Source organism: Delphinapterus leucas, chromosome 2, assembly GCF_059928025.1.
Source record: "Delphinapterus leucas isolate spDelLeu-1000000601 "Yukka" chromosome 2, BTC_Dleu_Yukka2, whole genome shotgun sequence".
In the NCBI taxonomy this organism is placed as follows: Eukaryota; Metazoa; Chordata; class Mammalia; order Artiodactyla; family Monodontidae; genus Delphinapterus; species Delphinapterus leucas.
The window spans coordinates 20,001-141,791 of NC_143130.1; the positions used below are offsets into that span (position 1 = coordinate 20,001).

Sequence of the window (121,791 nt, forward strand, 5' to 3'; positions counted from 1 at the left end):
AACCCTAACCCTAACCCTAACCCTAACCCGTCCACTAACCCTAACCCTAACCCTAACCCTAACCCTAACCCTAACCCTAACCCTAACCCTAACCCTAACCCTAACCCTAACCCTAACCCTAACCCTTACCCGAAGCCTTACCGTCACCCGTCCCCTAACCCTAACCCTAACCCTAACCCTAACCCTAACCCTAACCCTAACCCTAACCCTAACCCTAACCCTAACCCTACCCTAACCCTAACCCTAACCCTAACCCTAACCCTAACCCTAACCCTAACCCCTAACCCTAACCCTAACCCTAACCCTAACCCTAACCCTAACCCCTAACCCTAACCCTAACCCTAACCCTAACCCTAACCCTAACCCTAACCCTAACCCCTAACCCCTAACCCTAACCCTAACCCTAACCCTAGCCCTTACCCGAAGCCTTACCCTCACCCGTCCCCTAATCCTAACCTGTACGCTAACACTAACCGTACCCTAACACGTACGCTCACCCTAAACCGATGTCATACACTAACCTGTACCCTAAACTGTCCCCGTCCCCTAACCCTAACCCTAACCCTTACCCGAAGCCTTACCGTCACCCGTCCCCTAATCCTAACCCGTACGCTAACACTAACCCGTACCCTAACACGTACGCTCACCCTAAACCGTTGTCGTACCCTAACCTGTACCCTAAACCGTCCCCATCCCCTAACCCTAACCCTAACCCTTACCCGAAGCCTTACCCTCACCCGTCCCCTAATCCTAACCCGTACGCTAACACTAACCCATACCCTAACACGTACGCTCACCCTAAACCGTTGTCGTACCCTAACCTGTACCCTAAACCGTCCCCGTCCCCTAACCCTAACCCTAACCCTTACCCGAAGCCTTACCCTCACCCGTCCCCTAATCCTAACCCATACGCTAACACTAACCCGTACCCTAACACGTACGCTAACCCTAAACCGTTGTCGTACCCTAACCTATACCCTAAACCGTCCCCGTCCCCTAACCCTAACCCTAACCCTAACCCTAACACTTACCCGAAGCCTTACCCTCACTCGTCCCCTAATCCTAACCCGTACGCTAACACTAACCCGTACCCTAACACGTACGCTCACCCTAAACCGTTGTCGTACCCTAACCTGTACCCTAAACCGTCCCCGTCCCCTAACCCTAACCCTTACCCGAAGCCTTACCCTCACCCGTCCCCTAATCCTAACCCGTACGCTAACACTAACCCGTACCCTAACACGTACGCTCACCCTAAACCGTTCTCGTACCCTAACCTGTACCCTAAACCGTCCCCGTCCCAACCCTAACCCTAACCCTAACCTAACCCTTTCCCGAAGCCTTACCCTCACCCGTCCCCTAATCCTAACCCGTACGCTAACACTAACCCGTTCCCTAACACGTACGCTCATCCTAAACCTTTGTCATACCCTAAACTGTACCCTAAACCGTCCCCGTCCCCTAACCCTAACCCTAACCCTAACCCTTACCCGAAGCCTTACCCTCACCCGTCCCCTAATCCTAACCCGTACGCTAACACTAACCCGTACCCTAACACGTACGCTCACCCTAAACCGATGTCGTATACTAACCTGTACCCTAAACCGTCCCCGTCCCCTAACCCTAACCCTAACCCTTACCCGAAGCCTTACCCTCACCCGTCCCCTAATCCTAACCCGTACGCTAACACTAACCCGTACCCTAACACGTACGCTCACCCTAAATCGTTGTCGTACCCTAACCTGTACCCTAAACCGTCCCCGTCCCCTAACCCTAACCCTAACCCTAACCCTAACCCTTACCCTCACCCGTCCCCTAATCCTAACCCGTACGCTAACAGTAACCCGTACCCTAACACGTACGCTCACCCTAAACCGTTGTCGTACCCTAACCTGTACCCTAAACTGTCCCCGTCCCCTAACCCTAACCCTAACCCTAACCCTAACCCTAACCCTAACCCTAACCCCTAACCCTAACCCTAACCCTAACCCTAACCCTAACCCTACCCCTAACCCTACCCCTAACCCAACCCCAAACCCTAAACCCTAACCCTAAACCCTAAACCCTAACCCTAACCCTACCCTAACCCCTAACCCTAACCCTCTAACCCTAACCCGTACCCTAACCCTAACCCCTAACCCTAACCCTAACCCGTACCCTAACCCTAACCCGTACCCTAACCCTAACCCGTACCCTAACCCGTACCCTAACCCTAACCCGTACCCTAACCCTAACCCGTACTCTAACCCTAACCCTAACCCTAATCCTAACCCTAACACGTACGCTAACCCTAACCCTAACCCATACCCTAACTGTAACTGTACCCTAACCCTAACCCATACTCTAACCCTAACCCGTACCCTAACCCGTACCCTAACCCGTACCCTAACCCTAACCCGTACCCTAACCCTAACCCGTACCCTAACCCGTACCTACACCCTAACCCGTACCCTAACCCTAACCCGTAGCCATACCCTAACCCGTAGCCTAAACCTAACCTGTACCCTGAGCCTAACCCGTACGCTGACATTACCCCTACCCCTTCCCCTATCCCCAGAGCTTCTGGTGCCTAGGAATTTACAATGTTAACCGCCTGTTACCTCACCATCAACCAGAGAATTGTGCACCAGCTGATCACGTACCCTGCGACACCCCTCCTTAACTTGGCCTTTAAAATTGCTTTGCTGAAATCCTTCAGGGAGTTTGGGGTTTTAGAGCACAATCCACATGGCCTCCTTGTATTGGCACTTGTACAATTAAGGCTGCACCTTCCTTCACCACACCTGGTGTCAGACTGGCTTTACTGCAGTCGGGCAAGCGGACCCACATTTTGTTCAGAAACACTGGGTTCTCCCACGCTCCCACTCTCCTTGTGCCCCACTGACTGTCATCTGCTCCTCCAGAGTCGTGTTGCAGCAAAAATAGAAATGAAGTTTTCCCTGCCCTGAGAACAAGGAAAACAAAGGGAACAGCAAACAGGCTAGAGAAGAAACATAACCTGGCCTGAAAGAGTTCATCACTCCTTGTTTTACTTTGTCACTCATTTGTAGTAACTAGATTTGTACTTTACAAGACTAACCTCACTCCATGACACTATGTAATTTACCTTTGGCACCCATCATCCCTAACTCTGTGAGAGTTACATCACCTGCCTCTCACTCCCTAACCTTATTATGTCCAGCACTTACATTCTATACGCCCCTCCTAACAAATCACCCCCTATGGTTTTTGCATTTCAGAAACAAGGTCACCGTCGATAAACCAGAGGCAAATGGACGCAATTACCAGACTGCTGGACCCCAATTACTGGGCGGCCTGATGCCAACTGTGACTGTTTTGAAATAATGCAAAGGAAAGGAGGAATGCAAGACCGTCACTACTTTGATCCTTATCCTATACCCCAGACTGCGAGAGCCCCACATATAAAATCTTCCCTGATTCTCAAGGAGCGGGGGTGGGGGGGGTGCCCAGTTCTTGAGGCGCTTGCCAGCTGTGTCTTCCCGTCTGCCTGGCAGAAAAATAAAGCCATCTCTCTCTTCCTCCAAAACCCGTCTCCGTATTTCTGTTCAGCCTCGGTGCACAGGGAAGCCGAGATTTCGACAACAGTCTGTGGCCAGTTCCCACACTAATTCCCCTCTACGCCCACAGCCCTGGCCCAAGCCCGATCTTGTGCCTGGTTCCTCCATCAGGCCTGACAAAGCTCCCTGCCCCATGGTGCGTCTCACATCCCACCCCAACGTGCTCTTTCTGAAGCACAAACGAGACTGACTCTCTCCCACCTGTAATCCCCCAAATGTTTCCCCACTTTCGCTAGGGTATCTGCCGGGAGAGACATCTGCCAAGGCCCTGAGAGTCTCCGGCATCCCCACTAGGCTGCTGGCTCCTGGGTTCCCTGACAATGTGCACCTCAGCAGGCCGGGAGACATGGCAGGAAACCCCAGAACTGCTCACCTCAGGACCGGGCAGGCACTGCCACGGCCTCATCAAAGACAGCAGAGGAGGGGTCCCCAGCTGGGACACAAACTCTGCACGAGTGGCTTCTCCTTGAGCCATTACATCACCTCGTGTGACTTGAGGGAAGGAAGGACCGAAGCACACTTCGTTCCTAAGGAGGATGGTATAGGCTCAATCACGTCCCCCCAAATTCACATGCTGAATCCCTAACCCCCAGGACCCCAGGATGTGGCTGTATTTGGAGATGGGATTTTTAAAGAGGTGATCAAGGTAAAAATGAGGTCACAGGGTGGATCCTAATCCAGTAGGATTGATGTCCTACAAGAAGAGATTAGAACACAGATAGGCACAGGGGGAGACCATGTGAGGACCTGGGGAGAAGATGGCTGTGTAAGCACCAAGGAAAGAGGCCTCAGGAGAAGCCAGTGTGCACACACCTTGATCTCCGACAGCATCCAGGACTGGGAGATAGGTCGTTATCCAAGCTGCCCTGTCTGTGCTATTTGTTACGGCGGTCTTGAGCAGACTCACACGCAGGGTTAACTCAGGGCTCAGACTGGACAGAGCCCACTCTCCATCCCCCTGTATGTGAGTTACAGGATCCTCAGGAACTGAGGAGTAGGTCCCTGAGGGGAGGCACAAGATAGAAGATGCTAGACATTAACATGGCTGCATTCATGTTAAACGTGCTTGAACTACATTCACACGAGATGGTTTTGTCCTGTATGTACATCGGCACCTTCAGTCTGAACTGCAGATCTTTGGCTTCACCATCTCCACTGAGAGCATTAGCTTCACCTGCTGTGGACTGTCTCCTATAGGATTTCCAGAACCACAAAGCATCGAAGCTTCACAGGCCCCAGAGTCTGTGCACTACCATCCAGGTGACCCTCACAGCAGGGCCGCACAGCTGCCCATCAGAGCCCATTTCCCTTTTTCCTGTTCACAGCTACCCTGCACCTCCCAGCCTTCCCACCCCTTACAGCTGGGGCGCAGTGTCTCGTGTTAGCAAGGGGAAGGGGTGGAGGTGGTGAGGGCCTTGGCCAACCTGCATCCTAGGACGGAGGGCATGATGCCCACCTGGTCACCTCACCCTGCTGGTTGGAGCCCTCACCTGGAAGCAGGGAGGAGAAGCAAGGGCGACAGAGCCTGGGACCTGACACCCACCTGCCCTGGACTCTCACAAGAAAGGGACAGAGACATCTTGAACTTCAGCCCAGTTTTGGGAGACACTCTGTTCCAGCAACAAACTTTGCCTTAAAAGCCAAGGTGCTTTACAAACCCCTCCCCAGCTGTCACAGAAAGTCAGGCTTAATCTCATCACACTTTTCTCAAACCCCAGCTCACACTGAGACCTCCTCTTAGGTGATGGTGCTTCAGAGCAGCCCCTTTAAAAGATCCCTGGAGTTCAGCTCTCCCAGCCCTGCCTTCAGTTTAAGGAGGAAGTTTCCTTGACAACCTTGACAAACCTGCTCAGTTGCCTTGACAACCAAGCTTTGCAATCTCCCAAACTCTTCTCCTTCAAACATTCCTATTCTAGGCTTGATGAGCCTAAAGTGACAGTGCTGTCATCACGTACCAGAGAGTGATTCCTCCAAGCCCGTAGTTACTGGTTACATGATGCTGTTGATGATGAGATCCCAGGAGAGCCAGCTTTGCAACATAACCACTTCTGGACTCGGCACTGGGTCCCTTTCCACGGACCGAGTGAAGTGACTGTTTCCACGGGCCCCGTGGTGGAAGAGCTCACCTAATGCAGCCAGGACTTCACCCTTTCCAGGTGATTCCAGGGTCCTCATTCTCCCCAGACCACCACGGCCCCACGTTCACCACCTACATGGCTACTGTCTTTGCCAGTCCACATGGGACCTTGGTAATCTCCTAAAAGAGTGTTATTTTATACACAGGTAATGGGTTGAATACTGGCCCCAAAAGATGTGTCCCCCCAGAACACATGAACAGGACCATATCTGGGAAAAGTGTCTTTGTATATGTAGTTAAGGATCTAGAGGTGAGGTCATCTTGGGTTAGGATGACCCTCAATCCAACTGAGAGAGTCCTTATGAGAGACAAAAGAGGAGAAACACAGACATAGAGGAGAAACCACGTGAAGACAGAGACAGAGACGGGAGGGATGCAGCCACAAGCCTGGGGACGCCTGGAGACCCCAGAAGCTGGAAAAGGCAGGAAGAACCCTATCCTGGAGCCTCTGGAGAGACTTCCGTACTGCAACACCTTGATCTCAGATGTCTGGTCTCCAAGACTTGGGGAGGATGAATTCCTGTTGTTCTAAACCACCCAGCTTGTGGTCATTTTTTATAGAAGCCACTGAACAGTCACACAGACCCTGCTCTGTAGGATCCTGGAAGTGCGGGTCTCATTAAAGGCCGACAGAGGCTGGATTGCAGAACCCATAGAGTCAGAATTGGGCCCAAGAAATCCTAAAGCAGTGGCTGGACACCAGAAGGTTGAGGGGTCAGTCAGAAGCCAATCCCTAAGGGTGCCGGCTGCACACAGCCTCCCCGGGTTTCTTCTTTTCCTTTTTTTTTTTTTTTTTTTTTTTGCGGTACGTGGGCCTCTCACTGTTGCAGCCTCTCCCGTTGCAGAGCACAGGCTCCGGACGCACAGGCTCAGCGGCCATGGCTCACGGGCCCAGCCGCTCTGCAGCATGTGGTATCCTCCCAGACCTGGTCACAAACCCGTGTCCCCTGCATCGGCAGGCGGACTCTCAACCACTGAGCCACCAGGGAAGCCCCCTCCCCAGGTTTTTACGCCTGTACATGTTAGGGATAAGTATTTCCATCCTGATTCAGGACCTCTGATGTCACCGTTCACGTTGCTAATTAAGAACCCACTAGTTACACAGATGAAAACCCTATCAGAACACTTGCCCCAGTGATAAACAATTCTGACCAACAAAGGTGGGGAATCGTCTCCCATGCAGCCAGAAGCCCCCCGCTGCAAGGAGCGTCCTCATTGCAGGGCTGGGGGACGGTGCCAAGGCGTCTGTGAGTAAACGTGAGCTGAGCCCCAGGCCAGCTGCTGCTGAACTGTTCCCACCCTTCCTAGGTAAAACACCTGAATGTGTGCAAAGACTTTAAAGCCTAGAGGAAAGGGCTTGGAGCCACCCCAGCCACAGCACACCGGCCGAGTTTGTGCCTGCAGGCCAGCCAGGATGGTCCTGGTCCCGGGCGCTCTTCTGGAAGCTTTCCATTTCCCTGCCTGAGGAACCCCTCCTGTGCAGGCCCCCACTGCTTTTCTCCTTCCTCACCTCTGCCCGGGGAGAAATTCCAGTGGCAGGTATGGGTGACACATCCTCTTCTTTAGCAGGTGGCAGACCGGCAACTCCTGCAGAAAGTCCAGCAGAGCCCCACTCACACCGGGCCACCCACAGAGCCGTGGGCCCTACTCCCTCCCACCAGCCCAGCCCCGAGACTGCTGATGGGGCAGAGAATATGGCGTCAGGCACAGCTGCAGGAGCTCTTGCTGCCTGGAGCGGTGTTTATATTGATCTCAACCCAGGCACACCTGGGGAGGGCTGGCGGGCCAGGTCAGGCTGCCCAGGTCAGCCAATCCTCACCCTCAGGGGCTCATAGCTGCAGAAAATGGGCCTTGCTGCACTGGCCAGGTCCAAGGAACAGGTGTGGGGTCCTGAGAGTCAGGATAGACACGGGGCTGCAGCCCTGCTTGTTTTCTAATCATTTTATCTGGCCCATGAGTGGGAGACAACTTCAAGAAGACCCTCTCCTAATGAAAGGAACCCAGGAGTCAGGGAGAGGAGGGGTGGTGGGTGGAGACAGAGGCCTGGTGCCCCAGCTGCAGTGGAAGCCTCTGGAAGACCAGGCAGAGGGAGGCCGCACAGAGTGATGCCCAGGGTCACAGACCTGTCAGAGCTGCTCTTTGTTAGTTCAGGTCCTGCTCTGAGGGGCTCAGGGTCAGCTCTGAGCGACAGGTGAGCTGGGGGTGCTCTGCAATGAGGGCTACATGCACGGTTCCTGTGTGCCCAGCCTTGCTGGGTGCCTGCCCAGGTGAGCTCCATACCTGGGGAGGGGCCTGACCACGAGAGCCCCGTGGGCTGCTGGGTTCCTGCCCAGGTGAGCTCCATATCCTGGGAGGGGCCTGACCACGAGAGCCCCGTGGGCTGCTGGGTTCCTGCTCAGGTGAGCTCCATATCCTGGGAGGGGCCTGGCCACGAGGGCCCCGTGTGCTGGGGGGGGGCGTGGGTATGAGCGCCCTCTCTGTGCAGCCGGCACAGAGTTGCTTAGCAACTTCCCTGTGGGCAGCGCTGGGATGAAATGAGAACCGGGAGATGCCACGGGCCCCCTGAACCCGTCCATCCAGAGAGATGGCCACTGGGCTGCGTGAGGGAGGCCCCCCGGGTACCTCTTATGTCTTCCACCTGACACCACGGAGGCTTCCCCAGGACAGAGCAGACAGCCTGTCTGGGGCAGGTGGGAGCTCCTGGTGACCCTGCAGGGGACATGAGAGGGACGGACCAGGCAGGAGGGGGTGGGAGCCCAGGCAGAGCCATGGGGCTCGGGGCCGAGGGGGCCTTTCTGGGTCTGAGCTGGGAGTGGGCGTGCAGGTGGTGCGTGTGATCCAGGAAAGCTGCCCTGGTGACGTGAGGCTGATCCTGCTTCAGTGACAAGCTTCCGGGTGACCCCAGAACAGGATAGTGAGACGGATCCTGTTAGAAGAAGATAAGTGAATCCCCCCAAGAGGAGGCTCTGCGAGCTGGTCCTGGGAGGGGGTGAAGGGAACAGGCATGGAAGATGCGGGGAGTGGGCAGTCCCCCTGGGCGGGCGGCAGGTGCAGACCCCACTCCGTGGTCCCACAGCTGTGCTTCCGGCTGGATTACTTGGCTTCTCGGAGCCTCAGCTTCCTGGTCTGCTCATAGGGTGATGGTAGCATGGACTGACTAGTAATTTGCTCAGAACAGGGTAGGAAGGGGTCTAGTGGAAATTCCACAGAACACCGTCAGTATGGGAATCGCAGGCCCTGTTTCCCGCAGGTCTGTCTTCAGGATCGGGAGAGCAAATCCGAGCAGGCTTGCAGCAGAGCTTGGGGACGGGCTCCATTTGGTGGGTCCCCCTGTTTCCTGAGTCTCGGAAAGAGCAGCTCCATTGGGCAGTGGCGGCTTCATCCCACACCTGGGAGCATCCAGACCTCAAGGCCCAGCAGCCCCCGAGCCCTGTGTCTGGGCCCCCGGGAGGCAGGCGGGACAGGCCGGCATCCTCCTCGGCCCTCTTCCTGCCCAGAACATTCGGGTCCAGGCCGTCATTAGGGAGAAGTAGGGATGGGGGTGTCCCATGTGGGAAGAGGACACGGGGCAGCTTGTGCACGTGGACGTACACACCGGGAATGTGGGTCGGTGGGACGCGGGCACCGGGAGGGGCAGGCGGTGGGCCTGAGGAAGCAGGGCGGGGCTGGGGGTCCTGGGAGGGGGTGCAAGCTTCGCCTGTGCCGGGCCTCAGACTCCACAGGGCTTCCCTCCCCTGGTCACTGGGCTGGAGGGGCCGAGCAGCGTTGGTGGAGGGACCCCTCGCGTCCCCAGGCCCTGCCAGCATCAGCCCTCCAGGCTCTGGGTTGGGGAACCTGAGGGGCGCAGGCCCAGCTGTGCCTGCAGGGAGGCCTGGAGGGGTCGGGCGGGAAGCACGGGTGTGGTCTCGCCTGTGCAGAAGCTCCCGAGCCAGTGTCCAGTGGGAGCCCTCACCGCGCACATGGGTTTCAAGTCCACGACTCAGGTCACCTTCTAGCCGCTTGGTTTGTTTTCTAGACACAAAGTCCTAATATCTCCTATGTCCCCTGCCCGTGAAAAGGCACGTCTCACCTGGCACCAGGTGCTGCCTCTGGTCCCTCCTGACTGGACGCCCAGCAGCCAGTGTCACCACGTCACGACTGTCAGGGGGTGTCAGGCGTGGGGGGACGAGAGCACACGGTCCAGGCCCACAAGGGGCCGTGCCATCCACAGAGCCGGTGCTGTGGCTGTAGGTGTTCCCTCCCCACCCCGCGGGCAGAGACCACCGTCCCCTTACAGACTGTTACCAAGTGAAGTCATGTGGACCCTGGTCGGGCCCCAGCCTGCGAGGCGCTCTGCCCCAGCGGGGAAGGTTTCCTTTTTCCACGTGGGTTCAAGTAGGCAAATAACAGAACCAAAGCCGAGACCAACACAGCACAGGCTCTACTCAGTGGCCAAAGAGTGGAGAAGCGGGAACTGAGTTCACAGGTCGCCTTCTCGCCCTCCTGGAGAGAGAGGTTTAATTTTAAACAATAAAGACAAAGGGAGGAGGAGGGAGGCTAGTGATGGCATGAAGAGACCTTCCGGGGAAGAGGCGGGGCTTCTTCCAAGAGGCTGGGGTACCACCTCCTTTTACCCGTTTCTGGTCCTTCATGTCCAGCCATGGCCGCCGGTGGGTGTGTCACTTAATATGCTGATATAGTAAATTCAACCGTGATGAGATTCGGGGTCTGTTGGAGGTCACATTCGTTGCCATCTTGGTCACAGGTGGTTCCATCTGTTTCTTTGTTTGCAGCTTCCTTTCTTATCTCTGGACCCCTTCACTTAAATACTTAGGTGAACTCCTGCTGAAGGTGGGGGTGGAGGACAGCCCTGTGAAAGCTGGGTGCACGGGGCTTGAGCAGGGCCTGGAGCAGCTCTGACAACAACAGGAGGCTGAGACGGGCGGTCAGTCTGACGCCCACACTGGGGCCTGTGCTCGGCATGCGGAGGTGGTCAGCCGGGGGCACGTGTCAGGGAAGGTTCTCGGTGTTTACACAGAAGATGTGAACGTGGATCCAGATGCAGAGCTGCCTGGAGATGCTGCTACAGAAACCCCTGATTCTTTCCTGAGAAAACTTCTGGGAGGTCATTCAGGCAACAGGGCAAACTGCTTGCTCTGGAGGCTCTTGTGGGGAAGTGGCGGCGTAGCAACAGGGGCTCAACCTGCATAACCGCAGAAGCCCTCCCAGGACATCCCCAGAACCGCTTCTGGAATGGCAAGCAGAGGTGGGTCTTCTACCTACTAGACGTGGAGGAGAGGGCTGGGGTCTGCAGGGCCGCCCTCACCTTCAGGGACTGGCTGGGAGGCGCACAGCACTCAGCACATGCTTGTGGCTTGTGTGCTCACAGCTGAGATGGGTCACAGCATGCAGTAGGTGTTACCTCGAGGCAGGTGCTCACGCTGAGTGTCCCGGTAGCGACACAGCATGGTAGGGTGCTGACTTTCTCCTCGAGCAGAGTGACTTCAGGTACGAGTTCCTTGAAGAATTCTAAGCAGAGTGTTTTCCCATGGCAGCTCAGACGATGGCCATGACGAAGTATTCCATGACACTTCGGACTAGCCAGAAATGAGGTACTGAAGGCTGTGCGAGGGCTCTGGAAATGTAGCTCTCATAAGGGACGTGCAGTGTGTTGCCCATCACTCGAAATACACAGAGGGCCTCCGAGGGACCGACCTATGTTCCTCAATGTTGCTCAGCAGGCCCACAGGGGTCTGGAGGTACTCAGTGATCCTGGAGGGAAATGATGCACACCCAAGGGATATAGGAGTGCTGAAAAGGGAACTTCCTTTAAAATAAAGCAGAACAGCGACTAAGGACTCGTGGGAACAGCTGCATACCTCCCTTTCTGAACACAAAGTCCTAATATCTCCTATGTCCCCTGCCTGTGAAAAGGCACGTCTTTTCAGGGCCTTGCCTTGAGGCAAGTACTCATGTTGAGTTTCCCTTTAGATCTAGAGCATGCCACGATGAGCTCCACCCCGGCCAAGGAAGCACCCAGTTTAGCTAGAGAAAACTCATTCTCCTCCCACAGCCATGCCTACGGTGCCTAGAGGCCTGTCAACAGCAGTGAATTTCAGGTAGCTTCAAGGCAACATGAATGAATGGAGCTTTCGAAATGGGAAAGCTCGGCTAGTTCCATCAGGCCACCATTTCCATGGGCACATGCAGCATACATCCCTGTGGTTTCTAACAAGTCAAAAGAGACACAGGTTACCCAGTGGTACCTTCCTTGAATCAACTCCTCAAAGCAGGGTGTTCTGTGTCTAGCGAACTGCCTCAATGAAGGAACCCCAGGTAGGCCTCCGGGCCTGCGGCTCTTCAAAACCCTGCAGTGTTACACGAAAAACGTGGCTTTAGATGCAGTCGGAACAGAAGCCGACTTTCTCCTGGAGGCAGGGTGACTTCAGGTAAGAGGTTCTAGAAGGAATGTGATGCCGAGGGTTTTTCTCAGTGCAGCTCAGACAAGGGCAATGATTTAGACTTCCACGGCATGTTGGACCTGCCAGAACGGTGTTCGTGAACCTTTGGGAGTGCTGGGGATTTCAAGCTGTCCCAAGAAAGAGTGCAGTGTGCTGCCCTACACTCGGCATATACAGAGTGGCTCCAGAGGGCTACGGGCCTGGATGTTGCTTAGCAGGCCCAGGGGGGTCCTGGGGGTATTCAGGGTTCTTGCCAGGAATAGGGTGCCCACGCCAGGCTCCTAGGTGTCCTGAAAAGCGTACTGCCATTAACATAATGCACAGCAGTGACTATGGCCTCATGGAAACTGCTGCACGCCTCCGCTTCTGCACAGCAATTCAGGGCCTTACCTTGAGGCAGGTGCTCACACTGAGTGTCCCGTTAGCGACACAGCATGGTAGGATGCTGACTTTCTCCTCAAGCAGAGTGACTTCAGGTACGAGGTCCTCAAAGAATTCTGAGCAGAGTGTTTTCCCATGGCAGCTCAGACGACGGCCATGACAAAGATTTCCATGGCACGTCGGACTGCCCAGAACTGTGGTCCTGAGGCTGTTTGAGGGCTCTGGAAATGTAGCTCTCCTTAAGGAACATGCAGTGAGTTGCCCATCACTCGACATACACAGAGGGCCTCCAAGGGACTGACCTATGGGCCTCGATGTAGCTCAGCAGGCCCACAGGTGTCTGGAGGTACTCAGTGATCTTAGAGGGAAAATGATGTACACCCAAGGGGCCCAGGAGTCCTGAAAAGGGTACTTCCTCTAAAATAAAGCAGAACAGCCACTAAGAACACATGGAAACAGCTGCATGCCTCCCTTTCTGAATGGCTACTCAGGGATTTACCTCGAGGCAATTACTCACGTTGAATTTCCCTGTAGCTCTAGAGCATGGCATGCTGAGCTCGACCCCGGCCATGGAAGCACCCGGTTCAGCTAGAGAAAATTAATTTTCTTCCCAGAGCCATGCCTACAGTGGCTAGAGGTCTGCCAAGAGCAGTGAATCTCAGGTAGCTTCAAGGCAGCATGTTGGAGCTTTCAAAGTGGGAAAGCGAGGCTAATACCATCAGGCCCCCTTTTCCATGGGTACATGCAGCATACATCCCTGTGGTTTCTAACAAGTCAAAAGACACACAGATTACACACTGGTTCCTTCCCTGAATGAACTTCTCGAAGCAAGGTGTTCTGCACCTAGAGAACTGTGTCAACCAATGAACGCACAAGGTAGGCCTTCAGGCCTATGTATCTTCAAAAGCCTGCAGTGTTACACGAAGAACGTGGCTTTAGATGCAGTTGCAACGCAAGCCGACTTTCTCCTGGAGGCAGGATGAATTCAGGTAGGAGTTCCTATGTGGAATACATAGCCGAGGGTTTTTCTCAGTGCAGCTTAGACAAGGGCAATGATTCAGATTTCCATGGCATGTTGGACCTGCCAGACCACTGTTTGTGAACCTCTGGGAATGCTGGGGATTTCAAGCCGTCCCAAGAAAGAGTGCAGTGTGTTGCCCTATACTTGGCATACACAGAGTGGCTCCAGAGGGCTACGGGCCTGGCAGCTGCTCAGCAGGCCCAGGGGGGCCTGTGGGTACTCACTGTTGCTGCCAGGAATAGGGTGCCCACGCCAGGCTCCTAGGTGTCCTGAAAAGCGTACAGCCGTTAAGATAATGCAGAGCAGCGGCTACGGCGTCATGGAAACTGCTGCACGCCTCCGCTTCTGCACGGCAGTTCAAGGCCTTACCTTGAGGCAAGTGCTCACGCTGAGTGTCCCGTTACTGACACAGCATGGTAGGATGCTGAATTCCTCCTCGAGCACAGTGACTTCAGGTACGAGGTCCTCGAAGAATTGTCAGCAGAATATTTTCCCATGGCAGCTCAGACAAAGACATGACGAAGACTTCCATGGCACGTCAGACTGGCCAGAAATGTTGTCCTGAGGCTGTTCGAGGTCTCTGGAAATGTAGCACTCATAAGGAACATGCAGTGTGTTGCCCATCACTCGCCATAAATAGAGGGCCTCCGAGGGACCGACCTATGTGCCTCGACGTTGCTCAGCAGGCCCACAGGGTTCTGGAGGTACTCACTGATCCTGGAGGGAAATGATGCACACCCGAGGGGCCTAGGAGTCCTGAAAACGGTACTTCCTATAAAATACTGCAGAACAGCGACTAAGATCTCATGGAAACAGCTGCATGCCTTCCTTTCTGTACGGATACTCAGGGGCTTTCCTCAAGGCAAGTACTCACGTTGAGTTTCCCTTTAGCTCTAGAGCACGGCAGGCTGAGCTCCACACCGGCCATGGAAGTACCTGGTTTCAATAGAGGAAACTCCTTTTCTTCCCAAAACAAGGCCTACAGTGGCTAGAGGCCTCTCAACAGCAGTGAATTTCAGGTAGCTTCAAGGTAGCATGAATGGAGCTTTCAAAATGGGAAAGCGAGGCTAGTTCCATCAGGACCCCATTCCCATGGGCACACGCAGCATACATCCCTGTGGTTTCTAACAAGTCAAAAGAGACACAGGTTACCCAGTGGTATCTTCCTTGAATCAACTCCTCAAAGCAGGGTGTTCTGTGTCTAGAGAACTGCCTCAATGAAGGAACCCCTAGGTAGGCCTCCGGGCCTGCGGATCTTCAAAACCCTGCAGTGTTACACAAAAAACGTGGCTTTAGATGCAGTCGGAACAAAAGCCGACTTTCTCCTGGAGGCAGGGTGACTTCAGGTAAGAGGTTCTAGAAGGAATGTGATGCCGAGGGTTTTTCTCCGTGCAGCTCAGACAAGGACAATGATTCAGACTTCCACGGCATGTTGGACCTGCCAGAACGGTGTTCTTGAACCTTTGGGAGTGCTGGGGATTTCAAGCTGTCCCAAGAAAGAGTGCAGTGTGCTGCCCTACACTCGGCATATACAGAGTGGCTCCAGAGGGCTACGAGCCTGGATGTTGCTTAGCAGGCCCAGGGGGGTCCTGGGGGTATTCAGGGTTCTTGCCAGGAATAGGGTGCCCACGCCAGGCTCCTAGGTGTCCTGAAAAGCGTACTGCCATTAACATAATGCACAGCAGTGACTGCAGCCTCATGGAAATTGCTGCACGCCTCCGCTTCTGCACAGCAATTCAGGGCCTTACCTTGAGGCAGGTGCTCACACTGAGTGTCCCGTTAGCGACACAGCATGGTAGGATGCTGACTTTCTCCTCAAGCAGAGTGACTTCAGGTACGAGGTCCTCAAAGAATTCTGAGCAGAGTGTTTTCCCATGGCAGCTCAGACGACGGCCATGACAAAGATTTCCATGGCACGTCAGGCTGCCCAGACCTGTGGTCCTGAGGCTGTTTGAGGGCTCTGGAAATGTAGCTCTCCTTAAGGAACGTGCAGTGAGTTGCCCATCACTCGACATACACAGAGGGCCTCCAAGGGACTGACCTATGGGACTCGATGTAGCTCAGCAGGCCCACAGGTGTCTGGAGGTACTCAGTGATCTTAGAGGGAAAATGATGTACACCCAAGGGGCCCAGGAGTCCTGAAAAGGGTACTTCCTCTAAAATAAAGCAGAACAGCCACTAAGAACACATGGAAACAGCTGCATGCCTCCCTTTCTGAATGGCTACTCAGGGATTTACCTCGAGGCAATTACTCACGTTGAATTTCCCTGTAGCTCTAGAGCATGGCATGCTGAGCTCGACCCCAGCCATGGAAGCACCTGGTTCAGCTAGAGGAAATTAATTTTCTTCCCAGAGCCATGCCTACAGTGGCTAGAGGTCTGCCAAGAGCAGTGAATTTCAGGTAGCTTCAAGGCAGCATGTTGGAGCTTTCAAAGTGGGAAAGCGAGGCTAATACCATCAGGCCCCCTTTTCCATGGGTACATGCAGCATACATCCCTGTGGTTTCTAACAAGTCAAAAGACACACAGATTACACACTGGTTCCTTCCCTGAATGAACTTCTTGAAGCAAGGTGTTCTCCACCTAGAGAACTGTGTCAACCAATGAATGCACAAGGTAGGCCTTCAGGCCTATGTATCTTCAAAAGCCTGCAGTGTTACACGAAGAACGTGGCTTTAGATGGAGTTGCAACGCAAGCCGACTTTCTCCTGGAGGCAGGGTGAATTCAGGTAGGAGTTCCTATGTGGAATACATAGCCGAGGGTTTTTCTCAGTGCAGCTTAGACAAGGGCAATGATTCAGATTTCCATGGCATGTTGGACCTGCCAGACCACTGTTCGTGAACCTCTGGGAATGCTGGGGATTTCAAGCCGTCCCAAGAAAGAGTGCAGTGTGTTGCCCTATACTCGGCATACACAGAGTGGCTCCAGAGGGCTACGGGCCTGGAAGTTGCTTAGCAGGCCCAGGGGGGCCTGGGGGTACTCACTGTTCCTGCTGGGAATAGGGTGCCCACGCGAGGCTCCTAGGTGTCCTGAAAAGCAAACTGCCGTTAAGATAATGCAGAGCAGCGGCTACGGCCTCATGGAAACTGATACACACCTTCGCTTCTGCCCGGCAATTCAGGGCCTTACCTTGAGACAAGTGCACACGTTGAGTGTCCCGTTACCGAAACAGCATGGTAGGACGCTGACTTTCTCCACGAGCAGAGTAACTTCACGTACGAGGTCCTCCATGAGTTCTGAGCAGAGTGCTTTCCCATGGCGGCTCAGACCAGGGCCGTGACGAACATTTCCATGTCACGTCGGACAGGCCAGAACTGTGATCCTGAGGTTGTTTGAGGGCTCTGGAAATGTAGCTCTCTTTAAGGAATGTTCAGTGTGTTGCCCATCACTCGGCATACACAGAGGGCTTCCGAGGGACCAACCTATGTTCCTCGATGTTGCTCAGCAGGCCCACACCTGTCTGGAGGTACTCAGTGATCCTGGAGGGAAATGATGCACACCCGAGGGGCCTAGGAGTCCTGAAAACGGTACTTCCTTTAAAATACAGCAGAACAGCCACTAAGACCTCAGGGAAACAGCAGCATGCCTGCCTTTCTGTACGGATACTCAGGGCCTTTCCTCGAGGCAACTTCTCACGTTGAATTTCCCCTTAGCTCTACAGCATGGCAGGCTGAGGTCCACCCCGGCCATGGAAGCACCTGGTTTAGACAGAGGAAACTCATTTTCTTCCCAGAGCCAGGCCTATAGTGGCTAGAGGCCTGTCAACAGCAGTGAATTTCAGATAGCTTCAAGGCAGCATGAATAGAGATTTCAAAATGGGAAAGCAAGGCTAATACCATCAGGCACCCTTTCCATGGGCACATGCGGAATACATCCCTGCGGTTTCTAACAAGTCAAAAGAGACACAGGTTACCCAGTAGCTCCTTCCAGGAATCAACCTCAAAGCAGGGTGTCCTGCATCTAGCGAACTGCCTCAAACAAGGTACGCCCTAGCTAGGCCTCGGGCCTGTGGCTCTTCAAAAGCCTGCAGTGTTACACGAAGAACTGGGCTTTAGTGGCAGTCGGAATGCAAGCCGACTTTCTTCTGGAGGCAGGGTGACTTCAGGCAGGAGGTCCTAGATGGAATGCAAAGCCAAGGGTTTTCTTCAGTGCAGCTCAGACTACGGCAATGAGTCAGACTTACCTGGCATGTTGGACGTACTAGAAGGGTGTTCTTGAACCTGTGGGAGTGCTGCGGATTTCAAGCTGTCCCATGAAGAAGGGCAGTGTGTTGCCCTATACTCGGCATACACAGACTGGCTGGGAAGGGCTACAGGCCTGGCAGTTGCTCAGCAGGCCCAGGGGCGCCTGTGGGTACTCACTGTTGCTGCCAGGAATAGGGTGCCCACGCCAGGCTCCTAGGTGTCCTGAAAAGCATACTGCAGTTAAGATAATGCAGAGCAGCGGCTACGGCGTCATGGAAACTGCTGCACGCCTCCGCTTCTGCACGGCAGTTCAAGGCCTTACCTTGAGGCAAGTGCTCACGCTGAGTGTCCCGTTACTGACACAGCATGGTAGGATGCTGAATTCCTCCTCGAGCAGAGTGACTTCAGGTACGAGGTGATCGAAGAATTGTCAGCAGAATACTTTCCCATGGCAGCTCAGACAAAGACATGACGAAGACTTCCATGGCACGTCAGACTGGCCAGAAATGTTGTCCTGAGGCTGTTCGAGGTCTCTGGAAATGTAGCACTCATAAGGAACATGCAGTGTGTTGCCCATCACTCGCCATAAACAGAGGGCCTCCGAGGGACCGACCTATGTGCCTCGATGTTGCTCAGCAGGCCCACAGGGTTCTGGAGGTACTCAGTCATCCTGGAGGGAAATGATGCACACCCGAGGGGCCTAGGAGTCCTGAAAACGGTACTTCCTATAAAATACTGCAGAACAGCGACTAAGATCTCATGGAAACAGCTGCATGCCTTCCTTTCTGTACGGATACTCAGGGGCTTTCCTCAAGGCAAGTACTCACGTTGAGTTTCCCTTTAGCTCTAGAGCACGGCAGGCTGAGCTCCACACCGGCCATGGAAGTACCTGGTTTCAATAGAGGAAACTCCTTTTCTTCCCAAAACAAGGCCTACAGTGGCTAGAGGCCTCTCAACAGCAGTGAATTTCAGGTAGCTTCAAGGTAGCATGAATGGAGCTTTCAAAATGGGAAAGCAAGGCTAGTTCCATCAGGACCCCATTCCCATGGGCACACGCAGCATACATCCCTGTGGTTTCTAACAAGTCAAAAGAGACACAGGTTACCCAGGGGTTCCTTCCCTGAATCAACTCCTCGAAGCACGGTGTTCTGCATCTAGCGAACTGCCTCAACCAAGGTATGCCCTAGCTAGGACTCGGGCCTGTGGCTCTTCAAAAGCCTGCAGTGTTACACGAAGAACTGGGCTTTAGTGGCAGTCGAAATGCAAGCCGACTTTCTTCTGGAGGCAGGGTGACTTCAGGCAGGAGGTCCTAGATGGAATGCAAAGCCGAGGGTTTTTCTCAGTGCAGCTCAGACTAGGGCAATGAGTCAGACTTACCCGGCATGTTGGACGTGCTACAAGGGTGTTCGTGAACCTGTGGGAGTGCTGTGGATTTCAAGCTGTCCCATGAAGGAGGGCCGTGTGTTGCTCTATACTCGGCATACACAGACTGGCTGGGAAGGGCTACGGGCCTGGCAGTTGCTCAGCAGTGCAAGGGGGGCCTGGGGGTACTCACTGTTCCTGCCGGGAATAGGGTGCCCACGCCAGGCTCCTAGGTGTCCTGAAAAGCGTACTGCAGTTAAGATAATGCAGAGCAGTGGCTACGGCCTCATGGAAACTGCTGCACGCCTCTGCTTCTGCACGGCAGTTCAAGGCCTTACCTTGAGGCAAGTGCTCACGCTGAGTATCCCGTTACTGACACAGCATGGTAGGATGCTGAATTCCTCCTCGAGCACAGTGACTTCAGTTACGAGGTCCTCGAAGAATTGTCAGCAGAATATTTTCCCATGGCCGATTGGACAATGGCCATGACGAAGACTTCCATGGCACATCGGACTGGCCAGAAATGTGGTCCTGAGGCTGTTCGAGGGCTCTGGAAATGTAGCACTCATAAGGAACATGCAGTGTGTTGCCCATCATTCGCCATAAACAGAGGGCCTCCGAGGGACCGACCTATGTGCCTCGATGTTGCTCAGCAGGCCCACAGGGTTCTGGAGGTACTCAGTCATCCTGGAGGGAAATGATGCACACCCGAGGGGCCTAGGAGTCCTGAAAACGGTACTTCCTTTCAACTACAGCAGAACAGCGACTAAGATCTCATGGAAACAGCTGCATGCCTCCCTTTCTGTACGGATACTCAGGGCCTTTCCTCGCGGCAAGTATTCACGTTGAGTTTCCCTTTACTTCTAGAGCATGGCAGGCTGAGGTCCACCACAACCATGGAAGCACCTGGTTTAGATACAGGAAATTCATTTTTTTCCCACAGCCAGCCCTACAGTGGCTAGAGGCCTGTCAACAGCAGTGAATTTCAGGTAGCTTCAAGGCAGCATGAATGGAGCTTTCAAAATGGGAAAGCGAGGCTAGTTTCATCAGGCCCCCATTTCCATGAGCACACGCACCATACATCCCTGTGGTTTCTAACAAGTCAAAAGAGACACAGGTTACCCAGTGGTTCCTTCCCTTAATCAACTCCTCGTAGCAGGGTGTTCTGCATTTAGCAAACTGCCTCAACCAAGGTACCCCCTAGCTAGGCCTCGGGCCTGTGGCTCTTCAAAAGCCTGCAGTGTTACACGAAGAACAGGGCTTTAGTTGCAGTCGGAATGCAAGATGACTTTCCTCTGGAGTCAGGGTGACTTCAGGCAGTAGGTGCTACATGGAATGAGAAGCCGAGGGTTTTTCTCAGTGCAGCTCAGACTAAGGCAATGAGTCACACTTCCCCGGCATGTTGGATGTGCTAGAACGTTGTTCATGAAACTCTGGGAGTGCTGGGGATTTCAAGCTGTCCCATGAAGGAATGCAGTGTGTTGCGCTATATTCGGCATACACAGAGTGGCTCAGAAGGGCTATGGGCCTGGAAGTTGCTTAGTAGGCCCAGGGGGGCCTGGGGGTACTCAGGGTTCCTGCCGGGAACAGAGTGCCCACACGAGGCTCCTAGGTGTCCTGAAAAGCGTACTGCCGTTAAGATAATGCAGAGCAGCGGCTACGGCCTCATGGAAACTGCTGCACGCCTCCGCTTCTGCATGGCAATTCAGGGCTTTACCTTGAGGCACGTGCTCATGCTGAGTGTCCCGTTAGCAACACAGCATGGTAGGATGGTGAATTTCTCCTCGAGCAGAGTGACTTCAGGTACGAGGTCCTAGAAGACTTGTAAGCAGAATGTTTTCCCATGGCAGCTCCGACGATGGCCATGACGAAGACTTCCATGGCACATCGGACTGGCCAGAAATGTGGTCCTGAGGCATTTCGAGGGCTCTGGAAATGTAGCTCTTCTTATGGAACATGCAGTGTGTTGCCCATCACTCGGCATACACAGAGGGCCTCCGAGGGACCGACCTATGGGCCTCGATGTTGCTCAGCAGGCCCACAGGGGTCTGGAGGTACTCAGTCATCCTGGAGGGAAATGATGCACACCCGAGGGGCCTAGCAGTCCTGAAAAGCGTATTTCCTATAAAATACAGTAAAACAGCGACTAAGACCTCAGGGAAACAGCTGCATGCCTCCCTTTCTGTACGGATACTCAGGGCCTTTCCTCAAGGCAAGTACTCACATTGAGTTTCCATTTAGCTCTAGCCTATGGCAGGCAGAGGGCCACCCTGGCCATAGAAGTACATGGTTTAGATAGAGGAAACTCATTTTCTTCCCAAAAGCAGGCCTAGAGTGGCTAGAGGCCTCTCAACAGCAGTGAATTTCAGGTAGCTTCAAGGCAGCATGAATGGAGCTTTCAAAATGGGAAAGCAAGGCTAGTTCCAACAGGCCCCCATTTCCACGGGCACACGCAGCATACATCCCTGTGGTTACTAACAAGTCAAAAGAGACACAGGTTACCTAGGGGTTCCTTCCCTGAATCAAAACCTCAAAGCAGGGTGTTCTGCATCTAGCGAACTGCCTCATACAAGGTACACCCTAGCCAGACATCCGGGCCTGTGGCTCTTCAAAAGCCTGCAGTGTTACACGAAGAACTGGGCTTTAGTGGCAGTCGGAATGCAAGCCGACTTTCTCCCGGAGCCAGGGTGACTTCAGGCAGGAGATCCTGGATGGAAAGAGAAGCCGAGGGTTTTTCTCAGTGCATCTAACACTAGGGCAATTAGTCAGACTTGCCTGGCATGTTGGACGTGCTACAAGGGTGTTCGTGAACCTGTGGGAGTGCTGTGGATTTCAAGCTGTCCCGTGGAGGGCAGTGTGTTGCCCTATACTCGGCATACACAGAGTAGCTCGGGAGGGCTACGGGCCTGGCAGTTGCTTAGCAGGCCCAGGGGGGCCTGGGGGTACTCACTGTTCCTGCCGGGAATAGGGTGCCCACTGAGGCTCCTAGGCATCCTGAAAAGCATACTGCAGTTAAGGTAACGCAGAGCAGTGGCTACGGCCTCATGGAAACTGCTGCACGCCTCCGCTTCTGCATGGCAATTCAAGGCCTTACCTTGAGGCAAGTGCTCACGCTTAGTGCCCCGTTAGCGACACAGCATGGTAGGATGCTGAATTTCTCCTCAAGCAGAGTGACTTCAGGTACGAGGTCCAAGAAAAATTGTCAGCAGAATATTTTCTCATGGCAGCTCCAATGACAGCCATGACGAAGACTTCCATGGCACATCGGACTGGCCAGAAACGTGGACCTGAGGCTGTTGAAGGGCTCTGTAAATGGAGCTCTCCTTAATGAACATGCAGTGTGTTGCCCATCACTCGGCATACACAGAAGGCCTCTGAGGGACCAACCTATGTTCCTCGATGTTGCTCAGCAGGCCCACAGGGGTCTGGAGGTACTCAGTGATCCTGGAGGGAAATGATGCACACCCGAGGGGCCTAGGAATCCTGAAAAGTGTACTTCCTTTAAAATACAGCAGAACAGCGACTAAGACCTCATGGAAACAGCTGCAGGCCTCCTTTCTGTACGGATACTCAGGGCCTTTCCTCGAGACAAGTACTCACGTTGAGTTTCCCATTAGCTCTAGAGCATGGCAGGCTGACCACCGCCGCAGCCATGGAATCACCCGGTTTAGCTAGAGGAAACCTGTTTTTTTCCAAGTGCTATGCCTACAGTGGCTAGAGGACTGTCAATGGCAGTGAACTTCAGGTAGCTTCAAGGCAGCATGAATGGAGCTTTCAAAATGGGAAAGCATGGCTAGTTCCATCAGGCCCCATTTCCATGGGCACACGCAGCATACATCCCTGTGGTTTCTAACAAGTCAAAAAAGACACAGGTTACCCACTGGTTCCTTCCCTGAATCGACTTCTCGAAGCAGGATGTTCTGCATCTATTGAGCTGCCTCAACCAAGGAACGCCCTAGCTAGTCCTTGGGCCTGTGGCTCTTCAAAAGCCTGCAGTGTTACACGAAGAACTGGGCTTTAGATGCAGTCGGAACGCAAGCCGACTTTCTCCTGGAGGCAGGGTGACTTCAGGCAAGATGTCCTAGATAGAATGGGAAACCGAGTGTTTTTCTAAGTGCATCTCAGACTAGGGCAATGAGTCAGACTTCCATGGCACGTTGGACGTGCTAAAACGGTGTTGGTGAACCTGTGGGAGTGCTGGGGAAATCAAGCTGTCCGAAAAAATAGTGCAGTGTGTTGCCCTACAAGCAGCATACACAGACTGACTCCGAAGGGCTAAGGGCCTGGCAGTTGCTCAGCAGGCCCAGGGGGGCCTGGGGGTACTCACTGTTCCTGCCAGGAATAGGGTGCCCTCGGGAGGCTCCTAGGTGTCCTGAAAAACGTACTGCCGTTAAGATAATGCAGAGCAGCGACTACGGCGTCATGGGAACTGCTGCACGCCTCCGCTTCTGCACGGCAATTCAGGGCCTTACCTTGAGGCAAGGTGCTCACGCTGAGTGTCCCGTTAGCTACACAGCATGGTAGGATGCTGAATTTCTCCTAGAGCAGAGTGACTACAGGAAAAGTCTTCAAAGAATTCTAAGCAGAATGTTTTCTCATGGTAGCCTAGACGATGGCCATGACGAAGAGTTCCATGGCACGTTGGACTGGCTACTAATGTGGTCCTGCTGCTGTTTGAGAGCTCTGGAAATGCAGCTCTCCTTAAGTAATGTGCAGTGTGTTGCCCATCACTCGTCATACACAGAGGACCTCCAAGGAACCTATGGGCCTTGATGTTGCTCAGCAGGCCCACAGAGGTCTGGAGGTACTCACTGATCTTGGAAGGAAAATGATGCACATCCAAGGGGCCTAGGAATCCTGAAAAGGGCACTTCTTTAAAATAAAGCAGAACACCAATGAAGACCCCATGGAAACAGCTGCATGCCTCCCTCTCTGCATATATACTCAGGGCCTTAGGTTGAGGCAAGTGCTCACGCTGAGTGTCCCGTTAGCGACACAGCATGGTAGGATGCTGACTTTCTCCTTGAGTAGAGTGACTTCAGGTACGAGGTCCTCGAAGAATTCTAAACAGAGTGTTTTCGCATGGCAGCTCAGACTAGGGCCATGACGAAAACTTCCATGGCATGTTGGTCTGGCTACTAATGTGGTCCTGATGCTGTTCGAGTGCTCTGGAAATGTAACACTAACCCTCACCCTCACTCTCACCCTCACCCTCACCCTAAACCCTAATCCCTAAAACCTAAACCCTAACCCCACCCCAACCCTAAAACCCTAACCCTAACCCTAGTCCTAACAAGGCCATGAACCCATCCCTAACTCAGTCCCTGACACAATAGCTAACAAAGGCTCTGATTCTAGTCCTAACTAAGGCTCTGACACTGGCGCTAACTTAAGCCTTCACACTACTCTGAACTCAGGCCCTGACACTGTCCCTAACTCAGGCCCTGACACTGTCCCTAAGTAAGGCACTTAAACTATTCATAACTCAGGCCCTGATCATGTCTTTAACTAAGACCCTATTGCTGATCCAACAAAGGCCCTGATGCAGCTGCGACATCATGCCCTGACAGTGTCTCCAGCTAAGGGCCTGATGCTAGGCCTCACTCAGGCCCTGTGACTCTCCCTAAGTCAGCCTCTGATGCTGTCCCTAACTGAATCCTTGATACTGGTTCTAAGTAAGGCCCTGGTACTCTCAGTAACTAAGGTCTTGAAACTATCCCTAGATGTTAACCTGACCCTGTCCCTAGCTAAAGTCCTGCCTCTTATGCTACCTAAAGCCCTTATGCTGTGCCTAACTCAGGCCCTGAATTTAGTCCCAAGGCCATGACACTCCCTAACTAAGGCCTTGATGCTCATCCTAAATCTGGCCCTGACACTATTCCTAACTCAGGCCCTGACACTGTACCTAACAGAAGGCCCTGACACTACACCTGCCTCAGGCCTGACACTACTCTTAACACAGGACCTCACACGATTCCTAGGAGGTTCTGGTGCTGGTCCTAACTAAGGCCCTGCTCTGTCAATATCTAAAGTCCTGAGACTATCCTGAGCATATATTCTGACCCATGTCTTACTAACGTCCTGAAACTGTCCATAAGGAAGCCCTGACGCTGTCCCTAAGTGAGGCCCTGAGGCTGTCCCCAACAGAGGCCCTGAGCATGTCTTTAACCAAGACCCTGATGCTGATCCTACAGAGGCCCTTATACTACTCCTAAGTCATGCCCTGACTGTCCCTAACTAGTAGTCCCTAACACTACTCCTAGGTCAAGGGCCTTAGTTAGTGACAGTGTCAGGGCCTGAGTTAGGAGTAGTGTCAAAGCCTTAGTTAGGGCCTGTTTCAGGGCCTTAGCTAGGAGCAGCATTAGAGCCTTTGTTAAGTACCGTGTCAGGGCCTTAGTTAGGAATAGTGTTAGGGTCTTAGTTAGGGACAGTATCAGCTGCTGAATTAGGACAAGCATCTAGGCCTTAGTTAGGGACAGTGTCACGGGCTTGCGACTAAATTTAGGGCCTGAATTAGGCACAGCATCAGGGCTATAGTTGGCATAAGAGACTCGACATTAGTTAAAGACAGGGTTTGGTTAAAGTCTAGGTATATGTCAGGAAATGACCTAGGGATAGTGTTAAGACCTTAGCTACTGAGAGTATCAGGGCCTCGTTTAGAAACAGTGTCAGGTCTTCAGGTACGACAGCGTCAGAGCCGGACTCAGGGAGAGCGACAGGGCCTGAGTGAGGCCTAGTGTCAGGCCCTTAGCTAGGGACACTGTCAGGGCATGACTTAGGGGCAGCATCAGGGCCTTTGTAGGACCAGCATTAGGGTCTTAGTTAAAGACATGATCAGGGCCTGAGTTAGGCAGAGCATCAGGGCCTCAGTTAGGGATAGCTTCAGGGCCTCTGTTAGGAACAGCCTCAGGGCTTTATTTAGGGACAGCGTCAGGGCTGACTTAGGGACAGTGTCAGGACCTTGGTTAGAGATGGGTCAGGATATTAGCTCAGGATAGTGCCAGGCCATTAGATATTGCCGGCAGCAGGGCCTACATTACGGACAGCTTCCGGGCCTTAGTTACAGACAGTGTCAGGGTTTAGTTAGGACTAGTCAGGGCCTTAGTTAGGGACAGCATTAGGGCTTCAGGTAGCATAAGAGGCAGGACATTAGCTACGGACCGAGTCAGGTTATGGGCTAGGGATAAGGTCAAGAAATGTGCGAGGGATAGTTTGAATGCCTTAGTTGTTGAGAGCATCGTGGCCTTATTAAGGACCAGCGTCACGGCCTTAGGTAGGGACAGTGTCAGGACCTGAGTTAGGACTAGTGTCAGGGCCCTAGTTAGGGACAGTATCAGGCCCTGACTTAGGACAAGCATCTAGGCCTTAGTTAGGGACAGTGTCATGGCCTCGAGACTAAATTCATGGCCTGAGTTAGGCACAGCATCAGGGCTTTAGTTGGCATAAGAGGCTGCACATAAGCTAAAGAGAGGGTTAGGTTAAGGTCTAGGTATCGTGTCAGGAAATGACCCAGGGATAGTGTCAGGCCTTAGTTACTGAGAGTATCAGGGCCTTGATTAGAACCAGTGTCAGCACTTCAGGTACGGACAGCGTCATAGCCTGACTCAGGGAGAGCGACAGGGCCTAAGTGAGGCCTAGCGTCAGGCTCTAAGCTAGCGACACTGTCAGGCAATGACATAGGAGCAGCATCAGGGACTTTGTAGGACCAGCATTAGGGTCTTAGTTAAAGACATGATCAGGGCCTAAGTTAGGCAGAGCATCAGGGCCTCAGTTAGGGATAGCTTCAGGGCCTCTGTTAGGAACAGCCTCAGGGCTTTATTTAGGGACAGCGTCAGGGCTGACTTAGGGATAGTGTCAGGACCATGGTTAGAGATGGGTCAGGATATTAGCTCAGGATAGTGCCAGGCCATTAGATATTGCCGGCAGCAGGGCCTGCATTAGTGGCAGCTTCCGGGCCTTAGTTACAGACAGTGTCATGGCCTTAGTTAGGGACAGCATTAGGGCTTCAGGTAGGATAAGGGGCCGGACATTAACTACAGACTGAGTCAGGTTACGGGCTAGCAATGAAGTCAGGAAAGGAGCGAGGGATAGTTTGAAGGCCTTAGTTACTGAGAGCACCTGGGCCTTCTATAGGACCAGCGTCATGGCTTGCGGTAGGGACAGTGTCAGGGCATGACTTAGGAGTAGTATAAGGGCCTCTGTAGGATCAGCATCAGGGTCTTGGTTAAAGACATTATCAGGGCCTCTGTTAGGGACAGCCTCAGGGCCTCACTTAGGGACAGCGTCAAGCCTCACTTAGGGACAGTTTCAGGACCTAAGTAAGAGATGGGTCAGGATATAAGCTTCGGATGGTGTCAGGACTTTAGATATTGATGGCAGCAGGGCCTTTGTTAGGAACAGTATCAGGGCCTGAGTTAGGAGTAGTGTTAGGCCTTATTTAGGGGCACTGACTAAGTGTCCTTACTAAATATCCTAAGTCCTAACTGTCCCTACTAAGGACAGTTGGCACTACTCCTAACTCAGGCCCTGATACAGTCCCTATCTAAGGCCCTGATGCTACACCAAACTCAGGCTCTGACACTGTCCCTAACTCAGGCCCTGACACTGTCCCTAACTAAGGCCCTGGCACTACACCTAACTCAGGCCCTGACACGATACCTAAAAAAAGCTCTGATGCAAGTCCTAACTAGGCTGTCCCTAACTGAGGCCCTGATAATATCTTTAATGGAAACCCTAATGCTACAAAGGCCTTTATTCTGCTCCTACATCATGCCCTGAGACTGTCCCTATCTCAGGCCCTAAAGATAGGCCTTACTTAGGCCCTGTTGCTGTACCTTAGTTAGGCTCTGACGCTGTCCCGATATCAAGCCCTGACACTGGTCCTGATTAAAGCCCTGATGCTCTCAATAACTAAGGTCTTCACGCTATCCCTAGCTCATTTCCTCATGCTACACCTGGCCTGGAAGCTGACTCTGTCCCGAGCTAATGTCCTGCCTCTTATCCTAAATGAAGCCCTAATGCTCTCCCTAACTAAGGCCCTGACTACTTCTAACTAAGGCCCTGACACTGTCTCTAACTAATGCCCAGAATCTGTCCCTAACATAGGCCCTGCTGCCGGTAATATCTAAAATCCTGACCTATCCTGAGCTAATATCCTGACCCATTTCTAATCAAGGTCCTGACACTGTCCCTAAGAAAGCCCTCTCGCTGTCCCTAAGTGAAGCCCTAAGGCTGTCCCTAACTCAGGCCATAAAACTATCCCTAACTGAGGCCTAGAGGCTGTGACTAACTCAGGCCCTGATCATGTCTTTAACTAAGACCATATTGCTGATCCTACAAAGGCCCTGATGCTGCTCCTGAGTCATGCCCTCACACTGTCCCTAGCTAAGTCTCTGATGTTACGCTTCACTCAGACCCTGTCGCTCTCCCTAATTCAGGCTCAGGCACTGTCGGTACTTGAAGCCCTGATGCTGGTCCTAAATAAGGCCTTGATACACTCAGTACTAGGGTCTTGACACTATCCCTAGGTCATTTCCTGACACTATCCCTAGACCTTAACCTCATCCTGTCCCTAGCTAATGTCCTCCCTCTTATCCTAACTGAAGCCCTAATGCTATACCTAACTAAGGCCGTGACACTGTCTCTAACTAAGGCCCAGAAGTTGTCCCTAATATAGACCCTGCTGCCGGCAATAACTAAAGGCCTGACACTATCCTGAGCTAATATCCTGACCCATCTCTTACCAAGGTCCTGACACTGTCCCTATGTCAGCCCTGATTCTGTCCCTAAGTGAAGCCCTGAGTCTGTCCCTAACTCAGACCCTCAAAATGCCTTTGACACCCTGATGCTGCTCCTAAGTCATGCCCTGACACTGTTCCTAACTAAGGCCCCAACGCTGGTTTTAACTCAATCCCTGAGTCTGCCCCTCACTCAGGCCCTGACATTTTCCCTAAGTAAGGCCCTGATGCTGTCCCTAACTCAAGCTCTGATGCTGTCCTTGCCTGAAGCCCTGACGCTCATCCTAAATAAGACCCTGATGCTCTCAATGACTAAGGTCTTGACACCATCCCTAGGTCATTTCCTGACACTATGCCTAGACCATAATCTGACACTGTCCCTAACTAAAGTCTGGCCTCTTTTGCTAACTCAAACCTTAATGCTGTCCCTAACTAAGTCCCTGACTAATCCTAACTAAGGCCCTGACACTGTCTCTAACTAAGGCCCGGAAGCTGTCCCTAATATAGGCCCTGCTGCTGGCAATAACTAAAGTCCTAACACTATCCTGAGCTAATATCCCGACCAATCTCTAACCAAGGTCCTAACCCTGTCCCTATGTCAGCCCTGACGCTGTCCCTAAGTGAAGCCCTAGGCTTTCCCTAACTCAGGCCCAGACGCTGTACCTAACTCAGACCCTCAAAATGTCATTGAGACCCTGATGCTCTTCCTAAGTCATGCCCTGACAGTGTCCCTAGCTAAGGCCCTGATGCTGGGTCTTACTCAGGCTCTGTCGCCCTCCCTAAGTCAGGCTCTGACGCTGTCCCTACCTGAAGCCCTGACACTGGTCCTAAGTAAGGCCCTGATAACTCTCTATATCTAAGGTATGGACACTATCCCTAGGTCATTTCCTGACACTATCCCTAGACCTTAACCTAACCCTGTCCCTAGCTAATGTCTTGCCTCTTATGCTAAATAAAGCCCGGACACTGTCCCTAACTACAGCCTGGATGCTCTTCCTAACTCAGGCCCTTACACTGTCCCTAACTAAGGCTCTGACACTGTACCTAACAAAGGCTCAACGTTAGTCGTTAACTAACGCCCTGACACTGTCCCGAACTAAAGCCCTGCTTCTGTCAATCACTAAAGTCCTGATTCTATCCTCAGCTAATATCCTGACCTATCTCTTACCAATGTACTGACACTGTCCCTAAGTAAGCCCTGACACTGTCCCTAAGTGAGGGCCTGAGGTTGTCCCTAACTGAGGCCCTGACGCCCAGCCTAACTCAGGCCCTCATGCTAGGCCTAACCCTGGCCCTGACATTATCCCTAACAAAGGCCCTGACCCTAGTCTTACCCTAGGCCCTGATGTTTGGTCTAACTCAGGTTCTGACGCTGCCCCTAACTAAGGCCCTGAAGCTGTCCCTAACATCAGCCTTGCCACCATCAATAACTAATGTACTGACACTATCCTGAGCTAATATCTTGATCCATCTCTTACCATGGTCCTGACACTGTCCCTGCTAAAGTCCTGACGCCGTCCCAAAGTGTGGCCCTGAGGCTGTCCCTTTGAAGCCCTGTTGCTCTACCTAACTCAGGTCCTGACAATGTCTTTAACTAAGGCCCTGATGCTGATCCTAGCTAAGACCCTGACACTAGGCCTCACTCAGTCCCTGACGTTGTCCCTAACTCAGGCCCTGACACTTTGCCTAACTCAGGTCCTGGCAATAACTTTAACCAAGACCGTGATGCTGATCCTAACTACTGTCCTGATGCTGGTCCTACATCATGCCCTGACACTCTCCCCAACTCAGGATCTGATGCTGTCTGTAATATCTTGGTCTCTCCCTCCCTAATTCCCTGAGGCTTTCCATAACTATAGACCTGACACTGTTTCTAACTAACTGCCTGACTCTATACCTAACTGATACTGAATAATCAGCCTCTCTGCACCAGTTCTGAATCAAATCTCGAGAACAGTGTTTTGGAAAAATAGAAAAGATTAGTTTTATCACTCTGCCAGCCAATGGAGGACACAGCAGGCTCGTGCCCTCAACAGCTGTGTGTCCCAATGCGGGAGGATTTGGTGTTTTATAGCAATGGTTCAAGGGTGTGGTTGCTCTTAAGGATCAGTGTGTATGCAGGGCCTGCACTCCTTCAATCTGATCTCAGATAGTTTCTTTTTTTTTTTTTTGCAGTACGCGGGCCTCTCACTGTTGCGGCCTCTCCCGTTGCGGAGCAAGGCTCCGGACGTGCAGGCTCAGCGTCCATGGCTCATGGGCCTAGCCGCTCCACAGCGTGTGAGATCTTCCTGGGCTGGGGCACGAACCCATGTCCCCTGCATCAGCAGGCAGACTCTCAACCACTGCACCACCAGGGAAGCCCTCAGATAGTTTCTTGATGAGCTCCTCTGCAATAAAGAATGCTAACATCTTCCATTTGTTGGGAGTTTTAGCTCTTTAGGGAGCTCAAAGATATTGTTATGTGTATCCCTTGAGGCAGAACCAGGACCCTGCCACAAGGCTGCACGATTGTTTCTTGACTGTTCCTCCCTGTCTCTGCATCCCCTCACTTCCCTGATTAGCAACTGTTCGAATTTTCCCTTTGGAACTCAGGGAAGGTCCTCGAGTCTCTAGTCTATTCCCCACAAACAAGTTAGGAGGCACATAGAAAGGCTTCTGTGCCCAGGAGACCACAGAGTCCCTCTCAGCTTCACTCCTCCTCTTCTGGATACTCCTCAATCTTGAGAACACATTTTTGACAAGAAAAGGAGTAATCATTTCAGATTGAGACATTATTCATAAACTTGGCACTGGAACTCGGTTTTAAGGGGACTCAATTTTAATCCCCACTTCACTCTTATCTTTCCCCACATCTTTCAGGGAACAGGGTGATGACCACTCTGGCTACTTCCTGCTGAAATGGGGTGCAGTCCTGCCTAAATCTAGGGGAATGGATACCATATTTGAGTTCCAAGTCCTGTATCTGAGACTCGTATGATTAAGATCTCAGTCCCTTGGTCCCCCATTTTGGTGCAACCAATCCAGTTAAAATAGGAGGGGTAACAACAGAAAATTTAACAGTAAAAATAGATCTCATTCCCTTAGGAATTCAGAAGAATAAGTCTGAACCTGGTCTGGAACTGACACTTCAGAGAGACTTCATAGCCAGTTGTCTAATTCTACCTAAGTAGGTTTTAACTTCTGTTGTAGTATTGACGTATCCATAACAGGAGCTACTGAACACTACACATATGTCTCATCTTTCTATTAGTATCTATTCTAATGTCATTGTTTGAAATTTAATAGTTAAGAGAGGAGTCCTTGAAAACGTATGGTTGCAGCAGACATTGTTTTGAGAATGGCTAGTGGCATCCTGAGTCTGATAGAGTTCAGAAATTCAATTTCAACAATACAGGAATGTGGGGACTTACCTGACGGTTCAGTGGTTAAGACTTCACCTTCCAACGCAGGGGGTGCCGGTTTGATCCCTGGGCAGGGAACTAAGATCCCACATGCCTCTCAGCCTAAAAACCAAAACATGAAACAGAAACAATATTGTAACAAATTCAATATACTTAAAAAATGGTCCGCATCAAAAAAAAAAAACTTAAAAAGAAAACAAGACAGGGGGAAGATGGCAGAAGAGTAAGACGCGGAGATCACCTTCCTCCCCACAGATACATCAGAAATACATCTACACGTGGAACAACTCCTACAGAACACCTACTGAATGCTGGCAGAAGACCTCAGACCTCCCAAAAGGCAAGAAACTCCCCACGTACCTGGGTAGGGCAAAAGAAAAAAGAATAAACAGAGACAAAGAATAGGGATGGGACGAGCTTCGGAGCCGCGGAGGAGAGCACAGCCACAGGGCTGAGGAGGGCAAAGCGGAGAGATTTCCGCACAGAGGATCGGTGCCGACCAGCACTAACCAGCCCGAGAGGTTTGTCTGCTCACCCACCGGGGTGGGCGGGGCTGGGAGCTGAGGCTCGGGCTTCGGTCGGAGCGCAGGGAGAGGACTGGGGTTGGCGGCATGAACACAGCCTGAAGGGCTTAGTGCACCACAGCTGGCTGGGAGGGAGTCTGGGAAAAGTGTGGACCTGCCGAAGAGGCAAGAGACTTTTTATTCCCTCTTTGTTTCCTGGTGTGTGAGGAGAGGGGATTAAGGGCGCTGCTTAAAGGCACTCCAGAGACGGGCGCGAGCCATGGGTATCAGCACGGACCGCAGAGACGGGCATGAGACACTAAGGCCGCTGCTGCCGCCACCAAGAAGCCTGTGTGCGAGCACAGGTCACTCTCCACACCTCCCCTCCTGGGAGCCTGTGCACCCCACTACTGCCAGGGTCCCGGGATCCAGGGACAACTTCCCTGGGAGAACGCACGGCGCGCCTCAGGCTGGTGCAATGTCACACCGGCCTCTGCTGCCTCAGGCTCGCCCCGCACTCCATACCCTTCCCTCCTCCCGGCCTGAGTGAGCCGGAGCCCCCGAATCAGTGGCTCCTTTAACCCCGTCCTGTCTGAACGAAGAACAGATGGCCTCCGGCGACCTACACGCAGAGGTTGGGCCAAATCCAAAGCTGAACACCGGGAGCTGTGCAAACAAAGAAGATAAAGGGAAATCTCTCCCAGCAGCCTCAGGAGCAGCAGATTAAACCTCCACAATCAACTTGATGTACCTGCATCTCTGGGAATACCTGTATAGACAACGAATCATCCCAAATTGAGGAGGTGGACTTTGAGAGCAAGATTTATTATTTTTTCCCCTTTTCCTCTTTTTGTGAGTGTGTATGTGTATGCTTCTGTGTGAGATTTTGTCTGTATAGCTTTGCTTTCACCATTTGTCCTAGGGTTCTACTCATCGGGGTTTTTTTGTTTTTTACTTTTTAAAAGAATTTTTTTCTTAATAATTATTTTTTTATTTTAATAACTTTATTTTATTTTACCATACTTTATTTTGTCCTCTTTCTTTTTTTCTTTCTTTCTACTTTTTCTCCCTTTTATCCTGAGCCGTGTGGATGAAAGGCTCTTGGTGATACAGCCAGGAGTCAGTGCTGTGCTACTGAGGTGGGAGAGCCAACTTCAGGACACTGGTCCACAAGAGACCTCCCAGCTCCACATAATATCAAACGGTGAAAATCTCCCAGAGATCTCCCTCTCAACACCAACACCCAGCTTCACTCAATGACCAGCAAGCTACAGTGCTGGACGCCCTATGCCAAACAAGTAGCAAGACAGGAACACAACCCCACCCATTAGCAGAGAGGCTGCCTAAAATCATAATAAGTCCACAGATACCCCAAAACACACCACCAGACGTGGACCTGCCCACCAGAAAGACAAGATCCAGCCTCAACCACCAGAACACAGGCACTAGTCCCCTGCACCAGGAAGCCTACACAACCCACTGAACCAACTTTAGCCACTGGGGACAGACACCAAAAACAACGGGAACTACGAAGCTGCAGCCTGCAAATAGGAGACCCCAAACACAGTAAGATAAGCAAAATGAGAAGACAGAAAAACACACAGCAGATGAAGGAGCAAGATAAAAACCCACCCGGCCTAACAAATGAAGAGGAAATAGGCAGTCTACCTGAAAAAGAATTCAGAATAATGATAGTAAAGATGATCCAAAATATTGGATATAGAATAGAGAAAATGCAAGAAACATTTAAAAAGGACCAAGAAGAACTAAAGATGAAACAACCAATGATGAACAACACAATAAATGAAATGAAAAATACTCTAGATGGGATCAGTAGCAGAATAACTGAGGCAGAAGCACGGATAAGTGACGTGGAAGATAATATAGTGGAAATAACTACTGCAGAGCAGAATAAAGAAAAAGGAATGAAAAGAACTGAGGACAGTCTCAGAGACCTCTGGGACAACATTAAACGCACCAACATTCGAATTATAGAGGTTCCAGAAGAAGAAGAGAAAAAGAAAGGGACTGAGAAAATATTTGAAGAGATTATAGTTGAAAACTTCCCTAATATGGGAAAGGAAATAGTTAATCAAGTCCAGGAAGCACAGAGAGTCCCATACAGGGGACATATATGAGAAACACACCAAGACAAATATTAATGAAACTGTCAAAAATTAAATACAAATAAAACATAGTAAAAGCAGCAAGGGAAAAACAACAAATAACACACAAGGGAATCCCCATAAGGTTAACAGCTCATCTTTCAGCAGAAACTCTGCAAGCCAGAAGGGAGTGGCAGGACATATTTAAAGTGATGAAGGAGAAAAACCTACAACCAAGATTACTCTACCCAGCAAGGATCTCATTCAGATTTGATGGAGAAATTAAAAACTTTACAGACAGGCAAAAGCTGAGAGAGTTCAGCACCACCAAACCAGCTTTACAACAAATGCTAAAGGATCTTCTCTAGGCAAGAAACAAAAGAGAAGGAAAAGACCTATAATAACAAACCCAAAACAAATAAGAAAATGGGAATAGGAACATACATATCGATAATTACCTTAAATGTAAATGGACTAAATGCTCCCACCAAAAGACACAGACTGGCTGAATGGATACAAAAACAACACCCATATATATGCTGTCCACAAGAGACCCACTTCAGACCTAGAGACACATACAGACTGAAAGTGAGGGGATGGAAAAAGATATTCCATGCAAATGGAAACCAAAAGAAAGCTGGAGTAGCAATTCTCATATCAGACAAAATGGACTTTAAAATAAAGACTAGTAGAAGAGACAAAGAAGGACACTACATAATGATCAAGGGATCGATCCAAGAAGAAGATATAACAATTGTAAATATGTATGCACCCAACAAAGGAGCACCTCAATACATAAGGCAAATACTAACAGCCATAAAAGGGGAAATCGACAGTAACACATTCATAGTAGGGGACTTTAACATCCCACTTTCACCAATGGACAGATCATCCAGAATGAAAATAAATAAGGAAACACAAGCTTTAAATGACACATTAAACAGGATGGACTTAATTGATATTTATAGGACATTCCATCCAAAAACAACAGAATACACATTTTTCTCAAGTGCTCATGGAACATTCTCCAGGATAGATCATATCTTGGGTCACAAATCAAGCCTTGGTAAATTTAAGAAAATTGAAATTGTATCAAGTATCTTTTCCGACCACAATGCTATGAGACTAGATATCAATTACAGGAAAAGATCTGTAAAACATACAAACACATGGAGGTTAAACAATACACTACTTAATAATGAAGTGATCACTGAAGAAATCAACGAGGAAATCAAAAAATACCTAGAAACAAATGACAATGGAGACACGACGACCCAAAACCTATGGGATGCAGCAAAAGCATTTCTAAGAGGGAAGTTTATAGCAATACAATCCTACTTTAAGAAACAGGAAACATCTCGAATAAACAACCTAACCTTGCACCTAAAGCAATTAGAGAAAGAAGAACAAAAAAGACCCAAAGTTAACAGAAGGAAACAAATAATCAAGATCAGATCAGAAATAAATGAAAAAGAAATGAAGGAAACGACAGCAAAGATCAATAAAACTAAAAGCTGGTTCTTTGAGAAGATAAACAAAATTGATAAACCATTAGCCAGACTCATCAAGAAAAATAGGGAGAAAACTCAAATCAATAGAATTAGAAATGAAAAAGGAGAAGTAACAACTGACACTGCAGAAATACAAAAGATCATGAGAGATTACTAGAAGCAACTCTATGCCAATGAAATGGACAACCTGGAAGAAATGGACAAATTCTTAGAAATGCACAACCTGCCAAGACTGAATCAGGAAGAAGTAGAAAATATGAACAAACCAATCACAAGCACTGAAATTGAAACTGTGATTAAAAATCTTCCAACAAACAAAAGCCCAGGACCAGATGGCTTCATAGGCAAATTCTATCAAACATTTAGAGAAGAGCTAACACCTATCCTTCTCAAGCTCTTCCAAAATATAGCAGAGGGAGGAACACTCCCAAATTCATTCTACAAGACCACCATCACCTTGATACCAAAACCAGACAAGGATGTCACAAAGAAAGAAAACTACAGGCCAATATCACTGATGAACATAGAAGCAAAAATCCTCAACAAAATACTAGAAAATAGAATCCAACAGCACATTAAAAGGATCATACACCATGATCAAGTGGGGTTTATTCCAGGAATGCAAGGATTCTGCAATATACGCAAATCAATCAATGTGACAAACCATATTAACATATTGAAGGAGAAAAACCATATGGTCATCTCAATACATGCAGAGAAAGCTTTTGACAAAATTCAACACCCATTAATGATTAAAAACCCTCCAGAAAGTAGGCATAGTGGGAACTTACCTCAACATAATAAAGGCCATATATGACAAACCCACAGCCAACATCATCCTCATGGTGAAAAAATGAAAGCATTTCCACTAAAATCAGGAACAAGACAAGGTTGCCCACTCTCACCACTCTTATTCAACATAGTTTTGTAAGTTTTAGCCATAGCAATCAGAGAAGAAAAGGAAATAAAAGGAATCCAAATCGGAAAAGAAGAAGTAAAGCTGTCACTGTTTGCAGATGACATGATACTATACATAGAGAATCCTAAAGATGCTACCAGAAAACTACTAGAGCTAATCAATGAATTTAGTAAAGTAGCAGGATACAAAATTAATGCACAGAAATCTCTGGCATTCCTATACACTAATGATGAAAAATCTGAAAGTGAAATCAAGAAAACACTCCCATTTACCACTGCAACAAATAGAAAAAAATTTCTAGGAATAAACCTACCTAAGGAGACAAAAAACCTGTATGCAGAAAATTATAAAACACTGATGAAAGAAATTAAAGATGATACAAATAGATGGAGAGATATACCACGTTCTTGGATTGGAAGAATCAACATTGTGAAAATGACTCTACTACTCAAAGCAATCTACAGATTCAATGCAATCCCTATCAAACTACCACTTGCATTTTTCACAGAACAAGAACAAAAAATTTCACAATTTGTATGGAAACACAAAAGACCCCGAATAGCCAAAGCAACCTTGAGAACGAAAAACGGAGCTGGAGGAATCAGGCTCCCGGACTTCAGACTATACTACAAAGGTACGGTAATCAAGACAGTATGGTACTGGCACAAAAACAGAAAGATAGATCAATGGAACAGGATAGAAAGCCCAGAGATAAACCCACGCATGTTTGGTCACCTTACCTTTGATAAAGGAGGCAGGAATGTACAGTGGAGAAACGACAGCCTCTTCAATAAGTGGTGCTTGGAAAACTGGACAGGTACATGTAAAAGTATGAGATTAGATCACTCCCTAACACCATACACAAAAATAAGCTCAAAATGGATTAAAGACCTAAATGAAAGGCCAGAAACTATCAAACTCTTAGAGGAAAACACAGGCAGAACACTCTATGACATAAATCACAGCAAGATCCTTTTTGACCCACCTCCTAGACAAATGGAAATAAAAACAAAAATAAACAAATGGGACCTAGTGAAACTGCAAAGCTTTTGCTCAGCAAAGGAAACCATAAACAAGACCAAAAGACAACCCTCAGAATGGGAGAAAATATTTGCAAATGAAACAACTGACAAAGGATTAATTTCCAAAATTTACAAGCAGCTCAATTACAAAAAAATAAACAACCCAATCCAAAAATGGGCAGAACACCTAAATAGACATTTCTCCAAAGAAGATATACAGACTGCCAACAAACACATGAAAGAATGCTCAACAACATTAACCATTAGAGAAATGCAAATCAAAACTAGAATGAGATATCATCTCACACCAGTCAGAATGGCCATCATCAAAAAATCTAGAAACAATAAACGCTGGAGAGGGTGTGGAGAAAAGGGAACACTCTTACACTGCTGGTGGGAATGTGAATTGGTACAGCCACTATGGAGAACAGTATGGAGGCTCCTTAAAAAACTACAAATAGTGTCCATCATCGGATGTATGGATAAAGAAGATGTGGCACATATATACAATGGAATATTACTCAGCCATAAAAAGAAAAGAAATTGAGCTATTTGTAATGAGGTGGATGGACCTAGAGTCTGTCATACAGAGTGAAGTAAGTCAGAAGGAGAAAGACAAATACCGTATGCTAACACATATATATGGAATTTAAGAAAAAAAATGTCATGAAGAACCTAGGGGTAAGACAGGAATAAAGACACAGACCTACTAGAGAATGGACTTGAGAATATGGGGAGGGGGAAGGGTAAGCTGTGACAAAGTGAGAGAGTGGCATGGACATATATACACTACCAAACGTAAAATAGATAGCTAGTGGGAAGCAGCCGCATAGCACAGGGAGATCAGCTCGGTGCTTTGTGACCACCTAGAGGGATGGGATAGGGAGGGTGGGAGGGAGGGAGACGCAAGAGGTAAGAGATATGGGAACATATGTATATGTATAACTGATTCACTTTGTTATAAAGCAGAAACTAACACACCATTGTAAAGCAATTATACTCCAATGAAGATGTAAAGAAAAACAAGAAAAAAATACAGGAATGCACCTAAATCACATCTACAATGGACACTGAGGTTTATCTCGTATGTCTGAACCATAGTTACTCCTCTTTGACAGTCAAATGCATTCCCCTCCTCAATGCCAAAGCAGATGTACAATTCATATCCAAAAGGCCACAAAACACGCCACTTTGTCAGTAAAATTTAAGTTAAACCATGTATAAGCCAGAGTGACTTCCTCACACCTCAATATGTGAAGAGTTTTTTTCCCTTTTGATTACAAGTCTTTCAACAGAAAGCACTGATGATCAAAATGTCAATCCCTCAGTGCCAGAATGATTCAGCTGTTTGGCCCCGGTGTAGATCACGTCCCTCAGCGCTAGGCCTCCTTTATATCTGCCTAGTTAATCCACATTGGGGGAATACTGATCAGGTATCGTGAACATGCTCAGAGGAATGTTAATGAGAAAACGTTTTATATAGGCCATACATTTCATTATTCATACCCAATTGTCACACAAGCATTGCACATGTGCTTTTAGCAGTAGACCTAAAGCAAACAGTGATACATCATGAGTAGTTACATTCTCATAACTTCACTAGGTAGTTTTCCTTTCCTTTTAAACATCAGGGCAAAATGAAGCCAACACAGTAACTTTCATAAATACACACTTCAATACAGAGGTGTCATTTATCCAATTGCTCCAAGTCCTAAGTAGCTTGAGGGGAAGGACTTCCCTGTGTCTGGAAAACACAGATCAAAGCCAGTAACAAAAAAACAAAAACATTATAACCATATTCACCAGTTCACTCAGTAACCAATCCTTTTGTTAACTTTTTATGAAGCCATCCGATTCTCCGTTAAGATTTTTCATTTCTTACCCAGTTTGGCATTATGATATGAAATTTATCAGAGACCTGTGCTTGCCAAAACGTCCTTCACATAGATCTTCTTGAAGATGGAGCACTTTTTCAAAGTGTTAGAGCACAACAGTAACTATCTATAAATCACATAAAGACTTAAAAGGTCATGGTTAAACATTTGATCAAAACATAAATGACAAAAGAAACCATTATTGCTGTTACATACAACATTTAAAAATAACTAGAATTACGACTGATAAAATTTTACCAGGACATACTAGCTTTTTAGGAATTCCATGTAATTTAACATACTAATCAAACATTTCTCTCTGAGATGGCTCAAGAGCCTTCGAAAGCAGCTCAAAGTTAGCTGGAGATCAAAAGAACTGTTAGAATTGGCCAAACAACACTTATTCACTGAACCAAAGTAAAGAGATTTCAAACAAAAATACAGATCACAGACACAGGCAGAGGAACTCACAAGCTGTTCACAATCAAAAGCAGCATTCCAAGGAAAACTTTGGAGGGAGAAACCAAAGCCAGGCTTGCCCTAACCCACTTCCAACAAAATCCATCTTAGAAAATCCTGGTCATGCACAACCCTTTCCTCAGTGTTCCCTTTTCACAAATGTTCATCACCTTCTGTACCATCTTATGTTGCCCCTTACTTTTTTCCACATTCAGACACAACCAGCTCTACTACAAAGGGACTTTCTTTTCTCTTTGTACCATCAGCCTGTTACCTAGCTGCTCACTTTCTTTATTACGTAGCTTCATAAATGCTTGAACATATGGAACTTCTTTTGTCTTTCTCTTCCTGTGACAACAGAACTCTAGCTGAAGGATGGTATAGTCATTTAGGCTCCCACTCAAAGACCACCATTCCTCATTTTTCAAGAATGTATCCATACATTGGCCAGACAAAATTACAATAGAATTTCATTCTTTTCTCAGTCTTAGGTTTACAACTATAGGTTGACCAGTCTGCCAGGATTTTGCTCATTGGCTATCAGATGGAACTGAAGAGGAAGCACTTCTTATGTTTGAACCATAGAACACTCACACACGGACTAAAAACAAAACAAAATCCTAAACACCAACGGAAGCCTCAAACCAAAGAAACCAGAAACCAAACAGAAACCAAAGACCAAACAGCACAAGACTCAAACCAGCTTCCAAGTCTCAACTTAGCCTGTGACCTCTGTCCAAGTGGTGCACCTTCCAAATGAGATTTCCTGGAATGAAAAGTCACCCAAATGGGAACCAAGGTTTCCCCAAATGTACAGGGCTAAAAGGACCTCAGACTGCATGCCAGGGGAGTTACCACACGCTGGCTGAGGTGCTGTAACATCCCAAATGCTATTTTTCTGGTTCCCCAAAATAATCCCTTGGAGTAGGACTTTCGGGGCAGCCCAGGCAGGAGGAAGAGAGGGACGTCCTCAAGGCAAAGACGGCCTGGGCAGCTGCTAGGGTGGTCCCTCTTCCACCATCTATTCCTGCTCCAGAGTTCTAACTGCTGGGATGACTGGGGCTCAGCCTTTCCAGGCAAGGGGCCCAGGTGGTCTGGCCTCCAAAGGAATTCTCCAACCCTACACTCTCTCGAAAGAGGCTGGTGTGGAGAAAATCTCAGTGTCTGATCAAGTCAGGGGACGCATAGGGGCCATCCCCAAGTCAGCCCCACATTGGGTACTAAATTTGATGTCGAAAACTCGACCTCTGTGCACCAGTGCCAAATCGAATCTCACAGAGAGAGGTCTGGAGGAAGTAGAAAAGAATAGCTTTACTGCTTTGGCAGCCAAAGAGGGACACAGAAAACTCGTGCCCTCAAAAACCGTGCGTCCCAATGCAGGAGGATCTGGTGAGGAGTTTTATAGCAATGGTATAAGGACACAGTTGCTCCTAAGAATTAGTGTGTGTACAGGGCCTTAACTCACTTTAATCTGCCCTCAGATGGTCTCTTGATGAGCTTCTCTGAAATGAAGAAGACTAAAATCTTCTATTTTGTGGGGGGTTTAGGTTGGTAAAGAGCCCAAAGCTACTCTTACCTGTATTCCTTGAGCCAAAACCAGGATCCTGCCCCAAGGCTGCACTATTGTTTCTTGAGGGTTCCTCCCTTGTCTCTGAATCCCCTCCCTTCCCTGATTAGCAACTGTTCAAACCTGCCTTTGGGAACTCAGGGAAGGTCCTGGAGTCTCTAGCCTAACTCAGACCCTGATACTACACCTAAGTCAGGCCCTGACACTCTCCCTAACCAAGGCACTGACACTACTCCTAACTCAGTCCCTGACACAGTACCTAACAAAGGCTCTGATGCTCGTCCTGAGTCAGGCCCTGACACTGTCTCTAAGGCCATGCTGCCGTCAATAGCTATAGTCCTGACATTATCCTGAGCTAATATCCTGACCCATGTCTTACCACGGTCCTGAAACTGTCCCAAAGTAAGCCCTGACGCTGTCCCTAAGTGAGGCCCTGAGGCTGTCCCTAACAGAGGCCGTGAAAATGTGTTTAACCAAGACCCTAATGGTGATCCTACAGGGGCCCTTATACTACTGCTAAGTCATGCCCTGACACTGTCCCTAATTCAGGCCCCAGAGATAGGCCTCACTTAGGGCCTGTGGCCGTTCTTTAGCTAGGCTCTGACGCTATCCCTACATCAAGCGCTGACACTGGTCCTGATTAGGGCCCTGACACTGGTCCTCAATAAGGCCCTGATGCTCTCAATAACTAATATCTTCACGCTATCTCTAGCTCATTTCCTGCCACTATCCCTGGCCTGGAAGCTGAATCTGTCTCAAGCTAATGTACTGGCTCTTATCCACACTGAAGCCCTAATGCTTTTCCTACCTAAGGCCCAGAATAGTCCTAACTAAGGCCCTGACACTATCCCTAACTAAGGGCCGGAATCTGTCCCTAATATAGGCCCTGCTGCCGGTAATAATTAAAATCTGGACATTATCCTGAGTTAATATCCTGACATACTATTAACCAAGGTCTTGACACTGTCCCTAAGAAAGCCCTGTCGCTCTCCCTAAGTGAAGACCTGAGGCTGTCGCTAACTCAGGCCCTGAAGCTATGCCTAACTGAGGCCTTGACGCTGTGACTACCTCAGGCCATGATCATGTCTTTAACTAAGACCCTATTGCTGATCCAACAAAGGCCCTGATGCGGCTCCTACATCATGCCATGACAGTGTCCCCAGCTACGGGCCTGACGCTAGGCCTCACTCAGGCCCTGAGGCTCTCCCTCAGTCAGGCACTAATGCTCTCCCTACCTGAAGCCTTAATACTGGTTCTAATTAAGGCCCTGATACTCTCAGTGACTAATGTCTTGACACTATCCCTAGGTCATTTCCTGACATGATCCCTAAATTTTACTCTAACCCTATCGCTAGCAACTGTCCTGCCTCTTATGCTAACTGAAGCCCTTATGCTGTGAATACCTCAGGCCCTTAATTTAGTCACAAGGCCGTGAAACTGTCCCTAACTAAGGCCTTGATGCTCGTCCTAAATCTGGCCCTGACACTGACCCTAACCAAGGCCCTGACACTATTCCTAACTCGGGCCCTAACACTGTACCTAACACAGGCCCAGATGCTAGTCCTAACTAAGGCCTTGACAGTGTCCCTAACTAAGGCCCTGCTGCCGTCAATATCTAATGTCCTGACACTACCCTCAGCTCATTTCCTCACCCATCTCTTACCAAGGTCCTGAAACTGTCCCTAAGTAAACCCTGATGCTGTCCCTAAGTGAGGCCATGAGGCTGTCCCTAACAAAGGCCCTGAAAATGCCTTTAGCAAAGCCCCTGAGCCTGATCCTACCGAGGCCCTTATGCTACTCCTAAGTCATGCCCTGACACTGTCCCTAGTTGAGGCCCTGACGCTAGGCCTCACTCCAGCCCTGTGGCTCTCCCTAAGTCCGGCACTGATGGTGTCCCTATCTGAAGCCCTAACACTGATCCTAAATTAGGCCCTGATGCTCTAAGTAACTAAGGTCTTGGCACTATCCCTAGGTCATGTCTTGACACTATCCCTAGACCTTAACCTAACCATGTCTTTAACTAATGTCGAGCCTCTTATACTAACTAAATCCCTGATGCTGTCCCTAACTAAGGCCCTGAAATTAGTCCCGAGGCCGTGACCCTGTCCCTAACTCAGGCCTGGAGGCTCGTCCTAACTCAGGCCCTGAAACAACACCTAACTCAGTCCCTGACACTGTACCTAACAAAGGCTCTGATGCTCATCCTAAGTCAGGCCCTGACACTGTCTCTAAGGCCCTGCTGCCATCAATATCTATTGTCTCCAAGGCCGTGCCGTCAATATCTAAAGCCCTGACATTATCCTGAGCTAATATACTCACTCATTTCTTACTAAGGTCCTGGAACTGTCCCAAAGTAAGCCCTGACACTGTCCCTAAGTGAGGCCCTGAGCCTCTCCCTAAAAGACCCCCTGAGCATGTCTTTAACCAAGACCCTGATGCTGATCCTACAGAGGCCCTCATACTACTCCTAAGTTATGCCCTGAAACTGTCCCTCACTCAGGCCCTAAAGATAGGCCTCACTTAGGCATGTTGCCGTACCTCAGTTAGGCTCTGACGATGTCCCGGTATCAAGCCCTGACACTGGTCCTGATTAAAGCCCTGACGCTGGTCCTAACTAAGACCCTGATGCTCCCAATAACTAACGTCTTCACACTATCCCTAGCTCATTTCCTGACACTATCCCTGGCCTGGAAGCTGACTTTGTCCCGAGTTAATTTCCTGCCTCTTATCCTCACTGATGCCCTAATGCTCTCCCTAACTAAGGCCCTGACTAGTCCTAACTAAGGCCCTGACACTGGCTCTAACTAAGGCCCGCAATCTGTCCCTAATATAGGGCCTGCTTCCGGCAATAACTAAAATCCGGACACTATCCTGAGCTAATATCCTGACCCATTTCTAACCAAGGTCCTGACACTGTCCCTAAGAAAGCCCTGTTGCTTTCCCTAAGTGAAGACCTGAGGCTGTCCCTAACTCAGGCCCTGAAGCTATGCCTACCTGAGGCCTTGACACTGTGACTACCTCAGGCCCTGATCATGTCTTTAACTAAGGCCCTATTGCTGATCCAACAAAGGCCCTGATGCGGCTCCTACATCATGCCCTGACAGTGTCCCCAGCTAAGGGCCTGATGTTAGGCCTCACTCGGGCCCTGTTGCTCTCCCTAAGTCAGGCACTGATGCTCTCCCTACCTGAAGCCTTGATACTGGTTCTAAATAAGGCCCTGATACTCTCAGTGACAAAGGTCTTGACACTATCCCTAGGTCATATCGTGACACGATCCCTAAACTTTACCCTAACCCTGTCCCTAGCAAATGTCCTGCCTCTTATGCTAACTGAAGCTCTTACACTGTGCCTAACAAAGACCCTGAATTTAGGCCCACGTCCATGACACTGTCCCTAACTAAGGCCTAGATGCTCATCTTAAATCCGGCCCAGAACTGTCCCTCACTAATACCCTAACACTATTCCTAACTCAGCCCCTGACACGGTACCTAACAGAGGCTCTGATGCTAGTCCTAACGCAGGCCTGACACTGTGTCTAAGGCCCTGCTGCCGTCAATATCTAAAGTCCTGACATTATCCTGAGCTAATATCCTGACCCATGTCTTACCAAGGTCCTTAAACTGTCCCAAAGTAAGCCCTGACGCTGTCCCTAAGTGAGGCCGTGAGGCTGTCCCTAAAAGAGGCCCTGAGCATGTCTTTAACCAAGACCCTGATGCTGATCCTACAGAGGCCCTCATACTACTCCTAAGTCATGCCCTGAAACTGTCACTCACTCAGGCCCTAAAGATAGGCCTGACTTAGGCCCTGTTGCCAAACCTCTGTTAGGCTCTGACGATCTCCCGATATCAAGCCCTGACACTGGTCCTGATTAAAGCCCTGACGTTGGTACTGATAAAAGCCCTGATGATCTCAATAACTAAGGTCTTCATACTATCCCTAGCTCATTTCCTGACACTACCCGTGGCCTGGAAGCTGACTCTGTCCCGAGTTAATTTCCTGCCTCTTATGCTCACTGATGCCCTAATGCTCTCCCTAACTAAGGCCCTGACTAGTCCTAACTAAGGCCCTGACACTGGCTCTAACTAAGGCCCACAATCTGTCCCTAATATAGGGCCTGCTTCCGGCAATAACTAAAATCCGGACACTATCCTGAGCTAATATCCTGACCCATTTCTAACCAAGGTCCTGACACTGTCCCTAAGAAAGCCCTGTTGCTTTCCCTAAGTGAAGACCTGAGGCTGTCCCTAACTCAGGCCCTGAAGCTATGCCTAACTGAGGGCTTGACGATGTCACTACCTCAGGCCCTGATCACGTCTTTAACTAAGACCCTATTGCTGATCCAACAAAGGCCCAGATGCGGCTCCTACATCATGCCCTGACACTGTCCCTAGTTAAGGCCCTGAGGCTAGGCCTCACTCAAGCCCTGTCACTCTCCCTAAGTCCGGCTCTGACGGTGTCCCTATCTGAAGCCCTAACACTGGTCTTAATTAGGCCCTGATGCTCTAAGTAACTAAGGTCTTGGCACTATCCCTAGGTCATTTCCTGACACGACCCCTAAATTTACCTTAACCCTATCCCTAGCAAATGTCCTAAAAACCCCCCGAAAATGGCTTTTGCAAAGCCCCTGAGGCTGATCCTACTGAGCCCCTTATGTTATTCCTAAGTCATGCCCTGACACTGTCCCTAGTTGAGGCCCTGACGCTAGGCCTCACTCAAGCCCTGTCGCTCTCCCTAAGTCCGGCTCTGACGGTGTTCCTATCTGAAGCCCTAACACTGGTCCTAAATTAGGCCCTGATGCTCTAAGTAACTAAGGTCTTGGCACTATCCCTAGGTCATGTCTTGACACTATCCCTAGACCTTAACCTAACCATGTCTTTTAACTAATGTCGAGCCTCTTATGCTAACTAAATCCCTGATGCTGTCCCTAACTAAGACCCTGAAATTAGTCCCGAGGCCATGACCCTGTCCATAACTCAGGCCTGGAGGCTCGTCCTAACTCAGGCCCTGACACAACACCTAACTCAGTCCCTGACACTGTACCTAACAAATGCTCTGATGCTCGTTCTAAGTCAGGCCCTGACACTGTCTCTAAGACCCTGCCACCGTCAATATCTATTGTCTCCAAGGACCTGCTGCCGTCAATATCTAAAGTCCTGACATTATCCTGAGCTAATATCCTCACCCATGTCTTACTAAGGTCCTGAAACTGTCCCAAAGTAAGCCCTGACGCTGTCCCAAAGTGAGGCCGTGAACCTGTCCCTAAAAGAGGCCCTGAACATGTCTTTAACCAAGACACTGATGCTGATCCTACAGAGGCCATCATACTACTCCTACCTCAGGCCCTGACACTGTCCCTCACTCAGACCCTAAAGATAGCCCTCACTTAGGCCCTGTTGCCGAACCTCTGTTAGGCTCTGACGCTGTCCCGGTATCAAGCCCTGACACTGGTCCTGATTAAAGCCCTGACGTTGGTCCTGATTAAAGCCCTGATGGTCTCAATAACTAAGGTCTTCACACTATCCCTAGCTCATTTCCTGACACTATCCCTGGCCTGGAAGCTGACTTTGTCCCGAGTTAATTTCCTGCCTCTTATCCTCACTGATGCCCTAATGCTCTCCCTAACTAAGGCCCTGACTAGTCCTGACTAAGGCCCTGACACTGGCTCTAACTAAGGCCCGCAATCTGTCCCTAATATAGGCCCTGCTGCCGGCAATAACTAAAATCCGGACACTATCCTGAGCTAATATCCTGACCCATTTCTAACCAAGGTCCTGACACTGTCCCTAAGAAAGCCTTGACGCTGTCCCTAAGTGAAGGCGTGAGGCTGTGCCTAATTCAGGCCCTGAAGCTATGCCTAACTGAGGCCTTGACGCTGTGACTACCTCAGGCCCTGATCATGTCTTTAACTAAGACCCTATTGCTGCTCCAACAAAGGCCCTGATGCGGCTCCTACATCATGCCCTGACAGTGTCCCCAGCTAAGGGCCTGAAGCTAGGCCTCACTCAGGCCCTGTTGCTCTCCGTCAGTCAGGCTCTGATGCTGTCTCTACCTGAAGCCCTGACACTGGTCCTAAATAAGGGCCTGATACTGTCAGTTACTAAGGTCTTGACACTACCCCTAAGTCATTTCCTGACACGACCCCTAAACTTTACCTTAACCCTATCCCTAGCAAATGTCCTGAAAATGGCTTTAACAAAGCCCCTGAGGCTGATCCTGCCGAGGCCTTTATGCTACTCCTAAGTCATGCCCTGACACTGTCCCTAGCTAAGGCCCTGAAGCTAGGGCTCACTAAAGCCCTGTTGCTCTCCCTAAGTCCGGCTCTGACACTGTCCCTACCTGAAGCCCTAACACTGGTCCTAAATTAGGCCCTGATGCTCCAAGTAACTAAGGTCTTGGCACTATCCCTAGGTCATGTCTTGACACTATCCCTAGACCTTAACCTAACCATGTCTTTAACTAATGTCGAACCTCTTATGCTAACTAAATCCCTGATGCTGTCCCTAACTAAGGCCCTGAAATTAGTCCCGAGGCCGTGACCCTGTCCCTAACTCAGGCCTGGAGGCTCTTCCTAATTCAGGCCCTGACACAACACCTAACTCAGTCCCTGACACTGTACCTAACAAATGCTCTGATGCTCATCCTAAGTCAGGCCCTGACACTGTCTCTAAGGGCGTGCTGCCGTCAATATCTATTGTCTCCAAGGCCCTGCTGCCGTCAATATCTAATGTCCTTACATTATCCTGAGCTAATACCCTCACCCATGTCTTACTAAGGTCCTGAAACTGTCCCAAAGTAAGCCCTGATGCTGTCCCTAAGTGAGGCCTTGAGGCTGCCCCTAAAAGAGGACCTGATCATGTCTTTAACTAAGACTCTATTGCTGTTCCAACAAAGGCCCTGATGCAGCTCCTACATCATGCCATGACAGTGTCCCCAGCTAAGAGCCTGACGCTAGGCCTCACTCAGGCCCTGTTGCTCTCCCTCAGTCAGGCACTGATGCTCTCCCTACCTGAATCCTTGATACTGGTTCTAATTAAGGCCCTGATATTCTCAGTGACTAAGGTCTTGACACTATCCCTAGCTCATTTCCTGACACGATCCCTAAACTTTACCCTAACCCTGTCCCTAGCAAATGTCCTGCCTCTTTATGCTAACTGAAGCTCTTACACTGTGCCTAACACAGACCCTGAATTTAGTCCCAAGTCCATGACACTGTCCCTAACTAAGGCCTAGATGCTCGTCCTAAATCTGGCCCAAAACTGTCCCTAAGGCCCAGATTAGTCCTAACTAAGACCCTGACACTGTCTCTAACGAAGGCCCGGAATCTGTCCCTAATATAGGCCCTACTACCAGCAATATCTAAAATCCGGACACTATCCTGAGCTAATATCCTGACCCATTTCTAATCAAGGTCCTGACACTGTCCCTAAGAAAGCCCTGTTGCTGTCCCTAAGTGAAGACCTGAGGCTGTGCCTAACTCAGGCCTTGGAGCTATGCCTAACTGAGGTCTTGACGCTCTGACTACCTCTAGGCCCTGATCATGTCTTTAACTAAGACCCTATTGCTGATCCAACAAAGGCCCTGATGCGACTCCTGCATCATGCAGTGACAGTGTCTCACTCAGGCCTCACTCAGGCCTCACTCAGGCCCTGTAGCTCTCCCTCAATCAGGCACTGATGCTGTCCCTACCTGAATCCTTGATACTGGTTCAAAATAAGGCCGTGATACTATCAGTTACTAAGGTCTTGACACTACCCCTAGGTCATTTCCTGACACGATCCCTCAACTTTCCCCTAACCCTGTCCCTAGCAACTGTCCTGCCTCTATGCTAACTGAAGCCCTTATGCTGTGCCTAACTCAGGCCCTGAATTTATTCCCAAGGCCATGACACTGTCCCTAACTAAGGCCTAGATGCTCTTCCTAAATCCGGCCCAGAAGTGTCCCTAACTAATGCCCTAACACTATTCCTAACTCAGGCCCTGACATTCCTAACAGAGGCCCAGATGCTAGTCCTAACGCAGGCATGACACTGTGTCTAACTAAGGCCCTGTTGTCGTCAATATCTAAAGTCCTGACATTATCCTGAGCTAATATCCGCATCCATGTCTTACTAAGGTCCTGAAACTGTTGCAAAGTAAGCCCTGATGCTGTCCCTAACTAAGGCCCTGAAATTAGTCCCGAGGCCGTGACCCTGTCCCTAACTGAGGCCTGGAGGCTTGTCCTAACTCAGGCCCTGACAATACACCTAACTCAGTCCCTGACACTGTACCTAACAAACGCTCTGATGCTCGTCCTAAGTCAGGCCCTGACATTGTCTCTAAGGCCCTGCGGCCGTCAATATCTAAAGTCCTGACATTATCCTGAGCTAATATCCTCACCCATGTCCTACCAAGTTTCTGAAACTCTCCTAACCCTGAAATCTGACTGAGCCCCTCTCTGTGCTGCCCAGCCTCCCACTATTGCACACAAGTCCTGGCAAAAATGTATTCATGGCATTCACCTGGCAACCTCAGTCCCTCCAGCACAGTAAGCATGACCACAATGAGGTACTTGCCCCAAAAGTGGGACAGGTGTGCCACCTTACCATCAAGGCACCCAAGAAATCTACACACAAGGACATACCACCACAGTGGTGACACAAGTGGTTTGCTGGGAATAGGAAACAGCACTGCTTGATTTTCAGCACCTGAGGGACAACCTGTACAACTCCAGAGGCACCACAGAGAGTAGGTGACATATGCTCACACACCAAGGAGGCATGCAGCAGAGCGGTGGGATGGGTCTTGCAAGTGGCCCTCCGTGCCCTGGGGAGAGCCATCCCACCACTCTGCTGCATGCCTCCTAAGGTGAAAAAAGCATCTGTTGCATCAGAGGACCACAGCCACACTGATGCCCTGAAGCAAAGGACAAGAGACTAAGGTCGGGATAGAGTCACCACTCCTGAGTTCCACACACCACCAATAGGCAGGGGGGAAGAGGCAAGGGCCCCAAGGGCAGGACAAAAGTGGCCCCATTTGCTTTGAACTTCCAGCCCTCATCTTGTTCAACTTAGCCCCAGCCCTGGAGAGCATGACATAACCACCCATCTATGTGCATGGAATCCCCAAAGGGGAGACCCAGGGAGACCGTCACCAGCAGGCCCTGCTTCAGCCTCACCAGCCACCTCTTCTCAGGTGACAGTGCCCAACAATTCTGGGAATATTACATCTCACGCATGACATGACACCTGTGAGATGAGGTTATCACAGCCACAAGAGACTAGAGGACCCACACTGCATGGCCTCACTGCCCTCGGGTTGCCAGGGGTCAGAGATGGAGTATGATGTAGGATTGGGTCAGCTGGACACACACCTAAGAGCCGATGCACACGCCCAGGCAGGCAGCTCAAGAAGCAAGGGGAGAGCCAGGTGCAAAGTTGTGGTCAAACCCACAGCACTATGCACGTCCAGAAGCCCAATGTCCCTGGCAACACGCACTGAAGAAAACCACACTTCTCTAGCAGCAAAAAAACCCACCAACATTAGGTGAAAAACTTACCACACCCAGCAATGGGGGCTGGCTATTCACAAATTGCAGGGGTCCCCCAGTAGCTCAGTCCAGCCACCGGTCCCCAGCACTACCCCATCACTGCCAGCCCCAGAGCTCTCACCGCCATCTCGGGTTAGCGTGGCAGCAAAGGGGGGCGGGGGGAGGAGGAGTGCCAGGAATGAGGGGCAGAGTGGGCGGGGCACGCCCTCTCCAGTTCGCCCAAGTTGGCAGGTACCGGTCCGTCAATGTCTCTCGATGGCGACTTGGGGAAAATTCTGCAGACGCACCTCCGACAACTGGGCCCCAAGAGGGACAACACCCAGACCCATGCCACCCTACCCAAGTTACCTCTCATGGCCCGGGGCGGTCCCCACCTCCTGCGTGCGACTCCGAAAACTCTATCAGAAAGAATCCAACCACCGGGACTCAAGCGTGCCCACCACTGCGTCCATTCCACACTCCACGGGCCTCAGCACGTACCGGTCGGCCTTCTCCTCAGGAGCAGGAAGTGTAGAGGGAGTGGGGAAATTAATAAGGTCGGCAAAGAACACCCGCGCCACGGGCATCTGCGTGGGTGCACGACGCCCTCCCTTTCCTCCCCGCAGCACCGGGCCATCGCAGGGTGGCTCCTGCAGCCCAAGGGGCGCTGGTGGGTACCGGTATGCCAGGCCAGGCGGCTGCACGTCCGGGCGGAAGCGTGGCGCAACCACCCCCAGTGAGCCTCCGCGCCCAGAACGCGGCGAGCGAATGACGCGCTCATGCCCCTGCGTGACCCGGAGAGCTCCCGCCAGCTTCGCCGGGCGCCCGGGACTCCGCTTCACGCTCAGAGGCCGCGTCCCATCCATCGCCAAGGGCGCCAGAGCTCCAGACGGAAGAGGCGATATAAAAGAGGCCGCCACAGGGCGGCAGACAACCGGCGCGAAAGTAAGCGGGACAGACCCCGAGCGCCCGGGAGCGAGGACGCAGCGCTGGCCGCCCCAAAGCCAGAGCTTGTCCCAGGGCGGGTGGAGGGCGTCCACCCCGGCCCTGAGGCATCCTCGTGGCACTTAGCTCCCGGTTTCGCATGGCACAGCACAGCACGACCGACCCCGACAGCAGACAGGGGGAGCGGGGGCGGGGAGAGGAGGCTGGGAAGATATTGGCGGGCGTCTGCCGCCTTGGAGACACACTAGCCACGCGATCTCCAGGTGGTTAAAATTCCACGGAGACGCTGGCGGGGCCTGGTGGCCAGCAAGGGCTGCCCAGAGTGCAAGAGCGAGATCCTGGCTCCTGCGAAGGAGGGAAGCCGTGGACTGGCAAACCGAAACCAAGCAAGTGCTCAAAGAACAACAATGCATGCATCGGTTTTCATTCCATACTTTCCAACGGAGGAAGTCTTTCAAATGTACAGGGAAAGCCCAGAAGCTGGAAAAGAAAGGCTGATACGCTCAAACCGATACAAGTGGAAATAAAAATCTGTCTCTGCATAGACCGTGACAAAGTCCAAAGACAACAAATTGGTGTGTGGGGGACACTGTGGAAAATGCACTTGCGGTCACGATGACGTGGATTTCAGTGTGACTTACCACAATAACAGGGGGGAAGAAGTGTGTGTGTCGATAGCTACCCACTATACACCAAGTTCCAGTACATCTATACAATGCAACACTGTGTGTTGTGTGTGTTTGAAATATGTTAAATGATGATGATAAACTGTAGTCCAATAAAAAAAATAAAACAACCACCCAAAACTCAAGATGTAGAACTTCCAATGTCAGGCATTAAAAAATAAATTTTAAAAAATGGAAAAAAAAGTGTATATATATATATATATATATATATATATATATATATATATATGATAAGGGGTTCCTATCCTATCCCTAACCCTAACCCTAACCCTAACCCTAACCACAACGCTGTGAGATTAGAAATCAACTACAGGAAAAAAACAAAACACTGTAAAAAACACAAACACATGTAGGCTAAACATTACGCTGCTAATAACCAAGAGATCACTGCAGAAATCAAAGGGAAATTTTAAAAATACATAGAAATAGATGACAATGAAACCACGGTGACCCAAAACTTATGGAATGCAGCAAAAGCAGTTCTAAGAGGGAAGTTTATAGCAATTCAGTCTCACCTCAAGAAACAAGAAAAATCTCAAAGAATCTAAGTGTACACCTAAAGCAACTAGACAAAGAAGAACAAAAAGTCCCTAAAGTTAGTAGAAGGAAAGAAATCATAAAGATCAGAGCAGAACTAAATGAAATAGAAATGAAGAAAACAATAGCAAAGATCAATAAAACTAAACATTGGTTCTTTGAGAAGATAAACAAAATTGATAAACCTTTAGCCAGACTCATCAAGAAAAAAAGGGAGAGGATTCAAATCAATAAAATTAGAAATGAAGGGCTTCCCTGGTGGCACAGTGGTTGAGAGTCCGCCTGCCAATGCAGAGGACGCAGGTTCATGCCCCAGTCCAGGAGGATCCCACGTGCCGCGGAGTGGCTGGGCCTGCGAGCCATGGCCACTGGGCCTGCGCGTCCGGAGCCTGTGCTCCACAGTGGGAGAGGCCACAGCGGTGAGAGGCCCGTGTACCACAAAAAAAAAAAAAAAAAAAGAAGAAAAATTAGAAATGATAAAGAAGAATTTACAACAGACACTGAAGAAATACAAAGCATCATAAGAGACTACTACAAGCAACTATATGGCAATAAAATGGACAACCTGGAAAAAAGTGGACAAACTCTTAGAAAGGTACAACCTTCCAAGACTGAACCAGGAAGAAACAGAAAATATAAACATATGAATCACAAGCAATGAAATCGAAACTAATTAAAAATCTTCCAGCAAACAAAAGTCTAGGACCAGATGGCTTCACAGTCAAATTCTAGCAAACATTTGGAGGACAGCTAACACCTATCTTTCTGAAACTCTTCCAAAAAATGGCAGAGGACGGAACACTCCCAAACTCATTCTACAAGGCCACCATCACCCTGCAACCGAAACCAGACAAAGATATCACAAAAAAAGAAAATTACAGGGCTTCCCTGGTGGCGCAGTGGTTGAGAGTCTGCCTGCCGATGCAGGGGACACGGGTTCGTGCCCCAGTCCGGGAGGATCCCACATGCCGTGGAGCGGCTGGGCCCGTGAGCCATGGCCACTGAGCCTGCGCATCTGGAGCCTGTGCTCCACAGCGGGAAGGGCCACAACAGTGAGAGGCCCGCATACCGCAAAAAAAAATTACAATCCAATATCACTGATGAACATAGACAGAAAAATCCTCAACAAAATACTAGCAAACAGAATCCAGCAACACATTAAAATGATCATACACGGTGATCAAGTAGGACTTCTCCCAGGGATGCAAGGATTCTTTAATATACATAAATCAATCAATGTGATACACTTGGGGTCCTCAACCCAGGGCCATGGACCAGTACCGCACAGCACGAGGTGAGCGGATGGCAAGTGAGCGAAGCTCCATCTGTATTTACAGCCGCTCCCCATCACTTGCGTCACCGCCTGAGCTCCACCTCCTGTCAGGTCAGTGGCATTAGATTCTGTGTCCCCTGCATTGGCAGGCAGACTCTTAACCACTGTGCCATCAGGAAAGTCCCTTTTTTTATATTTAAATATTGAGCCATCTGGAAATTTATTTTAGTGAAATGTAAACAGGTTAAGAAACAATGACATCGAGTGCTTTCTTCAATCAAAAATTGTGCTACCTTCCCATAATACAGAATTTAACTGAAACATGGCTGCCCAATCAAGGACTACATTTTCTAATTCCTTTGATTTATACATGTGGCCATGTAACCAGTAGAATATGGTCAAAATATGCATGGAAGTGATGTGTTTCACCTATAGGCCAAGACCTTTAAGAAGTTCTCTGTCCCATCTGCCACCTAGACACAGGCAACAAAAGAGGCCATTTGGACTGTGACACCATAAGTTGGCAGGAACCTGGGTCCCTGAATCACCATGGTCAGGATAGGTACTCACTCACCAGGAACATCTACAGTGACTGTTACATGAGTGAGAAATACACTTTCATTGTGGTAAACCACTAAAATGTTGGGACTTACTTATTAAAGTGGCCAGTATGGCTTCACCACTAAAGAATCCAGGGATGAGATAGCTGTCCCTAAGCACTTGTGTCTGAGCACACTTCATTTTATTCAGCGAGCACTCTGCCCACTGCCAATGTATTTCCTGAGCCCTAGGGGATCAAGAACTTCTAGAGTTAAGTCTCCTCAAAAAAGAAGCACAGGACTTCCCTGGTGGAGCAGTGGTTAAGAATCTGCCTGCTAATGCAGGGGACACGGGTTCGAGCCCTGGTCCGGGAAGATCCCACATGCCGCGGAGCAACTAAGCCCATGCACCACAACTACTGAGCCTGCGCTCTACAGCCCACGAGGCACAACTACTGAACCCACGTGCCACAGCTACTGAAGCCCCTGCACCTAGAGCCCATGCTCCGCAGCAAGAGAAGCCACTGCAGTGAGAAGCCACGCACCGCAACGAAGAGTAGCCCCCACTCGTCGAAACTAGAGAATGCCCGTGCACAGCGACAAAGACCCAACACAGCCAAAAATAAATTAATTAATTAGAAAAGAAAATGCATTTTTAAAAAAGGAAAGAAGCACAGAGAAGAGGAGAAACACTAAAAGGAACCAAGGAAGACAAAAGCGATTGACCCCCTCATGAAGTACATGATGGGGTGATTGGGAGAGGGCAACCTAGATGAGTTTATCCGAGTCAAGGAGGTGAAAATGGGCAAGCTTTCGCTAAACAATGAACGGTCTGATAATTCAGTAACTCACTGACTTCATATTTCTGCCTATGCTAGCTAGACCTTCCACATCAAGATGAGAGGACTATGTTAGAAAACAAATATCTGAGCCCCAAATCAAGGGAAATTACAATAGTCCTTTGGTATCCGAGGGAGATTGGTTCCAGTACCCCCTGCAGATACCAAACTCCGTGGATGTTCAAGTCTTTTATATGAACTAGCCAGTACAGTCGACCCTCCACATCCTCGGTTCTGCATGGTTCGAGTCAACCGACTGAGGATTGAAAATCGGTTGGTGGAATAGAGGATCTCACCCACGGATATGGATTGTAATCAAGGGAAAGCACTCAGTCCTAGCAAACAGGGCTGGTTTACAGGTTTTTCAAGAAGGAAAGGGATCAATGTAAGGGTCAGGATAAGAAGTATAAACCTAAGGGAATTTTCCTGAAAGGAGACAGGGAAATGTAGCCACTGAAATGTTGGGGCTTATTTATTAAAGTGGCCAGTATGGCTTCACCAATAAAGAATCCAATGAGGAGATAGCTGTTCCTAAGCACTTGAGTCTGAGCACACTTCATTTTATTCATTGAACACTCTGCTCACTGCCAATGAAAGGGAAATGTTAGTTACATAGTATTTGTAAAGGATCTGGAAGGGAGGCAGTTTATCAGTGGGTGACTTTCACAGTTAACTACATGTTAAAGTGAAAATTCTATTCAGGGCACTTGTGTCATCCACATCACTAGACTAGACCATGGAAGAATCTGAAAGTAAAAAGCAGAGGTATATCAAACCAATCCAGGCTTATTTCAATTCATCTCTTAATAATAATACTTCATTTAAAACAGACGTCCAGGACAAACTTAAAATAGGTGGTATACCAGAACAGCAGTAGAAACCAGTTTTAGCTACTAGACACAGAATTAACAATTGCATATGGATTTATCAATGACCTGAGCAAAATAGGCTTCATTTGTAAATATGAATGGGTAACCAAAGATTCCTCCAGAGGGATACATGAAGAAGGAGGTGATGAGCTAATAAAATACCTAAAGTAAGTGAACAACAATTATTTGCCATTTAAGTTGAGGTTGAATGAAAAATATTCAAGCATTACAGTACACACTTGTCCCTCTTAGCTGCCCAATATTACACAGATTTTACAAATGTTTGATTCTTTGAGGAACTACTTTGAAAAGCAATCTAGTGCCCTACAAAGTTATTCAACTAGTTTGTGAACTAGTCTTCTATTATTTTTTGTTGCAATTTGCTCAAAATCACTTGTGAATCTTTAATCAAAGTGTTCAGTGAGTGGAACTTAAAGTTTTGAAGCCTTTAGCAAATTGGAATTCTCGAAAACATGGTGTATAAATAGGAAGTCATTGAATCTGTCACTACAAAAGTGAGGAAGGAAATGACCAAATCAAATAAGGGAGTTCAAACAGTGTACCTGATTGAAATTTTATAATTATGCTTTGTAATTTCATAACTTGTGAGAAAAATTTTTGGCTGAGCTTCCATTTGGGGGATAAATTTACATTCTGGAATGAATAGAATGAAATTGAAAAGCTCTATTATTTTGTGATATCTCTATTTTGTTTGGCAAAATATTCAAGATAATTAGAAATAGAGACAACATAGTTGATGAGTTTTGTGTTAAAAAATATTTGTCTAAGAATGACAGTCTCAATGAAATAAAAATGGACAGTATGATGAAAATATGTGGACTAAAATATTTAAATATTTCCATACATAAAAGCATAATTAAGTACATTTACTGAGCAGAATTTTCCTGAGCTTACCAAGAATCTCACCATAAGTAGAAAGAGTATTTTTCCAACAAAATATGGGCTACAGAGAAGAGTTTATCAAAGGTATCAATACATTTCAATTTATTAATAATAAGATGCAACACTGGAGACAATTACAATTTTATGAACCAACTAAAAATCATGAGAACATATTTGTAATTAAAGTCGCTGAAGGAGAGGGGAAAGACAATGTGCCAGGAAAACATTTGCAGAAATAAATGCTAAAATATTTCCAAATATGACAGAAACTATCAAGCCACAGGTCCTCAGTGCTTAAAGATACCTAAGAAGATTGAATAGAAAAAACACCATATACAATCTCATCATAGTCAAATGGCTGAAAACCAATAATAAAAAAAGCTTAAATGAAGCTAGAAGAAAAAAGGCACATTCCATAAAGAAGATCAATATAACAGTGAAGGGGATAAAATATTTGCAAGTGAAGCAACTAACAAAGGATTAATCTCCAAAACATACAAACAGCTCATGAAGCTCAATATCAGAAAAAAACAACCCAATCCAAAAATGGATGAAAGACCTAGATAGACGTTTCTCCAAAGAATACAGAGTGCCAACAAACACATGAAAGGATGCTCAACATCACTAATCATTAGAGAAATGCAAATCAGAACTACGGTGAGGTATCACCTCACACAGGTCAGAATGGCCATAATCAAAAAAATGTACAAAAATACTGGAGAGGGTGTGGAGAAAGGGGAACCCTCAGGCACTGTTTGTGGGAATGTAAATTGACACAGCCACTATGGAGAACAGTATGGAGGTTCCTTAAAAAACTAAAAATAGAACTACCATATGACCCAGCAATCCCACTGCTGGGCATTTACCCAGAGAAAACCGTAATTCAAAAAGACGCATGTACCGCAATGTTCATTGCAGCACTATTTACAATAGCCAGGACATGGAAGCAACCTAAGTGTCTATCAACAGAGGAATGGAAAAAGAAATTGTGGTACATATATACAATGGAATATTACTCAGCCATAAAAAGGAATGAAATTGGGTCATTTGTAGAGACATGGATGGACCTAGAGATTGTCATACAAAGTGAAGTTAAGTCAGAAAGAGAAAAACAAATACTGTATGTTAACAGACATATGTGGAATCTAGAAAAATGGTGTCGATGATCTTATGTGCAAAACAGAAATAGAGACACGGACATAGAGAACAAACATATGGACACCAAACAGGGAATGGGGTGGGATGAATTGGAGATTGGGATTGACATATATACACCACTGATACTATGTATAAAATACATAACTAATGAGAACCTATTGTATAGCTCAGGGAACTCTACTCAGTGCTCTGTGGTGACCTAAATGGGAAGGAAATCCAAAAAAGAGGGGATACATGTATACATATAGCTGATTCACTTTGCTGTACAGTAGAAACTAACACAACATTGTAAAGCAACTATACTCCAATAAAAATTAATTTAAAAAATATAACAGTGAAGGATGAATTCTAATCAAAGCATTGCATCAAGAAGACAATGCAATGACATTTTTTACGGGCTGAAAGAAAAACATCTTCTCAACCTAGAATTCTATATCCAGTTAAACCAGGGGTCCCCAATGCCCGGACCACAGACCAGTACAGGTCCGTGGCCTGTTAGAAACCGGGCCACACAGCAGGAGGTCAGCAGCGGGTGAGCGAGTGAAGCTTCATCTGTATTTACAGCCACTCCCCATTGCTCCCATTACTGCCCGAGCTCCACCTTCTGTCAGATCAACAGTGGCATTAGATGCTCATAGGAGCGCGAACCCTACTGTGAACTGCACACGTGAGGGATCCAGGCTGCGTGCTCCTTATGAGAATCTAATGCCTGATGACCTGAGGTGGAGCTGAGGTGGTGATGCTAGCACTAGGGAGCGGCTGCAGATATAGGTCATCATTAGCAGAGAGGTTTGACTGCACAGAGACCATCATAAATCAATTGCTTGCAGACTCATAACAAAACCCTATCAGTGAGTGGCAAGTGAAAAGAAGCTCAGGGCTCCCATTGATTCTGCATTATGGTGAGTTGTATAATTACATCATTATATATCACAATGTAATAATAATAGAAATAAAGTGCACAATAAATGTAATTTGCTTGAATCATCCCAAAACCATCCCCCACCCTCCCTGGCCCATGGAAAATTTGTCTCCCATGAAATTGGTCCCTGGTACCAAAAAGGTTGGGGACCGCTTAAACTATTCTTAAATAATGAAGAGAAAATAAAGGTATTGTTTGATTCATGGTCAAAGAAGAAATCACAAATAAAATACGAGCTTATTTCAAAATGAACGATAATGAACACCCCTCATCTAGAAATTTGTGGATAGTTAAAAGACTAGTTAGAAGGAAATTTATCACATTAAAAGCTTTCTTAGAAAAGAATAAATCTTAAAATCAGTGACTTATCCTACCACCTTCAAAAGCTAGAAAATGAAGAGAAATTTAAACTCAAAGAATGAATAAAGAGTGTGGCAATCAAGTAGCAAATAGAGAAATAAAAGAAATCAATAAAGCCAAAAGCTGGTTCTTGGAAAAATTTAATAAAATTGATAATCCCTTGATCAAGAAATAAAAGGTACATAATACAAATTACCAATATCAAGAACTGCACAGGGGACATCACTAGACATTAAAATGGTAAGAAAATAATCAATTAGCCAATTAGCAAAATGGGCAAATTCCTTATAAAACCAAACATACCAAAATTGACCCTAGAAGAAAAAGAACATCTGAATGGCCTTCTATTTGTTAAAGAAAGTGAATCTGAAATAAAAATCCTTCCCAGAAAAGCTCCATGCCCAGAAGACTTCACTGGTGAATTCTACTGAACATTTAAGTAAGAAATGAAAGAATTATATCAACCATACATCATATATTTCAGAAAATAGAAGAGGAGGAATATATATTTACTGGCTTGTTTCCTGAGGGCAGCATAACCCTGATATAAAGACCTGAGAAAGGCATTACAAAAAAGGGAATTGTAGACCAATATGCCTCATGAACATAGGAACATATATCATTGACAAAATATTAACAAAACAAAGACAGCAATATATGAAAATAATAACATGCCACGACTAAATGTGAGTCATCCTAGGAATGCAAGGTTGGTATAATATTAAAAAAATCACTCAATATAAATTGTCACATTCACAGATTAAGATAGAAAAACAGACATGATAATCTCAGTCAATGGACAGAAATTATTTGACAAAATTTAATACCCATTCATGTTAAAACATCCCAGAAAACTATATGTAGAAAAGAGCTTCCACAATCTGACAGAAGATGGCTACGAAAAACTTCCAGGTAATAATCATACTGCCTGAGATATTGACCACGTTCCTTACAAAGTTGAGAACAAGGCAATGATGTCTGCTTTCAGTACATTTTCCCACATTTTACTGGACATTTTAAGCCAGTGCAATAAGATAAGTACAAGATAAAGTTTATGTAGGGAGAAACAGAACTGTCTTTATGTGACCTTTACATAATTGCATAGATAAAAACTATTAGAGAAACTAAAAAACTCTACATGAACTAATAAATGAACCTAAAAAGATTACACAGTATAAGGCAGGTATGCCAAAACCAATTTTATTTTTATGTACTAGTAAAAAAAATGGAAAGGGGATTTAAAAAATTTACAATGATATAATAAATTAATGTACTTAGAAGTAAATCCATGTAAATCTATAAGACATGCCTGAGAGAAATTAAAGAAGATATAAAAAATGGAGAGATAAACCATGCTCACAGATTGGAAGAGTCCATACTGCTAAGATATCTATTTTCCCCAAATTGATCTGTAGATTCACCATAACCCAATCATGATCCCAATCAAAAATCCCAGATTTTTTTTTATAAATTTACAAATGATTCTAAAATTAGTATCTAAATGCAAAGAAACTAGAATAGCCAAAACAATTTGGAAAAGAGGAAAAATGTTGGATACCTTACCTAATTTCAATAATTAATAGAAAGCTTCAGTAATCAATGCAGTGTGGCATGATAGAAAAACAGATCAATGCACAAAAATAGAGCCACACATAAATTGTCGATTGATTCTCTGACAGAGGTGCCAAATTAATCCCTATGGTGAAAGGACAGTCTTTTCACTAACGCTGCTGGGACAACTGGATAACTATAATGGGAATACAATGAACCTCTATCCATACTTCCCAACAAACATGGGTCTATGAGTCATAGACCTAAATGTAAAAATAAAACTACGAGCTTTGAGAATAAAACATAGATGAATTTTTTGTAATCTTGGATTAGGCAAAAATTTCTTAGAGAGGACACAGAAAACACTAACCATTAAAAAAATGATAAATTGGATTCCAAAACTTAAAAACTTCAGTTCAGCAAAATACACCACTAAGGACATGCATAGAAAATCCCCAGACTAGGAGAATAAATAATAACCAGTTGCACTTTTACATAATAATGCATATGGGAAGTACAATGAAAATAATATTCCATTTATAGCATAACACATAAAATATCTGAATTCCAGGCATAAACTACTAATGATGAAATAAAAGGAAAAAATAACTGGAAAGTTATACTTATGCTTGATTGTATAGACCATAATAAAGATGACAACACTTCCTAATTTAGCAAAGATATTTTAATGTAAGACTAATTAATTTTTCTCAGGATATTTTAAATAACATTTTAAAATGGGATCTCCACACCAAGGAAACATCCCTTTGTCTTTAGTTTATTGACTATTCTTAATAGCACATTTTTATCAGATTGGATTGGGGCAATCAGGAATTCTATAATTGGTCTTTGATTGGCTAGTGGCTAGTCAAACTTTCAAAAAAAGGTTAAGAATACCGGAATAAAAATTAGGCCATGAGCAACTCCAAATACCATAACAAGAAACATAATCTTAAAAAATGTCCTGAAGATGTATGCTTTAGCTGCAGATAAGACACACACTCCTATTATTGTTGAAATTGCACTTTGCAACACAGGGTAGCCTAGCAGATACAATGCCTCGATGGTTTTTTGGTTTACTGAGGGCTTTGAACTGGAAACAAATGCATAGGAAATGTGCGCAGAAAAATCAAAAGAAAACCCCTATACAAATGACAAGATTACTCAAGGAATTTCGAACAGTGTTTTCTAATATTGCAGAATACTGATCAAAATATATGAACGCCTGGTTATACACCATTAGGGGAATTTCACACTTTTCAGCCATGTCTCGGAACTGGAGTAACATCAGCTTCTTATTGGTTGAAGAAGAAACACCCATGGTCTGAATGAAGGCCCGGGAACAGATGATTTCCTGTGATGATGTAATGTTAATATCATACATAAAAAGTGGAGAATCTATTACAAAATTGGGAATATTTTTTAGAAAAGTTATCATCATTTACATCGTGATGGTGGTTTTCCATATATTTCACATATTCTCGTAATCAAAACTCTGTAAGATTTTTATCTACATAGTCACTGCTTTCAAAATCTACAAGACATTTTTCCAATTTTTGCCTAGCATCTCCTTCCCAACAGTCAAGAGCTTCAGTAACAATAACCATAACCCTGGGACCATAAGTTGAAAAATGTTCTTCTTCTACATTAAAATACGGTGTGATGTAGGAGTCATCACTTGCCAAATTTCGGAGGTCTAAACCTTTCTGCACTTGGAAACACCCATATATACTACTTATGATGTACAAAATGTATATAAGCACTACAAAAACTTGGACTCAGTGCTTGTGAGAAAAGGACCAAAATAGTCTCTAAAGAACAAATTCATTGGGTGGATATCAGCTTTATGTTTGTCTCGGAGAGAATTACATGGGAGGCGGCAGGGCTTTTTTAATGAGGAACATTTTTGGTCAGGAGTTTCTGGTTTCTTCAACCAGCATAGACAAACTACTTCTCTTTTACCATCCAGGGCCATAAATGCTCCAAAACAGGTGATGTTATAAAAATAACAAAAGAGAAGAGTTGTTCCTGTATAGATGCAGAAGTATTGTACAGACCTGAAAGAGGTCATAATTCTTGTATAGAAGGCCAGGATGTTGGTGATTGTAATGGACACTGCCACTTTTGAATAGACATTGGACATGCGTTCTTTTATGCTATCCACGAGGTCGGTCTTCTGCCAGGCAGAAATCATGATAAACATGTCATCGACCCCAATGCCTGTTAAAGAAAGAAACAGAATCTTCATACATATGAACATCCATTAAACATTAAACAGATCAGTTCACACCATTTCTTTGTCCATCTCTTAAGGTCTTATTTATCTTCCTCAATCTGTGTTTTGATACTTCTTTCTGTGATGCTTTCTCTGGTTGCCTCTGAATCCACAACAGAACTTATCGCTCCTTGCTCTGTAGTAGCTCTGTGCTTTGCACGTACTCCTATTTGCACAGAGCACAGTATACTCTACTCCTAGTCATCATTTAGGGTGTTTCAATGATGAGTCAGGAAACCTGGCTGCTGGGTGTTAGGTGAAGTGGGATTAGCAATGTATCCTTGACTCCATTAGAATACTTAAGAGACCATTTTCTCCCATAAACCATTTTATTCTAGTGCACTAATGCTGAGCCAACATACTGTTGCTTAAAATATGAGCTGGATTTATCTGTTCTACAGTTAGCATCTAGCTATCAATGTGCTGATTGTAGAGGCACCCCATAGGTTATACACACACACACACACACACACACACACACACACACACACACAAATGCAGTTTTCCTGCTAGTCTGTTTTTGATACCCAGAAGGCTATCATTCAAACTTCACTTGCCCAGGTTAAGGCATTATCACAATAAAATGCAGGCTCTCTTGAGATCAGAAATATGCACCAAAGTAAATATTAAGAATCCTTTACATATTAAATGCCTACTAAGGTAATCAGTCTTTTCCACAATGACGTTTCCTGATTGGTTTGGAATAAAGAGGACAGGAGAACATCTGAGGACTTTGAAACCATCAATGAAGGCTAGGAGAGGAGGACCACAGAGAAGAAATGGGACTACAAAGGACAGCATGAGCATGTTGCAGACAAATTTCGTCTGCCTCAAGCTTTCTACTGCTTTCATTCATGTACACCTCTGTTTCTGTGTACATTGATACAAAATCAGTACTTGGAACTAACATGTGGTACGAGGGCCTACACTGACACAGGTTTACGTAGTGTGTCATAAACTGCATCCTGACACTCCCCCTGCTGCCAGCTTTGTGGATTTCAGTTGTATTCAGCTGAACAAAAGGGAAGAATCAGAGGTACTAAGGACGACGAATAAACTCATTGATATTTATTAGGTATTTAAAAACCAGTTTTTTCTTTATAGAACCTTGTTCAAAAATTGTCCTCGTATATTTCTTGAGTTACTGAAATCACAACCCACACACACACACACACACTCATACACACACACACCCCTACACTCATACTTCTATGTATACACAGACAGTACGAAGATGCTTTATATTAAATCGGTTGCATAGATTTTAACTATAGTTATTTATGACTGTGGGAACACTGAGAGCTTTCTTATATTTTAAGTGTGAGCGTGTACTAGGAAGGTTTCCTCCACTGTCTCCCCTAAGAAATCAAATATTATTTCTTCCAAGTTGCTTACTTTCCAAAATATAAACATATTTATCTTCTCATGCTTATTGTAAAATAAATCCTGAAAGTACAGGAAAATGCAAAGAAAAAATTTAAACAACTGTAATTCCACCCTTTGGGGATAATCCTTCCTAATATTTTAAGTATAGCCATCCAGAATTTGCTCTATACAAATATACACATATATTTGTATATCTATTTTAAACATCTTGTTTCATAGCCAGCATTTTTCATTTAACACTTTATATCTACCTCTTTTTAAAGAGTGAATAGGATTCCAAAACTTTAATATGCTATGTTTGAGTGGATCGATCCCATGTCGATATGGGATTAGGTTGTTCTTGTTTTTTCCTATTCTAAATCACACTGAAATGAAATACACGTTCTACTTTGTGAGCACTTGTCCAATAATTAGGACAAACTCCTAGAAGTGGAGTTGGCAGGTCAAAGGTATTCCCTTTTAAATTTTTAACTCTTTTGATCTGTTGCAAAGTTGTATTTTAAAAGTGCACCAATTTACAAACTTCCCCCAGCAGAACATGAGTGTTCATTTGCATACAACATTCCCCAAACCTTTAATCTTGCTAATATTCATTAATAAGAAAAGAAAACAAAGATGTCTCACTTTTGTTTTAACTTGCATCCCTTGATTTACTGAAAGGTCAAATATTTTTTCTTATATTTTCAGTGACTAGTATTTTGGATTTTGTGTGTTTGGGTGTGTGTGTGTGTGTGTGTGTGTGTGTGTGAACTGCCTGTTCATGTCCCTGGTCTGTGTTTTTCCATTTGGGGTACTAGATTTTTCTAACTCTAAAGACTCAGAATTCCGTCTGATTTTCTTCTTTCCTGATGCCCCATTTTGGATCTGTAGAGCCACCTAAATATAATTATTCTGCTTAATCTAACACAGTCTCCTTCCATTATCCACCCCACACCCCCACATACACAATGTGCAGCCTCACGTTTTGTTTTACTCACCTAGAATAAGAAATGCTGAATTTGCAACTATGATCACAAATGGCAACCCAATGTACAACATCAGGCCAAAGCCACTCACCACTGCCAAGGCAGCAGAAATCACTCCAAAGGCTGCAACCCACATTTTGTTTCATATACAGTCACACCTGTAAATTTGGAGGGAAAAATCATGGAACTTGTAGTGGTAGCTTCCATACTGAAATTCCAGCAATTCATAACATTCTTGAATTGGACACCTATACAGAGCCCTCTTGGGCAATAATTCTCATACCTGTCTGCTGGAGAACTTTAATTTCCAGGCACTAGCCCAGACCAACTGAAAAAAAAAAAGGGAGTTTGGAGACAGAAAAGTTGGGAATCTGTACTTTTACCAAACTATACTGGTTGATTCTTACACATCTAGCCAAGCACAAATCCACTGACTGGCATTTCAGGACCACAAAGATATACTAAAACACTGCAGATGGTTAATTCCACTCTGATCTTCAAAGGAGTGTGAATGGAACACAACAGCAAATGGAAGTACCTATATCCAGTTGTCTTCTCACCCACCTGTGACTCCAGTTAGCCCTAAACATGATCCTAAATAGCTCCTGTATTTCAAAGCTGGTTCAATATGTATCTGGCTAACAAAAAGTATGAAAGCCTCCTTCTAGAAGCAAAAAGAACTACAGCCTGTGGAACAAAAACCACATTCACAGAAAGATAGACAAGACGAAAAGGCAGAGGGCTATGTACCAGATGAAGGAACAAGATAAAACCCCAGAAAAACAACTAAATGAAGTGGAGGTAGGCAACCTTCCAGAAAAAGAATTCAGAATAATGATAGTGAAGATGATCCAGGACCTCAGAAAAAGAATGGAGGAAAAGATCGAGAAGATACAAGAAATGTTTAACAAAGACCTAGAAGAATTAAAGAACAAACAAACAGAGATGAACAATACAATAACTGAAATGAAAACTACACCAGAAGGAATCAATAGCAGAATAACTGAGGCAGAAGAACGGATAAGTGACCTGGAAGACAGAATGGTGGAATTCACTGCCACAGAACGGAATAAAGAAAAAAGAATGAAAAGAAATGAAGACAGCCTAAGAGACCTCTGGGAAAACATTAAACACAACAACATTCGCATTATAGGGGTCCCAGAAGGAGAAGAGAGAGAGAAACGACTCAAGAAAATATTTGAAGGGATTATACTCGAAAACTTCCCTAACATGGGAAATGAAATACCACCCAAGTCCAGGAAGTGCAGCAAGTCCCATACAGGATAAACCCAAGGAGAAACACTGTGAGACACATAGTAATCAAATTGGCAAAAATTAAAGACAAAGAAAAATTATTGAAAGCAGCAAGGGAAAAATGACAAATAATATACAAGAGAACTCCCATAAGGTTAACAGCTGATTTCTCAGCAGAAACTCTACAAGCCAGAATGGAGTGGCATGATATACTTAAAGTGATGAAAGGGAAGAATCTACAGCCAAGATGACTCTACCCAGCAAGGATCTCATTCAGATTCTATGGAGAAATCAAAGCTTTACAGACAAGCAAAAGCTAAGAGAATTCAGCACCACCAAACCAGCTCTACAACAAATGCTAAAGGAACTTCTCTAAGTGGGAAACACAAGAGAATAAAGGGACCTACAAAAACAAACCCAAAACAATTAAGAAAATGGTCATAGGAGCACACATATCGATAATTACCTTAAACGTCAATGGATTAAATGCTCCAACCAAAAGACACAGACTGGATGAATGGATACAAAAACAAGACCCATATACATGCTGTCGACAAGAGACCCACTTCAGACGTAGGGACACATACAGACTGAAAGTGAGGGGGTGGAAAAAGATATTCCATGCAAATGGAAATCAAAAGAAAGCTGAAGTAGCAATATGCATATCAGATAAAATAGACTTTAAAATAAAGACTGTTACAAGAGACAAGGAAGGACACTACATAATGATCAAGGGATCAATCCAAGAAGAAGATATAACAATTATAAATATATATGCACCCAACATAGGAGCACCTCAATGCATGAGGCACCTGTTAACAGCTCTAAAAGAAGATATCGACACTAACACAATAATAGTGGGGGACTTTAACACCTCACTTACACCAATGGACAGATCATCCAAGATGAAAATTAATAAGGAAACATAAGCTTTAAATGACACAACAGACCAGATAGATTTAATTGATATTTATAGGACATTCCATCCAAAAACATCAGATTACACTTTCTTCTCAAGTGTGCACGGAACACTCTCCAGGATAGATCACATCTTGGGTCACAAATCAAGCCTCAGTAAATTTAAGAAAATTGAAATCATATCAAGCATCTTTTCTGACCACAATGCTATGAGATTAGAAATGAATTACAGGGGAAAAATGTAAAAAACACAAACGCATGGAGGCTAAACACTATGTTACTAAATAACCAAGAGATCACTGAAGAAATCAAAGAGGAAATCAAAAACTACCTAGACACAAATGACAATGAAAACATGACAATCTAAAAGCTATGGGATACAGCAAAAGCAGTTCTAAGAGGGAAGTTTATACCTATACAAGCCTACCTCAAGAAATAAGAAAAATCTCAAATAATCTAACCTTACACATAAAGGAACTAGAGAAAGAAGAACAAACAAAACCCAAAGTTAGCAGAAGGAAATCATAAATATCAGAGCAGAAATAACTGAAATAGAAACAAAGAAAACAATAGCAAGGATCAATAAAACTAAAAGCTGGTTCTTTGAGAAGGTAAATAAAATTGATAAACCATTAGCCAGACTCATCAAGAAAAAGAGGGAGAGGACTCAAATCAATAAAATTAGAAATGAAAAAGGAGAAGTTACAACAGACACCGCAGAAATACAAAGCATCCTAAGAGACTACTACAAGCAACTCTACGTCAATAAAATGGACAACCTGGAAGAAATGGACAAATTCTTAGAAAGGTATTATCTTCCAAGACTGAACCAGGAACAAATAGAAAATATGAACAGACCAATCACAAGTAATGAAATTGAAACTGTGATTAAAAACCTTCCAACAGGGGCTTCCCTGGTGGCACAGTGGTTGAGAGTCCGCCTGCCGATGCAGGGGACATGGGTTCGTGCCCTGGTCTGGGAAGATCCCACATGCCATGGAGCAGCTGGGCCCGTGAGCCATGGCTGCTGAGCCTGCGCGTCCGGAGCCTGTGCTCCACAACGGGAGAGGCCACAACAGTGAGAGGCCCGTGTACTGCAAAAAAAAAAAAAAAAAAATCTTCCAATAAACAAAAGTACAGGACCAGATGGCTTTACAGGTGAATTCTATCAAACGTTTAGAGAAGAGCTAACACCCATCCTTCTCAAACTCTTCCAAAAAATTGCAGAGGAAGGAACACTCCCAAACTCATTCTATGAGGCCACCATCACCCTGATACCAAAACCAGACAAAGATACTACAAAAAAATTACAGGCCAATATCACTCATGAATATAGATGCAAAAATCCTCAACAAAATACTAGGAAACAGAATCCAACAACACATTAAAAGGAGCATACACCATGATCAAATGGGATTTACCCCAGGGATGCAAGGATTCTTCAATATATGCAAATCAATCAATGTTGATACACCATATTAACAAATTGAAGAAGAAAAATCATATGATCATCTCAATAGATGCAGAAAAATCTTTTGACAAAATCCAACACCCATTTATGATAAAAACTCTCCAGAAAGTTGGCATAGAGGGAACCTACCTCAACATATTAAAGGCCACAGCAAACATCATTCTCAATGGTGAAAAACTGAAAGCATTTCCTCTAAGATCAGGAGCAAGACAAGGATGTCCACTCTCACCACTATTATTCAACATAGTTTTGGAAGTCCTAGCCACAGCAATCAAAGAAGAAAAAGAAATAAAAGGAATACAAATTGGAAAAGAAGAAGTAAAACTCTCACTGTTTGCAGATGACATGATACTATACATAGAGAATCCTAAAGATGCCACCAGAAAATTACTAGAGCTAAGCAATGAATTTGGTAAAGTTGCAGGATACAAAATTAATGCACAGAAATCTATTGCATTCCTATACACTAATGATGAAAAATCTGAAAGAGAAATTAAGGAAACACTCCCATTTACCAATGCAACAAAAAGAATAAAATACCTAGGAATAAACCTACCTAGGGAGACAAAAGACCAGTATGCAGAAAACTATAAGACACTGATAAAGAAATTAAAGATAAAACAAACAGATGGAGAGATATGCCATGTTCTTGGATTGGAAGAATCAATATACTGAAAATGACTCTACTACCCAAAGCGATCTACAGATTCAATGCAATCCCTTTCAAATTACCAATGGCAATTTTTACAGAACTAGAACAAAAAATCTTAAAATTTGTATGGAGACACAAAAGACCCCAAATAGCCAAAGCAATCTTGAGGGAAAAAAACGGAGCTGGAGGTATCAGGCTCTCAGACTTCAGACTATACTACAAAGCTACAGTAATCAAGACAATATGGTACTGGCACAAAAACAGAGAGATAGATCAATGGAACAGGATAGAAAGCCCAGAGATAAACCCACGCACATACAGTCACCTTATCTTTGATAAAGGAGGCAGGAATGTACAGTGGAGAAAGGACAGCCTCTTCAATAAGTGGTGCTGGGAAAACTGGACAGGTACATGTAAAAGTATGAGATTAGATCACTCCCTAACACCACACACAAAAATAAGCTCAAAATGGATTAAAGACCTAGATGTAAGGCCAGACACTATCAAACTCTTAGAGGAAAACATAGGCAGAACACTCTATGACATAAATCACAGCAAGATCCTTTTTGACCCACCTCCTAGAGAAATGGAAATAAAAATAAAAATAAACAAATGGGACCTAATGAAACTTCAAAGCTTTTGCACAGCAAAGGAAACCATAAACAAGACGAAAAGACAACCCTCAGAATGGCAGAAAGTATTCACAAACGAATCAACGGACAAAGGATTAATCTCCAAAATATATAAACAGCTCATGCAGCTCAATATTAAAGAAACAAACTACCCAATCCAAAAATGGGCAGAAGACCTAAATTGACATTTCTCCAAAGAAGACATACAGATGGCCAAGAGGCACATGAAAAGCTGCTCAACATCACTAATTATTAGAGAAATACAACTCAAAACTACAATGAGGTATCACCTCACACCAGTTAGGATGGGCGTCATCAGAAAATCTACAAACAACATATGTTGGAGAGGGTGTGGAGAAAAGGGAACCCTCTTGCACTGTTGGTGGGAATGTAAACTGATACAGCCACTGTGGAGAACAGTATGGAGGTTCCTTAAAAAACTAAAAATAGAATTACCATATGATCCAGCAATCCCACTACTGGGCATATACCCAGAGAAAACTACAATTCAAAATGACACATGCACCGCAATGTTCATTGCAGCACTATTTACAATAGCCAGGTCACGGAAGCAACCTAAATGCCTATCAACAGATGAATGGATAAAGAAGATGTGGTACATATATACATTGGAATATTACTCAGCCATAAAAAGAATGAAATCAAGTCATTTGTAGAGATGTGGATGGGCCTAGAGACTGGCATACAGAGTGAAGTAAGTCAGAAAGAGAAAAATAAACACCGTATATTAACGCATATATGTGGAACCTAGAAAAATGGTACAGATGATCCAGTTTGCAGGGCAGAAATAGAGACACAAATGTAGAGAACAAACGTATGGACACCAACGGGAGAAAGCGGTGGGGGGTTGGTGGTGGTGGTGTGATGAATTGGGAGATTGGGACTGACATGTATACACTGATGTGTGTAAAACTGATGACTAATAAGAACCTGCTGTTTAAAAAAAATAAAAATTAAAAAAAAAAAGTAAAGCCTCCTTCTAAAAGATTTTCGTACTCTCCTCTGATGGAGAAGTGGGCTCTAGAGAAGTGGCTACTAATTGCAAAAAATATGTGATATGTACTCCATTTTGAGTAACACAAACTATGCCTGTTTCTTGGTTGGACCAACAGAAATGGGAATACATACACAGCAATTAAGGAATGGGTTTAACACTTTTCCTCCCAACACCCATGACTTTACATTTTAAAATACTGACAACAGCCTCTGGTTTTCTACTTTACTCATTTGCTAACTGCTCCAAAACAAATGACTGATACCTGCCTCTAGATATTTTTAGCAGGAGAGAGAAGCTAAGTTTGGTTTGAAAACTGGGAGAGTCAACTAAGCCAATGGAGCTACTGATTCCAAAACAGCAAGAATATAACTAAAGACCTTATTCAGGCAGGACCACATTAAAATAGCTAAACTTTCTTATTACTACCAAAAAAAAAAAAAACCTACACTGTGCCTGTATCTCACTTTTTCTCAAACTGCTGATGCTGTCAGTTAAACTCAGGGCCCAAAAATACACACACACACACACACACACACACACACACACAGTCTCACTCCAGAGCAAAAGTAAATGTCTTTGTTATGACAAACTTTGATTATAACAAATACTTCTTAAAGTAACAATACTGGTTTATAGGAGTTTAAGATAAGAAAGTAACACAGATGAACTGTGAAATCAGAAAGATTAATGAGGATAAAAGCTACATGTGACATGTTTATCCCCATTCCCTCTTTCAGGTTTCTGGATTTTCTTGGTGTAAATTTTTCAGAGGATGGGGGAGTGAGGTATTTTATTGGCTAGAGTGACTTGACTTTGACTAGTTGCTGTGTTGACTTTTTCTAAATGACCTTCATTTTAATGTTCAATAGTCAATGGAGGGAAGATGTGAATGTAGAGCACTGTTTGGTGAACACACTTGCAGATTTTCTAGTCCCCAAGAAGGACCTTGGTTAAGCAGTTTATCAGAATGACTTAGAAGAGTCTTAGAACTTTAGATTCCTACAGTCCTGGAACACAGCTCTGCAGATTCTGATCTATAGGTTTGTAGAGAAGCTGCAGAATCCAAGTGTCTAAAAATTTCTTCATATGATTCCAATGCTCAGGCAGTTAGGCATCACTGGCAGCAAAATGGCCAATTTTCTGAATTTTCTATTCACTTAAGGGGAGGCTAAATTAGAAATCATCCCACTTAGAATACAATCTATGTATACGCTTGGTGAGGGATCCACATCTTCCTTGAAAGATAATGATGTCTATCAAGACTAAAGAATAGTTTACAGTGTATTTGAGAAGGGAAAGATTCTCCGGATTTTTTTCTGAAATTGATCTCACATTTGGTGTAAGTTTTGTCATTTCCAAAATGTCAGACAATTTTGAAATAGTCTGGAAGCTCAACATACCAGTACTTACTATAGAATGAAGTTCAATTTGGAGTACACCTTTTGAGAAAGTCTTACTACTATTTAAATGACTTCACTGCAAGACAGTAAATATGGAACCACAAAATGTGTTTGAATAATGGTTCTGTATGAGGTAAATGCATGTAGGCAAGGAATAACTTTCATATATAAGTGTGTGAGACAGGCAGGATGGGGATATCTTAGGGACTGTCTAGGAGGCCCCACCCAGAACAGAGATAAGATTCTCAGTGATAACAGAGAACTGGGAGTGAGAGATGTCAAGGAACTTACAAAAGCTCTCACAGGAGAATCAGTTGTATATTCAAACCCAGAAAAAGCATCTATTAGACCATCACTCAGCATGTATGGCTTAAGAATCTTCCTCTTCCCTTTCCTCTTCTCCTTGGGCATGTTCCAACCCAGGAACTAGTACAGCAAGATAAGAAGTGATAGAAGAGGGCAGGGAAGCCCTTTTTTCCCCGTAAAAGGTTTTCCCATGCAGTGTGCTCCAGCTAAGAGAGGGGGAAACCTCAGCTTCAAATCAAGTTACCACTTTTTGTTTATTACATGGACATGGACATTTTAATTCTGATTGGAGGACTCTGTCTTACCTAAGAATGACAATGAAAGTCACAGGGCCTGCCTCAGTTTTTATGGGGCAGAGGGAGAACTTGCTCTACCTACAAAACTTAAAGGGAACAGAGGGAGATGAAAATAAAGTTGCTTTATGTTTACACCTCATGTGTCCTGTGTGTTCAATATGTTGGTTATATAAGCATAAAAAGTCTTCAAAGACAAATGTAAGTCATTTTCTAATTGCCTTCAATACAAGATTTTCTGCATTACTGTTCACAATTATTTGCTACAGATAAGCAAGAATTGACATAACTTTGTATATTCAGAACCAACTATCCAGTAGAAGACTTTTGTCAAACTAGTTCTTGGTACCTTATAGATTCCGTACTAATTTTAAAAATTATTTATCCTACTAACTTTAACACGGCTGAATTTTGCTTTCTTTCCTCCCCCCTCCCTCCCTTCCTCCCTTCCTTCTTTCCCTTCTTCCTCCTTTTTTCTTCCTTCCTTCTTTTTTCATTTCTTTATTTTCTAAGGGATGTGATCTTCCTTTCCAGAATAACAAAGTTATAAATTAGCTTATTGACTCTAAATATGCACCCAGTGTTGTTACGTCCCTTTACCTATTGGAGCCTCACATCTTTCTCCACCTTAAACTAGAGAGTTAAATTATATCATTTTCCCCCAAACTTATGTACTTATGAGAATAAATTGGAGAAATTTTTGAAATATAGATTTTCAGATTTAGCCTCCAGATACTTGATTCAATAGGGCAGGGCCTCAGAATATGTGGTTTTAGGGCTCTCTCTGTAACTCTGATGTGAGAATCATTAGAATAATATTATTTGTGAGGTTCTTTCTACATCTAAATTCTATTTTTTTTGGCTTATATTTTTCATATTTTAGCTTTCCGGCCATAAGAGTTCAAGCTAACCCTAATGCCTAGATAACAAGTGCTTAACAAAGTAAACTCCACACCAGAACAATGGAGATGCCCGTGTCAATTAAATTAGACCTTACTTTTTTGTATAGTTAAAAGTACTAGTTCAAATTTATAATAGAAATAAAGACTTGTTTCTTAGCTCTATCAGCACATCTGCCTCCAAATGACACAACTAATCATAACTGGCAAACATGTAAGGTAATAAACATATACAAAAGCAAACAAAACCAGCCAAAATTTCTTTTTACTCTTCCATTTGATTGCATACTATTGCTAATGGGCAAAATTTGTTTTAAGTCATTAGGTTTAAAAAATAAGAGTTTACTGCTAGACATCAGAAAAATGTAGAGTAAGAATTTTCTACTTCTTGTCTCCCAACCGATACATAGAAAAACAAGCAGAAGTTGTCAGAAGCAACTCTGTGATCTCTGGAAAACAGTCAAAAGTTTACAGAGGGCTGAAAAAAAAAAGGCAGGGGGCCTTTAAAACAGTAGGAAAGTTTGTAGAGAGTTTATATGCCCTACTTCACCTCCCTCTCTGGTGGGATAGAAGTTTTAAAGTGGCAGTGACAATAAAGTGGCAGATGTGTTAAACTGGCCATAGTCTTAAAGTGACAAGAGTCTTAAAGCAAAGTCTTAAAGCAACAGCAGTCTTAAAGCATCAACAGCCCATGTTACCAGTGTGGGACTATGTCCTTATTTCTGGAAGGAGCAGAGCAGACCTTATTCACATAATATTTTATATATCAGTTCTAAACTGCCTAGGGACTACCTGAAGGACTGATGCAAGGCACTCCTCTGTTTTGTCTAACACAAAACTCAGGTTGAGAAAGGTGGAAACACCACAAACTGAATAAACAAACTTCACATGCATAGGGCAAAAGATTACAGCCCAAACATACAAAAGACTGCCTAAGGCAGAAGCTGGGGAGCACTTCTCTGGGAATTTAGAATATTCACAAGTGCTTGTGTATACTGGGGAATTTAGAAAGTCACCCATGGCAAGATATAATGCTCAAAAAGGACTTAAGACACTAAGCTTTCACCTATGGCTAATCCCCAGTCATGGCATAACCCTGGGTAAGTGTTGAAGGAGAGTCCAGGCACAGAACCATTTTGAAAAGACTGGGAGAGCTCCTGGAATGCAAGGAAATTTCTGTCAAAACACTAGCTGAACACAAGCTAAGGAATGGGACTTCAGTGACAACATAAACAAGGAATACAATCTTTGCAATAATAGTTTGGGAAAGTCACTAAGAAGATCAACTACTACAGTATTAAACAAACAAGCAAACAAACATCAGGAAACCCTGGGGAGGTAGGAAATCTGATTTCCAGTTACCACATTATAATAGTCAAATGCCAAGTTTTCAACAACAACAACAACAAAATCCCAAGGCAAACAAATAAATAGGAAAGTATTAATCAGGCAAAGGAACAAAATAAATTGACAGGAAAGACAGAGACAGGACCTAGTAGATAAAGACTATAAAATGCTGTCCTAAATAAGCTTAGAGAACTAAAGGTGAGCACTGACAAGGATATAAGGAAAATAATGTATGAACAAAGTGATCATTTAAATAAAGAGATAGAAAAAAAACTTAAAAGGAACTAAAATTCTAGAGCTGAAAAGTACAACTGAAATAAAAAACAAAACACTAGAGATGTTCAATAACAGATTTAGCAGGCATAATAAAGAACCAGTGAACTTGAAGATAGGTCAATTGAAATTACTGAGTCTGAGAGGCTGAAAGAAATAAGAAGTGAAAAGTACCTCACTGACCTGTTAGATTCCAGCAAGCAAACCCACATACATATTATGGGTGTCCCTGAAAAAGAAGAGAGGGAAAAAAAGGCAGAAAGAATATTTAAAGAATAATGACTGAAAACTTCCCAAATTTGATAGAAGACATGAAGCTACAAATCCAAGAAACTTAACAAATTCCAAGTAGGATAAACTCAAAATGATCCACACCAAGAGACATTATAATCAAACTATTGAAAGACGAAGACAAAGAGAGTCTTGGAAGCAGCAAGAAAGAAGCAACTGATCACGTACAAAGGATACTTAATAAGTATCAAGGTTGATTTCTCATCAGAAACCATGGAGGTCAAGGGACAATGGATGATATCGAAAGTGTTAAAAGAAAAACCGATCAACTTCAAGGCAGTGTCCAGAAAACTCTCCTTCAAATATGAAAGAGAAATTAAGACATTTACAGATAAAGAAGAGCTGAGGGAATTTGTTATCACTAGGCCTGTCTTATAAGAAATGCTGAAGGAACTCCTTCAGATTGAAATGAAGGAAAAAAAAAAAAGTAACTGAAGTCATGAAGAAATACAGATCTCCAGTAAAGGTAAATACATGGGCAAATACAAAAACAAGTATTATTGTATTTTTGGTTTGTAACTCTACCTTTTACTTCCTACAGAATTTAAAAGACAATGACATAAAAATAACTATAAATCTATGTTATAGTGCATACAATGTATAAGGATATAATTTATGACAACAACATAAGGGAGGGAGGACAGAGATGTATAGAAGCAGCATAGTTAAAAGTTAAGTAGGTATTAATTTAATATAGATCATTTTAAATTTAAGATGTTATATGAATCTCCATGGTAGCCACAAAGAAAGTCTCTAAAAACCATCACGAAAGGAAATGAAAAAAGAATCAAAACAGCTCACTAGAAAAATAGAAACTAAACATAAAAGAAGGCATAAATCAGGAATTCACTGGTCCAGTGGTTAAGACTTGGAGCTTTCACTGCCTGGGCCTGGGTTCAATCTCTGGTTGGAGAATTAAGATCCCACAAGCTGGGCTTCCCTGGTGGTGCAGTGGTTGAGAGTCCGCCTGCCTATGCAGAGGACACGGGTTCATGCCCCCATCTGGGAAGATCCCACATGCCGTGGAGCAGCGAAAAAAAAATAAAATTTAAAATAAAAAAAAAAAAGATGAGTATTAAAAAAAAGATCCCACAAGCTGTGCAGCATGGCCAAAAAAAAAAAAAGGCATAAGTGGATGAAATGAAGGACAATAAGCTATAATATATACAGAATACAAACAGCAAAACAGCAGGAGTAAGTCCTTCCTTGTCAGCAATTATTTTAAATCTAAATAAATTAAACTTTCCAATCAAAAGGCAGATATTGTCAGAATGGATAAAACAGCATGATTCAACTATATGCTGTGTACAAGAGACTCACTTTATATCAAAGACATGAATAGATTGAAAGTTAGAGGATTTAAAAAGATACTCCATATGAATAGTAACCAAAAGAGATCAGGGGTGGCTATACTGATATCAGACAAAAATAGACTTTATTTCAAAAACTGTTAAAAGAGACAGAGGGACACTATATATTGATAAAAAGGCCAATGAATCAGGAAGATATAACAACTATAAACATAAATTAACCACAAAACAGAGACCCAAAATATATGAAGCAAATATTAACAGAATTGTAGAGAGAAATATATAGCTCTACAGTAATAGTTGGCAAATTCAATACATCACTTTCAATAATGGATAAAACATCTAGGCAGATAATTTATAAGGAAAATGAAAACAAACATACAAAATACCATAACTTATGAGATGTAGTGACACCAGTGCCCAGAGGTAAATTTATAGCTACATTAAAAAAGAGAAAAGATCTCAAACCACTTTGTGGATTTAGACATCTTGTGGAACCAGAAAAAGAAGAGAAAACCTAACACAAAGCTAACAGAAGGAAGAAAATAATAAAGATTAGAACAGTGATAAATAAAATTGAGAATAGAAAATAGACAAAACCAAAAGTGGTTATTGAAAAAGATCAACAAAATTGACAAACATTTATCTAGAGTGACAAAGGAGAAAATAAAAAAGATACAAATAACTAAATCAGATATGAAAGTGAGGACATTACTACTGAACTTACAGAAATGTAAAGGATTATAAGAGACTACTATTAACAACTTATGCCAACAAACTGGATAACCTAGATAAAATGCACAAATTCCTAGAAATACACAAAGACCTAAACTGACTCAAGATGAAACAGAACATTTCAACAGACATGTAACAAGTAAAAGGATTGAATCAGTAATCAAAAACCTCCCAACAAAAAAAGTCCAGGACCAGATGGCTTCACTAGTGAATTTTACCAAACATGTAAAGAAGAATTAATACCAATCCTTTTCAAACCCTTCCAAAAAGTTGAAAGGAAGGGAACACTTCCTAACTCATATGATGAGGCCATCATTACATTGATATCAATTCCACACAAAGGTATCACAAGAAAGCTACAGATAATACCTCTTAGAAATATAGATACAAAAATCCTCAATAAAATTCTAGCAAACACAATTCAATAGCATACTGAAAGGATTATACATCATGACCATATGGGATTTACCCCAGGAATGCAAGAGTGGTTCAACATGGGAAAATCAATCAATGTAATACGCCACACTAATAGAACAAAGGATAAAAACCACATGATCATCTCAAAAGATGCAGAAAAGGCATTTGACAAATTCCAATATCTTTGCATGATAAAAACACTCAAAAACAAGGAATGGAAGGAAAGTTCCTCAAAGTTATAAAGTCAATAATGAAAACTGCATAGCTAACATCATACTCAATGGTGAAAAATGGAAAGCTTTCCACCTTAGATCAGGAACAAGATAACGATGCCCACTTTCACCAATGATATTCAACATTGTACTGGAAGTGCTAGCCAGAGCAATTAGACAAGAAATCGAAATAAAAGGAATTCAAATTGGAAAGGAAGAATTGTAACTATCTCTTTGCACCGATTATATGATTATATATATGAAAAATCCAAAGACCCCACAAGAAAACTACTAACATTAGTAAACAAATTCAGTAAATCTGCAGGTTATAAGATAAACACACAGGATTCAGCGGTTTCTATCCATGCACAATGAACAATCTCAAAGCGAACTTAAAGAAGTAATTCCATTTAGTGTTTAAAATAATGAAATACTTAGGAATGCATTTTACCAAAGAAGTGAAAGACGTGTATGCTGAAAACTACAAAACATTGATGAAAACTAAAGAAGACCTAAATTAATGGAAAGACATTCTTAGTTCATGGGGAGGAAGACTTAATATTGTCAAAATGACAATCTCACCAAAGCAATCTACAGATTCAACACAATCTCTATCAAAATTCCAATGGCGTTTTCTTCCAGAAATGGAAAGGGCAACACTCAAATTCATATGGAATTACAAGGAGCCCTGGATATCCAAAATAACCTTAAAATTAAAAAAAAAATGGACAGCTGAGATTTCCAGATTTCAAAACTTATAAAAAAGCTAAATAATTAAAACAGAGTGGTACTAGTATATGGATTGACATATAGACCAATGGACTAGAACTGAGCTTCTGGAAATAAACCCATACATCTACAGCCCATTGATTTTTGACAAGGATGCCAAGTCCATTCAACTGGGAAAGAACAGTCTCTTCAACAAATGGTACTTGGACAACTGAATTTCCACATGTACAAGAATTAAGTTGGACCTCTACTCCACATGACATACAACTATGAATTAAAAATTGCAATCACCTAAATTTCAGAGCTAAAACCATAAAACTCTTGAAGGAAACACAGGGTAAATGTGCATGACCTTGGACTTGTCAATGGATTCTTAGATATAACACCAAAACACAAGTAGCAAAAATAAAAATAAATAAGTTGAATTTCATCAAAATTAAAACTTTTGTGCATTAAAGGACATTATCAAGAAAGTAAAGAGATAATCTACAGAGTGGGAGAAAATATTTGCAAATCATATATCTTGATAAGGATTTAATATCTAAAATATATAAAGTACTCATCAACAATAGGACTCAACACAACAAAAGGACAAACAATTTCATTAAAAATAGGCAAATGTGGGAATTTCCTGGCAGTCCAGTGGTTAGGACTCCACACTCTCACTGCCAAGGGCCCGAGTTCAATCCCTGGTCAGGAAACTAAGATCCTGCAAGCTGTGTGGCACAAACAAAAAAAAAAAAAAAAAAAAAGGGCAAAGGACCTGAATAGACACTTCTCCAAAGAAGATATACAAATGACCAGTAAACACATAAAAAAGATACTTAACATCATTAGTTACTAGGGAAATGCAAATCAAAACCACAATGAGATGTCACTTTATACCTACAAGGATGGCTATAATCAATAAAACAGAAAATAAGTGTTGGTGAGGATGTGGAGAAATTGGAAAACCTACACATTGCTGGTGGGATATAAAATGGTGTAGCCTCTGTGAAAAATAGTTTGGTGGTTCTTCAAAAAGCTAACCAGAGAATTATCATACAACCCACTAATTCTACTCCAAGGTATATGCTGAAAAGAATTGAAAACAAGTTCAAACAGAGATTTGTACACCAACGTTCATTGCAGCATTATTCACTATAGTCAGAAGATGGAAATATTCCAAGGGCCCATAAACAGATAAGTAGATAAAATGTGGTATATACATAAAATGGAATATTATTCAGCCATAAAAAGGAATTCATGCTACAACATGGATAAGCCTTGAAAACATTATGCTAAGTGAAATAAGCCAGTCACAAAAGGACAAATACTGTATGATTCCACTTATATGAAATCTCTACAATAGGCAAAATCATGGAAACAAAAAGTAGATTAAAGAGTAACCAAGACTTGGGGGAGACAATGGGGAGTTATTGCTTAATGGTTACAGAGTTTCTGTTTGGGGTGATGGAACATATTTATAAAGAGATAATTGTGATGGTTGCACAACAGTGTGAATGTAATTAATGCCACTAAATTGTACACTTAAAAATGGTTTTTAGGGACTTCCCTGGTGGTCCAGTGGTCAAGACTCCATGCTCCCAGTGCACGGGGCCCAGGTTGGATCCCTGGTCAGGAAACTAGATCCCGCATGCCACAACTAAGAGCCTGCATGCCACAACTAAGAGCCCACATGCTGCAAATAAAGATCCCATGTGCCGCAACTAAGACCTGGCATAGCCAAATAATTAAATAAATAAGTAACTGTTTTTTAATGGTTTTTAAAATGGTACATTTTATGTTACATATATTATATATACATTATATACATATATATTACCACAATAAAATATTTTTTAAAGTTAGTGTTTAAAAAACTAATAAAAGTCTTTTACCTGTAGCATGATGTGACTGCAAATAATATGATTAGAAGGTATGCCAAGTGAAACAAGGGGATCACTGTCATAGAAGTTGCCTCAAATTCCAGTTGTCTAGAAAGTGATGTAAAGTAGACCACCTGCCACAAAAAGATACTCAGATAAGTAACTTTTAATTCTGATACTGTGTGTGTTACAAATGATATTGAAACACTATAGCTTATTGATTGAAACATTAAAATTCAGTAAAGAATCAAACTATGTGGATTATGATTTTAGAATAAAGAAGGTAATAAAGATTTGCTTCTTCCCACAAATCTCTGGCATGCTTTCCAAAGTTTATTTCAAAAATCTAAAGTTTAAAACTCCTGAATATATGAAATCTGAATCTTATATAAAAAAATCAGTGATAACTATAGACATTTTGGCTTTTTCTAAATTTTTATTAGGTTGTTATCTTTTACTATTTTAACTGCACAAATATCATTTCATTAAGGACTGGGTATTCAAAGGCTTTTTCCAGAAGGTGTCTCACTTTCACCAGTTTTGTTCAGAGTATTAGGTTTGCCAGCCCAGCAATTACTGAACAGCTACCATGTGCCTGGCACTATGCTATAATTTACTTTTTAAATGCTCAGCATTCTTTTTCAACAAAACCATGGAACTTTTGCTTATATATTTGGTTTTTTTTATTCCACTGAACTCTAAACAAATTTTAGGGGGCTCCCAGAAACAGCAAAGACTTTAACTAAAAGTAAAAATTTCAAAGTAATTTGACCAGAAAACCGAACTAAACCTTAAGATCAATGTCTGTACTGAACAGAACCACCTTGAGGATGTACAATTTGTGTTTTTCAGCAAAACGTTACCAAGGATTTAAGATTTCTGGCTTTTTTTTTTTTTTAGGTCTTAGCTCTCTTTTTTATTTTATTTTATTTTTAAAAAATTTTGTTGTATAGTTGATTTACAATTATGTGTTAGTTTCAGGTGTACAGCAAAGTGAATCAGTTATACATATGCATATATCCACTCTTTTAGATTCTTTTGTGGCATTCTTCAGTGCGCTATGTTACGAAAGTTGGATTAAGGACCAAATACAGCAGAACACACCCAGCTTCAAGTCAAGGGCTCCATCAAGTAATTAGGGAGTGCTGTTGGAACAAGTCTTCTTATCCCTCCCACCTTCTCCTAGCCTCCCTGTAAAGCCCCAGCCGCTAGGTACCTGGATCTTCTTCAAGGCCAGACTCTTTTCAAGGTTGCCAACTTGGTTCAGGAAGTGGATCAGCCACGTCTTGCTGCGTTCGCTGTCCTCTCCTTCGCCAGTCTTCAGGTAGTACTGCAGCCGCATGGCTTTGGCCTCCAGGAGTAACTGGCTCAGTCCCATGCTCTCGCCTAACACAGTTCCTCCAAGGATGTTGGCCAGGTACACGACCTGGCCGGCTAGGCTGTAGATGGGGAAGGTGATGTTTTTCAGGTTGAGGACACTGTTCGTTTTCCAGGCGAACAAGAGTGGGTGGGAGGGTACACAGTAGCCCTGGTTCTTCGAGTACACCTCATTGTAGAGGATCTGGGTTCCGTTTGCCTGTGTCACAGTCAAAGCCTGAACCGCGTCGTCCACTTCACTAATTTCTGACAAGGTTTCTTGTTCCAGCAGCGAGTTGGTGTTGGAGATCACTAGAATGGAAGCATAATTGACCCCGGTGCTCTTCCTGGCGATGGAGAAGAGATTGGAGTCGTTGGCGGTGAAATGTCCCTGCACGAAGCGTCGCTCAGCCTTGGCGGGGCTCCCTATCGGGGTGTACTGCTCCTCGAGGTCTTCTTCCTTGGGCAGGTGAATCAGGCCAGCGCCGAGGACGGCCGTTAAAACCATGGGCAGCAGCAAGAAGATCCAGGGGTGCGAGCCCACCTCCCATCCCAGCCGCCGGAAGGCCCAGGAGAGCGGCACCTCCAGGCAGTCGGTGGGGCAGCGGGGCCTCTCGGACACTCCGTTCTCAGACTCCGACGCCGGCAGAGGCTGCGACTCCGGCGGGGCCCCTGCGCGCTGCCCCGCAGCCCAGCCCAGCTCGAGCTCCCGTCCCGGACCCGACGCCGAGACCGGCTCCGGCTCGGGCTCTGCAGCCGGGAGAGGCTCGGAGCCGGGCCCTGCCGGCGGCTACGGCCGTCTCTCCGAGTCCGGCCCCGGCCCCGCCTCCGGCCCCTGAGCTACGGGCCCCGGTTCCTGCCCCGCCTCCCGCCCGGGCGCCGCCTCTGGCGCAACCTTAGCTGCAATAAGGCTCATTTCCGGGAAAGAAAGGCGACGTTCTCAAACAGGACAGCAGATTGGAAGGGCGCTGCTGGACGGAGCGCCCATCTCCACCCACCCGACGGTTTCCTGGAGAAATTCTGAGGGAGTCTGTTTGAGCCCGGGCTGCTCGCGCCCGGAGGCTGGAGCTTCGCTGGCGGCCACATGGTAGCCTAACCAGCCCCAAATGTGTCCCTGCGCCCAGCCTCTCACGATTCAGTGAATACAAGAAACACGTCTTACCGGCGAATGGAATCGTGCCTGTCCTACAGGACTCACAAATTATTGGCAGAATTTGGCTGGTTCACGGTCGCCCCCCCGGCCCCCCCCCCCGCGCGCGCGCGCGCGCACACACACACACACACACACAAATAGCACAGATATGTCATGTGTTCTAAGTGGCAGCTTTTACCTTTGGGGGGATCATCCAGAAGCATGGTTCTCAGGGTAAGGCTTTGGTGAACCTGGTACACCTAATTTAGTTGTTTTTATTCTTTAACTACAGACATAACATTCCCCTTGTAAAAAGTTAGAAGTAAATGCATAGAATGAAAAGTGAAAAAGAAGAAAATAACCCAGAAGCCAACCCTAAAACTTCCTTCTGTCCCATTCCTCCTCTTAACGGAAGTGTTAAAAAGTGGGTGTTTATCCTTTCAAACCGTTTTCTTTGCATTTGCAGGCATATCAAAATATATGGAGGTATATCTTTTCCTTGAGTGTTATTGCACTGTGTATGCAGATTACATTGTTCACCAAATATGTCAAAGGATCTTAACTTGACTGCATGTAGACTTATCTTACTCTTTTGAATTGCTTTATAATTTTCCAGGGTATGGGTGAAACATAAATTAATGAGCCATAACCCTATTGATAGATCTGTGGGTCTTTTAGAGTGTTTTGCTGATATAAACAGTGCTAAGTGAATGAATGTCTTTTACTTAGAGCACAAGAACTATATTTGTGAGATGTTTTTGTAGAAAGGGATTTACTGGGCCAAAGGATATCCCCTTTTTTTTTTTTTTTGGCGGTACGCGGGCCTCTCACTGTTGTGGCCTCTCCCGTTGCGGAGCACAGGCTCCGGACACGCAGGCTCAGCGGCCATGGCTCACAGGCCTAGCCGCTCCGCGGCATGTGGGGTCTTCCCGGACCGGGGCACGAACTCGTGACCCCTGCATCAGCAGGTGGACCCTCAACCACTGCGCCACCAGGGAAGCCCAAGGATATCCCATTTTAAATTCCAGAGTTAATGATAAAATCCATAGAAGCTGTATCAGTTTACACCCTCATAAGCAGTTCATGAAGTTTTGTTTTGCCACAGCCTGTCCCAGAATGTCATTAAAATGTTTGATTTGTGCCACTGGTATCTTATTTTGATTTTACTTTTTTAATTTGTTGCTTAGACTCACCATATTTCCTCTCTGGGTGAACTATCATCTTATATCTTTTCCTGGTTTCCCTTTTGGACCGTTAGAATTTTCTTCTTGATTATAGAAACCATTCATATACTAATGAAATGACCGTTTTGAGTCATGAGTCTCCCCACCCCCCTACTCTCCCATCCCCATTTTGCTGGTTGCCATGCCTTCTGTTTGTAGTTGAATTAACTAATGTTTTTAAAATGACTTCTGGATTTTGTTTCATAATAGACAGCTGTTTCCCTTTCAGTGATTATAATCTACTTTAAATTTTTAAAATTCACTCCTTTTTTTTATTACTGAAGTATAGTTGATTTACAATGTTGTGTTAGTTTCTGGTATACAGCAAAGTGATTCAGTTATACATATAAATACATATTCTTTTTCATATTCTTTTCCATTTTGGTTTATTACAGGATGTTGAATACAGTCAATATCCAGTAGGATCTTGTTGTTTATCTATTTTATATATAGTAGTTTGTCTCTGCTAATCCCAAACTCCTAATTTACCCCTGCCCCACCCCCTTTACCCTTTGGTAACCATAAGTTTGTTTTCTATGTCTGTTTCTGTTTCAAAAATAAGTTCATTTGTGTCATATTTTAGATTCCATATATAAGTGATATCATATGGTATTTATCTTTCTCTTTCTGACTTACTTCACTTAGTATAATAATCTCTAGGTCCATTCATATTGCTGCAAATGGCATTATTTCATTCTTTTTCATGGCTGAGTAGTATTCCGTTGTGTATATGTACTACATCTTTTTTTATTCATTCATCTGTCAACGGACATTTAGGTTGCTTCTATGCCTTGGCTATTGTAAATAGTGCTGCTGTGAACATTAGGGTGCGTATATCTGTTTGAATTAGAGTTTTCTCTGGATATATGCCCAGGAGTGGGATTGCTGGATCATATGGTAGTTCTATTTTTAGTTTTTTAAGGAACTGCCATGCTGTTTTCTATAGTGGCTGCACCAATTTACATTCCTACCAACAGTTTAGGAGGGTTGCCTTTTCTCCACACCTTCTCCAGCATTTGTTATTTGTAGACTCTTTAATAATGGCCATTCTGACTGGTGTGAGGTGGTAGCTCATTGTAGTTTTGATTTGCATTTCTCTAATAATTTTTAGCAATGTTGAGCAGCTTTTCATGTGCCTATTGGCCATCTGTGTGTCTTCTTTGGAGAACTGTCTATTTAAGTCTTCTGCCCATTTTTTGATTGGGTTGTTTGTTTTTTTTGTTATTGAGTTGTATGAGCTGTTTTTATATTTTGGAAATTAAGCCTTTGTCAGTCACATCATTTGCAAATATTTTCTCCCATTCTGTAGGTTGTCTTTTTGCTTTATTTATGGTTTCCTTTGCTGTTCAAAAGCTTGTAAGTTTGATTAGGTCCCACTTGTTTATTTTTGTTTTTATTTCTAATGCCTTGGGAGATTGACCTAAGAAAACATTGGCATGATTTATGTCAGAGAATGTTTTGCCTATGTTCTAAGAGTTTTATGGTGTCATGTTAACAAGTCTTTAAGCTATTTTGAGTTTATTTTTTTGTATGGTGAGAGGGTGTGTGTTTTTTTTTTTCTTTTTTGCGGTACGCGGGCCTCTCACTGTTGCGGCCTCTCCCGTTGCGGAGCACAGGCTCCGGACGTGCAGGCTCAGCGGCCATGGCTCATGGGCCCAGCCACTCCATGGCATGTGGGATCTTCCCGGACCAGGGCACGAACCCGTGTCCCCTGCATCGGCAGGCGGACTCTCAACCACTGCACCACCAGGGAAGCCCAGAGGATGTGTTTTAACTTCATTGATTTACAATGGCTGTCCAGCTTTCCCAATACCACTTGCTGAAGAGGAGAAAATGTGCATTTAAATATTGATCCATCTGGAAATGTATTTTAATGTAATGTAAAGAAGTGACATTGAGTGCTTGCTTCAACCAACATTGTGCTACCTTTCCGTAATATGGAATTTAATTGAAACATGACTGCCCTATCAAGGACTACATTTTCTAATTCCTTTGACTTACACATGTGACAATGAGATCAGTAGTCGACTACAAAATATGCATGGAAGTGATGTGTTTCACCTATAGGCCAAGACCTTTAAGAAGTTCTCTGTCCCATCTGCCACCTAGACACAGGCAACAAAAGAGGCCATTTGGACTGTGACACCATAAGTTGGCAGGAACCTGGGTCCCTGAATCACCATGGTCAGGATAGGTACTCACTCACCAGGAACATCTACAGTGACTGTTACATGAGTGAGAAACACACTTTCGTTGTGGTAAGCCACTAAAATGTTGGGGCTTATTTATTAAAGTGGCCAGTATGGCTTCTCCACTAAAGAATTCAGTGATGAGATAGCTGCCCCTAAACACTTGTGTCTGAGCACACTTCATTTTATTCAGCAACCACCCTGCCCACTGCCAATGTATTTCCTGAGCCCTAGGGGACCAAGAACTTCTAGAGTTAAGTCTCCTCAAAAAAGAAGCACAGGACTTCCCTGGTGGAGCAGTGGTTAAGAATCTGCCTGCCAATGCAGGGGACACGGGTTCGAGCCCTGGTCCGGGAAGATCCCACATGCCGCGGAGCAACTAAGCCCATGCACCACAACTACTGAGCCTGCGCTCTACAGCCCACGAGGCACAACTACTGAACCCACGTGCCACAGCTACTGAAGCCCCTGCACCTAGAGCCCATGCTCCGCAGCAAGAGAAGCCACTGCAGTGAGAAGCCACGCACCGCAACGAAGAGTAGCCCCCACTCGTCGAAACTAGAGAATGCCCGTGCACAGCGACAAAGACCCAACACAGCCAAAAATAAATTAATTAATTAGAAAAGAAAATGCATTTTTAAAAAAGGAAAGAAGCACAGAGAAGAGGAGAAACACTAAAAGGAACCAAGGAAGACAAAAGCGATTGACCCCCTCATGAAGTACATGATGGGGTGATTGGGAGAGGGCAACCTAGATGAGTTTATCCAAGTCAAGGAGGTGAAAATGGGCAAGCTTTCGCTAAACAATGAACGGTCTGATAATTCAGTAACTCACTGACTTCATATTTCTGCCTATGCTAGCTAGACCTTCCACATCAAGATGAGAGGACTATGTTAGAAAACAAATATCTGAGCCCCAAATCAAGGGAAATTACAATAGTCCTTTGGTATCCGAGGGAGATTGGTTCCAGTACCCCCTGCAGATACCAAACTCCGTGGATGTTCAAGTCTTTTATATGAACTAGCCAGTACAGTCGACCCTCCACATCCTCGGTTCTGCATGGTTCGAGTCAACCGACTGAGGATTGAAAATCGGTTGGTGGAATAGAGGATCTCACCCACGGATATGGATTGTAATCAAGGGAAAGCACTCAGTCCTAGCAAACAGGGCTGGTTTACAGGTTTTTCAAGAAGGAAAGGGATCAATGTAAGGGTCAGGATAAGAAGTATAAACCTAAGGGAACCTTCCTGAAAGAAGCAGGTGAGATGTAGCCAGAAAGAGTCCCAGTCTGTGTCATCTGTGTCGTGGGTCTCCACCACAGAAGGCGCTGTGGCAAAGGGAAGGCCATCTGCATTCCATTGAAGTGAAGTAAGTTACTTAGGGCATGGAAAATATCCAAAAGTTGAAAAAAAGTTAGATTTTGGGGGGAGAGAACATGGCAGGGGCATTGATCCTCACGAGGCCCCAGAGGGTACAGGCTTCAGAAGGACAAATAATAGGTTCTCTTCAGGAATCTGCTGAGGATGATTCTAAATCTGAAACAGATGTTGGGACCTTAGGGGAAAGTGCCCCTGAGACACAAGTTCTAGGATCTACATAAATTCTGCTTAAATAGAACTAGACAGAATCCACACTCAATCCAAGAATGCATGGTCTATGTGGGCAACAGAAATTAAGAGGTTTTGGATCTTTTTCAAGGCATTATGGCATCCTAAAGTAAGACTTTGAGGCTAATGTGCCAGGGTTCAAATCCCAGCTCTAGCTCTTACTACCTGTGTGATTTGGGACAAGTTACTTAACCTCTCTCTGCAACACTTTTTCCATCTATCAAATGGAGAAAATAATACCTAGCTCATGTAGTTCTTATGAGGATTAAATTATTTAATATACGCAAAATTATTTAAAATATGAAATTAAATAGGAGCCATTATTATTTGAAATATTTTGACCACTGAGTGGTTTCTTGGTTTTTGTTTGTAGTTTGATACCTTATCAAGGTAAGGACATTTTGCTACAATGTTATTTTGTTCTTTTTTGTTAAATGAATGAGTTAAAGTTTTGTCAAATCACATTTGTTATTTCATTGGGAAGATCATATGGCTTCTCTTCTTCAATGTATGTACAGGAAAACAGTGTTATTATATTTTTCTAATTTTGAAAAATGCTAGAAAACCCTAAATTTCAGAATATAATGTGGCTTCAATTTATTGATAGTTTATATAGCATTTCTGCATTCATGTTTATAGTTTAGATGGGCCTATAATTTTCTTTTATTGTCCGATTTGGGTAACAATGTTATGTTAGCCCCTTAAAAAGTTGGATAGCTTTCTCTCTTTTTCTATTCCCTGCAAGAGTTTCTGTAAGATAGAAATAACTTGTGTCTTGGAGGTTGCTAAATCTCTTCTGTGAAATATCTGGGTCTAGTTCCTTTAAGAGGTGGACATTTTTATTTTTCTAAAAATGTGTTAATGTCACTTGTTTTAAAATTAATTGTCGTAACATTGTCATGTGTTTTTGAAGGTTAAAAAAATCTGTTCTTTATCTGTACTTACCGGTCTTCCTCCATTCCTAATGTTAATTTGCATGTACTCTCTTTTTTCCTTAAGCAGACTTTTTCTATTTGCTACTCTTTTAAGAGAAACAGGTTTTGATTTCCAATTTAACTCTATTTTAAAATTCTTTGATCTTTCTGTTTCTGTAATTCTACCTTTGCTTTTATTTACTTCCTCCAATTTTCGTTGTTCTTCTGATTTCTTAGGCTCACTGCTTCTTGTTTTATAATAAACACATTTAAAACTACGCATTTTCACTTAAGTATTGGATTAACTATTTTACAGGTTTTGATGAGTAGTGTTCTAAAGATAAATTTTCAAAAATGTACTAACTTCCTTGGAAGTTATCCTATTTTGTGTCATCTGTTTACCATGCTTTTATCCCCATTTGCCTTGTCTATTGTTTTCCTTTGCTCCTTTTGTTGGATTAGTATGCTTTTCTTAACTTCTGTGGTTTTCTTTAAAAGGTACTCTTACATTTTTAACATGTGTGTTAGCTTCACATTTCTTTAACATATTCTAAGGTTAATTATTAACTCTGTTCTCTTCCAAAAGCAACAAAATATTTATAATTTTTTTATTTCATGCTGAAACACTTCACCATCAACTTCCATAGTATTGTTATCCAGAATTTTCATTCTGATTTTTAAACACACCCATGAAAATTATTGTGTTTTTTTTCATACTCAATACTTAATTTAGTTTAGCAATATGTTATCCAAATGGATTTGCTCACCATTGCATTTCCCTCCTACCTCTTTGATGCATATTCTTCAGTAGTTTCTTCACAAATGTCAGTGAGGAGTAAACTATTATATTTTCATATTTGTTTTTTTTTCTAACAACTTCATTAAGATATAATTCACATGCCATACAAATCAGCCATTTAAAAGTGTACATTTTAATGACTTTTAATACAGTCACAGAGGTGTGCTTCCTTCCCCATAATATGTCAATGCTACTCTCACTTCATCCTACATTCCCCTTCCCCGCCCCCCCGCCATGCCCTCAAGTTCATTCTCTATGTCTGTGTCTTTTATTCCTGCCCTGACACTAGGTTCATCAGTACTGCTTTTTAAAATCCCATATATATGCATTAGGATATGGTATTTGTTTTTCTCTTTTTGTCTTACTTCACTCTGTATGACAGAATCTAGGTCCATCCACCTCACTACAAATAACTCAATTTCATTCCATTTTATGGCTAATATTCCATTGTATATCATATTTGAATACATATTGAATTATCTTCCTTCTTGAATGATAATTTATTATGTATTGAATTCTAGGTTCAGCGTTCTTTACTTTGGGTACATAAAAGATATTTTTCCGCTTTTATTTTTGCTGATGAGAGCTCTGCTACCAACCTGATTGCTGTTTATTTGTAGGTAATCTGTCATTTTTTTAAAAATAGACTTTATTTTTCAGAGTAGTTTTAGGTTCACAGAAAAATTGGACAGAAAGTACAGTGATTTCCCAAATACTTCCTGGTCCCACACATGCATTCTCTCCCCAGTATCAACATCACCCACCAGAACTATAAAGAGTAAAAAGCGAATCTCCTCTTTGCCCTACACCACTCCCCTTTTCATCTCCCCAAATACACTCTCTTCCATTGTTATCATTTTAGTGTGCATCCCTCCTGAATGCTCCATTTGTCTGTCTACACACACATAGTGCAACAGTGCATCTGGATCATAATACAGATGTATATATACATTCATATATATGTGATTGTTGTAATGGTCAGTTTTGTGTGTCACCTTGGCCAGGCTGTAGTCCCCAGTTATTCAATGAAACGCTTATCTAGGTGTTATTGTGAAGGCATTTTGTAGATGTGATTAAAGTCCACAACCAGTTGACTTTAAGGAAAAGGGATTATCCTAGATAATCTGATGGGCCTGAATCAGTTATTTGAAAGATCTTTAGAGCAGAGCTAAGTCTTCCCTGAAGAAGAAATTCTGCCTGAGCACAGCAGCTTCAGTTTGTGCCTGACAGTTCTAGACTGTTGTGGACAAAGAATGTCACCTGCCCTGTCAAAAAACAAAGGATGTTGCTGTCACCAGGCCCGCAGCCACTGCAGCTGCCCCCAGCTGTGCACCCTGAGGGGATTCAGGATGGAGAAGAGCAGGGTACTGACCCCAGATCACTGAGGTGCACGTCAAAGGGATGATTTCAGTGAGCCCAGGCTCCTGCATCTTCCCATACACAGAAAAGCACTAAATTCCTTAACTTGAGATGTCTGGTTTTCTTTAACGAACAGTCACCTTTTATGTTCTGACCATCAGGATTGAGTGAAGGAAAGATTTCTCGGAGACCCTAAGACATGTGTTCATGATGAAACAATTCACGTTACACCAATCTAGTGTTGCTTCTTTTAACACAGTTGTATCATATGTGCATTGTAAACCTTAGTGCAACCATTTTTAGTTTTTCTCTAACTTTGTTTTTGAGTAAATCACAATACTAATTTACTACTTTATCATGAGAAATATAACAAACAGGCCAGGTTTTCTTTTATGGATTAACATTCTTCCTATATAAGTTATGTGGGAAATCACAATTTTACAATTTAAAAGATTTTAGTGCAATGGTTCTTCATGTTTTGGGATGCGAATATCCAATAAGTGACCTCTCCTCAGGCACAGTGTACATGTGTGCATGTATTCAAGGTTTTTCGTGTTTCCAAAACTTATCCCCTGGACTTAACCTTGACTCAGCAGTTTGGTGAATGGACAGCAGTGCAGATTCTTTGATACCTATTCTGCCAGTACTGCAATCAGGAGAGCCGTGTGATTTCAGGCCTATTTTTTCTTTAAATTTTCACTGTGTGGAATTTGCATGTGCAGTACTAATTGGGATAAACCACATTCTGTAAACATTAATATAAGACTAAAAAACTCAGACCAGAAAGTCTGCTTAGTTACATCCCTGATAACATAGCCTAGGACAAGAAGGTGGGAAGTTGTGTTTGTGTCATTTGTACCAATAAATCTGGCCATTTACACTTGGTTATTTGGAGGGAGCATTATGGACCGGTCAGGGCACCAGCTCCATAGTCAGACACACCTGTGTTCACCCCCAGCGGGGCAACTTCGTAGTTGTGTAACCTTGGGCAAGTCAAATGGGCATAATTAGAGCACTTGCCTCCAAGGAGTTTAGGACATGCTGGCTTTATAATTGCTCAATCGTTGTTCAACAAACAACAAATTACTATGCCAATATTTATAATATTTAGAACAGTTGTTTTGGTTATGGGAAGGCTTTCTGACCTCCATTTTTGTGCCAGGTTGGTGAAATAGACTCATCTAGAAAGAGTTTCTTAGACTTCTCTGTGTTGCTCTGACTGAGGTCTCTTCCTCCAGCACAATCCCTCAGAAGGATGGGGTGGGATGGGGACAGACGGGTCCCAACATGAAACCAAGCTATGGTGACTTCCTAGAACACGAACAATCTGCAATGCCTTCCAAGCCTGCAGATTGAAATTGTAACACATTCTGCATTCCCTTTCTGCAAGTTGTAGTTTGAATTTGAGGTCATTAGATATAGTTCTTGGTTTTTACTTTTTGGAGAACTTAAATCTACCAAACAAAAGACTTGCGACAGCACCACTAAAGCTCTTATAAGGAAGATTTCAGAACTTGAACTTTAATTTTAGAAATTAGATATCTAGAAGTAAATGACAATACATTTTACACAAATAAATTTAAATAATTACAATTTTTAAAACTTCCCAGAGTGAAGCTCTGGAAGAGACAACATTTGTGCACTAATTTTGATAATGGGTAATTTAAACAACATATGGCAACATTTACAAAAATGTGTAAGTAAGTGATCAAAATTAATTCATTAGACATTTATATTTCTGTCATGTACTTGCATAGGCATTTCCTGATTCTGTAGGATCAGTGGTTCTTTTGGTGACATAGCATGCAGCAAACAGATGGAAAACATTAACTACTATTTTTCCATACTTGTCAAAAATATTCTGTAATCGTTACTCTAATTATATATACATATATATATAGTACTAAGTCACAATAAAGAAAATATTCTTGATAAAGTGAATCATTGGTGCGAAAGGAAAAATAAACTAGACTTTGAAATGGAAATAAATACGAGCTGGATCTTGAGTAGTGATTTTAATTTAAAAGCCATGGAGAAGTAAAATGATAGGGATTGGATTTTGCTTTCTTGGATCTTTACACAACATTTCTATATATTTTTAGCATCTACAGAGCATGGGCTATATCTGATACTTCACAAGTCACCCAAACTTGTTAACTAGCCAATAAAGCATATTCTGAACCACTTGGTCTGATTTTATCATTGGTATTAAGTCAGCTAAGACCTCCATTTTTGACAGTGATGTTCAATGTGAAATAATTTTTGTCATATTTTCAGGACTTTACAAAAGTTGTAAATTGCTATTAATGTTTTTAACATCAGAGCTAAAGAATTTTAGAGGTAGTAAGGAGGTAGACAGTTATCTGGTCCACCTCCTTTATTTTACACAAAACTGATGCATTTGCACAGAAGAATTTATATGGTTTATTCCTGTTGATTGGGATCCATTATTCCTACTTTGCCTCTCAATTGTTTTTTAGTTTTTAAAAATTCTTTTTTTTTTGGCAAAGGAAGTTCTGCAACTCTGGTGATTTTACTTTTGTCTGGTTTTTTTTTGTCATGACCAATAGGGTATACTTCTTTGTTTGCTAACTGTATTTTCTTTTGGCTGTTCAGTATAAATACCTGTTGTGGGTCTATAACCAATTAAACGCTCAGTGGCTAGCACAGGAAGTCCTTATTGTCCTGATAGCTGTCTGCTTATACCTTTGCAGCACCACCTGCTGATTAATTGACCTAAGGAAATTAGAACTCTCTCAGGTAAAAAAGAAACTTTTTTTTTAAAGTACTTTAGAAAAAAGTAATTTATTAAATGGATACTGTGGGACTCTTACAAAACAACTTAGCTCTGGAAGGTCTTGGGTGTAGCTGGGCCTCAGGAACATCTGGAATCAAGCCTTGAATGCCATCAAGACTCCCTGTGGCTTGTCAGTTTTTTGTTTTTTGTTTTTTTGTCTGCCTTGTATTCCTTCTTTTTAATGCAAATGAAATTTTCTCCAAAAGTCTACTAGCAGAGAGACTTTCCTGGTGGTGCAGTGGTTAAGAATCCACCTGCCAATGCAGGGGACACAGGTTTGATCCCTGGTCTGAGAAGATCCCACATGCCACAGAGCAACTAAGCCCGTGAGCCACAACTACTGAGCCCGTGCGCCACAACTACTGAAGCCCACGGGCCTAGAGCCAGAGCTCCGCAACAAGAGAAGCCACCGCAATGAGAAACCCACGCACTGCAATGAAGAGTAGCCCCCACTCGCCACAACTAGAGAAAGCCTGCATGAAACAATGAAGACCCAACACAGCCAAAAATTTTTTTTTAAAAAAGTCTACTAGCAGATTTGAGTTTGAATCTTAATAGTTTCCCAGTTCTGGTTCTAAAATTCTAGGTAAAGGACACTGATTGGCTTAGCCTGAGTCATGTGACTGTTTATAGACCAGCTGACTCAGGCCAGGAAATGAATTACCAGAGAAACAATATCTTGTCCCAAGGGTCCTCTCTTGGTCCAATCAACTGTATCCAGGAAGTAGGATCATTATGTCTCCCACCATAACCATGAATACTGGGAAAAGAATAGTTCCTAGAAAAGGGATGTCAGATGAATAACTGCCATGGTGGTCACTATGTGACCAGATTTGAGATTTGCTCTCCATGGGTTCCTAAATCACCATTCCAATCTCTCCTTTCCCCAGCCATGTAAGAATAGGTCAGAAATTTTAAAGCAATCTGAAGAACTTGTCCTTAGATTTTACCCACACATCTTTTTACCAGTATTGGGATTTTTAACAGTTTTAATTGTGTAATAGATGATACATATGAAAGTTCATATGTGACATTGACATGTGACATTGACATAAATTAAGAAACACAAAAATAAACAAATGCTTTATGTTTCAAAAACAAACCACAAAAATAGATACGTGTGAATCCATGACCTAAGCTAAGGAAATAACATATTACAAACACTCCTGAAGCCCCAGTCCGTACACTCTGCAGCATGCCTCCAATACCTTACTTAATATGGTAGATAAATACTAATACAGTTCCCCTTGTTGGCAGGAAGACAAGGGAAGGTAGTAAAGAATGCAGGCTCTGGATTAGAATTGTACCTTTTCCACTTACTACATGCATGAGATTATGCAAATTACTTCATTTCCCTATCCCTCTCTCTAGTCTTCATCTGTAAAATGGGATTAAACTGTTCCACTTTCATAGAGTTTGAGGATTATATAAGAAATGCAACATTCTTTATAACAGTGAAAGCCTGGAGCCTGGAAACAATATAATATAGATATTCTTTAACAAGGGACAAATTAAACAAATTGGTAGACTCGAACAATTGACTAGCATTGAGCATAGAAAATGAGATCAGATTTGTGGTTACCAAAGGCAGGAAAGGGGTGCTGGGTGGGGGGAGGAATTTGTTGAAGGTATCAAAAGGTACAAACTTCCAGTTATAAGATAAATAGGCACTAGGGACGTGAGGTACAATGGGATAACTATAATTAACACTGCTGTATGTTACATATAAAAGTTGTTAAGGGAGCAAATCCTAAGAGTTTTTACCACAAGGAAAAATAATGTTTTTCTACTTCTTTTATTTTGTGTCTACATGAGATGATGGATGGTCGCTAAACTTATTGTGGTAATCACCTCATGATGTATGTAAGTCAAATCATCATGCTGTACACCGTGAACTCATACAGTGGTGTATATCAAATATCTCTCAATAAAACTGGAAGAAAAAAGATAGCTACAAGAAACAACATTTAAAAACCCATATCTAATGGAAAGTCATCACACAACACACAATGTAATATATCAATACAATTTTTTTATTCAAAGTTAAAAAATAAATCAGTGTAAAGTCAATTTTTCTTTCTTTGAAAGGACCATCTCTTCTTTCTGAAACTTTTTTTCTGTTTTTTGGGGAAGGAATGTTCTTCCTCTTAAGAAATTAATTAAGAATCCCTATAATTTGCAAAGTGTTCTAGGTCTTAAGGAATTAGCAGTGAGCAAAACACAGAAAGTCTCTAAACACATAGAGCAAATTCTAGAAAACAAATAAACATATAATGTTATATCAGTAGTAATAAGTGCTATGAAGAAAAATGAAGCAGGGTCAGGAGTTGAAGCAGTGGGGCTCAACCTTGGCTCAACACTGGAAACAACTGAGCACTTTAAAAAATGCTGAAGCCTTAGTCCCACCTGCAGAGATTCTATTTCAGTTACTTGGAAGTGCAGCTTGGGCATCACAAAGTTTAAGTTGCTCAGGAAGTTCTAATGCACAGCCAGAGCTGAGGACCACTAGGTTAGAGAGTGACATAAGATGCTATATTAGGTGAGTGTTCTCTCCTCTTTGACAAGGTCATGTGGGGAGGGATCTGAATGAAGAGAGACAGTGAACCAAAAGAACATCTCGAGCTTCCATCCAGGTAGATGGACCACACGGGCCAGGTCCTGGTGAGGCGTGGGAAGGAGGTTAGCTGGGGTGGAGTAGAGTGAGGGGAAGAATGAAAATAGCATTCACTCGGAAAGACAAGAGCCAGACCAGTTAGAACCCTATGAGCCATGGAAGGAATATGGGTTTCTTCTAACGTGATGGAAACCATAGGAGGATTGTGAGCAAAGAGGAGTGAAATAATCTAATCAATTTTCTAAGAGGATTACCCTGGCAGCTGCGTGGAGAATAGACTAATTGTCGGGTGTGAGAGTGGAAGCAGAGGCTAGTTAGGCAGCTGTTGCTGTAGGTCAGGCTACAAACTATGTCGGCTTAGACCAGGGTGTTGGAGATCAAGGTGGTAAGAAGTGATTTGACCTGGGATAATTGGAGAAGGTAGAGCCAGAGGAATTTGCTGCTAAATTGGATTTTGAGTATGAGAGAAATAAAGGAGTTAGGAATAACTCCCAAGCCTTTGGCTTGAGCAAATATTTTGGGTGAATGGGGGTGCCATTTACTAAGCTAGATGACACTAGAGAAATGGATTTGTGTTGGCAGGAAGGGATCAAGAGTCTTGTTTTTGGACATGTTATGTTTGAGATGAAATGATGTTGGGTTTTACTTGATGTTAACATCCTCAATTGACAATCCGTTGTAACTTTGGCCCCTTAATTGTAAAAGATTCACTATTCCATGAATATTGTAAGGCACTGACTTCTTGTTGTAGAGCATGATTAGGAAATGTGTTAATGTTATAAATTGCTCCAGGTAAAATATGTCTAAAAGAAAGTAGAGCATTTCCAGTTTTAAGAAACTAATGCTCTTTCACCAATTAGACTTTCAAAGTCACGTGTCCCTGGTTTTATCATTTCCCTGAAGTGTCTACATTATGGCAGAAATTAGTCTAACATTAGATTGGGGATTTATATGGAAATACATTCACAACAGTGGTTGGACTAAATTCTTTCAGTTTCATGTCACTGTCTGTGTATAAAATTAAGATACCTATAATATTATGAGACATCTGCATGCATTGCAACATCTCAGAAGATGAAAATCAAGAATTTATGTAAGCTAGGAAAAAAATCTTTTCTTTCAGCACCTTGGGTGATACCAGAATATAATGTGTTATAAATGCTGAGAGATGTTGTTCCTATTTAGTAGAGTCATATTGAATTTCTGACTTTTTTCTCTATTATTGGAAATGGAACAATAAGATAATTCCCTATGATGTCAGCACCCACATTGTGAATTTGAATGTGGCAGGTTCCCCTGTGGCTCAGAATGTCTGAACAGGAGTCAGAATCAAGATTGTGATATTACATCTTTCAAATGGGAAGGAAATAGAGTTCTCCTGTGCTTCTCTGGCAATAGAAGCAAAAAACTAATTACATTTGTTTTTTTTAGAAAATAGAAGATATGAAAGAAAAAACTAAAATTTCCAAGAATCTGAATATCTTTCAGTGATGCCTATTTCCTAATATCCAATGATTTTATTTACTATCACTAGATATACAGGCCTCTACTTTGAAAACATACTTAGCAAAATGGATGCAAAAGCAATAAAACCATCCCTTGGGGAGACAAACTGCATTCTGTAATTTCATTTATTGTGAATTTATCTGAAACTAAACTGTAGCCACATGAACACTAGTGAAATTAAAAGCACGGTCACATTGTGACTATTTGGGTCACTTTTCTGGGTAATTTCAAGGGTCTCTTCATAAGTATAAGCAGGAAGAGTACCCAAGCATTAGTGCGGCCTCAACGATGCTTTTAAATCCACAATGTTTCTTTCTACTGGTTTTTCTTTGTGGATCCATGTATTTATTGAAGAACTTAAAAAAACACACACACACAAAGCCTGCTCCATAGAGGCTCCCAAGAGTGCTTTCTCTTGGTCCAAAAAAGTAGCTTTCACTGGTGATGAGAGCTGGAAAGGAGGTTGGGAACAAACATTCCAGGAATTCCAACTCTCCCTCTGCCTCAGCTGTCAGCTCACTGCTTCCTCTTGGTGATCTTTTCACAATCATGAAAGAAGTTTAAAAACATGATATATCTGACTAAAGCTGACAATGCAGTCCTACTGGCACAAATAAATCTGGTCTTGGTGCAGCTACATGAGTCAAACACACACACAGATGTCTGATAGTTATGACTGACAAATGTTTAACATTTACTCTGTGCTCTTTCTATATCGTTTAATCCAAAAAGCACTGCAGTGATGTAGGTGTTACCAATAGCCCCATTTTACAGGTGAGGAAACGGGCCTTAGAGATTAAGTAACTTGTCCCATTCTATCTGGCCACTAAATGGAGCAGCTGGAAACACTATCGTATTTCTCCAGTCACATCCACAAAACCTCCAAGAGCAGCCAGTATGGCCTCCCAGACTTCTGGACTCTTGACTAACCCCGAATAAGACATATAACACCTCCCCCTCACCAGCTTTTCAGGAGACCAACCACGCTGCTAGACCCTTTGGTAGAGAGTTATCAATGCCTGTCCTTGATAAGCAATATCGTGGAGGCTTAGAGAACTAAAGGTATTTAAAGCTGGAAAGACTCAGCCGACTGACACTGTTTACTCACCTGGCAAAACCTGGTCGATGGGGAAAAGGAAAGAACAATAATTATGTAATAAAACTACCCTTCCTTTTCCTGAAAGTTAACTTGAAGAAGGATTCTATTTTTAGAATAAATAAAAGTCTAGAGTTGGAAAGGGCCTCTAGAAGCAAAGAACAGATCAATTCTAGTTGCTTTTTAAGTGAATTCTTGAACACAATTCTTTGTTTTAAAATTTTATACATTGTGAAGTTTTGTAATAGCCAAAGATGGCTGACTTTCAGGTCTTAAGCTTCTCCAGAAGGAAAAGTCTTGTCTTGAAAGCATTTCTAGCTAAAAAACGCTTCAGCAAACTCTGGCTTAGGAATCATGAGCAACTTGGTTCTTTCTCAAACTGTTCCTCTCAGAAGTCATTTCTGCTTACTCTTTGCCAAATGGCTGGGCTGCCCTCAACACTGCTGCCTCCCGGAATTCACCTCCAGTCAGATTTGCCCTGTCACCTCCCCCAGTTAATCTGTTTCTGTGCTCCTGAGCAGGGGAACAGATCCAGAGGTTATAATACACTGAGGCAGTATTTTCCCTTTGGACTGCCAGCCTGAGTCAGGCCCAGGTGGGTGGTGATTCAAGTTGAAACAAACATGGGCTCAGTCCAAGCCTTTGGTTTTGATCTGTAGGAAAACTTCTTTGTAATGTGTGCCAGAGAAATGCAATTTTAAAAATAATAATAATATGCAGGGAATTGTTATGTAAGCGCTAAGACTGCTTTATGGTCCCGTGGCTGGGATGTTTAAAATGCTATATCACAAGGAGAAAAATGTAAAGTGGAAGAATATTACAACAAAGTTTTGGTATAAAGCGTAGCCTTTATAGAAGACTGGAGTTTAGTACTCCTTCTAAAGGACTTTGAGGCCATCCTATAGCTTCTCAAGAAGTCAACCCAGTTACTGCTGCTGTTTTCTCCCAAATCATGAAAGTGCTGGAAGGTGATGAATCACAAAGCTGAGCAGAGTCTTCTCAGTCTTGTTCCCATAATCTGGTGAGAAACTACATGACTATATAATAACCTCTTAAAAATTAGCTATAAAAGGAGATTTCTTGAATTCTAAATTGATTTATAGTGTAGGTAAATTTTTACTTGGGACAACATAGGCCCAAATTGACATCAAGGTCACTTATTTCTACTTTCCCTTCATTCAACCAACTTTAATCTATAGAATGAGGTGGATAGTTGTAAAAAACTATTCAAGTGACTCTCACAAAAATTTTTAAAACATTAGCTGTTTGGGCTTCCCTGGTGGCGCAGTGGTTGAGAGTCCACCTGCCGGTGCAGGGGACACGGGTTCGTGCCCCGGTCCGGGAAGATTCCACATGCCGTGGAGCAGCTGGGCCCGTGAGCCATGGCTGCTAGGCCTACGCGTCCAGAGCCTGTGCTCCACAACGGGAGAGGCCACAACAGTGAGAGGCCCGCATACGGCAAAAAAAAAAAAAAAAATTAGCTGTTAAAATGATTACTTCAATTCTCCATTTATTAATGTAATGCTGGCATATCATTTATAGAAAAAATTATTTATACTCCAGTTTTTATTTCTCTGGTTAAATATTTTTATTATTAATATTATAAAGCATATTTAATGCTCATACATCCTGAGAATGTGCATAATAACAATCTGCTTAAATTAAACTCTATTTTTTGTGTGTCTCAAAATGAAAATTTATCATTAATAAGCAAAATCAATACTTTAGTTATTGAATCTAGGTGGAAGGTGTATGGACATTCCCTGTAAAATTCTTTCAACTTTCCTGTATATATGAAAATTTAAGTAATAAAAAGTTGTCAAAAAAAGGCTAGACTTACCTGATGTGACCTCTCTAACTTTCTCATTAAAATACCCGAGAAGATACACAAAAGGGCAACAGCTGGAAAAGGTGCTGGAAAGGGGGAAAAAAAGCTGTTTACAAAACTGAAAGGCAAGTACACTGACAAGTATTGTGTCACTGGCGGTGGTCTAAGGGACACATTCTGGGGCTCCAAGTGCTGTGAATTCTACACTAAAGCAGCAGGGATAACAGCAATAAGGAAAAACACATTGATTGTCCTCAATGGCCTGCCTAGGACAAGGAATTCTCTTGGATGGAAACACCAAAGAGGCATTCAGCCGCTGGGCTTCTGTGTATGAGCTCTGTTGTAAGCTGGTCAGAGCGACGCCCCTTCTCCACTTACCCACTCCCAGCCAAGCCTCTCTTTTCTTTCCGTATCTATCTAGACTTCTGATAGATAAAACTTCTGGCACACTGCTGGCAGGGAGTGATCTGTTTCAATATAAAATGATTTTTTTTAAAAGAGTATAGTCAAGAGGAAAGAGATAAAGAGCCCCAAGAACAACATTTGTAGGGGTAGGCTTTCCTAAATGTCACCGGAGAGCTGGAGACGGTGGCCACCTCTTTACTGCAGGTGGAGAGCCCACACTCTGGGTGGAGAAGCCCCCCTTTCCTTAGGCCAGAGTATTGGTGACAGTGACATGGGTTTCAAAGCCAAGCTTTTACGCCGAGTGAGTCTAAAGCTACATATTTAGCTTTTGGTCTCTTCATTTGTCCTAAGGTTCTTGCTTCCACACGGTATCATTTCCCTTCAACCTAAAACCTGTTAACGTTTTCTGCAGTGACTGTTGGCTGTGAGTTCTCTCAGCGTTACTCTGTAATGCCTTTACCTTGCCTTCATTTTTTTTTTTTTTTTTTTTTTTTTTTTTGCGATACGCGGGCCTCTCACTGCTGTGGCCTCTCCCGTTGCGGAGCACAGGCTCCGGACGCGCAGGCTCAGCAGCCATGGCTCACGGGCCCAGTCGCTCTGCGGCATGTGGGATCTTCCCGGACCGGGGCGCCAACCCGCGTCCCCAGCATCGGCAGGCGGACTCAACCACTGTGCCACCAGGGAAGACCCCTTGCCTTCATTTTTGAAGGGTGTTTCCAGTGGACATAATATTTTAGCTTGCCGGTGCTCTTTTTTCCTAATTCTCCTTTCAGGACTTTAAAGATGTGGTTCTAGTGTTTTCTGGTCTTCATGGTTCTGAGAGAATTCAGCCATCATTCTTATCATTGTTTCCCTGAAAGTAAAGATTTTCCCCATCTGGGTGCTCTTAAGATCTGCTCTTTGTTTTTTAGCAAAGTTTGACTCTGATGTGTCTAGGAGCAGTTTTCTTTGTGTTTACCCCACTTGGAGTCCACTGAGATTCTTGAATCTGTGGATTGATATCATAATCAATTGAAGAAATTTCTCAACCATTATTTCTTCAAATTTTTCCTGTGTGTCACTCTCTCTCCTCTCCTTGGGCTTCAATTACATGTACAATGTTAGGCTATTATTGTTATTGTCTGGCAGAACTCAGATTCCATCTCTTTTTAACCTCTGTTTAGTTTAGTTTTGGACCATTTTAACTGACTTGTGTACAAGCTCAATGATTGTTTTCTCTGCTGTGTCCAGTCTGCTAAGTTCACTGAATGATTCCCATACCTGTTATATATTTTCTATTTGTTTCTTTTTTACAACTTCCGGCTCTCTGTGGATTTTGCCCATCTACTTGTGCAGTGTGCATTTTCTACCCACTAGTGCCTTTAACATATTTATTGTAGTTACATAAAGTCCTTGTCTGATAAGCCCAACATCCGGGTCTTCTCTGGACCTGCTTTTATTGACTGTTTCCTTGTTTTCAACCCTAGCTCATATTTTCTTGCTTCTTTAAATATGTCATAATTTTTGCAATTAGATGAGATATTGTGTAGAAAAGATAAATGGAGAGGAAATTAAATAATATTTATTCCCAGAAAAGTGCATTTCAGTTCTTCAGTCAGGCTCTTGGTGTAGGGGACTGAGCTCATCTAATCTGTAGTTGAGATGAGTGTGGACTTTGTTGCAGGTTTGTTAGATTCAGGTCATCACTAGCTTTAAATTTTTTGAGGGAAGAGCTAGCATTTTCCCTTTAGCAGAGCTTGGGACCCTACAGATCTCTTTATGTTCTATAGGCAAGTTACCAACTTGCTAAACCATGGGAGATATCTCTCTGCTTGGGAGATCTCTCTCTAGCTGCCAGCTTTTTGTGTCCATGGGAAATTCTCTTTGCTTTTCAACTATGACCCCAATCAGGGCCTCACGAGGTCTCTCTGCAGCCTACCCTCAGGCTTTGGAAAGTGCACTCAGTAGGGGATTTGTCTCAGCCCTCTGACATCCCTTAGCCATAGGAAGCTGCCAGGCAATGCCTTGCACTGAACGAAACATTCAGAAGTTTCAGCTCTCCTTACCTGCTCCCAGGCTTTGGATTACCACCTCTGCATATTCAGTGAAAGCCCATGGGATAGAGTTGACAGGTGGGTGCAGACTTGATCTGTGGATAAGGCTCCTTGGGATTCTAAACTGTCATGACAACTCACGTGAGGCATTAATATAATGGGATACAGCTAAAGTAGCCTTCAAGGAAATACTTTGCCTTAAGGAATATAATAGAGAAGAAGGAATGCTGAAAACCAGTGAAATAAGGCTCCATCAAAAGAAAATAGAAAAAGACCATTGAAATAAATCTAATCAAGGAGAAGTAAGGAAATAAAAAAATAATAAAATGGGTAATCAACAGAATAGAGGAGATTTAAAAAGACCAAAGTTGACTCTTTTTAAAAAGATATAAATTTGATAAATTTATGGGAACACCAACTGAAGAAAAGAAGAAAAGTTATCAGTGATCAAGAATGGAAATGAAACACCTCCCAGGTGTTACAGAAATGAAATAGATTAAAAGATATTATAAAACAAAACAAAATATACATCATGCCAAAAACAGGAAAACAATGGACAAATTCCTAAAACAAACTCAAAAAGGAAGAGAAAACTTTAATAATCATCAAATAAACAATTTTTAAAGTCTAAGAAATCATATCAGTCAAATAGCTACAAAACACAATACTCTAGGCCCCTGTGATTTCACTGGCAAGAACTACCAAGAATTAAAGGAAGGAATAACACCAATCTTGCACAAAATGTTCCAGATAATAGGAATAAGAAAAGGGAAGACTTATTTTTGTGAGAGTAGCATAACTTTGATACTAAAGCCTCACATGGGTAATACAGGAAAGCAAAGTCACATGCAAATCAAATTGAGTAACACGTAAAAAGGATAATCCATCATTACCAAGGAGGGTTTATATGAAAGGGACAAATTTAACATTAGAAAATCAATAGGGCTTCCCTGGTGGCGCAGTGGTTCAGAGTCCGCCTGCCGATGCGGGGGACACGGGTTCGTGCCCCGGTCCGGGAAGATCCCACATGCTGCGGAGCGGCTGGGCCCGTGAGCCATGGCCGCTGAGCCTGCGCATCTGGAGCCTGTGCTCCTCAATGGGAGAGGCCACAACAGTGAGAGGCCCGCATACCGCAAAAAAAAAAAAAAATCTATAAATGTAATTAATTGACAAATGAAAGAAATCCTATAATAACCTCAACAGATCCAGAAAAATGTATTTGATAAAATTCATTTCCATTTATGATTCAAAACTCCCAGCAATTGTGGAATAGAAGGAAAATTATTTGTAGACCCAAAAACTTTCCATAAGCTTCAGATATAATGGTGAGTCACTGGAAGTTTCCCTTGAGTTCAAGAAAAGACAAGAATGTTCATTATCACCTCTTCAGTTCAGCATTTTAGTAGTGCTCCTAGGCAGAGCAATAAAGCAAGGGAAAGACACAAAAGTCTGATGGTTGGAAAGGAAGAAATAAAATTGGCATAATTCACATATGACATGGTTGTGTTTGTAGATAAAACAATATAATAAGCGAATAAAATATTAGAGTTAATAAGAGAGTTTAGCAAGGTAGCTCTATTTAAAATCAATACACAAACTCCAATTGTATTTCCATAAAGCAGCAAATTCTTAAAATCATGATTTACAATAGCATCAAACAAAGTCAATTATCTAGGAATAAATCTCACTAAGGATATACAAAACCTTTAGAGGAAGAAATGAAAAAGTTAAGAGACATTTATAGATTTAAATGAATGAAGAGAAATACCATGTTCATGGATTAAAAGATTCAATAATGCAAAAATTTTAATGTTCACAAATTGATTTGTAGATTCAAAACAATCTCAATAATATTTTTTTTCAGTGAAATCTCATGAAAAGTTCCAACAGGTTGTTGTGTGTGTGTGTCTGTGAAACTTGACAAGTTGATTCCAAAATTTATACAAAAAAGAAAAAAGCCTAAACTTAAAATGTATATGAAATTTTAAAAGGCCAAAAGTAGCCAAAGTATTCTTGCAGTAGAAGTGTAAGGTGTCAGGATTTCCTCTGCTAGATGTCAGGACCATTTCCAAAGCTCTACTAGTTAAGAAGCCTGCTATTAGTGCAGCAATAGATGAATAGTAATTGAATCAAAATAGAGAGCTCGTGGACAGTCCTATGCATATGTGGACCTTGCTGTATGAAAGTGGTAGGCAGAATAGAAGGAAAGTTCTTTCAATAAAAGTGCTGAGGTAATTGGATATCCATATGGAATAGAATGAAATGAAGCTGAATCTCTAACCTCACATCATATACTAAAATTGAACTCAATCTGATTAAGACCAAAATGGGAAAGGTAAAACTATAGTTTTAGAAGACAGTAAAGGAGACTGTCTTCACTGCCTCAGGAAAGGGAAGAATTTCTTTTTTTGTTGTTATTGTTTAATTTTAAATTTTTTAATTGACATATAGTTGATTTACAATGTTGTGTTTGTTTTTGGCGTACAGCAAAGTGATATATATAGATATATAGATACTCTTTTTCAGATTCTTTTCCATTATAGGTTATTACAAGATATCAAATATAGTTCCCTGTGCTATACAGTAGAACCTTGTTATTTATCTAGGGAAGAATTTCTTAAACATGAGAAATAACAACAAAGCACCTAAAGTAAAATATTTATAAGTTCAATTATAGTGAAATTAAGAATTTCATTAAAATAAAAAATAAAAGAAGTGAAAAACAAGCCACAGTGTGGGAGAAGACTTTTTAAAAACTATACAACTGACCAAGAACTAGTATTCAGAACATTTAGAGAACTTCTACCATGAGAAAAGGACAGAAAGCCCTAAAAATGGACTTATCCCTTTTAAGTATCTAGACACGTGGTGTGTGGAGCTCCACTTGTTGAACATGTGAGCTGGGATTGAGCATAGACAGCTTTTTGATAAAAACTTTGAATTTCCAGAAAAGTTGCTAGAATGGTACCCCTCCCTTCCAACTTTGTTTTTCCTTGAACCTCCTGGCTGCAACATGTAAGTTGCTACATGACTGAAAATTTTTTAGTCTCACAATACCAAGAGTTGGCAAGGCTGTGGACCTACAAGAACTCACACGTAGAATGAAGGAGTGTTTAAAGCGGTACAACTATTTGGGAGATGGTTTAAGCTATATGGTTAGGGTCAGGATATGCCTACCAGATATGACTCAGAAATTTCACTCCTAGCTATGTCCTGGATACATATTCAAGAATGTTCACAACAGTGTTCATAAAATTACCCCAAACTGGAAACAATACAAATGGTCATCACTGAGAGAAAGGAGTAAGAAATTGTGGGATTTTTATGAGGTAAAATATTCATAGCAATGAAATTGGATGAATCACAGCTGCACACAATATAGGTGCATCTTATTTTAAAAATTAAGAAAAGAGCAAGACAAAATATATCATCCCACTTAAGAAATTTAAAAACAAGCAAAAGTAAACATTATTTATGGATGCATGCATGTACGATAACAATATAACGGAAAGCAGGAGATGATTAGCATAAAAGTCTGGATAAATGGTGTCCTCTCATGGAAAGGAGGGGTTGGGGATAGGAAAGAACACAGGTGGGTTGCTGCTGTGTTAGAACATTTCTGTTTCCCTGCGTAATGGTTGCACCAGCATATGGTTTTTCACTGTTTGTTAAAATATACATGTACATTTTAGATGTAGGTAATAGTTCACAATAAAAATGTGTGTGTGTGTGTGTGTGTGTGTGTGTGTGTGTGTGAAAGAGGGAGAGAAAAAGAGAGAGAGAGAAAGAGGAGAGAGAGATTGATTGATTCTTGGTTTGGTTTATGTGGTCCCAAGAAACTTACTGTTCACTGAAGCCGCATCTGCCAGCAACAATAAAATTTTTGCTGTCTTAAAAAATGGATTGAAGATGAGAAAAGAAACATTCAGTTATAAGAAAAGCAGTGTATATTTCAAAGATAGACAAGGATTAAAATGCTAAAGAGCTGATGAACTTAAGCAAATCAGTTTCATCCTGTGACATTCTTGTCCCTCTTGATCTGTGCTGAATATTTCTAAGTTCATAGTGACTCTTAAAATAACTGTCTCCCTAGGGCTTCCCTGGTGGCGCAGTGGTTGAGAGTCCGCCTGCCGATGCAGAGAACATGGGTTCGTGCCCCGGTCCGGGAAGATCCCACATGCCGCGGAGCGGCTGGGCTCGTGAACCATGGCCGCTGAGCCTGCACGTCTGGAGCCTGTGCTCAGCAACGGGAGAGGCCACAACAGTGAGAGGCCCACATACCACAAAAAAAAAAACCCAAAAAACAAAACTGTCTCCCTGTGTTCTCCTAGAAGCTGTTGACTGGAAAAATAAAAGCACAATCTAAAAGTTGAGAGTTGTTTTATTTGATGGATATTCTGAGGACTTCAAGCCTGGGAGACAGGACTCTCCCATAGCTCCGAGGGACCACTCTCAAGAGGTAAGGGAAGAGCCAGGATATATAGGAGGTTTTGCAACAAAGACCAGGTAGTTGGAACTTCAAAGGATGACCATTAATTAAAGACAACAAGACATCTCAAGTTAAAATTCAGCACTTTTCTATTCATGGGAAGATGCAAGAGTCTGGGCTCGCTGAAATCATTCCTTTGATGTGCACAATTGTCCTGTGCTCTCTCATGCGGGGTGGGGGGGGGTGGGGGGTGCAGCAGGTGACTGCTGGATGGCAGCTTCCTGTTTCCATTCTGAGCTCCCTCGGGGCGCACTGTCATTGGCTGTAATGTGATGGCTGCGATACCCCTTGTTTACTGATATGGCAGGCAACACATTTTTCACGGACAAGGTAGATGATACTAGAACAGAATAGTTCTGTTTTTTCCCCAGCTGAAGCCTCTCTGATTATGGATGTAGTGAATGAATCATATCTATTTACTCAGACTTTTGCTATATCTTTGAAGCTATGAGTCTTCAAAGTACAGTAGCAAAAAGGAGTAACAGGATAACTCTGAGATGTGTTTCTAGAAGTTAGAAAGTACATATTTTTAATTCACGGCCTCTCCACTGCTGCAGGAATACTACATTCTTGGTTTTGTTCTTCATAGTTATAAAGACAACCTATAATTTTGTAGCTATATAAAACAATTCATAACTTTAAATAGCACTAGGAGTTCACTGTGAAACTTTTAACCCCTCTGAAAACAAACAAAAAATAAAAACTAAAACTACCTTTGAACACATGAACACAAAAGAACCCTCATCAAAATGACTTCCTATAACTGGAACACGTGTGACTCCACATTCTCAGAAAGAAAGAAAGATCTGTACGTTCTCTATGAAAACAATCATATTGAGTAAGAGGAAGTTAAAGGGACTAAATATCCTTTCAGGGCAGAATAAATAGCTAAGAGAGTTAATGAAGGGAATAAGTCTATGCATTCAGGCCATGACATTGCTAATTTAGAACAAGCCATCTTCAAATGTTTAAAATCATCATCCTGAAGGGAAACATATTAAATCACAGGAATATGGTTTAAATTAGAGTAATGGAGTAAAATTAGGCAAGAACAAAGTTATTTATTATTTTATTTAAAGGCTAACTAAAAAATCTTTCCAGGATGATTGATTATGATATGAAAATGACTTTTTAGGAAACAAACGATTTTCTCAAAGATTTTTGTAAGGCTGCTCCTTTTCTGGTTTGGAGAACACCAGCGAGTTAACATATATTTGCTCTGGTGAAGGATTTCTGCCCCATTTCTGCACCCTGCAGGCCCTGCTCTGCCAACCTGGTACCTCTAGTTCTCCTTCACAACTAGGATAAGCAAATCAAATCAAGAGAACTGAAAGGAAAGGACCATAAGGTTAAACTTTAAATTTTTGTGTACAGAAGTCTAGAGTAAGAGCTGGAAGATCTAGACACTTAAGAGCTGCATGATTTAGAATAAGACACTCAAACTTTATAGGTCTGTTACTTTGATCTGTAAGCTAGGGATAAAATTACTTACCTTGCCTACATCACTGGGTTGTTAAAAGGATCCAATAAATAAAGTGTTGTGAAAATACAAAGTAAAGGAGAGGGTCATTAGTACTCTAGGACAACCCCGTGATGCTTGTTCCAGCGCACTTTCCTACGAACCTTTTCCCTGACCCAGCTCTGGTCTTGCTGTTGGACTGCCAGGCTCTGTCACTGAGCCAGTGATAGGGCAGAAGCAGTAGTGGTCTTGAAACCACACTCTTAGGATGGGATTCGAATCCAGTTGCACCTCGTATGGGACTTGAACCCGCAATCCTGGCTTAGGAGGGGACTCAAACCCACAGTCTTCTGATTGAAACCGCACACCTGGTCTCAGGACTTATTGAAGCTCAGGTTCTTTGTGTCTTCACGAAGAAGAATTCATCGAGAGGCAAAGTGATTGAGAGGTAAGAAGTGGATTTAATAGTATAGGATGCTTGTGAGAGATACAAGTGGGCAGGCAAGAGGGTGCTGCCCCAAGAGCTGGGTGAACTACATTTTTATAATCAAGGAAAAGTGGGGAGGGGTAGAAGACCACCTTCCTCCTCATTCTGGGAATCTTCAGCCATTAGCTCCTCCTAAATGTTGGGCAGAGGAGTTTTCCACCCTATATGGCTCAACCAAGACTGTCATGGCACTATGGAAATGAGCAAAAAGGTGTAATTTATACTAAAATATGGTAAACAATCTCAGGTTTCAGTATAATGTCACCTTTCCCCTATATTTCTGCTCTTAATGCACATAGAAAAAAGCCCCTTCTCAAGGATCATTAACTTGCAGACTTCAGTGGGCTGGATGTAGGTCTCCTTCCACCATTGTTTTATTGTTTGAGGGCATGTCTCCTGCTTCTACTGCATGGTTTTGTTGCCAAGCAAGCCTGCTTTCTTGAGTGACCATTATACAGGGTCTCCCATGCTTCTCTCTCTACTCACAATTCGCTAGTGGGATTAACACAATTTAATCACCTACTTTGTCCCTTTACTCTGTCCCTGTCAGCCTGGACAATGGGAGGTGAAGAAGCTACACAGAGCGGTCCTAATGGCTACGCCCTCTGTTAAAGTCATAGCCAGGAAGAACATTCCTGACAACTATTCTGTAATAGAAATGTTTCTGAACAATTTTTTTCTACCTTAGAGTCGTCTCATTCTGATCTCTAAAATGAAGATTTGAATTGGTATGAAGGACAGCTCTTACTCTGAAGCGATCACCTTCTCTACCAAGAAGAGCTCCATCCTCGTTGTTGAATCATGAAATGAGTGGAGGATGGTGGAATTTGGTTTACTAAGTATTGTTTGAGATAGGCAGCACTGTTCAGGTCTACAAAAAGGTGACACTCTACAAAATAAAATATATCTTTTAGTGGGTCGTGAAGAAGAATGTCTAATGGCAGTGTTTTCTAGACTTTTCTGGGCACAACACAAGCTTTGCATTGATATTACAGGTGCATAATTTATGTGTCTAAATACATAATCATAGGGGTCAATTTAGAAAGGAATTTTCCCATTCATTATGAGAGTTCACAGGCTAAGGAAGGAATGCGTTAAGTTTAAGGAAGGCTAATATGTATGTGGGCATCAACAAAGTTGAAACCAAGACTAACCAGACTCACTTGCCTTACCACAAAAACAGGGTTTCTCAACAGTGGTGTTATCCACATTTTGAGCCGGATATTTCTTTGTTGTAGGACACTGTCCTGTGCATTGCAGGATGTTTAGCAGCATCCCTGGCCTCCACTCACTAGATACCAGTAGCACCTCTCCCACTTATGACAACCAAAAATGCCTCCAGACACTGCCAAAGTCTGCTGGGGTGCAAAATCAATCCTGCTTGAAAATCACTGTACTAAAACCATTAATTTAATTTACTGCATAAAAATACTGTTTCTGGGCTTTTCTGGTGGCGCAGTGGTTGAGAGTCCACCTGCCGATGCAGGGGACGCGAGTTCGTGCCCTGGTCTGGGAGCATCCCACATGCCGCGGAGCGGCTGGGCCCGTGGGCCATGGCCGCTGAGCCTGCACGTCCGGAACCTGTGCTCCGCAACGGGAGAGGCCACAACAGTGAGAGGCCCGCGTACCGCAAAAAAAAAAAAAAAATACTGTTTCCACTTCTGGAAATTTTCTCTTAAAAAGTAATATGCTTTTCAAATAATCAACAAATTTTAGTTCCCACTAATTTTACCAACAATGTTTTTATGGCTTTATGAGTTACAAAATAGTTCTACATACAATATTATGGAAGTGAAAGAAGGAAAGGAAGTAATATTTATTGAGTATTTACTACATGCCATTTGCTAAAGGACTTGCTTCAAATACATTCTTCTATTTAGATCTTGGATAAGGTCTACAGGAGAGTTATTTCCCTCAATTTATAGATGAGTAAACAAACTTACAGCTGTTCAGTATCTTTCCCAAGAAATCTAGCTTTTACCATCTCGACTTCCAGTTTTAACTGCTCTTGTCCCACATAACAGCTGCCAGTGAGACACTGATCTTTTATACTTGGAAGTAAAAATAGCAACTATAATCTATGTGTCAGAATTAGTTATCTCCTTAGGGGCCCAGGTCATTTTTTATGGGGTGTCACACTTTTCCATTTTACAATTTAAGATTCTGGCCCCAAAGCACCAAGTTGCAGGCATGTAGCATCATTAAAAGAAAATTCAATGCAGTGTTCTGCCCCAGGCTAGTTAAAATAACCAAATCAACCCGCACTCTCTCTGGGTTGGTAAGTTACATTACCCTTCCACGCGGCTGGTGTGTACTATTAGACAGCAGGTGTAGCTAGGGTAGCAGATGCTAGTGGGGATTTGCAACAGTGGAGGGAGTTTTCGTTGCAGCCACATGAACAATTGGGCATTAAATATTAGATACCTCTTATCTTAAAAGTCCTTTGCCCACTGCATCTCAGAATTCATCCCATTCTTTCTGGTCATCTTTTCCCCAGGCTTCAATCTGTCATCACACAGGTTAATCAGTCCTATCCCTCAGGTTTCCCCTCTTATTCCCTGATTCTCTAGGTCCCTTCACCTTTGGCTCTCCCCTAAATTAGATTCCCTTCATTTACAGAGCAATTAGCTTTCCACTCTCTCAGGTTGGGGTCCACCTCTGCGTATTCAAAGATGCATCTATCATTTTGCCAAACGAAAATCCATCTCCTCAGGAGCTCACCCCTGTGCAGCTCTGAAGAACTGGCAGACCTTGCAGTTTCTGTCTTTCCTATGTCCCCACTCCACCCGCATTTTCCTCATCCCAAGCTCTGTGAGTGGAAGAGTTCAACACAGACATTTGTTTTCCCATTGATAAGAATTATCTAGCCACCCTGATACACATCATGAAGGGAAGCAGTGGTTAGTCGGTTTTTTATTTTTTTAATACTTTGTATTGAAGTATAAAATACATACTGAAAAAAGCACACAATTTATACGTGTACATCTCTATTAATTCTTATAAGCTGAACACTCCTGTGTAACCAACATCCAGAAGAAGAAACAGAACGTCACAAGCTTTCCAGAAACCTCTTTGTTCCCTCTACCAATTAGGGTAATATTTTCTAATGACAGGGTTTGTATAAGCCAGCATATGTTCTCTAACCAAGAGCACTGCAGTGAGTAACTTGGTTTTATTGCTGTGTTGCATTCGATCAGAAGTTCACCACATGAAGCAGAATTGTTCACATTATTTGTACACAAGTCATTGAACATGTAGTGACTGTTTTAATATTGTGGTTTAAAGGTTCAAGAGGAGAGAGAAACCTCCCAGGTCCTCTTCCTGGGATTTCCTAGAGCCCGTGAGCCCTCCCTAGGTGAGGTTCTCTCCTAGTCACCCAAGAACTCCCAAATTTCTTTGTGTTCCATGGGTATTATCTATTCTGATAAGTGATTACAGCTCTCCCAGCAGAGCTCACACTAATTCCATGTGAAGCTATTGCTCCCAGAATCACCAACACCACCACTTTACACTGTCTCAATGCACACGAGACCTTGAACTCAGAGAATTCTCTACCCCAGTGGATCTCATCCCTGGTAGCATGTGAGAATTATCTGAAGAATTACAACCCTCCCCGAACCACGAAAACAAACAAAAAATATGCCCACCCTAAACCAATACATCAGAATCTCTTGAGGGGTAAGTAAGGTCCAGCATTGATAGTTTAAAAGTTCCATGTGTTTCTAGAGGGTTGAAAAGCATTGCAACTTCCCAACCTCTCCTTGGAGCTCCCTTCCATTTCAGTTTTAGGCATCTCAGAAACTCCAATAATGTTCTGAATGTGTCCAAAAATACAGCCCAGGGCTTCCCTGGTGGCGCAGTGGTTGAGAGTACGCCTGCCGATGCAGGGAACACGGGTTCGTGCCCCGGTCCGGGAAGATCCCACATGCCGCGGAGCGGCTGGGTCCGTGAGCCATGGCCACTGAGCCTGCGCGTCCAGAGCCTGTGCTCCGCAACGGGAGAGGCCACGACAGTGAGAGGCCTGCGTACCGAAAAAAAAAAAAGAATGATGAATACATAACTTTATGGAATTTAGAATACAGCACTTTAAGTGAACTAGAGCTACATCTCAGTTAAATCTCCAAAACATAACATGGAATGAAAATGTCAAGTTGAAGAAGTGTCTGTATAATTTGATAAAATTATGAAGTTTAAAAATATGTTAAAAAGTTTAAGATAGATAGATAGGTAGTAAAAATATAATGTCATGTATGGACATGATAAACCCTGAAGTTATGACAGTAATTGTCTCTGGCTTGAGAGGAGGGATCAGGGAGAAGCACACAGGGTATCTCAAATCTGTCCTTAATGTTTAATGCTTTCTTTTAAAAACGTCTAAAGTATGGATGCTTAACAGGTTTGATAAAACTGGGTTTCGTTGCATTATTCACTACTCTGATCTATATGTTTAAAATATTGCCTAATTTTCTTTAAAAGGGGAAACTTCTGGCTTACGTAACAGAAAGATCTGTGCGTAACTGGCTCAATCAGGTTGATCAGGAGCTCTCTGGCTCCACATCTTGGCCCTACTTTCTTCCTCTGGGTTCTGGGTTCTATTCCATTCAGGTTCCTCATCCATGATAGCTACAGGGCTCCCAATAGCTCCACTCTCATGTTCTAACCTCTCAGCAGCTCTTGTAAAATGCAATTCTCTCTTCCGACAATTTCAATAAGAGTGTTAGAATTTCATCCCATTGAATCATGTGTCCATCCATGAATTAAATCACTTTGACTAGGGGACTGAGCTGATGAGCCAGGCCTTGGCCGTGTGCCTCTTCCTAAAATTAGTGATATGGAGATCGTTTCCCAAATGACACTGAGGGAGGCATTTCCCGAGGAAATTAGGAGAGTGCTAGCAAGATGAAGGGGAAGTAGAAGAAACAGCAGATGTCTACCACAATAAGCCCTTCCACAAAGAATTGCCTGTATGTATACTCTACCTGTGATCATCTTAGAGCAATGCTGTTGTGTTCTTTCATCTCTAAGTGAAAGTAAATCAGTCTCACTTAGGAATATATTTATATATGCCAACTCATAAATGAAATGCCAGAAAATATCACTGAACAGTATATAAATAAACCAGTATATAAATTCACCAAAATCAGTCAAGATTTATCTTGGCATAGAATAATATAACAAAATCCATTATTATATTAGATTAATAAGTTATAACAAACAATAGGTGAAACTGTATAGGTAGTCCCATTAAAATTAAGAACTAGAAAAAAGTGATGCACATTATTATCATTATTATTTAATATTTTTTTCCGAAATGCTAGTCAGTGCAATAAGACACAAAGCAGATATAAAAATATCATAAATAGAAGGTGGGAGAATTTTTCTAGCAATAAAAGACCAAAACTAACAAAAGTGGACAGATTCAGTCCAGTTTATCAACAAGGAGAACCTGATCTAAAGGACAAGGGACACAAACCTGCTCTGGAACGAGGCCAGTGGGAGCATAGATACACAGCCAGGTTGTTCTCAGAATTACCTCCGAACTAGCGAAAACCAAGAACAAGACCCAGCCTCCAGGAAATAGGTCTGGCAGGGATGAAGTGGGAAGCAGTTTCCAGCCAGCTGGCTAGATGTCCAGAAGACACTGACACCCTGGCATTGACAGTAGGGAAGACCTGTGCTCTCAAGAGCTCCAGGTAGACAAGAGTCAGGTAGGGGCCCAGACTTGCCATGTTCTGTATTTGTCAGTGCCTCTTGGTATACTGGAACTATAGACATACTTAACACAAGCACACTGAGGTGAGAGCAAAGGGCAAGAGGCTTTGATGTGCTGGGCTGGCAGCCTATTCCTAAATAGACACTCCTTTGACACTGCAACTGGGTTGAGAAGTTATATTCTCGTGGGACAAGTCCTGACATCTTCCATGTGTATCAAGGATGTGAATTGCAGGTAGGAAGTGATATTGTGTGGGTTTTAGAGTCAATTACAGCACAAGGCCCTCTTCCCAGTCTGAGCTTTCCCGTCCCGTGGGCCTTGAGACAGCACTGTTTGTGTCAAGCAACAAAGCCTCTTCTGGCTACTCCAGCTCTTGACCTTGACCTTTCTTATCCTAGGGTGAAATCCCACCCACGGAGCCAAGAGGGCAGGCCAGCTACCTCCTCCAGAGACTTTCCCTCTCACCCATCTCTCCCAAGTCCCTGGGGCCTTAGTAAAACAGCCACACAAGGGAACAACTCCTCCTGGACTGAAAACCCAGGCTCCTGTGCATATTGGCAGAGGCTGGAGATGTCTGGAAGGCGGGGGTTGTTGGAGCCTCTGCTCAGCCGGGGCAAATGGGCTCGGGCCGGGGGAGGAGAGGGATACTGTACGGCTCTTCTCACCAGGAGCACCCGAGCTGTAGCCACAAAGGCCTCTGACGCTCGGACACAATTAGCCCCATATAAGCCATGAGTCACAACGCTCGTGTTGGTGCCTGTTCAGAGCATGTGAATTCTGCCAGCAGCATTTCTAGTCTTCTCTGCACTGATGCTGAGAGAAACAGCAAAAAGGTACAGAAAAATCAAAGGTCCAAATTTGATCTTTTTTCTCCCTTGCTGTCCTGTCCCTTTCTGGGGCTGCTGCTGTGGGCATGTTGCAGACAGCACAGACTCCAGAAGCCCTCCCATCACACCTCCAGGCCACTTCTTAATTACAATCCCTACCTCCATACTGGGCTTGCTCATAGGTCATCCCAAGCTTCAGGTCTTAAAAATATTCCCTTAGATGTACCTTTATGAGCTGATCATATCTTCTCAATATGGCAGAAAGACTTAATACTAGAAGTTGGATCCATAAAGAAAAGGACAATGTCTGAAGCCTGAGAAAAAATGACTATTTTTTTTCTAGGGATTTAAGGATAATAGTGCATACGAGGCCCCCTCCTCCCTACCTCAGCCCTTCGTACCGGGACATTGGGGAGGGAGTTGTGCCAGGTGGAGAGAACTCAGCAAGGATTCTGAGCAGTGTGGCTGACAGGGTCTTAGTGCTCCAGCCAGGCACCAGGCCTGAACCTCTGAGGTGGGAGAGCCAAGTTCAGGACATTGGACCACAAGAAACCTCCCAGCCCCATGTAATATCAATTGGCGAGAGCTCTCCTAGAGATCTCCGTCTCAATGCTAAGACCCAGTTCCACTCAACAGCCAGTGAGCTCCAGTGCTGGACACCCTATGCCCAACACCTAGCAAGACAGGAACACAACCCCACCCATTAGCAGAGAGGCTGCCTAAAATCATAATAATGTCACAGACACCCCAAAACATACCACCAGACACGGTCCTGCCCACCAGAAACACAAGATCCAGCCTCAACCACCAGAACACAGGCACCAGTCCCCTCCACCAGGAAGCCTACACACCCCACTGAATCAACCTTACCCACTGGGGGGAGATGCCAAAAACAACAGGAACTACAAACCTGTAGCCTGTGAAAAGGAGACCCCAAACACAGTAAGTTAAGCAAAATGAGAAGACAGAGAAACACACAGCAGATGAAGGAGCAAGGTAAGAACCTATCAGACCAAACAAATGAAGAGGAAATAGGCAGTCTACCTGAAAAAGAATTCAGCATAATGATAGTAAAGGTGATCCAAAAACTTGGAAATAGAATGGGGAAAATACAAGAAAGGTTTAACAAGAACCTAGAAGAACTAAAGAGCAAACAAACATTGATGAACAACACAAAAAGTGAAATTAAAAATTCTCTCAAAGGAATCAATAGCAGAATAACTGAGGCAGAAGAATGGATGAGTGATCTGGAAGATAAAATAGTGGAAATAACTACTGCAGAGCAGAATAAAGAAAAAAGAATGGAAAGAATTGAGGACAGTGTCAGAGACCTCTGCGACAACATTAAACACACCAACATTCGAATTATAGGGGTCCCAGAAGAAGAACAGAAAAAGAAAGGGTCTGAGAAAATATTTGAAGAGATTATAGTTGAAAACTTCCCTAACATGGGAAAGGAAATAGTCAGTCAAGCCCAGGAAGTGCAGAGTCCCATACAGGATAAATCCAAGCAGAAACACACAAAGACACATATTAATCAAACTATCAAAAATTAAATACAAAGAAAAGATATGAAAAGCAGCAAGGGAAAAGCAACAAATAACATACAAGGGAACACCCATAAGGTTAACGGCTGATCTTTCATCAGAAACTCTGCAAGCCAGAAGGGAGTGGCAGGACATATTTAAAGTGATGAAAGGGAAGAACCTACAACCAAGATGACTCTACCCAGCAAGGATCTCATTCAGATTCGATGGAGAAATTAAAACCTTTACAGACAAGCAAAAGTTAAAAGAATTCAGCACCACCAAACCAGCTTTATAACAAATGCTAAAGGAACTTCTCTAGGCAGGAAACACAAGAGAAGGAAAAGACCTACAATAACAAACCCAAAACAATTAAGAAAATGTTAATAGGAATATACGTATCGATAATTACCTTAAATGTAAATGGATTAAATGCTCCAACCAAAAGACATAGACTGGCTGAATGGATACAAAAACAAGACCTGTACGTGTGCTGTGCACAAGAGACCCACTTCAGACCTAGAGACACATACAGACTGAAAGTGAGGGGATGGAAAAAGATATTCCATGCAAATGGAAATCAAAAGAAAGATGGAGTAGCAATTCTCATATCAGACAAACTAGACTTTAAAATAAAGACTATTACAAGAGACAGAGAAGGACACTACATAATGATCAAGGGATCAATCCAAGAAGAAGATACAACAATTGTAAATATTTATGCACCCAATATAGGAGCATCTCAATATATAAGGCAAATGCTAACAGCCATAAAAGGGGAAATTGACAGAAACACAATAATAGTAGGGGACTTTAACACCCACTTTCACCAATGGACAGATCATCCAAAATGAAAATAAATAAGGAAACACAAGCTTTAAATGACACATTAAACAAGATGGACTTAATTGATATTTATAGGCCATTCCATCCAAAAACAACAGAATACACTTCCTTCTCATGTGCTTATGGAACATTCTCCAGGATAGAGCATATCTTGGGTCACAAATCAGGCCTTGGTAAATTTAAGAAAACTGAAATCATATCAAGTATCTTTTCCGACCACAACACTATGAGACTAGATATCAATTACAGGAAGAAAAACTGTAAAAAATACAAACACATGGAGGCTAAACTATACGCTACTAAATAACCAAGAGACCATTGAAGAAATCAAAGAGGAAATAAAACAATAACTAGAAACAAATGACAATGAAAACATGACGACCCAGAACCTATGGGATGCAGCAAAAGCATTTCTAAGAGGGAAGTTTATAGCAATACAATCCTACTTTAAGAAACAGGAAACATCTCGAATAAACAACCTAACCTTGCACCTAAAGCAATTAGAGAAAGAAGAACAAAAAAGACCCAAAGTTAACAGAAGGAAACAAATAATCAAGATCAGATCAGAAATAAATGAAAAAGAAATGAAGGAAACGACAGCAAAGATCAATAAAACTAAAAGCTGGTTCTTTGAGAAGATAAACAAAA

At 43.7% G+C, this 121,791-nt stretch overlaps 1 protein-coding gene across 1 annotated transcript; it reads right to left on the minus strand.

Moving 5' to 3' along the window:
• Positions 1-39,202: 39,202 nt before the first annotated feature.
• On the minus strand, positions 39,203-85,225 carry PTCHD3 (patched domain containing 3). Its single transcript, XM_022580705.2, is given in 7 exon segments — positions 39,203-63,430; positions 63,432-63,723; positions 63,725-64,055; positions 64,058-64,507; positions 66,926-67,071; positions 82,951-83,072; positions 84,155-85,225. Coding segments are annotated over 7 exon segments (2,664 nt in total). The 5' UTR covers positions 85,211-85,225; the 3' UTR covers positions 39,203-63,163.
• Positions 85,226-121,791: the final 36,566 nt, after the last annotated feature.